The sequence below is a fragment of the Callithrix jacchus genome, chromosome 20 (assembly GCF_049354715.1).
Source record: "Callithrix jacchus isolate 240 chromosome 20, calJac240_pri, whole genome shotgun sequence".
Lineage (NCBI taxonomy): Eukaryota > Metazoa > Chordata > Mammalia > Primates > Cebidae > Callithrix > Callithrix jacchus.
The window spans coordinates 4,268,536-4,409,547 of record NC_133521.1 but is presented as its reverse complement, the minus strand read 5'-3'; the positions used below and the strand labels follow the sequence as shown (position 1 = coordinate 4,409,547).

Genomic DNA, 141,012 nt, shown 5'->3' with positions numbered 1-141,012 from the left:
AACCTCCTGCCTCAGCCTCCCAAAGTGTTGGAATTATAGGCATGAGCCACCATAACAAGCCTAAAAATCTGTTTCTTTAGGAGCAATGTGGAATACATAATATCCTTAAATATACCACAGCCTTCTCCAACTAAGCCAAATTGTTTAAAAGTTCTATAATATTTAAGATTCAGGATACTATATTTCAATCTCCCCTAGAAACAATGTATTAAATCTTAGAATACATGTGCCATAACCTCACTTTTATGACAAATAGTGAAATATTTCATGAGCTTGGTAGAATAACTTGAAATAAAGTGGTAAATTTAAAAAATTAAAATATGTATCCTGCATTTGATTCAATTACATATGTCAAAAATAGTAACCTAGACTAAGATATCCAATTCAGTTAGTAGATATTTCAAGCCACAAGATTTAACAATAAACAACATTGGGTCTAGGTAACAATCCCCAGCTGGTTCAGGGAAGCGTTAGCCCTGTGTGGTACTATGGTGTAAAGATAGTGTCACTTTTCACTGTCAGAGAGGGATGGCCTATCCCTGAAAGTAGGATGCAGTCAGTCTCACGCACCTTCATGACCCATCGTATTTACCAAACTTTACATTTCTTTCCTACATTAAATACACATCTTTTTGGGAGAAGACAGAACACTCCATGATATTAAATACTAACCAAATAATCATACAAAGAAAAACACAGATAAATAATAAAAACATTCAACTGCTGAAACACAGCAACATTAAGCCACCTCGGTTTTCTTTTCCCAATGCTCGCAACACCCCCAATCCATCATGTTATGAAAACGTGGGAAACAACACCTAGTATGACATGGGAAATTTCATCTCAACACCATGGAAAATAGTTTTAGAGCTCAACGTTCATTTCCAACAGGTATTAAGCCTAGTAGCCAGTAGTTCTTTTTCCTGATCCTCTCCCTCCGTCCAATCTCCACCCTCCAGTAAGGCCCAGGGTGTTGTTTTTCCCCTATATGTGTTCACAGCATTTAGCTCCCATTATAATTGAGAACATGTGGTGTTTGGTTTTCTGTTTCTGTGTTAGTTTGCTAAGGATAAAGACCTTCAGCTCCATCTAGGTTTTAGCAAAGGACATAATATTATTCTTTTTCCTAACTGCATACTATTCCATGATGTATACATACCAAATATTCTTTTTATTTCTGAGACGGAGTTTCACTCTTGTTACCCAGGCTGGAGTGCAATGGCATGATCTCGGCTCACCGCAACCTCCACCTCCTGGGTTCAAGCAATTCTCCTGCCTCAGCCTCCTAAGTAGCTGGGATTACAGGCACACGCCACTATGCCCAGCTAATTTTTTGTATTTTGGGTAGTGACAGGGTTTCACCATGTTGACCAAGATGGTCTCGATCTTTTGACCTCGTGATCCACCCACCTTGGCCTCCCAAAGTGCTGGGATTACAGGCTTAAGCCACCGTGCCTGGCCCATACCAAATATTCTTTATTCACTCTACCACTGATAGGCATTTAGATTGATTTCATCTTTACTATTGTGAATAGTGCTGTAATGAATATACACGTGCATGTGTCTTTACGACAGAATGATTTATATTCCTTTGGGTATATACCCAGTAATGCAATTCCTAAGTTGAATGGTAGTTCTGCTTTTAGGTCTTTGAGAAATTGTCACACAGTTTTCATCAATGGTTGAACTAATTTATCCTCCCACCAACAGGACATAGGTATTCCTTTTTCTCTAAAATATTGCAGCATCTGTTATTTTTTGACTTTTAGTAATAGCCATTCTGACTGGTCGGCGCCCCTCTAGAAAGATGGCGCCCTTGGGGCTGAAGGTGGTGGTGGGGGAAAAATTCTGAGTGGAGTTATTTGGAGTGTCAAGAAGGATGGGGAGTGGAAGGTGCTTATCATGGAATCACCCGAGCATGCACATCTTGTCTTCCTGCTGCAAAATGTCAGACATCCTAGCTGAGGGCATCACCATTGTTGAAGGCATCAAAAAATGGGGGAACCCATTCCCAGCCTGGAGGCCATTTGTTTAGCCCCACAGAGAAGTCGGTTCAGGCCTTGATTGCAGACTTCTGGGGGACCCGGACCTTTACCTACAAAGCGGCCCGTATCTTCACCGACACCTGCCCCGAGCCCCTGTTCAGTGAGCTGGGTCGTTCTGGTCTGGCAAAAGTGGTGAAGACATTGAATAGGAGATTCACCTTGCCTTCCTCCCCTACGAGTCCCAGGTGTTCTCCCTCGATGCCCCCCACAGTAACTACAACCTCTACTGCCCCTTCTGGGCAGGGGAGCACGCGAAGCAGCTCGAAGCGCTGGCCCAAAAGATTGCCACACTGCGCCACGCTGCAGGAGTACCCGACCATCCGCTACCGCAAGGGCCCAGAGGACACAGCCCAGTTGGCCCGCGCCATCCTGGCCAAGCTGAACGCCTTCAAGGCAGACACTCCCAGTCTGGGCGAGGGCCCAGAGAAAACCTGCTCACAGCTGCTCATCATGGACCGGGCAGCCGACCCAGTCTCCCCATGGCTGCATGAACTCACAGCCGACCCTGTCTCCCCACTGCTGCATGAACTCACATTTCAGGCCACGGCCTATGATCTGCTGGACATAGAGTAGGACACATACAGATAGGAGACCACTGGGCTGTGTGAGGCGTGGGAGAAGGCCAACCTGCTGGATGAAGAGGATGACTTGTGGGCGGAGCTTCGCCACCTGCACATCGCGGATATGTCCAAGAAGGTTACAGAGCTCCTGAAGACCTTCTGTGAGAGCAAGAGGCTGACCACAGACAATCCCAACATCAAAGACCTGTCCTATATCCTGAAAAAGATGCCACAGTACCAGAAAGAACTGAATAAGTATTCTACTCACCTGCATCTAGCGGATGATTGCATGAAGCACTTCAAGGGTTCGGTAGAGAAGCCATGTAGTGTGGAGCAGGACCTGGCCAAGGGCTCCGACGCAGAGCGGGAGAAGATCAAGGACTCGATGAAGCTGATCTTGCAGGTGCTGCTGGACGCGGCGGTGCCTTCCTATGACAAGATCCGGGTCCTGTTGCTCTATATCCCCCTTCGGAATGGCATGAGTGAGGAAAACCCGGCCAAGCTGATCCAGCATGCCAATGTGCAGGTGCAAAACAGCCTCATCCGCAACCTGGAGCAGCTGGGAGGCACTGTCACCAACCCCGGGAGCTCAGGGGCCTCCAGCCTGCTGGAGCCGAGGTAGCGCATGGAGCCCACCTATCAGCTGTTCCGCTGGACCCCAGTTGTCAAGGACGTGATGGAGGATGCCGTGGAGGACCGGCTGGACAGGAAGCTGTGGCCCTTCATACCGACCCCACCACTGCAGCCAGCTCCCAGGCCACTGTCAGTGCCCGCTTCGGTCACTGGCACAAGAACAAGGCCGGCGTAGAGACCCGGGCGGGCCACGACTTATAGTGTACATCATGGGGGGCATGGCCATGTCAGAGATGTGGGCCACCTATGAGGTCACCGGGGTTACCGAGGGCAAGTGGGAGGTGCTCATTGGGTCCTCACACATCCTCACCCCAACCCGCTTTCTGGATGACCTGAAGACGCTGGACCAGAAGCTGGAGAACGTTCCCCTGCCCTGACCCCTGGCCCCCAGCCCCCTACCCCTCCATTACCAGAGAAATAAAGTCTTCCCGTCTTTCTGCCTAAAAAAAAAAATAAATAATAAATAAGTAAATTTAAGTTTCTTATAGATGCTGAATATTAGACTTTTGTCAGCTGTGGTTTGCAAAAAAATTTCTCACTCTGTAGGTTGTCTGTTTATTCTGTTGATAGTTTCTTTTGCTGTACAGAGCTTTTTAGTTTAATTAGGTCCCATCTGTCAAGTTTTGCTTTTGGTACATTCATCATAAAATCTTTGTCTAGTTCTATGTTCAGAATGGTATTGCCTACATTGTATTCCAGGATTTTTATAGTTTTGAGTTTTACATTTAAGTCTTTATTCCATGTTGAGTTAATTTTTGTAAATGGTGTAAGGTAGGGGTCCATTTTCATTCTTCTGCATATGGCTAGCCACGTATCCCAGCACTCTTTACTGAATAGAAAATCATTTCCCCATTGCTTGTTTTGTCAAAGATCAGATGTTTGCAGGTATGCAGCCTGATTTCTGGGCTCTGAATTCTGTTCTATTGGCCTATGTGTCTGTTTTTGTACCAGTACCATGCTGTTTTGGTTACTGTAGTATGTCTGAAGTCAGGTAATGTGATGCCCCCACTTGTATTCTTTTTCATTATAATTGCCTTAACTATTTGGCCGCCTTTTGAAATTGAGATGTTAAAAACCATTCAAAATATCAAGGAATCCAGGAGCTTGTTTTTGAAAAAATTAATAGACTATGAGCTAGCCTAATAAAGAAGAAAAGAGAGAAGACCAAATAAATACAATTAGAAACAACAAAGTGGATATCGCCACTAACCCCCAAGAAATACAAACAACATCCGGGTATATTATGAACACCTCTATGTGCATAAAATCGAGAAAAATTTGATAAATTCCTGGGACATATGCACCCTACCAAGACAGAATGAAAAAGAGATTGAATCTCCAGAAAGACAAATAATTAGCTCTGAAATCAAGGCAGTAATAGTCTATCAACCAAAAAAAATCCAAGGGCTAAATGGATTCACATCTGAATTTTACCAGATGTACAAAAAAGAGTTGATACCATTTCTGCTGGAACTGTTCAAAAATTGAGAAGAAACTCTTCCCTAACTCATTCTACAAGGCCAGCATTATCCTGATACCAAAACCTGGCAAAGATACAATGAAGAAAGAAGATTTCAGGCCATTATCCTAATAAACATAGATGAAAAAATCTCAACAAAAGCCAGACGTAGTGGCTCACACCTGTAATCCCAGCACTTTGGGAGGCTAACGCAGGTGGATCACAAGGTCAGCAGATCGAGACCATCCTGGCCAACATGGTGAAACCCCATCTCTACTAAAACACCAGAAAATTAGCTGGGCATGGTGGCACACACCTGTAGTCCCAGCTACTCAAGAGGCTGAGGCAGGAGAATTGCTTAAACCTGGGAGGCAGAGGTTGCAGTGAGCCGAGATTGTGCCACCGCACTCCAGTCTAGGGACAAGACCGAGACTCTGTCTCAAAAAAAAAAGAAAAAAAATACCTTAACAAAATACCGACAAACCAAATCCAGCAACACATCAAAAAGTTAATCTACTGTGATCAAGTAAGCTTTATTCCTGCAAGGCTGGTTCAGCATATGCAAATCAATAAATGTGATTCATCACATAAACAGAACTAAGAAAAACCCCCACATGTTCATCTCAAAAGATGCAGAAAGTCTTTCCATAAAATTCAGCATCTATCATGTTAACAATCCTAAAAATACTAGGCATTGAAGAAACATATCACAAAATAATAAGAGCCATCTATAACAAACCCACAGCCACCATCATACTGAATGGGCAAAAGCTGGAACCATCTCTAGAGAACCAGAACAAGACTAGGATGTCAACTGTCATCCTACTCAACACAGTACCAGAAGTCCTAGCCAGAGCAACCAGGCAAGAGAAAGAAAGAAAAGCCATTCAACAAGGAGAGAGGAAGTGAAATATCTCTTTTCACAAACAATGTAACAATATGATTCCATACCTAGAAAGCCCTTCAGTCCCTGCCCAAAGGCTCCTAGAACAGATAAATAACTTCAGTTGTTTATCAAGTCTCAGGATACAAAAGCAATGTACAAAAAGTGGCATTTTTTTCTCTCCAAGGTTGTGGAGAAAAAGGAACAGGTATATCCCGCAGGTGGGAGTGTAAATGAGTTCAACCATTGTCAAAAACTATGTGGCAATTCTTCAATGGCATTCCTCAGTGGCAATTCTATACACCAACAATGTTCAAGCTGAGAGCCAAATCAATTCTGCAACCCCATTCATAACAGCTACAAGAAGAACGAAATACCTAGGAATATAACTAATCCTGGAGGTGAAAGATCTCTACAGTGAGAATTATAAAACACTGCTGTAAGAAATTGGAGATGATGGCTGGGCGCGGTGTCTCTCGCCTGTAACCCCAGCACTCTGGGAGGCCGAGGCAGGCCGATCACCTGAGGTCGGGAGTTCGAGACCAGCCTGACCAACATGAAGAAGCACCATCTCTACTAAAAATACAAAGTTAGCTAGGTGTGGTGGTGCATACCTGTAATCCCAGCCACTTGAGAGGCTCAGGCAAGAAAATCACTTGAACCTGGGAGGTGAATGTTGCAGTGAGCTGAGATCATGCCATTGCACTGCAGCCTGGGCAACAAGAGCGAAACTCCATCAGAAAGAATGGAAGGAAGGAAGGAATGGATGGAGGGAGGGAGGAAGGGAGGGAAGGAAGAAAAGAAGGAAGGAAGGATAGAAATAAATAAATAAATAAATAAATAAATCAGAGATGATACAAACCAATGGAAAAACATTCTATGCTCGTGAACGGGAAGAAATAATGTTAAAATGGCCTTACTGCCCAAAGTAATTGACAGATTCAATACTATTATATGAAACTACCAAGTCATTTGTCACAGAATGAGAAAAGAAACTTGTTTAGAACTTATATAAAACCGAAAAATAGTCTGAATATCTTAAACAAAAAGGATACAGCTGGAGGCAACACACTACCTAACTCTTCAGACTATCCTGGCTAGCCAAATGCAGAAGATTCGAACTGGACCACTTCCTTTTATCATACAAAAATCAATTCAAGATGAATTAAAGACCTACATGACAAAATCTAAAACTATAAAAATCCTAAACAAAAAGTCACCAGGACATACCATTCTGGACATAAACCATAGCAAGACCAAGTCTCCAAAAGCAATTGCAACAAAAACATAGACACATGGTACTATGTGAGCTAGTGACATGTGTAAGCTAGAGAGATTATGCTCAGCAAAAGAAACTATCAACAGAGTAACCAGACAACCTGCAGAATGGGAGAACAGTTTTGCAAACTATGCACCTGACAAAAGTGTCATCCGGAATCTATAAAGAAATTAAACAAAGTTTTAAGCAGAAAAGAACCCCGTTAAAAAAAATGGACAAAAGACAAGAGCAGACACTTCTCAAAAGACCTTCATGGGGTCCGAGGCGGCCTGGCGCCGGAAGGAGCTGACGGCGAGGCGAAGGCCCGGGGGAGGGGTGGGGGGTGGGAGAGGGAATGGAGAACCGGGTGGGAGAGCTTGGCTGGGAGGGGCGAGGCCCGCGCGGGGCGATGGAGGAGGCGCTGCTCTCCACCCGCATCAACCCCGACAACTTCCCGCCAAACTGTGGTGTCTGCTGAACAGCCCGCGCTACCTCTTCATCCGCTGGGATAGCGGCGACCCGGGCCGGCAGGCGGCGGCGGGGTCGCGGGGGCCGGGGCCGAGCCCGAGCTCTTCAAACCCAGCAACTTCACCAGCTTCATCCGTCAGCTCAACCTCCGCGGCTTCCGCAAGGCGGTGCTGGGCGGGCCGGGGGCTGCAGGGCCAGGGCCGGGCCGGGGGGCGGCGGGGGACCGGCCCCTCCACCTCTTCCACAGCGCGCACTTCCGCCGCGACCAGCCGCAGCTGCTCGTGCACCTCAAGCGCCTGACCAGAGCCAACAAGGCCAAGCTGGAGGCCGGCCTGGAGGTTCCCTGCCGCCCGCCCAACCGCTTCCAGCGGCTGCTCATCACCTCAGTCTCTGCCTTCGCCGCCTCGGCCGCCGCCCCGACCCCGCTGCAGCACCAGGAGCCGCCGCCGCCGCCGTCCGCGGGGTCCCGGCCCGAGCCGCAGGGACCAGTGGCTGTAGGACAATGTCGCCGGTCATTTCGGCGAAATAGTTTGTCTCCTTACTCCTACGGAACTTCATCCCACGACCACAGTACTTTTCCTATGAAAAGTTTAGATCGGACCCCAATTCCTCATAGAATATGGCAGAAATCCCTTGGAATGCACCCTGGACAACTGGAGACATCGCCCACATTTTCAGATAAAGGGGTTCCATTTCCTGTACTCCAGAGGTCCCCAGCTGAGGTTACCTATGCGCTGCAGCCCAGCGCCACATCTGTACATGTTCAACAAGGTCCTCAAACAATGGTAAGCTCCTCCCAAAAATATAGTAACTACACACCCTGAGCACAGTACTCGCAAGCTACTATCCAACAGCTGTGCTGCAGTGCTGTTCTACCCGCATGGATGCTCTAAGTAGTGTCACTGCCGCTGCCTCTTCCTATGCACACTGCAACTACTTCCAGAATCCTTCAATGCAATCCTCCTATCCAGTTGAATTTCTGCCTTCCAATTGGCCCTGCAGTACTACTGATGAAAATAAAGACACAGAAGTAAGCCTAGAGGCTGTCTTTCAGATAGTAGATGAGTTGCGTTCCTCCCCTAAATTGGAGCTGGTAAAGGTGGAGCCTGTTGAGAATCAGTGCCCAACATCTCAGTCTAACAGAGGCCAACATATTCTAGCTAATTCTAACAACAACAATCCATGTTCTGCAAGTCAGGCTAGCCAGCCGGAGCCCCTTACTCCTGTAGGGTCAGATACTACGTTTTTTGTGGTTGGAACAGAACAAGCAATTGCCTGCTCTCTACCACAGTCACCTGAGTACCTCTATACCATCCACACAGCTCAGCCTATAGAAAAGAGCTCATTACAGGAATCTGCAGCCATACTGCAAGCTCATGTCAAGCTGAAGGAGCAGCCAAATCATAGTGCATCTCCATCCTGCAAGCTCATGTCAAGCTGAAGGAGCAGCTAAATCATAGCGCATCTCCATCCTGCAAGCTCATGTCAAGCTGAAGGAGCAGCTAAATCATAGTGTATCTCCATCTTCAGTAGTATTTGTGCAGGAAGGGCTACCATGCAGCACATACCAGGTGGATGCCAATATAAAATGCCATTCGATAAGTATAAATACTTGTCTATATAAGGTACTGTGTGCAAATTTGAGGAAAAACTGATTAGTAGTCATTTAGCAGAAGTGATGTCTCTGGTTTTCAAAAAATTGTTTATATCTGGTTTAAGCTTCTGAGAGAATTTTGGATAATGGGATAGACTGTAAACATTTTTCTTATCCTTGTTATAGGATTCTCGATTTCCATAGTAGATTGTGGGACTGTTTCAGGAGAGGATAACTTGGATGTCTAGTTTCTGTGGTTGATCCCTTACTTGCTTATCCAGTGACAGCAAGAAACTTTCTGATTTAAAGTCTTTCAGTTGACTAGAACTTTCTCGTTGGATTCTGCTTCAGTTCTCCTATTAAGTACTGCAGAAACAAAAGGAAAGCCTAGGAATATGAAACTAATTAAAAAGGCACTTGGTGATATGACATAGTACTATGCTAGCTATTGTGGCTTTAACAGTTCATTTCTTAAACTGCATGTGTCTTCCCAATGATGTCAAATCCTAGAAGTATTACATAGATCTACTTTTCTGGAAAAGGGTGAGCTTTGTATTGATCTGCAGTGACTCTGTTTACATATTAAAGTAGGTTCTGAAAAGTGACCTGTGTGATTCATCTGTTTAGATTAGTTAATGTGTATGTGATGGGCATTTATTTATCTCTATTAGCAAGGTTTAAAAGAGCAAATTATCAAGACACTTACATCTTTTGGCCAGACTATACGGTATTTTGTCAAAGTATGTGAAGAGAAGACCCAATCTTTGCTTTTTCTCTGTCATGTTGAAGAGCTAATATACTGTGTAGATGATATTTTCCCCTAAATGTGGCTTTCTTAGCTTTTTATATGTTGAGATAATGTCTTTTGAGGAACACATGTCAAGCAGGAACCTTGGCATATATTTGGTTTCAAGGCTTAATTAATGAAATGCCTTAATCAGCTTTCCAAACTTTTTTATTTAGGAATACAGCAGACCAAGGAGCTGGATCTCCTGCTATCCTTACACACTTTGTATCTATCGACTAAAGCTGTCATTAATGACTTAGGCAAAATGACAAAAGGTATAATAAAATCTTCCTGTGACTTATCCAGTAGGGTATGATGCAACTAGTCAACTAACAGGGTTCCTGACCAGTACCTCAGTATTTCAGCACCTTAAGTACTGATAAATTTCCATCAGTTAACAATAAAGTGAGTGTTCCAGCTAAAAAGAAGAAAGACATTCATGCAGCCAACAAGCATATGAATAAATACTCAACTTCTCAAATCACTATTAGAGAAATGCAAATCAAACCACAATGAGGCACCATCTCACACCAATCAGAATGGCTAGTAATAAAAAGTCAGAAAATAACAGATGTTGGTGGGGTTACAGAAAAGAGAAAACTTACACACTGCTGCTAAGAATGTAAATCAATTTGGTCATGGTAGAAAGCAGTTTGAAGATTTCTCAAAGCACTTAAACAGAACTACCATTTGACACAGCTATCTCATTACTGGGTTTATATACAAAGGAACAGAAATCATTCTACCAAAATGACATATGTCCTTGTATGTTTATCACAGCACTGTTCACAATAGAAAAGACATGGAATCAACCCAGAGGCGCATCAATGGTGGACTAGATAAAGACGTGTAGTACATACACAATGAAACACTATGCGCCACAAAAAAGAATGAAATTATGGCTTTTGCAGCAAAATGGATGTAGCTGGAGGCTACATCTACCAAATTAACAAAGCAAATTAACACAGGATGAGGCAACAAAAACCACATATTATCACCTGTAAGAGCTAAACACTGACTACACATGGGCAAAAAAGGGACCAATAGATACCACACATGGTGCCTGTGTGAGAGGAGAGGGTGGAAAGGGGTGAGGATTGAAAAACTACCTATACCTATCAGGTACTATGCTCACTACGTCAGTGACTAAATTGTTTTGCCACCAAACCCCAGCAACAGGCAATTTACCTACATAACAAAGTTGCACATGTGCCCCCTGAAACTAAAATAAAAATTGAAACAGAAAAAAAGTCAATATTATTAAGATACTTAGTAAACCACAAGTGTTTGGAAATCAAATATCAGACTTCTAAATAATTCATAAAGAAACAACGATCGAAATGAAATTTAGAATATATTTTGAATTGAAAGAAAGACAATAAAAATCTGAAGTGCTAAAAAAAAAAGATGGTTTTTCTCCTAAAATTCACATCTAAAAACACTGAAATTTCAACAGATGGTAATTGGCATGTGATTGGGCAAACTACTTCAAAGTTAATACAAAAATGAGAACCGATATAAAAATCACTTCTTTATTCTCTGGAAAAAAGAAAGCAACAGTGAGTGGAAGTCCACTTTTACCAGATACCAGATCATTTGACAACCCTTCAGTACTGTGCTGGTACAAAACACATCCACAGCAGTAGTGTGGCAGTCAGACATGAAATATATAGGAATTCCAGAGATGACAAATGTAGCATTTGAAATCAGTAGAGAAAAGAATTGCTTTGAGAAATTTGGGTATTATTTGAAGTGTGAAAAAACAAACACTAATGAATTTCAAATAACATAAAGACTGAGATAAAAAATAAAATCAGTACTGCAAAAAACTAAATTTGAAAAATAGTCATGCCTTTGATTCATAACATGAAATACAAATATCACGAAGTAAAAGATGGACAAATTTTACTACCTAAAAAAAACCATTTTAGCAAACTATTGATAAGGTTAAAAGACAAATAACAGACTCGAAGAAAATATTTACATGGTATATATAACATAAAGGGAGCATTCAGAATATTTAGAGGTTATTCAAATAATTTGAACCTTGCAAACCCCAGTGGAAAATGAGTGAAGAATTTAAAGAGAAAATGCACAGAAGAAATAGTATACATCATGTATTAACAAGTGAGAAGATGCTTCATCTATGTAACAGCAAAAATGTATGTAAAAACATAACACGGCATTCCCTCCATCTCCTTGGTAAACTCAAAATACGCACTTCAGAAATTTATATGTCACTTTAGTATTTTCGCAATTAATTGATACCATTTTTGTTATACTAAAATAGCTGAAAATAAAATGAGTCAAAAAACAGTATAAGAAAAAATATTGTAAATAGGTGTATAATAGTATGGGTAGGAGAAACCTAAGTAAGATCACAGAGGGAGAAGTGTAAGAGAAAGACTAATCAGTTTAACCATATAACAATGTAAAAATATTCTCTACATTGAAGAACTCATAGAAGGCAAAGAACAATCAAGGAAAATAATTTCCCAATAGACGCCACACCGCAGTCTCCTGTGGTAAGGATTACTCTCAGTTCTACTCTGAAGTCTAACTAGATTTGTGGGTGTCTAGACTAATACTGGATTAGTGGACACCAGAAACTTCAAGACTAGTACACGCACACAAACTTCAACACTGAAGCCTGTTATCACACAGGGATCTTTTGACATTTGCTTAAATGTAATGTAGCACCTGTTCCAGAGTGAGCCCTTAACTGATGTTGAGTTATAGCATAGTAGTAAAGAACTTTAGAATTAGGCCATAATGATTTCAAGGGCTTTGCATTAACTATTTTTTCCCCTTATTTAAAAAAGTCTTGGCCCACCATGGTGGCTCATGCCTGTAATCCCCACATGTTGGGAGGCTGAGGCAGGAGGATCACTTGAGGTCAGGAGTTTGAGATCAGCCTGGCCAACATGGTGAACCCCTGTCTACTAAAAATATAAAAATAATCCTGGTATGGTGGTGCATGCCTGTAATTCCAGCTATATAGGATGCTAAGGCAGGAGAATCGCTTGAACCCTGGAGGCAGAGTTTGTAGGGAGCTGATACCGTGCCACTGCACTCCAGCCTGGATGAAAGAGTGAGACTGTTTCTCAAATAAATAAATGAATAATAAAATAAAAATCTATATATTTATTTTAATTGTGTAATTACTTGCCATCATATCTGTCTCAGAACACTAATCAAGAACAACAAAAATAATAGGGATGATCCGCTCTCCTAATTAAGCAAATTTCCTTCTTTTCTTTGTGAAAACAATTGACTAAATTCTTCAGGTTTTGGTTTTTAGGAATAATTTCTACTAATTTCTTTTTTTTTTTTAATTTGGGGAGTTTTTTGGCTTTTATTCTTTAAAAACTTGTCAAGTGATCATAGAGCACCAAATTCGTTTGTAATTTTGTTCTAAACCCAGCAATTTGTCTTCTCGTGATCCAGAATTAACACAGCACGCTCGCCTGGCAGCAGAGGGAAAGGAGCTGTGGGCGTCCCCACGTGCTCAGCTGGGAGGGGGCCCCCGCCCCGCCCCGCACCGCTGCTTGCAGGTAAGCATGAGCAGTAACAGCAGCGTCAGGTGCCACAGGCTGCAGAAGAACAGTCTCCGCCAGCTCCTGCGGTCTGCGTTCACGTAGAAGTGGAAGCAGAGGTAGGAGATGTAGGCATTGATGGGGAGGGCAATGACGGCGAAAGTCCAAGTGGTGATTTCCAGGACGGGGGCTGCCATGGATAGCGCCAGCAGGGCCAGGCAGTGGCACAGCACCACGCGCTGGCACAGGCCCGGGTGGGTGACCGACGTCATGCAGTAGCCGCCCCGAGAGTAGTCTTCACGGAGGCCCCAGCTCAGGGCGTTTAAATGAGGAAACTGCCAGGAGTAGAGGATTCCTCCCAGGAGTAACGTGCCAACATCGAGGGTGCTCGTGGCCACTGTCCGGCCCATGACAGGCGGGATGGCCCCAACCACGGCTCCGACCCATGTGTTAGCAATGCTGATCCTCTTCAGTGGTGTGTAGCAGCAGGTATACAGGAAAATGTTGAAGAGCCCCAGAGCTTCTGTGAGTGGATTCACGCGCCAGGTCAGAATGGCAACCCCGGGAACAGCACATCAAGTGGCAAAAGACACAGCTAACAATGGGCTGATCTCTCCACGAACCGGAGGTCTGTTCTTTGTCCTATTCATGTTTGAGTCAAATGGTACCTCAAAAAACCGACTGATGGAGTTGGTAGCGCAGGATGTGAGGCCTGTCCCAATAGAAGTAAGCAGGAAACAGGGCAAGTCAAAAGGGCCTAAAGCCAATACAAATCCAGCTGAAGTGGTACTTACTACCAGCTCTGTGACTTTGATTTTGGATAGTTGAGCCAAAATTCCTGGCAAATCACTCACTTGCATCTTCATCTCTTTTCACTGCTTTTCGTCTTTTGTCTCTTTCCCTACATCTATTGGGTCTTCAATTTCTGAGGCCAGCTCTAGTTCTATCAATTCCTTTTCATTTGGTTTTCTGGACAAAGAAAGGCTGGGTGGTAAAAGAGGTCTCGTCTCATATATTTCTGCTTTGGCTTGACCTGAAGATGTTTTTTCAAGGAAAGTAGATGCTACGTGTTCTGGCTTGGGTTTTACTTGCTGGTTGTGACTTCTGTTCAGCCGTGTGACATACATGCGTCTGAGGAAGCTAAAGTGCTGAAATGTAATCCACTGCTCATTGACATTCCTGACAAGATGCAAGAACTTGTGAGGGGATACCTGTATTATTATTCTTTCAAGATACCAGACACATCCTCCTACGCAACCTGTCAGGAGGCGTGAGGAGAATGTGCGGAGAAGCGGCCAGAATTCACCAGTCTGGCTGCTCCCCAGGATCCCCATGTCCTCTCTCCTCACCGGCTCTACTAATTTATTTTCAGTGGAGTTTTGCAGAAGTCCCAAACAAAAAGACCAACAATGACCAATTTAATTAGGAAAGTACTAAATTTAACAAACTTCCTTTGTTTGATCAATGAAGACTGATTTTTTTTTTAAATTTTTTATTGGATTTTAGGTTTTGGGGTACATGAGCAGAGCATGCAAGACAGTTGCGTAGGAACACACATGGCAGTGTGCTTTTCTTTCCTTCTCCCCTTCACCCACATTTGGCATTTCTCCCCAGGCTATCCCTCCCCACCTCCCCCTCCCACTGGCCCTCCCCTTTTCCCCCCAGTAGACCCCAGTGTTTAGTACTCCCCTTTCTGTGTCCATGTGTTCTCATTTTTCATCACCCACCTATGAGTGAGAATATGCGGTGTTTCATTTTCTGTTCCTGTGTCAGTTTGCTGAGGATGACGTTCTCCAGATTCATCCATGTCCCTACAAACGACACAAACTCATCATTTCTGATTGCTGCATAATATTCCATGGTGTACATGTGCCACATTTTTCCAATCCAGTCTATTATCAATGGGCATTTGGGTTGATTCCAGGTCTTTGCTATTGTAAACAGTGCTGCAATGAACATTCGTGTACATGTGTCCTTATAGTAGAACGATTTATAGTCTTTTGGATATATACCCAGTAATGGGATTGCTGGGTCAAATGGAATTTCTATTTCTAAGGCCTTGAGGAATCGCCACACTGTCTTCCACAATGGTTGAACTAATTTACACTCCCACCAACAGTGTAAAAGTGTTCCTTTTTCTCCACATCCTCTCCAGCATCTGTTGTCTCCAGATTTTTTAATGATCGCCAGAAGACTGATTTTTAAATTTTACTAAACATTTCAGAATTAGCCTTGGATAATAAAATTAATAATATAGGGAATGTTTACTAACATGGAAAAATTCTAAAGCCTTGTTAGTTTAGGATGTCAATTTAATGTTGATCGAAGTTGCCTGACGAAAGTAAATTTTAGGTAAACTTAAGACAAGTTTGATGCATTCTGTTTATAATCTTGTACCTCTGTTTTCATTCTAATTTGGCAAGCTGCATAGTTTTTTTGTTTTTTTTTTTTTAATTTCAGGTGGATTGTGGCCACTCCTCTCCTCTCTGAAGTCAGTTGATCTTCCAGAAATCATTTTAGAATTTGCACAGCTGCATCTGGATCAAGCAGTTTGCTAAGAGGCATTTACACCTTTAAATCACAAAAGAGCTTATCTTCAATTGTCATAGCTAACATTGAATCTATGCCTAATGATGTAAGCAATGTGGATACTGGAATATTTTTGAGTTTCATAGTCATGAATTATCTGGCAAAATAACTCATCTGTTGATACTTGAGATGAAGAATGAGTAAAAACCATTTAAAACTCTTCTAGAAAATTAGAAAATTGAATTTATTGGCCGGGCGTGGTGGCTCATGCCTGTAATCCCAGAACTTTGGGAGGCCGATGGGGGTGGATCACGAGGTCAAGAGATCGAGACCATCCTGGTCAACTGGTGAAATCCCGTCTCTACTAAAAAAAAAAAAAAAAATTAGCTGGGCATGGTGGCACATGCCTTTAATTCCAGCTACTCAGGAGGCTGAGGCAGGAGAATTGCCTGAACCCAGGAGGTGGAGGTTGTGGTGAGCTGAGATCGCGCCATTGCACTCCAGCCTGGGTAACAAGAGCAAAACTCCATCTGAGAAAAAAAAAAAAAAAAGGAAAGAAAATCGAATTTATCTTGGAATTCTTTGTAGAACTAAATTCTTTTAGATGGAACTTGGGGAAAGTTTTCCTGTAATTTCTTGAAATCAAATTTGATGGTACATTGTAGTCTGATCATTCTGCATTCTTCATTCTGATTTTCCAGCAACTTGCATTTTTTAAGTGTTCGGATGTTGACTTTCTCAATAAAATAATTACAACAGGACAATCTCCTTTTTGTATAATAAACAACACCATTTCAAATCCAAGACCAGATAGCCCACTTAACATGGCTTGCTAAGAATTATTCAGAATCAAGCATGATTCAAGATATTGATGGATGTGGGATATGTGAAAAGTTAGTATTCCTCTGGCGGCTAAAATGCTTTGAAGATAATGTTTTTTCAGCAGTCATCCAAGATTCAAGGCTCCCTAGTTAATCGATTGTCCAGTGAGACCACAGTTTCTGTGATGGTAGCAGAACAGGTCCAGCAAGGAGTTAGCAGCAGCATAGTTGGCTTGCGTTGCATTTTCAATTAAAGCAGAGACTGTTGAATACCACTCAAAGTAATCAAGTTGCTGCCCTCTTGTCAAAAGATGAAAATGTACTACTCCATCTGATTTGGGGCTTAACACTCTTTCCACTCAAGAAGAGATGTTGAGAGCTTCCAGGGGCCCATCATCCAAGACTGTGACACTAAAACAATACACCTAAAATTTTACCCTGGAAAGATATTTTCTTTTTCTTTCTTTCTTTCTTTTCTTTTCTTTTTTTTTTTTGTTTGAGACAGAGTCTCACTTGGAAAGATATTTTCTATTAAACACACTCCCTTTTTCACCTCAGAATGAAAAGTGACATGACACTGTAGCCTGATTACTTTGCATTCTTCATTCTCATTTTCCAGCAACTTGCATTCCTTTCAAATACTCATAGGGTGGATATCTCAATGAAATAATCACAAAAGGCCCATCTCCTTGAACAGTTTAAAGGTCGTTCAAAAAATCTGAACATTGATCTACCATATCAACCATATCATCAAGCAATCTCACTGCTTCATGTATACCTAAAAGAAAGGAAATCAGTTCATTAAAGAGATATCTGCACTTTTGTGTTTGTTGTAGCACTGTTTACAATAACTAAGATTTGGAAGCAACCTAAGTGTCCATCAACAGATGAATAGATAAAGAAAATGTGGTACATGCTTGTTCTCACTCATAAGAGGGAAAACACATGGACATACAGAGGGGAACATCACACACCAGGACCTGTTGGGGGGTCGGGGGGGCTAGTGGAGGGATAGCAGCGGGTGGCAGAAAGGGAGGGACAGCATTAGGAGAAATACCTAATGCGGATGATGGGGTGATGGATGCAGCAAACCACCATGACACGTGTATACCTATGTAACAAATCTTCACATTCTGCACATGTACCCCAGAACTTAAAGTATAATAATAAAAAAAGAAAAGAAAGAAAATATGATACAGATATACAATGGAGTACTATTTAGCCATAGAAAATGAAAGCCAGTCATTTGCAACTAGATATGTGGAACTGAACATCATTAAGTGAAATAAGCCAGGCACAAAGACCAACATCACATGTTCTAACTTATTTCTGAAATTTATAAATCAAAACAATTGAACTCATGGACATAGAGAGTAGAAGGATGATTACCAGAGTTGGGAAGGGTACTGACAGAGTGGGAGGAGGTGGGAATTGTTATCAGCTACCAAAAAAATAGAAAGAATGACTAAAACCTAATATTTGCTAGCACAACTAGGTCACTAATGTCAATAATAACTTAATCATATATTTGAAAAGAATATAAAAAGTGTAATTAGATTATTTGCAATTCAAAGAATAAATGATTGAGGGTATGTGCTTATTTCACATTGCATGCCTATATCAAGCCATCTCATGTAACCCACAAATACTTTGTATTCACAAAAATTAAAAATAAAATATAAAAAAGGAACATTTTATTTCTGTACGATAAACATCACAGTTTCAAAGTCAAGGCTAGAGAGCTCCCCTTATACAACATACACTGTATTTGCCTTGAAGAGCTTCTCTTTTGCTCTATATACAGGTATTTGTAGAAGTTAACATTCTGGAACACTGAATTCTAACACAACAAGAGGGACAGACACACATGTGAGATACACTGACAGAGCAGGATTCACCAGTATATTCTGTTGAAACAGTGAGCAAGCCAAATTTATCTTCCAAAGTCATTGATTGTAGCCACTAACAGGTCTACAGAACATCATCAGCGTTTCTGTAAAACCTGGCTAAGACTTAGAATGTGGACTTGAATGTGATTGTGATCACTATGTAATAATTGCTATAAAAATTCAGGTTGGTGTTGGCGGCATATGACTACAACAGTCAGATGGGGAGAGTCAGAGTGTTTCTTTGATAAGTTCTTCTAAAGGTGGCAGTAAATTTAATGCCTTTCAGTGTCTCCTTTTTGCCATAGACCCAGAAAGAGTGAAGGGCACTTGACAATCCAGATTATTTACTCGGCATCCAAGGCCAGAATTTCACCTAGAATGAATTTTTACTTTGGGGAGAACATGGCAAGCATGCAGAGATGTTTGGCATTTTGCAATACTTGGGTGAGAATCTTCCAAGCTCTTATGAAGCATATGATGCACAAGGCCCATTTCTAAATACCAGAACCATCTTGCTGTCAAAGCACATGATGTCAGGGGTTAAGACCTTTCACCACACCATGCACAAACACATGTGGCAATGTGATCACCAGCCTTTCCCTCTTGAATGGCCTTGCACACGGCTGCTCCTGTACTGCTGAAGTCCAGTGCCTGCAGTTTATGTTTCCCCCTTGTGTCATCAGCCCAATACAAATTATTGTCAAAATTACACCCAGAGGTGCTAACAGGAAAATAATCTTCTGGGTAAATACATATTTTATCAGTCTCAACTTCCAAAAATTGGTCATTGAACAGTGTGAGTTTGTGACTTTCTATTTTGGCTGTCACCTTTACTACATTGTAGGGGTCTGAGGTGTGTAGAGTGAACACCTCAGAGTTCTGGTTGCCCTTGTGAGGTTTGCTATTATAAACCCTTTCAAAGGACATATGCCCGATTGCAGAAATGACTATTGTCCCCTGACAGTCAATATAGAATTCTGGATCATTCTTCCCCTTACTTTTCATAATAGCTTCTGCTAAGCCTGTGGCATTTTGTGGGATTATATCACATGTATCTATCATCTGAAATATGACGCAAGGCACTTCCATCAAAAAGGCTCTTGTCATGACAGAGAGAACAAATCCTAGATTGAAGTAACCCACAGTTCTTATTGTTCTGTAAGTGAGCACTGTCACAGAATAATCAACATTTTGGTCTTTTAAGGCCAAAATAAGTTGAAGAATCCTCATAGCCAAAATAAGTTGACATGCTTCAAGGCCCAAATAAGTTGAAAAATATCTCATGAAAATACCTCAAGGCCAAAATAAACTTTTTAAAATGCTTCATGAATAGGTGTTCCTGGGATCTCTTCATTTCCTTTCTGAATTATCCACAAGAATAAAACATAATGAAAGTCCTTGATTTCTATTATCATCTTATCATCCACTCTCATCTCAGAATGTGGACTTATTTCTCATTCCTGAAACCCAATATACTTAGAATTGTAAGGCAAATATTTAGCTATTTTAGATGTGTTATTAAAACTATTCATAGAAGCACTTTGTCAGGGTTTCCAAGCACCTGAATTGTGATATTTCTTTCCACGTTTCGTAGAAGCAAGTTATCTTTAGGTATGCTTGTTTACTATACATGAACACATCTGTTCAGATGTTGATAAAATGGAGCCATATTTGTTTGTAAAAAACACACACATTTCAAAGTGGTTTTCTGCAGACAGATTTGATGACCTTTATGTATATATTCATTTCCCTCTCCAAATTACTTAAAACTATCAATATGCTACTCTAGATCAATTTTCCCCTTTGGTGGAAAAATAGCTTTCTCCATCTTTCTGCATCTTGTGGCCATGACAAATGCCATTTGCGAAAAACAGTCTAACAACACTGGATGTATATAATATTTATACATTACTCCCTGGATATCTTCATTGACCTTGCTTGTTGTTATGCCATCCTTTAGCTCCTTGCAGAATAAAAAAATGGCTTTTAACTGTTTGAAAATATCATAGTAAAATCCAACGTAGAAGAGGCATTCAGAAAGTTCATCACTGTTTGAAATCAACTTACACTTTCTAACAACTCTAGAAGGCATCTTCTTTAACTTAAGAATTTTGCAGATGGCAACTGTATTAAAATTCTTTCTAGACATCTTGTAGTGATTATGGATTAAGATCTTTGTATCTTGATAGAATCATTTTTAATCTCTCTTGTAAAGTCTAACACGATTTTGCAAAGCAATGGCTCACAAGGGAATCAAGTCTACTTGGACCTATTACATTAAGTTTAAAATAAACCATTTCTCAAGTTATCTAGAAATACTAAAAATAAACACCTTTTGCCTCAAAAATCTTCCCTGGCACCACATCTGCATTTGTACCATCTTTCATTGCCACCTTGCAAAATGATATATTACCCGATTTTGCTGGTAAAAAATTAAACACATATATTTTAATCATGTTTAACAATTTACAGAAGTATTTTTCATTTTCTTTTTGTACCCAGTGGCAGAATTTTATGATTCTGAAGCACTTAGACTCTCATCTTTTTTTTGCAGAGAAATAAAACAAAACTAAATAATTATTTTTAAGATCAGTTACCTAGGATTTTGTAAAGTTTGTATTAATACAAGCATTTAATTTGTTCTCTTTTAAGCTATTTGGCTGAAATGATTTCTTAAAAACTTTAGATTTGCTCTTCAATGATGTGTTAGGACATGAACCCAGGTAAAGAAATAAGGTTAAGGCCTCATTTCACATGGGTCTATTATTACTTTTCTGTGCATTAAGGTCATAAAAATACCATCAAAACTATAAGCCAAAATGCATTGACTGAATTTTTCAATAACAATGAGACACAAAAAACTCGTTACAATTTATTTTTGTTAAAACAAATATTTTATAATTTTTGTAATCTTTTCAAGAGATAGGTCATTTTATGTTGCCCAGGCTGCAGTGCAAGAGTGCAGTGGCTAGTCACAGGCACCATCTTCTCACACTACAACCTAGAACTCCTGGGCTCAAGTGATCTTCCTGCCTCAGCATCTAGAGTAGCTGGGACTACAGCGTGTGCCGCTGCACCCAATTTTGTAATTTTCCAATAGTTGAAAACTGTTCAAACCTTAGATAAATTCTTAAAATGAATCAAGCAGAGTTGAACTATTTTTTCCTTACCAATTCTATCATTGACATACCTTGTCATTATTAGATTCACTTTGAGATCCCCAGACTCCTACTATGAGTGAAGTCTCATGTTGATGTTACCTGTCTGGGTTACCCAGAGTGTTCTTGTCTTCTTGGAAGAAAGAATTTGCCCAAAAGACCAATTAGTAAAGCAGGTAAAAGTTTTACTGGGGAAGTAAAAGTACACTTCAAGACAGGAGTGGGTTGATCCTGCTGTAAACATTCCTGGGACATTCTGCATTTGATCTTCCATGGTCTGGCTTCCTTCCTTGCCCAGTTCTCACCAAGGCTTGTGGGATCCTCCCTTATTGTGGTTAATGCACATGCACTGAACACAGTGATCAATACAAATCCATCCAATGGGGACATTGCTCATTACTGCCACCCAGGAAGGACATATAGCCATCAAATTTTATTCATTGCACCTGCGTTGCTCTCAAGAATTCTGCTTTTGCCTTTTGTTCTCCTTTATCAGGATCTACTTAACCATATTTTGATGATCATAGAGTGAGTACTGGGTATCTTAAGAGGTGTTCTGGGCTGTTCCTCCCAACATGGGCACCTCCCCTCCTGCCTGCTAATGTCTGACGAGCTGCCTACTCTAAGGAGTTGGGACTCAGAAATCTTTTGGGAAATGGGGTGGAGGTTCATTTTTCTGTAGCTACTTCCTGCTGAAAAGGGTGTCGAGTGTCTTCTAGGTCCCTCCCCTTGCTTGCTATCATGATGAGAAGGCTTCAGAGGTGGTTGTTGTCTCTCAAAACATTTCACACACAGTGTCCAGAGGAGACATGCAGAAACTTGGTTGTCCTCAAGCATGGGAAAGAGGTTGAAATCCTTGTCACAAGACCATCTGAAGTCTGACAGCTTCTAGATGGGATGAAATAAACTTAGTAGATTCAAGAAGCGAGGCCCAGAAAGGAGAAGAAAGAAGATAGAGGTCAGGGGTCCCAGGAAGGGGAGGAGCCATAAGAATCAGAACCAGATGACACCACAGGAGAGCCAACCCTCAGTAGTCCTTTCCCAAAGGTGAGAAGCCTGGTTTATGAGATCTCTAATGTGCTCCTGAGCCTGTCCTGATGTCTTAATCCAGATCAGCACTCCTCTCTAAGCATAGACAAGTTCCTTCATGATCGGCAGCTAGCATGTCAAGACCTTTACCATGTTTGAGAACTATAGCTGTGAGATAACTGACTTGCCACTGTAACTCTGTTATAGCTCAAGCAGTGGTTTCTAACTCTTGAGCCAATTCCAGAGACAGGCTGTGGTAGGTTCAGGAGTAAGTGCCAATGTCAGCTATCCCCATCGTGGCACCTGTGGTGATGCCAAGCCCAATGAGAAAGGGAATTAGTGGAATTGCTTGGTGGGCCCAGTGTGAGGTTATAAATAAGAGCAAGGGCAGAAAAGCATCACCCAGGGCTATGGAGATGCTAGCAGTGAGGTAAGCCAGAGTGCATGTTCTGGTCCAGTTTGCAGGGAGGCAGAGGTGGGCCTGTGTCCCACTTAGAAAACACAGTTCTGTCATGGATAGATAAGAATGGATATGGAAGGAGGCGAGGTCAGTTCTAAACTTTACCAATACCCTTGTTGGCTACCCAAGATGTGATATTCTATCATGAAAGTCACAGCTGCTAGGGGAGCCAGACATGAGTGACTAGTTTGAATAGGAGTATGGTTCTTATTTTCCCAGGAGAGCATGTGTCTATTAATGTCAAGGAGAAGAGCCTCCTAAGGGAGTTAAAGATTTGAAACTTTTTCCATGACCACTACCAGCTTGGTCAGGTAGAGAACCTTACTTGGTATTCGGAGATTGTAGTTTCTAAAAAAAAGTATGAGTGGTATCAACAATGGTGATGTTTGTGTTACAGTGTGCAGCATTGAGAGAACCCACACAAGTTCCAGAATCTCTGGTAGTAGTGATGCCTAGGGGTACCTGGCTGATGAGGGTGATAAAGGGGGGGGGGGAAACAAGGGGCCTAAAATAGTGTAACTGTTCTTAAGAAGAGCCTGAAAGTCCCTTCAGTTTGTTAGGTAACGTATGCATCTCTGAGAAGATTTGGCAAAGAGTGCCCAGTGCCCAGTGATAGGTGAAGCTAAATTGGGCTTGAATAGTTGTCTATTATGGTATCATGGCTGGGTAGGTTTTTCCTACACTGGATGGAGGGAATTCATGCATAGCCAATAAGTTGAGGCGTAAGAAGATTTGGTGAACTTTAGTAGTTGTTGAGCCGCTTGTAGAGTTTTTTGATATGGTTGTGGACTGTTGGGGCCTATGAGGGTGATTTTAGCTAAAAGCATTAGTGAGCATAGAGCATTTGGCTGCATGGTCCCAAAGAGAACAGATTAGGGTCCAATCAAGAGGTATGTTGATTATGGAAAAAGAAGCTGATAACTCAGTGAGTATTAGAGAGAACACCATCTAGATTATGGCTTTGAGATTTAAATCCAGGTAGGGAAGAACAGACCTTTTCCTGGAGGGGGTGTTTGTTCACAGTAGTAAACCTGCAAGGAGTATTATGACTCATGGCATAACAGGCCAAAGCATTACTAATTTACTTATCTTTATTCTTTTGGCTTTGCTTGAGAGGAGTCTGAGACCCTGGAGGGGCTCAATGGTGCAGGTGACTGATGGGACCTTTACAACTTCCTCTGCCAGAGATGAGTAATACAGTTTAGTGAACCCACATGGTGATCCCCAGCATCATAACTGCTGTAGGAAGAGCAAAACAGTGTAAGAACTTCTCCAAATAAGACTCAGTAGACAGTTTGAAGTGCCATCCTTCCCAGTCTTGATGATAACTTGAGTACTTACTTGGTGGGTATAAAATTTAGTCAATTTTCAGGGTGTGAAAATGTCTTTTGGCCTAGTTTTTGAGCCCCCAGCTGAGACTAGGATAGGGAAGTAACATAATTAGTAAGTTGGCAAGTTTCAGTATCCAATAGGAAAGCAAAGAAAGGGTTTTCCACATCATAACTTGAAAGAACTGAGTTGTAAGCTAGAGATGGGTATGTTCCTCAGCCTCAGTAGAGCAACATGTAGTAGCTCTGGTCAAGGCTTTGAGGTTTCCTGGCATTTTTCCAAGGTTTGTTTGAGAGTTTGGTACATATCTATCAACCATTCCAGTGGGTTGTGGATGCCTGGAGGAATGTAGAAAGTAACTGATCCCCAAGGCCTGAGAAACAAGTTGAGTAACCTGTGAGGTGAAGGATGTACTATTACCACTTTGCAATGACCTGGGATGCCATACCGGGGTAGAACCTCCTTGAGGAGGGCCTTTACTATCCCCACTGCTTTTTCCATTCACATGGAGTAAGCGTCTATCCAACCTGGGAAGGTGTCTAAAAGACCAGAAGATATTTAATCCCTTGACAGGTACAAAGTGTCAGTTTGAGGTGAAGTCAAACTGCCACTCCTCCCTAGCATGAGTGCCCCTCCATTGGACTGGCTGGAAAAGAAAAGGAGGTTTGGCTCCTTATGGGATATTTAATGTGCAAAGGGCACAGGCCCTGAAAAGCTTGTTCAATAGCCTTCAAAAGATATTTTTCAGGGGGAGGACTCAAGATGGCACTGTGAGAACAACCCAGGATTGAAGCTCTCGTTGAATCCATGCAGAGGTGAGTCAGAGCTGCATTTCCAGACTGATCTTTGTTGCCCACAGGACGGAGAAATTCCCAAGTATAAAGGAGACACGGAACGCCAGGCAGAGGTACTGCCTGGCGAAGCCGGCAGCCGGGGTGGCGGTGGCTCGCCCTACCCAGCGCTCCCCACAGGGTGCGCTGGTCCGGGTGCCCTGTTGAACCGGCAACCTGAGACTTGAGAGGGCTGGACTTGAGACTGAACGGGACTTGGACAGTGGGCCAGCCCAGGGGATTGCAGGGACAGAGCGTTTGGGGTAGCCCAGTGTGACAGACAAAACCGTGATTCCAAACACTCCCTGTGCAGACGGTCCCTGAGATGCTCTGTGGGGGAGGGGCGTCCAACATTCCCAAGGCAACCCACCCCTACTGAGATACACGCCCACTGCTGACGCAGCCTGCTGTTGCCGAGGCAACCCGCTACAACAGAGAGACTCCGCTGCAGGGTGTAGCCCGTGGCAGAGACTGCAGCAGAAAAGCAGAGCCTGCAGCAACAGGTAGAACCACACAACAGCAGGGTGGAGCCTCAGCAGGCAAACAGTGACTAGACTGCCCCCTAGCTGGGCAGGACACCTCAATGGACATCCAAAAATAAAGCCCAAACCCCCCAACACAGAGCATTTGAGAAAAAAAGGGTTTTTTTAATGAGCTCTGTTGCAGCAGAATCAAACATAGCAGCCTAACAGCCCTGAATGAACAACAGAGCTCACAGCTCAGCAATTGAGCTCCTATAAAGTACAGACTGTCTCCTCAAGCAGCTCCCTGACCCCTCTATACCCAAAAGACTGACATTTGGCAGGCATCATCCTGAGACAAAGATAGCAGAAAAAGAAACTGGTAGCATCCCTCACTGTTCTGCAGCTGCTATAGGTGGACCCCAGACAAGTAGGGCCTGGAGTGGACCTCAGCAGTCGTACAGCAAAGGGGCTAGACTGGTAGAAGGAAAACCAAGTAACAGAAATACTTCATCATCAACAATCTGGGTGTCCACTCAGAGACCCAGTCGAAAAGTCAGCAACTACGAAGATGACAAGTGGATAAATCCACAAAGATGGGAAGAAACCAGCACAAGAAGAAGGAAAACACCTGAAACCAGAACACCTCACCTCCTAGAAAGGACCAAAACTCCTCACCAGCAAGGGAACAGAGCTGGATGGAGAATGACTGTGACGAAATGACAGAATTAGACTTCAGAAGGTGGATAATGAGAAACTTTTGTGAGCTAAAAGAACATGTATTAAATCAATGAAAAGAAACGAAGGAACTTGAAAAAAATATGAAAAAAGATTTGAGGAAATGATAACAAGAATGGATAACATAGAGAGGAATATGAATGAATTAAAGGAGCTGAAAAACACAATATGAGAACTTCGCGAAGCATGCACAAGTTTCAATAGCCGAATACACCAAGCAGAAGAAAGAATATCTGAAGTCGAAGACCAACTCAATGAAATAAAACGAGAAACCAAGATCAGAGAAAAAAGCGCAAAAAGGAATGAACAAAGTCTCCAAGAAATGTGGGACTATGTGAAAAGACCTAACCTACGTTTGATAGGTGTACCAGAAGGGGACGAAGAGAATGAATCCAAGCTGGAAAATACTCTTCAGGACATCATCCAGGAAAATTTCCCCCACCTAGCAAGACAGGCCAACACTCAAATGCAGGAAATACAGAGAACACCACAAACATATTCTGCAAGAAGAGCAACCCCAAGGCACATAATCATCAGATTCAACAAGGTTGAAATAGAGGAGAAAATACTAAAGGCAGCCAGAGAGAAAGGTTGGGTCACCCACAAAGGGAAGCCCATCAGACTCACAGCAGATCTCTCGGCAGAAACACTACAAGCCAGAAGAGAGTGGGGGCCAATATTCAACATTCTTAAAGAAAAGAACTTTCAACCCAGAATTTCATATCCAGCCAAACTGAGCTTCAGAAGTGAAGGAAAAATAAAATCCTTTGCGAACAAGCAAGTACTCAGAGATTTTGTCACCACCAGGCCTGCTTTACAAGAGCTCCTAAAAGAGGCACTACACATAGAAAGGATCAACCAGTACCAGCCATTCCAAAATCACACTAAATGCTAAAGAGCATCAACATAATGAAGAATCTACAACAACTAACGGGCAAAACAGCCACTTAGCATCAAAATGGCAGTATCAAAGTCACACATAACAATATTAACCCTAAATGTAAATGGACTAAATGCACCAATCAAAAGACACAGACTGGCAAATTAAATAAAAATCCAAAACCCATCAGTGTGCTGTACCCAGGAAACCCATCTCACATGCAAGGATACACAAAGGCTCAAAATAAAGGGATGGAGGAAGATTTACCAAGCAAATGGAGAGCAAAAAAAAGTAGGAGTTGCAATTCTCATCTCTGATAAAATAGACTTTAAAGCAACAAAGATAAAAAGAGACAAAGAAGGCCATTACATAATGGTAAAAGGATCGATACAACAAGAAGAGCTAACGATCCTAAACATATATGGACCCAACACAGGAGCACCCCGATACATAAGGTAAGTTCTTAATGACTTACAGAAGGACTTAGACTCCCACACAATAATAGTGGGAGACTTTAACACTCCACTGTCAATATTAGACTGATCAAACAGACAGAAAATCAACAAGGATATCCAGGGATTGAACTCAGACCTGGAACAAGGAAACCTGATAGATATTTACAGAACTCTCCACCCCAAATCCACAGAATATACATTCTTCTCAGCACCACATCTCACCTACTCTAAAATTGACCACATAATTGGAAGTAAAGCACTGCTCAGCAAATGCAAAACAACTGAAATCATAACAAACAGCCTCTCAGACCATAGTGCAATCAAGTTAGAACTCAGAATTCAGAAACAGACCCAGAACCGCACAGCTTCATGGAAACTGAACAACTGGCTCTTGAATGTTGACTGGGTAAACAATGAAATAAAGACAGAAATAAAGTAGTTCTTCAAAACCAATGAGAACGAAGACACAACATGCCAGAATCTCTGGGAAACATTTAAAGCAGTCTCTAGAGGAAAGTATATAGCAATAAGTGCCCATATGAGGAGAATGGAGAGATCCAAAATTGACACCCTATCATCAAAATTGAAAGAGCTAGAGGAGCAAGATAAAGAAAACTCAAAACCCAGCAGAAGACAAGAAATAACTAAGATCAGAGCTGAACTGAAGGAGATTGAGACACGAAAAACCCTCCAAAAAATCAATAAATCCAAGAGCTGGTTTTTTGAAAAGATCAACAAAATAGACAGACCACTAGCCAGATTGATTAAAAAGAAAAGAGAGAACAACCAAATACATGCGATAAAAAATGATAAAGAGGAAATCACCACAGATTCCACAGAAATTCAAACCATCATCAGAGAATATTACAAACAACTCTATGCACATAAACTAGTAAACCTGGAAGAAATGGATAAATTCCTGGACTCCTGTGTCCTCCCAAGCCTAAACCAGGAGGAAGCTGAAACTATGAATAGACCAATAACAAGGTCAGAAGTCGAGGCAGCAATTAAGAGCCTACCACACAAAAAAAGCCCAGGTCTAGACGGGTTCACAGCCGAATTCTACCAGACACACAAAGAGGAGCTGGTACCATTCCTTCTAAAACTATTTCGAATAATCCAAAAAGAGGGAAGCCTTCCCAAATCATTTTACAAGACCAACATCATCCGGATACCAAAACCCAGCAGAGACCCAACAAGAGAAGAAAACTTTCGGCCAATATCCATGATGAACATAGATGCAAAAATCTTCAATAAAATATTGGCAAGCCAATTGCAATAGCAAATCAAAAAACGTACTCATCATGATCAAGTAGGATTCATCCCAGGGATGCAAGGCTGGTTCAACATACGCAACTCTATAAACGTAATTCACCACATAAACAGAACCAAAAACATAAACCACATGATTATCTCAATTGATGCAGAGAAGGCATTTGACAAAATTCAACAGCCCTTTATGCTAAAAACCCTCAATAAACTCGGTATCGATGGAACGTATCCCAAAGTAATAAAAGCTATTTGTGACAAACCAACAGCCAATATCATACTGAATGGGCAAAAACTGGAAGCATTCCCTTTGAAATCCGGCACTAGACAAGGATGCCCTCTTTCACCCCTCCTATTCAATATAGTACTGGAAGTTCTAGCCAGAGCAATCAGGCAAGAAAAAGAAATAAAGTGGATTCAAATAGGAAAGGTGGAAGCCAAATTGTCTCTTTTTGCAGACGACATGATAGTATACCTAGAAGACCCCATCGCCTCGGCCCAAAAACTCCTGAAACTGATAAGCAACTTCAGCAAAGTCTCAGGATATAAAATCAATGTGCAGAAATCACAAGCATTCGTCTAAACCAATAACAGACTTAAAGAAAGCCAAATAAGAACGAACTGCCATTCACAGTTGCTACAAAAAAAATAAAATACCTTGGAATACAACTCACAAGGAACGTAAGGGACCTCTTCAAGGAGAACTACAAACCACTGCTCAACGAAATCAGAGAGGACACAAACAGATGGAGAAACATTCCATGTTCATGGTTAGGAAGAATTAATATCGTGAAAATGGCTATACTGCCCAAAGTAATTTACAGAATCAACGCTATCCCCATCAAGTTACCATTGACTTTCTTCACAGAACTGGAAAAAACCACCATGAACTTCATATGGAACCAAAAGAGAGCCCGCATAGCCAAGTCAATTCTAAGCAAAAAGAACACAGAGGGGGGCATCACACTACTGGATTTCAAACTATACTACAAGGCTACAGTAATCAAAACAGCATGGTACTGGTACCAAAACAGAGATATAGACCAATGGAACAAAACAGAGGCACTGGAGGCAACACAACATATCTACAACTATACAATCTTTGATAAACCTGACAAAAGCAAGCAATGGGGAAAGGATTCCCTGTTTAACAAATGGTGTTGGGAAAACTGGCTAGCCATGTGCAGAAAGCAGAAACTGGACCCCTTCCTGACACCTTACACTAAAATTAACTCCAGATGGATTAAAGACTTAAACACAAGACCTGACACGATAAAAATCCTAGAATGAAATCTAGGCAAAACTATCCAGGACATAGGAGTAGGCAAGGACTTCATGAACAAAACACCAAAAGCATTGGCAACAAAAGGCAAAATAGACAAATGGGACCTAATCAAACTCCACAGCTTCTGCACGGCAAAAGAAACAGTCACTAGAGTGAATTGGCAACCAACAGATTGGGAAAAAATTATTGCAGTCTACCCATCTGACAAAGGACTGATATCCAGAATTTACAAAGAACTCAAACAGATTTACAGGAAAAAAACAAACAAGCCCATTCAAAAGTGGGCAAAGGATATGAACAGACACTTTACGAAAGAAGACATATATGAGGCCAACAATCATATGAAAAAATGCTCATCGTCACTGGTCATCAGAGAGATGCAAATCAAAACCACATTGAGATACCATCTCACACCAGTTAGAATGGCGATCATTAAAAAATCTGGAGGAAACTGATGCTGGAGAGGATGTGGAGAAAAAGGAACACTTTTACACTGTTGGTGGGAGTGTAAATTAGTCCAACCATTGTGGAAGACAATGTGGCGATTCCTCAAGGCCTTAGAAATAGAAATTCCATTTGACCTAGCAATCCCATTACTGGGTATATATCCAAAAGACTATAAATCATTCTACTATAAGGACACATGTACACGAATGTTCATTGCAGCACTGTTTACAATAGCAAAGACCTGGAATCAACCCAAATGCCCATTGATAATAGACTGGATTGGAAAAATGTGGCACATGTACACCATGGAATATTATGCAGCAATCAGAAATGATGAGTTTGTGTCATTTGTAGGAACATGGATGAATCTGGAGAACATCATCCTCAGCAAACTGACACAAGAACAGAAAATGAAACACCACATATTCTCACTCATAGATGGGTGATGAAAAATAAGAACACATGGACACAGGGAGGGGAGTACCAAACACTGGGGTCTATTGGGGGGAAAAGGGGAGGGCCAGTGGGAGGGGTAGGTGGGGAGGGATAACCTGGGGAGAAATGCCAAATGTGGGTGAAGGGAAGAAAGGAAGCAAAACACACTGCCATGTGTGTACCTATGCAAATGTCTTGCATGCTCTGCTCATGTACCCCAAAACCTAAAATGCAATAAAAAATTTAAAAAAAAAAGATTCTTTTCTCCAAAAGAGCCATCTGCACACTATTGAAAGCCTTTTCTTGCCAAAGTGGCAGGAGTCATGCAAAGCATAGCTAACTTCCTATTGAACGTTTTAAGGCAGATGTAGGACCTTTCCCAATTGAAACCAGCCTCTGGAGCCTCGTGTTCCTGTGCCCACTCCTATTCCTCTGGTGAGTACAGGGGCTAATGGCTTTGGAACCTCAGTGGGAGGATAAATAAAAGAAGGCTGAGGATGCTCTTCTGGGAAATTCCCTAGGCTACTTATAGGAGAATTATCCACTGAGTGGCTCACAAGAGCCAAAGTGGCAGAGTCCAGTTTGTATTTTTGGCAGAGATTCTGGTCCTCTTTTAGAGCCATAAAGGCATGGACACAGGGCACATCTGACCATTTACCCTGTCACCAACAAAGCAGGTCCAACTGCAAGTGGGTATTAAAATTAAGGCTACCACTTTCTGGCCAGCCTTCCCACAGTTGTAGAGGTTTGTATTGAGGCCATGTGCAGTTACAAAAGAAAGCTAATATCTTTTTCTTTAATGTCTGGGGATCAAACTTGTCCTAACTGTTGAAAATATATTGAAGGGGTGAGTCCTAAAGTGTGGAGTGTTGAATGTCCATCTGAAAATCAGAGAGAAGTAAAGGCCAGGGGAGAGTGAACATCCTTGCTCTCTGTCCATTCTCATCCATTGGGAAAGGGGGAGAGCATCCTCTCCATCCTTTTCCTACAGTAGGCCAGGCATCTCTGGCCTGTGAGGAGCTTCAGACTTCATGCACCCTTACTGCATGCTTCCACCCAAGCCGTGACCTCTTTCCCTCATTTGGTCTGTTGACCTCCCGCCCCAGGTCTATAGGTCTTACATCTAATTATAGATGACTGTGCCCAATTAAATTTTGTAGCCTTCTATAATAATCCTCTGCATACAGTAAAAGCATGTCAAGGACAGTGGGGAAGGCCACAGACAAGTGGGAAGTCGACTGGTAAATCCCTAAGAATTCAGTGATAAGAACATGGAGAGAAGATTGGGTAACTAGCTACATCCAGGTGACCCCTAGACCAAGACCATAGCACCTGAAATTTACCTAAATTTCATCTGGAGGTGGAATTAGTACAGAGGAGATGGTGACAAAGCATTCTAAAAGCCACTGTATTGGGGCCTATCTGGGAAGAGAGAAGTCAAAGGAGGTGGCATGGGGAGCAAGAGAGAGATGCCATGATGGCATGGGCAGCAGGGCCAACTGTGAAGAAAGACAGGTGGGAGTCCCCAAAAGTCAGTTGTGTGAATGTGGAAGTAATCAGAAGCCTTAGGGTCTCTGTCAAGAAGAAAGCATTCTGTGCTTGGAGGAGCTCTCTTGGGCGTTGGGTGGAAGTGCTAGCTGAGCACACAAAGCAGAGATGCCAAGGAGCTTAATCGGCATGCTCAGCATTCTCATAGACTATGCTGGATAGGAGCAGATATGTGAGAGGAGACAGCAGGGAGCACAGCCCTTACCTCATGACAGGATGCGAGTCACAGCACCAAGAGACGTTGCCAAGACTGGAGTTCCAGAAAGTGTCCTCGGTTCTTGTCTTCTTGCAAGAAAGAATTCAGCCAAAAGACCAATTGGTAAATCCAGCAAAAAATTTATTGCAGAAGTGACAGCATGCTTTAAGACAAGAGTAGACTGACTAGGCTGGGAGCAGCCCCAATACATTCTGCATTTGATCTTTTCTCTCACTTTAGGTTCCTGCCTTTGTTCTTGCCCAATTTGCACCCAGGCTTGGGAGACCCTCCCTTACTTTTGGTTAATGCACATGTGCAGAACCCAGTGATCACAACAAATTCTACCCAATGGTGGCATTGCTCATTACTGCCACTCAGGAAGATGGTACAGCCATCACATTTGTATTCATTGTGTCCATGCAGCTCTTAAGAATTCCCCTTTTGCCTTTCCCCTTCTTTATCAGAATGTAGTTAACACATTCTGACAGTTCAACCATGGAATGAGTGATTACTGATCATCTTAAGAGTCGTTCTGGGGCGTTTCTTCCCACATAGCTACCTTTCCTCCTGCCCGCTCATATCTGACTACCCTAACAGTTCCTCCTGCCTGCTCATAACTGCCTACCCTAATAGTTGAATTGAAAGGCTCTTGTTCAATCAAAACTTGAAACACTGAAAGGGTCATGTCCCAGGGAGATGGGAACCCTGTGCAGTTTTACATGGAATTCTAGGTAGGAAGAACAGACTGGATTCTGTCTGCTCACATTTGTTATCTAACTATTCTTTATATCATTGCCATTTTAGCCATAAATCATTCAAGTCATGGTAAGATAGACATAAGTGAACTTCACTTTATAAATTCAAATATTGCTTTAAGTATTTCAACACTGCTGTATAATTGCACAGCAATGGACACATTTTACAACACATGATATTAAAATGTTATAAAAGGATATACTCATGTAAGAAAGTAAAAAAACTTTAAACTTAAAAACAGAAAAAATATTTTTTAGTGTTACAGGTTCATATAATTCATCAAAAGTAGTTACCTTGGATTCCTTTACATAATAATCATCCATATGTGGTTAAGTGTTTGAATACCAATTGTTTACATATGAGTAGAAGTGGGAAACTTGAGATGCTACAGAAAAATCTTTAAAAACATTATGAACCCAAACCAAACTAAAATCAATTACAAAGCAAGCCAAAGCATCTTGAAGCATACATTCAGTTGTTAGGAAATACCATTCCATTTCCAAAATCCAACATCAATGCAATTTTTACAGAATTGTAAAATGTGCTGCTTTAGTTACATTTCTTGATTAAAGTTAACAAATGAATATCTCTTGACAATGAGAACCCCAAGGACTTAAAAAAAAAAGCTGTTAAGTTTGTTTCCTCTCCTTAAAAACACAGGTAATTATGATCTTTATTTAAAATGCATAAGTCAATTAGACAACTCAATATTTTGCCAAAAAATATAAGAATTATGTCTGAAGTCTGAAAAAAACAACAACAACGATGCTACAGCTAACTCTTGACAAGTCATTCTCCATTTTGTTATCTGAAGACAACAAGCTTGAGGTAGAAATCCTTAAGGTTTCTCTTGGAACATGTGTTATGTTGAGACCTAAATTTTTGTTAAGATTTCCATTGCATGCTGACTCCAGGGCTGGCTTTGCTGTATGAGAAGTAAATAAAGATTTCCTCTGCTCTTTTTCTTGAAGAAGTCTGGTATTGACATCTGCTAGAATTTTTTTTATGTCTGTGAAGATTGCAAAAGACAAATACTGAGTATTTTGTTGTTTTACAAATTATGTCTAAATGACTTGCATTGTTTAAAAAGTAACCATGAGTCAATAAAAGATACCACAAACCATTTTTTAACTCTGAAAATGTATGAGGGCATGTGTACTGTTCAAATTCTGACAGTTCAACCATAGAATGAGTGATTCCTGAGCATCTTAAGAGTCATCATGGGGCATTCCTTCACATAGCTACCTTTCCTCCTGCCTGCTCATATCTGACTAACTGCTGACCCTAACAGTTGGATTAAAAGGTTCTTTTTTAATTGAACCTTGAAACATTGAAAGGGTCATGTCCCAGGAATAATTTTAAAATTGTTCTAAAGAAGTACATGTATTTCTAGAGGATTTCTAACAAACAAGTATTTCAAGCAAAGTAGGGAGGAAAGAGCAAAAGCTATTAATGATGTATGGATTAACAGGTCATGTTTGTTACCTTCTGAAATGGCTCTACTTAGAAGATTCTTAAGAATGCCATTAGAAATACTTGTGTTTAGGCCTGGCACAGTGGCTCCCACCTGTAATCCCAGAACTTTGGGCGGCTGAAAAGGGAGACTCACTTGAAATCAGGAGTTCAAAACCAGCCTGGCCAACATAATGAAATCCTGTCTCTACTAAAAATACAAAAAAAACCAGAGAGGCATCCTGGCAGATGCCTATAATCCCAGCTACTGAGCAGGGTGAGACAGGAGAATCACTTGAACCTGGGAGGCAGAGGTTGCAGTGAGGCAAGATTGTACCTTTGCATTCCAGCCTGAGCGACAAGAGTGACACTGTCTCAAAAAAATTTTTTTAAGTAAATAAATACTTTTCTTTAAAGTGTAACTATATAAAAAGATAAACATATTAATTTGCGTGACTAGAATAACCATTTGACTATGTATATATACTAAAACATCATGTGGTACTCCTTAAATATATAGGAGTACCAAAATATACCCAAAAATATAAATCCAAAAAATTTTACTCCAGTAAAATAAAGCTAGAAATACTTGTATTTAGTAAGCCAGTTACAGAAAAAAATGATCTCTCAAAGACAGTTTCAAGCATTTCTTTTCACCACCCTTGTATATTTCACCCATTATCTGAGAAAAATTAAGCATTTGGCACTGAGGAATCATTCAGAGCAACAACTCTCTGGGGAGGAGACAGGCAAGATCAAAGAGAACTCAATCATCTCCAAAGGCAATTTACTCCTAAAATTGTGACCAAAGCCTCAGAAGCAGGGCTTGCCCTTTTGGTCCATCTCAAAAAAAAAAGAAACACACAAAAAAGAAAACACACACACACACACACACACACACACACACACACACAACAGGAGAGTAAGATAAATTGTCCTGGATTAAATTTTTTTTTTTTTTTTTTGAGATGGAGTCACTCTGTGGCCCAGGCTGGAGTGCAGTGGTGCAATCTCTGCTCACTGCAATGTTCACTTCCCAGGTTCAAGTGATTTGCCTGTCTGAATCTCCTGAGTAGTTGGGATTACAGGAGCACAGCACCATGCCTGGCTAATTTTTGTATTTTTAGTAGAGACGGGTTTCACCATGTTAGTCAGGCTGGTCTTGAACTCCTGACCTCAGGTGATCCACCTGTGGATTTACATTTCAAAGGTAAGTTCATTTACTAACATAATTTTTCAAAATTGCCTTATCTAGTTAGCTTTCACTTCCAACTAATCTAATGAATCTGTCTCACTAAAAATTATGCTTTTGAGGCAAAGTAAAGAGCTTCATTTATTTTCTATGATTCTGTGTTTTGACTTACTTTCTTAGTTCATCTGATGTAGATTCTCTCAGTTTTAATTGTTCTAGATACAGTTTCTCATATGTTTTCAATTCTGTTGTATTGTAGTCTGCTTGTAAAGTTTTGGCCTTGTAGATTCCAAATTCCAGATTGTTAATTCTAAGTTCCATCTGACTTTTCATGGAAGCATTGTTTCCTCTGTTAACCTCTGTACCTTTTCTTGAGATATTTTCTGTGTCTAAAACAAATTGAAAGGGTACATTTGAAAACTATTTATAACCTGGACAATTATTGTGTATTTGATTTTTTGTTTGTTTGTTTTGGGTCAGTGATCTAGAGAGCATTTTTAAGTATGTGAAAAAAGAAATTGAAGGTTAATATACTGATTATCAGTATCAGCTAAATTAATAATTTAATCTGAATTGTAATAAAATGAAATGCTTACAGTAGTACTCATGAAATGTAACACTCCAAAGAATAATAAAATGAATTTAATTTCTGCAAAACTGAACAACATAACTTAAGAATAATTCACGAGTAGATTCAGGGGAAGATAGCAGAAAGGAAGCTTCTCCAGAGTGTAGCTACCACCAAGTGAGACAGAACCAGAGTGATATCCATGTCTCTGAGCGAGGTACTGGTTTTGTTTAAAAGGGACTGGTTGAACAGAGGAATTAACCCCAAAGAAAGGCAGTGAACGCAGCCCAAAGGCATCCAGCCAAGGCAAGTCAGGGCACTGCCGCACCTGGAAAGTGTATCAGGCATGGAGGATAGGGGGGCGTCACCTCCTCAGTTTTCTGAATCAGATACAGCAATTCACTCCAAGACTTCGGCAGTACACAGACCAGGAAAACACTGCCTTCCTGAGAATCACCTGGAGTCACAGACCCAGGCAACAGCCCAGGCCGGCAGCTTTGGCCAGACTGGTGCCTTGTTAATGCAGACCAGGGTGGATATTTAGACTAATACTGAGACAGCTCGCAAAAAGGAACTGCCTGTCCCATTGAAGGGAGAGTTGAAAGCAGAGAGGGAGATACGACCAGACAGCCCCTCTCCGACAAGATTCAGCCACTGGAGTCCCTCTCCCAGGAGAGTTTCACAGTTAACACATCCTCCACCCAGGAACAGCCAGCTTAACAGAGCAAAATAGCTTGTCATTGGGAAGGCAGGGCTAACCCCAGCAGTATGGAAACCAGGCAAAGAATAAACAGCAGCCTGGGCTAAGACCAAGGCAGCCCAGCAGCGCCTCCACAGGCAGACAATGGACAGACTGTCTCAAGTGGCACACTGACACCTGCATTGAAAAAGAAAAGAGCCTCATACAGGAGAAATAACCCCACCTTTAACAGAAAGGACATTCACTCAGAGAGATGGAAAGAAACCAGCACAAAAAAGATGAAAACATCGAAGTCCAGAACACTTCTCCTCCCCAGAGAGATCACAATGACTCACCAGCATAGCAACAAAGCAGGTCAGAAAATGATTTTGATGAGCTGAAAGAAGCAGGCTTTAGAAGAAGGATAATAACAAACTCTGAGCTAAAAGAACATATTTTAACCCAATGCAAAGAAATGAAGAACCTTGAAAAAAGATTACATAAAATGCTAACTGGAATAACCAGCCTAGAGAAGAACAGAAATGACTTGATGGAACTGAAAAACACAGCATAAGAACTTTGTGAATCATACAAAAGTTTCAATAGCCAAATCCATCAATCAGCAGAAAAAATATCAGAGATCAAAGACCAACTCAATGAAATAAAAAGAGAAGGCAAGAAAACAGAAAAAAGTGAAAAAAAATGAACAAAGCCTCCAAGAAATATGGGATTATGTAAAAAGATCTAATCTACACTTGATCAGTGTACCTGAAGAAGACATGGAAAATGAATCCAAGCTGGAAAACACTTCAAAATATTATCCAGGAGAACTTCCCCAACCTAATGAAGCAGGCCAACATTCAAATACAGGAAATACAAAAAACACCACAGAGATACTTCTCAAAAAGAGCAACCCCAAGGCACATAATTGTCAGATTCACCAGGGTTGAAATGAAGGAAAAAATGCTCAGGGCAGCCAGACAGAAAGTTCTGGTAACCCACAAAGGAAAGCCATCAGACTCACAGCAGATCTCTCAGCAGAAACCCTACAAGTCAGAGTAGAATGGGGACCAATATTCAACATTCTTAAAGAAAAGAACATTCAGGCCGGGTGCGGTGGCTCAAGCCTGTAATCCCAGCACTTTGAAAGGCTGAGGCGGGTGGATCACGAGGTCAAGAGATCGAGACCATCCTGGTCAACTTGGTGAAACCCCGTCTCTACTAAAAAAACAAAAAATTAGCTGGGCATGGTGGTGTGTGCCCGTAATCCCAGCTACTCAGGAGGCTGAGGCAGGAGAATTGCTTGAACCCAGGAGGCAGAGGTTGTGGTGAGCCGAGATCGCACCATTGCACACTCCAGCCTGGGTAACAAGAGCGAAACTCCTTCTCAAAAAAAAAAAAAGAACATTCAACCCAGAATCTCATATCCAGCCAAACTAAACTTCATAAGTGAAGGAGAAATAAAATCCTTTATGGACAAGCAATTACTGAGAGATTTCATCACCACCAGGCCTGCCCCCTACAAGAGCTACTGAAGGAAGCACTAAACACAGAAAATGATATCCAGTATCACCCACTGCAAAAACGAACCACATGGTATAGACTAATGAGGCAATGAGAAAACTATGTCAACCAATGGGAAAAACAAAGCAACCAGCAAAAAAAATGGCAGGATCAAATTCACACATAACAATATTAACTTTAAATGTAAATGGCCTAATGCCACAATCAAAAGACACAGACTGGTAAACTGGGTAAAAAGTCAAAACCCATCAGTGTGCTGTATTCAGAAGACCCATTTTACATGCCAAGAAACACACAGACTAAAAATAAAGTGATAGAAGAAATCTACCAAGCAAATGCAGAGGGAAAAAAAGCAGGGGTTGCAATTTTAGTCTCAGATAAAATCAACTTTTTTTTTTTTTTTTTGGAGATGGAGTTTCACTCGTTACCCAGGCTGGAGTGCAATGGCACGATCTCAGCTCACTGCAACCTCTGCCTCCTGGGTTCAGGCAATTCTGCCTCACCCTCCTGAGTAGCTGGGGTTACAGGCACATGCCACCATGCCCAGCTAATTTTTTTGTATTTTTAGTAGAGACGGGGTGTCACCAACTTGACCAGAATGGTCTCGATCTCTTGACCTTGTGATCCATTCTTCTCACCTGCCTTGGCCTCCCAAAGTGCTGGGATTACAGGCTTGAGCCATCACGCCCAGCCTAAAATCAACTTTGAACCACCAAAGATCAGAAGAGACAAAGGACACTACATAATGGTGAAAGGATCAATACAAAATCAAGAGCTAACTATTCTAAATACATATGTCCCTAATACAGGATCACCCAGATACATAAAGCAAGTTCTAAATGACTTACAAAGAGACTTAGACTCCCACACAATAATAATGGGAGACTTTAACACTTCACTGTCAATGTTAGACCAATCAACAAAACAGAAAATCAAAAAGGATATATAGGACTTGAACAAAGAACTGGAATAAGCTGACCTAATAGACATCTACAGAACTCTCCACCCCACTGCCACAGAATATACATTCTTCTCAGCACCACATTGCACTTACTCTAAAATTGACCACATAATTGGAAGTAAATCACTACTCAGCAAATGCAAAAATACAGAAATCACAACAAATAGTCTCTCAGATCACAGTGCAACTGAATTAGATCTCAGGATTAAGAAACTAACTCAGAACTGCACAGCTTCATGGACACTGAACAAGTGGCTCCTGAATGTTGACTGGATAAACAATAAAATGAGGGCATAAATAAAGATGTTCTTCTAAACCATGAGAACAAGGACAGATGTACCCAGAATCTCTGGGACACATTCAAAGCAGTGTCTAGAGGGAAACTTATAGCAATACATGCCCACATGAGAAACAAGAAAAGATCTAAAATTGACACCCTGTCATCAAAACTGAAAGAGGTAGAGGATCACGATAAAAAAAACTCAAAAGCTAGCAGAAGACAAAAAATAACTAAGATCAGAGCAGATATGAAGGAGATAGAGACACAAAAAAACCCATCAAAAAATCAATAAATTCAGAAGCTGGTTTTTTGAAAAGATCAACAAAAACAGACAGACCACTAGCCAGATTAATAAAAAAGAAAAAAGAGAAGAATCAAATAGATGCATTAAAAATGATAAAAAGGATATCACCACAGATTCCACAGAAATACAAACTACCATCAGAGATTACTACAAACAACCCTATGCACATAATACAGTAAGCCTGGAAGAAATGGATAAATCCCTGGACACTTGCACCCTCTCAAGCCTAAACCAGAAAGAAGTCAAAACCCTGAATAGACCAATAACAAAGGCTGAAGTTGAGACAGCAATTAATAGCCTACCAACCAAAAAAGCCCAGGTCCAGATGGTTTCACAGCTGAATTCTACCAGACATACAAAAAGGAGTTGGTACCACTCCTTCAGAAACTATTCCCAACAACCCAAAAAGAAAAAATCCTCCCCAAATCATTTTATGAGACCAACATCATCCTGATACCAAAACCCGGAAGAGACTCAACAAGAAAAGAAAACTTCAGGCCAATATCCATGATGAACACAGATGCAAAAATCTTCAATAAAGTACTGGCAAACCGATTGCAACAGCACATCAAAAAGCTTATCCATCACAATCAAGTAGGCTTCATCCCAGGATGCAAGGCTGGTTCAACATACACAAGTCTATAGATGAAATTCACCATGTAAACAGAACCAGAGACAAAAACCACAATTATCTCAATAGATGCAGAGAAGGCCTTCAACAAAATTCAACTGCCTTTTATGCTAAAAACTCTGAATACTAGGTATAGACAGAATGTATCTCAAAATAATAAAAGCTATTTGTGACAAACCCACAGCCAATATCATAGTGAGTGGGCAAAAACTGGAAGCATTACCTTTGAAATCTGCCACTAGAGAAGGATGCCCTCCCTCACCACTCCTATTCAATATAGTACTGGAAGTTCTAGCCAGAGCAATCAGACAAGAAAAAGAAATAAAGGGTATTCACTTAGGAAAGGAGGAAGTCAAATTGCCTGTATTTGCAGACGACATGATTGTGTATTTAGAAGACACCATCATCTCAGCCCAAAATCTCCTGAAGCTGATAAGCAATTTCAGTAAAGTCCCAGGACACAAAATTAATGTGCAGAAATCACAAGCATTCCTATATGCCAATAACAGATTTAAGGAGAGCCAAATCAAGAATGAATTGCCATTCAAAATTGCTACAAAGAAAATAAGATACCCAGGAATACAACTATCAAAGGATGTAAAGGACCTCTTCAAGGAGAACTAGAAACCACTGCTCAATGAAATAAGAGAGGACACAAACGGATGGAGAAACATTCCATGCTCATGGTTGGGAAGAATCAATATTGTGAAAATTGCCATAGTGCCCAAAGTAATTTATAGATTCAATGCTATCTCCATCAAGCTATCAATGACCTTCTTCACAGAACTGGAAAACACCACCTTAAACTTCATATGGAACCAAAAGAGAGCCCACATAGACAAGTCAATTCTAAGCAAAAGGAACAAAGCTGGAGGCATCATGCTACCTGACTTCAAACTGTACTACAAGGCTACAGTAATCAAAACAGCATAGTACTGGTACCAAAACAGAGACATAGACCAATGGAACAGGGCAGAGGCCTCCGAGGCAATGCCACACATCTACAACCATCTGATCTTTGACAAACCTGACAAAAACAAGCAATGGGGAAAGGATTCCCTGTTTAATAAATTGTGTTGGGAAAACTGACTAGCCATGTGCGGAAAGCAGAAACTGGACCCCTTCCTGACACCGTACAGTAAAATTAACTCCAGATGGATTAAAGACTTAAACCTAGACCTAACACCATAAAAATCTTAGAATAAGACCTAGGCAAAACCTTTCAGGATGTAGGCATAGGCAAGGACTTTATGCCTAAAACACCAAAAGCATTGGCAACAACAGCCAAAATAGACAAATGGGACCCAATTAAACTCCAGAGCTTCTGCACAGCAAAAGAAACAATCATTAGAATAAACTGGCAACCAATAGAATGGGAAAAAATTTTTGCAATCTACCCATCTGAAAGAGGACTTACATCCAGAATCTCCAAAGAACTAAAACAGATTTACAAGAAATAAACCAAAAACCCCATTCGAAAGTGGGCAAAGGATATGAACAGGCACTTTTCAAAGACATATATGAGGCCAAGAAACATATGATAAAATGCTCATCATCACTGGTCATTAGAGAAATGCAAATCAAAACCACATTGAGATACCATCTCATACCAGTTAGAATGGCAATCATTAAAAAATCTGGAAACAATGGATGCTGGAGAGGATGTGGAGAAATAGGAACACTTTTACATTGTTAGTGGAAGTGCAAATTAGTTCAACCATTGTGGAAGACAGTGTGGCGATTCCTGAAGAACCTAGAAATAGCAATTCCATTTGACCCAGCAATCCCATTACTGGGTATATATCCAAAGGATTATAAATTGTTCTATTATAAACACACATGCACATATATCTTCATTGCAGCACTGTTTACAATAGCAAAGATGTGGAAACCACCCAAATGCCCATCGATGATAGACCGGACAAAGAAAATGTGGCACATATACACCATGGAATACTACACAACCATAAAAAAGGATGAGTTTATTTCCTTTGCAGGGACATGGATGAACCTGGAAACCATAATTCTCAGCAAACTGACACAAGAACAGAAAATCAAACACCACATGTTCTCACTCATAGGTGAAGGCTGAACAATGAGAACACTTGGACACAGAGAGGGGAGCTTCATACACTGGGGCCCATTGGGGGAGGCTACAGGAGGGATACCAGGAGGGAGGGTGGGGGAAGGATGAGGTCGGGAGAAATGTCAGTTATAGGTGATGGGGGGATGGTGGCAACAAACCACCTTGCCATGAATGCACATATGCAACAATCTTGCATGATCTGCACATGTACCCCAGAATCTAAAGTACAATAAATAAAAAATAAAAATAAAGAATAATTCAAGAGTATAGTATAATTTCTAAATCGCATCTCTTTTTCTAGTAGTCTTGTTTTATGTCAACTGGTCTTAGTAATCAAATGATTCGCTAATGAGTATCATTATTATGGAAGATCAAATTAGTTACAATAATAATGGCAAGTAAAATATTTAAAGAGAGAAACAGATACCACTTTCCTTCTAGAAATCTACCAAATCACTACAAGAGAAGTAGCAAAAACACATACAATATATATATATATTCAAAATATAATTTGCAGTGTAATGAATGAAGGCACATTACAGATAAACAAACTAACCTGTATAAATTGACGGATGTTTTCTAATTATTCTGCTATCTCTTGACTTGCTCTTTCTTCATCCTCCTGTTTACAGCGTTTCAATGGACTATGTTCTCACATATTCATTTCCATGTAACTTTTGAGGTTTACTAGTTCTTCCAACTTCTCCTCATCCTTCTGCAGTGTTTCATGTTTGTTTTCCATTGTTTCTAGAGATAATAATGCCTGCAGAAGAACTTTAATCTCTTCATCTACATGTAGACCGTCTGAAGATGCAGTTTCCACTGCTTCCATAAGATCGGTCCGTGTAAGTAAAATAATGTGGTTTGGTAATGGAGAAAGAAGACTTAGAATAGCCTAACATAAAAAGAATAATTTTTTAAATAGATTCAGTTGCAATAAAATGTTACCTATAGCATAGTAGTTTCTTAAAATATGGATCCTTGAATTACTTAGAAAATCAAAAACAAATTTAAAACCAAAAGGAATTACAAAAATAGGTTTTACTCACATCATCTTTGCCATACATTTTTACGTGACAGTAGGCTTTCGTTTTCCTAATTGTTTAATGTATTTCCTCTTTAAAATGGTTCTAAGTCACTTTTTGTTTTTGACATGGAGTTTTGCTCTGTTGCCCAGACTGGAGTACAGTGGCATGGTCTCGGCTCACTGCATCCTCCACCTCCGAGGGTCAAGAGATTCTCCTGCCTTAGCCTCCCAAGTAGCTGAGATTATAGGCATCTGCCACTGTGTCCAGCTAATTTTTTGTATTTTTAGTAGAGATAGGATTTCACAAATGGGGTTTTGTATTTTTAGTAGAGATGTTAGCCAGGCTGGTCTTGAACTCCTGACATCATGAGCCACCCGCCTTGGCCTCCCAAAGTGTTGGGATTCCAGGCGTGAGCCACCGCACCTGGTCTAAGTCACTTCTTAGTACAAAGTCTCCTGCCTCTTCATATCCTTTGTCATTCCCCACATTTTCTAAAGGAGTGTCAGGGATGCCATATTAAATTATTCAGACCTAAGCCAATAAATCACTCCCAGGAAAGACTTGAAAACAAGCCTTAATTATTGAATCTTTATTATTAAAAACTCCAACAAATTAGGCATACAAGGAACATATTTCAACACAACAAAGGACATATATGGCAAAACTACAGCTAACATTACACCGAATGAGGAAAAGCTGCAAGCCTTTCCTCTAAGAACCAGCATAAGGCAAGGACACCCACATTCAGCAGTTGTATTCAACCCAGCACTAGCAGTCTTACCCAGAGCAACTGGGTGAGAAAAAAAATGAAGGGCCTCTAAATTGGGAAAGAAGAAGTCAAATTGTTTCTACTTGCACAAGACCTGATCCTATATATAGAACAACCTAAACTCCTCAAAGAAACTCTCAGAACATTTCCTCAAATTGCTGCAGAGTACACATTCTTCTCATGGGCACATAGAACATTCTCCAGGATAGACCATATATTAGACCAGAAAACAAGTCTAAGCAAATTTTAAAAACTTGAAATCGTATTAAGCATCTTCTCAAACTGCAATGGAATAAAACTAGAAATGAATACCAATTACAACAGCTAAAAAATAATAAAATACTACGCAGGAGCAAGTTTAACCAAGGGGGTGACAGAGCTTCCCTGTAAGAAAAACTATGAAACACTGATGAAAGAAATGATAGAGGACAAATACAAATGGAAATATATCCCATGCTCATGAATTTAAAGAATATTGTTAAAATACTACCTGAAGGAATTGATGGGTTACATATGATATCTCCTAAAATATGTATTAGTCCATTTTCACACTGCTATAAATATACTACCCAAGAATGAGTAAAATGTATGAAAAAATAGGTTTAATCGACTCACAGTTCTGCATAGCTGGGGAGGCCTAAGGAAACTTACAATCGCAGCAGAAAAGGAAGCAGGCACATCTTACTTATATGGGTGGCAGGAGAAAGAGGAGAAAGTGAAGGAGAAAGAGACCCTTATAAAACCACCAGATCATGTGAGAACTCACTCACTATCATGAGAAGAGCATGGAGAAAACTGCCCCCATGATCCAATCAAGTCCCTCCCTTAACATGTGGGGATTATAGGTCTCTCCTTCTACACATGGGGATTATAATTTGAGATGAGATTTGGGTTGGGAAAGAGAGGCAAACCATATGAAAATATAAATTATTTTTTAGCTGAGGGACAAGATGGTCAACTGGATGCAGCCAGGAAACAGCTCTTCCACAGACAGAAAACAAAATATTGAGCAAACCATCACACTTTGAACAGAACCTTGAGGAAAAAAAGCACTCAAAATAAATGGAGAGGCAATGCAGACACTGAGGTTGAAGAGGAAGGAAGCTAGGAAGCAAGATGGAGTCACCAGTCACCTGGACCAGCTTTTGGTCCAGAATTGGATCTAAGGAAGGAAAGAGTGAAGAAACTATAGGTCACATACTCCTCCCATGGACCTCTGAGATTCCAGCTACAAGAGATCCCATAACACACACAGACATTTGAATTGGCAGGGGGAACTTCCAAGAGCATAGGGAGAGGCAGAGCTTGAACATGCATGGAGCCCAAAAGGCTTCATGCATGAGGCAGCTGCAGGAAAATATGACAATAAATACCCATCACCCAAGGCTCACCATCTTTCTGAGTCAGTCTACCACCTCCTGACAGCCAGACCAGGAGATAGCAGGCTGCCTTTTCAGAGGGCCTGAAGTGCATCTGATCTGCACACCTCCTTGTGTGCCACTCCCTTCCCCAGTTCCTGCCTCATTGCTCTCTCAAGGGTGTACACATAGCACAGCCTCAACTGCCTCATCTGAGTGTTTTTCTACTCAGCCTGAAAGCAGTTTGCCTGCTCCAGAACAGCCAGAGCTTGACCCTGAGGTACCAGAGAATATAAATACAAGACCCATCCCAGCTTCCCAGGGTTTGAGTGCACAGTCAAGGGGCATTAAGCTGGTATCTGTGGCCTGAGCTCAAGTTGAGGTGGTGCTCCCCACTCTCAGAACACTGAGAAGAATGAGGCACAGGTTCATGTGCTGGCACGGGAACTGGATGTGCCTCCTTCTGCAAGACTGGTCTTGGAAAACCATAGCCTGTTGGCTGGCCACAGCCTCCATCCAAGAAAAACCTGTGGCCTGGAACACATAAGCCCAAAGATTTGGGTGCAGAAGGCTTGGGACAAAACTAGCTGGTCAGGCCTTACCTAAAAGCATGTATCACAGAAAACCTGGTCAAGTGAACATGAGCTGAATGGTCCTCAAAGCCAACTGCTGAGCAAAAAAACTCCAGGCTGTGGGCACCACACCAGCTGCACACCCATGGCACCACCCACCCTGCCCAAGAAACTTTCACTCTTGACCCACAGCATCTACAAATACCTGCAGACATACCCCACATCCCAGTCGGACCCTTCCAAGCACAGGGAATCAGCAGGTCCCTGGACATTTATAGGAATAACCTTTGGCTCAGACTGCCCCTAAAGCAAGCTTGTCCGGGGCCCATGACCTGCATGTGGCCCAGGAAGACTTTGAATGTGGCCCAACACATATTTGTAAACTTTCTTAAAACATTCTGAGATTTTTTTTGCCATTTTTTTTAGCTCATCAGCTATCATTAGTGTTAGTGTGTTCTATGTGTGGCCCAAAATAATTATTCTTCCTATGTGGTCCTGAGAAGCCATAAGATTGGACATCCCTGACCTTAAAGATGGGGGCATGCAACTGTCCAGGGACTTCTCTGGAGCTAAGAAAATGGGTATAGAGCACCATTGATTGAAGGAAACCTTCTTCCCAGGCTTTTGCAAAACCTTCTGGCCTTCCATCTCCCACAATTCTAACCAATTTCCTACACAAGTAAGGGTGAGGACACTGAATATCAGAAGAATGAAACTAGATCTCTATGTTTTACCATATACAGAAATCTACTCTAAATGGATTATAGACAAACATAAGACCCAAAATCATAGAACTACTAGAGAAGAACATAGGGGAAATGTTTCAGTACATTGTCTAGGCAAAGATGCGGTGACTAAAACATCAAAAGCACAGTAAAAAATAGACAAATGAGACTATATTAAAATTAAAGTTTCTTCATAACAAAGTAAACTACCAACAAAGTGAAGAGACAACATGAAGAATGGAAGAAAATATTTGCAATCTATCCATCTGAAAAGTGTCTAAAAATCACAGTATTCAAGGAACTGAGACAACTCAACAGCAAAAACAAAGGTAATAATCTAAATACAAACTGGGCAAAAGATCTGAATGGACATTTCTCAAAAGAAGATGTATGAAAGGCCACAAATATATGAAAAAAACATCAGTAATCATCAGGAAAATGAAATAAACCTGCAATGAGATATCTCACTACAGTTAGAATGGCTATCAAAAAGACAGAAAGTAATAATGCTGGTGAGGTTGCAGAAATAAAGGAAACTCTTATGCATTGACAAAGGCAATGTAAATTAGTACAGCCATTAAGAAAAACAGTGTGAAGGTTTCTTAAAAACAAAAAATAGAACTATCCAGCAATCCCACTAGTATTTATCAAAAAGAAAGAAAATAAACATATCAAAGAAATACCAGCACTGCCATTTTGATTATATCATTATTTATAATTATTAAGATATGGAATTTACCTAAATGGATATCAACAGATGAACGCATAAAGAAAATGCAGTATCTGTACACAATGGAATACTATTCAGCCATAAAATAGAATAAAATTATAACATTCTCAGCAACATAGATGACCTCAGAAAACATTATGTTAAGTAAAATAAGTCAGGCACGGAAGAACAAATACTGTACGTTCTCACTAATGTGGGAGCCAAAATTTTTAAAAATTGAACTCATGGAAATAGAGAATAGAATTGTGGAGGGGAGGACTCAAGATGGCGCTGTGAGAACAACCCAGGATTGGAGTTCTCATTGTGTCTGCGGAGAGGTGAGTCTGAGCTGCATTTCCAGACTGATCTTTGTTGCCCACGGAACGGGGAAATTACCAAGTGAAGAGGAGACGCGGGACGCCAGGCAGATATTCTGCCTGGCAAAGCCGGTAGCCGGGGTGGCGGCGGCCAGCCCTACCCAGCGCTCCCCACAGGGCGCATTTGTCCGGGTGCCCAGTTGAACCGGAAACCGGAGACATGAGAGGGCTGGACTTGAGACTGAGCTAGACTTAATCAGTGGGCCAGCCCAGGGGATTGCAGGAACAGAGCGTTAGGATTGGCCCAGTGGGACGAACAAAACCACGATTTCAAACAAGGCCCGTGCAGATGGCCCGAGACGCTCTGAGGGGGAGGGGCGGCCACCATTACCAAGGCAACCCGCCCCAACTGAGATACACGCCCATTGCTGACACAGCCAGCCGTTGCCGAGGCAACCCGTCCCTACTGAGATACACGCCCACTGCTGACGCAGCTAGCCGTTGCCGAGGCAACCCGTCCCTACTGAGATACACGCCCACTGCTGACGCAGCCTGCCGTTGCCGAGGCAACCCGCTACAACAAAGAGACTCCGCCGCAGGGTGTGGCGGAGAACAGCAGAACAGCGGAGCCAGGGCGAGCCTCACAACAGCAGGGCGGAGCCTCGGCAGGCAAAAAGTGGCTAGTCTGCATCCTAGCTGGGCAGGACCTCAACGGACATCCAAAAATAAAGCCCAAACCCCTCAACACAGAGCATTTGAGAGAAAAAAGGGTTTTTTAATGAGCTCTGTTGCAGCAGAATCAAACATAGCAGCCTAACAGCCCTGAATGAACAACACAGCTCACAGCTCAGCAATTAAATGCCTATATAAAGTACAAACTGTCTCCTCAAGCAGCTCCCTGACCCCTCTATATCCAAAAGACTGACATTAGGCAGGCACCATCCTGGGACAAAGATAGCAGAAAAAGAAACTGGTAGCATCCCTCGCTGTGCCACAGCTTCTAGAGGTGCACCCCAGACAAGCAGGGTCTGAAGCGGACCTCAGCACTCGTACAGTGAAGGGGCTAGACTGGTAGAAGAGAAACCAAGCAACAGAAATACTTCATCATCAACATTCAGGGTGTCCACTCAGAGACCCAATCGAAAAGTCAGCAACTACGCAGACGACCAGCGAACAAATCCACAAAGATGGAAAGAAACCAGCGCAAAAAGGAGGAAAACACCCGAAACCAGAACACCTCGCTTCCTAGAAACGACCAAAACTCCTCACCAGCAAGGGAACAAAGCTGGACGGAGAATGACTGCGACGAAATGACGGAATACGACTTCAGAAGATGGATAATGAGAAACTTTGGTGAGCTAAAAGATCATGTATTAAATCAATGCAAAGAAAATAAGAACCTTGAGAAAAGATTTGAAAAAAGATTTGAGGAAATGATAACAAGAATGGATAACTTAGACAGGAATATGAATGAATTAAAGGAGCTGAGAAAAACAATACAAGAACGTTGCGAAGCATGCACAAGATTCAATAGCCGAATTGACCAAGGAGAAGAAAGAATATCTGAAGTCGAAGACCAAATCAATGAAATTAAACGAGAAACCAAGATTAGAGAAAAAAACGCAAAAAAAAATGAACAAAGTCTCCAAGAAACGTGGGACTATGTGAAAAGACCTAACCTACATTTGATAGGTGTACCAGAAGGGGACGAAGAGAATGAATCCAAGCTGGAAAATACTCTTCAGGACATCATCCAGGAAAATTTCCCCCACCTAGCAAGACAGGCCAACACTCAATTGCAGGAAATTCAGAGAACACCACAAAGATATTCCGCAAGAAGAGCAACCCCAAGGCACATAATCGTCAGATTCAATAGGGTTGAAATAAAGGAGAGAATACTAAGGGCAGCCAGAGAGAAAGGTCAGGTTACCCACAAAGGGAAGCCCATCAGACTCACAGCAGATCTCTCGGCAGAAACACTACAAGGCAGAAGAGAGTGGGGGCCAATATTCAACATCCTTAAAGCAAAGAACTTTCAACCCAGAATTTCATATCCAGCCAAACTGAGCTTCAGAAGTGAAGGAAAAATAAAATCCTTTGCGAACAAGCAAGTACTCAGAGATTTTGTCACCACCAGGCCTGCTTTACAAGAGCTCCTAAAAGAGGCACTACACATAGAAAGAATCAACCAGTACCAGCCATTCCAAAATCACACTAAATGCTAAAGAGCATCAACATAACGATGCTCTTCTACAACAACTAACAGGCAAAACAGCCACTTAGCATCAAAACGGCAGTATCAAATTCACAGATAACAATATAAACCCTAAATGTAAATGGACTAAACGCACCAATCAAAAGACACAGACTGGCAAATTGGATAAAAAGCCAAAACCCATCAGTGTGCTGTATCCAGGAAACCCATCTCACATGCAAGGATACACAAAGGCTCAAAATAAAGGGATGGAGGAAGATTTACCAAGCAAATGGAAAGCAAAAAAAAGCAGGAGTTGCAATTCTCATCTCCGATAAAATAGACTTTAAAGCAACAAAGATCAAAAGAGACAAAGAAGGCCATTACATAATGGTAAAAGGATCGATACAACAAGAAGAGCTAACGATCCTAAACATATATGGACCCAATGCAGGAGCACCCCGATACATAAGGCAAGTTCTTAAGGACTTACAAAAAAACTTAGACTCCCACACAATAATAGTGGGAGACTTTAACACTCCACTGTCAATACTAGACAGATCTACCAGACAAAAAATCAACAAGGATATCCAGGGCTTGAACTCAGACCTGGAGCAAGCAAACCTGATAGACATTTACAGAACTCTCCACCCCAAATCGACAGAATACACATTCTTCTCAGCACCACATCACACCTACTCTAAAATTGACCACATAATTGGAAGTAAAGCACTGCTCAACAAATGCAAAACAACTGAAATCATAACAAACAGCCTCTCAGACCATAGTGCAATCAAGTTAGAACTCAGAATTCAGAAACAGACCCAGAACCGCACAGCTTCATGGAAACTGAACAACTGGCTCTTGAATGTTGACTGGGTAAACAACGAAATGAAGGCAGAAATAAGGAAGTTCTTCGAAACCAATGAGAACGAAGACACAACGTGCCAGAACCTCTGGGACACATTTAAAGCAGTCTCTAGAGGAAAGTATATAGCAATAAGTGCCCATATGAGGAGAATGGAGAGATCCAAAATTGACACCCTATCGTCAAAATTGAAAGAGCTAGAGGAGCAAGATCAAAAAAACTCAAAACCCAGCAGAAGACAAGAAATAACTAAGATCAGAGCTGAGCTGAAGGAGATTGAGACACGAAAAACCCTTCAAAAAATCAATAAATCCAAGAGCTGGTTTTTTGAAAAGATCAACAAAATAGACAGACCACTAGCCAGATTGATTAAAAAGAAAAGAGAGAACAACCAAATAGATGCAATAAAAAATGATAAAGGGGAAATCACCACAGATTCCACAGAAATTCAAACCATCATCAGAAAATATTACAAACAACTCTATGCGCATAAACTAGTAAACCTGGAAGAAATGGACAAATTCCTGGATTCCTGTGTCCTCCCAAGCCTAAACCAGGAGGAAGCTGAAACTATGAATAGACCAATAACAAGGTCTGAAGTTGAGGCATCAATTAAGAGCCTACCACACAAAAAAAGCCCAGGTCCAGACGGGTTCACAGCCGAATTCTACCAGACACACAAGGAAGAGCTGGCACCATTTCTTCTAAAACTATTTCAAACAATCCAAAAAGAGGGAAGCCTTCCCAAATCATTTTATGAGACCAACATCATTCTGATACCAAAACCCGGCAGAGACCCAACGAGAAAAGAAAACTTCAGGCCAATATCCATGATGAACATAGATGCAAAAATCTTCAATAAAATATTGGCAAGCCGATTGCAACAGCAAATCAAAAAACGTATTCATCATGATCAAGTAGGATTCATCCCGGGGATGCAAGGCTGGTTCAACATACGCAAGTCTATAAATGTAATTCACCACATAAACAGAACCAAAAACAAAAACCACATGATTATCTCAATTGACGCAGAGAAGGCATTTGACAAAATTCAACAGCCCTTTATGCTAAAAGCCCTCAATAAACTCGGTATCGATGGAACGTATCTCAAAGTAATAAAAGCTATTTATGACAAACCAACAGCCAATATCATACTGAATGGGCAAAAACTGAAAGCATTCCCTTTGAAATCTGGCACTAGGCAAGGATGCCCTCTTTCACCACTCCTATTCAATATAGTAGTGGAAGTTCTAGCCAGAGCAATCAGGCAAGAAAAAGAAATAAAGGGCATTGAAATAGGAAAGGTGGAAGCCAAATTGTCTCTATTTGCAGACGACATGATAGTATACCTAGAAGACCCCATTGCCTCAGCCCACAAATTCCTGAAACTGATAAGCAACTTCAGCAAAGTCTCAGGATATAAAATCAATGTGCAAAAGTCACAAGCATTCGTCTACACCAAAAACAGACTTAAAGAAAGCCAAATCAAGAGCGAACTGCCATTCGCAATTGCTACAAAAAGAATAAAATACCTTGGAATACAACTCACAAGGAACGTAAGGGACCTCTTAAAGGAGAACTACAAACCACTGCTCAACGAAATCAGAGAAAACACAAACAGATGGAGAAACATTCCATGTTCATGGTTAGGAAGAATTAATATCATGAAAATGGCTATACTGCCCAAAGTAATTTACAGAATCAACGTTATCCCCATCAAGTTACCATTGACTTTCTTCACAGAACTGGAAAAAACCACCATGAACTTCATATGGAAACAAAAGAGAGCCCGCATAGCCAAGTCAATTCTAAGCAAAGAACACAGCGGGGGGCATCACACTACCGGATTTCAAACTATACTACAAGGCTACAGTAATCAAAACAGCATGGTACTGGTACCAAAACAGAGATATAGACCAATGGAACAAAACAGAGGCACCGGAGGCAACACAACATACATACAACTATACAATCTTTGATAAATCTGACAAAAACAAGCAATGGGGAAAGGATTCCATGTTTAACAAATGGTGTTGGGAAAACTGGCTAGCCATGTGCAGAAAGCAGAAACTGGACCCCTTCCTGACACCTTACACTAAAATTAACTCCAGATGGATTAAAGACTTAAACATAAGACCTGGCACCATAAAAACCCTAGAAGGAAATCTAGGCAAAACTATCCAGGACATAGGAGTAGGCAAGGACTTCATGAACAAAACACCAAGAGCATTGGCAACAAAAGCCAAAATAGACAAATGGGACCTAATCAAACTCCACAGCTTCTGTACGGCAAAAGAAACAGTCACTAGAGTGGATCGGCAACCAACAGAATGGGAAAAAATTTTCGCAGTTTACCCATCTGACAAAGGGCTGATATCCAGAATTTACAAAGAACTCAAACAGATTTACAGGAAAAAAACAAACAAGCCCATTCAAAAGTGGGCAAAGGATATGAACAGATAGTTTATGAAAGAAGACATATATGAGGCCAACAATCATATGAAAAAATGCTCATCGTCACTGGTCATCAGAGAGATGCAAATCAAAACCACATTGAGATACCATCTCACGCCAGTTAGAATGGCGATCATTAAAAAATCTGGAGACAACAGATGCTGGAGAGGATGTGGACAAAAAGGAACACTTTTACACTGTTGGTGGGAGTGTAAATTAGTTCAACCATTGTGGAAGACGGTGTGGCGATTCCTCAAGGCCTTAGAAATAGAAATTCCATTTGACCCAGCAATCCCATTACTGGGTATATATCCAAAAGACTATAAATCGTTCTACTATAAGGACACATGTACACGAATGTTCATTGCAGCACTGTTTACAATAGCAAAGACCTGGAATCAACCCAAATGCCCATTGATAATAGACTGGATTGGAAAAATGTGGAACATATACACCATGGAATATTATGCAGCAATCAGAAATGATGAGTTCGTGTCGTTTGTAGCGACATGGATGAATCTGGAGAACATCATCCTCAGCAAACTGACACAAGAACAGAAAATGAAACACCGCATATTCTCACTCATAGGTGGGTGATGAAAAATGAGAACACATGGTCACAGAAAGGGGAGTACTAAACACTGGGGTCTATTGGGGGAAAAGGGGAGGGCCAGTGGGAGGGGAAGGTGGGGAGGGATAGCCTGGGGAGAAATGCCAAATGTGGGTGAAGGGGAGAAGAAAAGAAAGCACACTACCATGTGTGTACCTACGCAACTGTCTTGCATGCTCTGCTCATGTACTCCAAAACCTATAATCCAATAAAAAATTAAAAAAAAAAAAAAAGAATTGTGGATATTAAAGGCTGGGAAATGACGGAAGTGGGATATGGGGTGAGGTTGGTTAATGGATACAAATTATCACTCGATAGAATGAACCTTATTGTTCTGTGGCATTGTATGGTAAATATGATTAACTATGATTTATTGCATATATTTAAAAGCAAGAATCGAGGATTCTGAATGTTCACAAAAAAAGAATGGTAAATGATTGAGGGGCAGGATATAAGAATTAGTCTCATTTTATGATCATACATTGTTTATATGTATCAAAATATTATTGTGTATCCTATAAATATGTACAAATATACATGACCACAGAATATAAAAGAAAGCCAGGCATGGAGTAACATGCCTGTAGTCCCAGCAACTTGGGAGGCTGAAGTGGGAGGATCCCTTGAGCCCAGGAGTTGAAGGTCAGCCTGGGTAACATAGTGAGACCCCATCACTAATATAGATATATAGATAAATAATAAAAATAGAATAAAAATGATCCTATAAAGAAGTAGACTGTGGACCAACCCTAGTGACTTGCTGCTAATGAAGAAATGTGGCAAAAGTGGTTATCCTGTGCCTTCCAACATTAAGTTAGAAAAGGCCCCTACCTCATACTGCTTGTCCTTCAAACTTAGCCCCCATGTGGTGAGAAAGCTCAGGCCACAAAGAGAACCTAGAAGTTCCAGTGTTCTCTGCCTGCCCCAAGTAAACTTTCAGGCAGTGCCATCATCAACAACCAGACTGCTAGGGAACAAGTCTTCAGATGATTCCAGTCCTCCAACCTCTGATTCATCCCAAGTGAATCTCAGGAGAACAAAAAAAGCTGTACTGGCCAAGCTTTTCCCAACCCACAGATTGCTGAACTAAGTAAATGTTTTCAGCGACTCAACTCTGGGTAATTTGTTAGGGAAAAATAAACAGAAAATTTGATTTAAACAAAGAGACAGCAAGAAACAATAACTTAAACGCCAGAAATTAATGCCCTTTAAAGTAGGAATTAATAAATCTTTTTAATTTATTAACAACAAATAATACTAATGAGAAGCAGCAGACAGTTAGGAAAAAGGCATATTAACTAATGAGGAAAAGGTTTTTCTAAAGTTTTCTTCAATTACGTATTCTGATAACTAAGCAAATGAGCCTTTTTATAATTTGTTCAAGTCATAGAATAAAGATGGTGAGGAAGAAAGAAAATATATAATTTGAAGTTGTGTAAGGAAAAAATCTCAGGCCCCCAAAATCACTAAGGAAAACTCAAGCTGGAAATTGCTTAGGGCAAACTGCCTCCCATTCTTTTCAAAGTCACCTCTCTGCTCACTGAGATAGATGCACATCTGACTTGCCGCCTTTGGAAACCCTAATCAGAAACTCGAAAGAATGTAACCCTTTGTGGATAACTATCTGTGACCTGGAAGCTTCCTCACCACTTCAAGTTTTCCTCCCTTTGCTTCAGGTTTTCCCATCTTTCCAGACGAAACCTGTGTACTTCTTACATACACTGATTGATGTCTCATGTCTTCCTAAAATGTGTAAAACTAAGCTGTGCCCTGACCACCTTGGGAACATATCATTAGGACTTCCTGAGACTGTGCCATGGGTGTGTCCTCAAACCTTGGCAAAATAAACTTTTTAAATTAACTAATACCTGTCTCAAATCTTGTGAGTTCACAAAGTATAAAAGATGAAAAAACTAGAATCAAGTTGGCATCATCCCCGGGATGCTAGGCTGGTTCAACATATGAATATCAATAAACATAAATCATCAAATAAACAAAACCAATGACAAAAAACACGATTATCTCAGTAGATGCAGGAGAGGACTTCAACAAATTCAACAGCCCTTCGTGCTACAAACTGTCAATAAACTATGTATTGACCGAATGTATCTCAAAATAATAAGAGCTATTTATGACAAACCCATAGCCAATATCATACTGAATGGGCAAAAACTGGAAGCATTCCCTTTGAACACTGGCATGAGACAAAAATGCCCTCTCTCACCATTCTTATTCAACATAGTATTGGAAGTTCTGGCCAGGGCAATCAGGCAAAAGAAAGAAAGGAAGGGTATTTGATCAGGAAAAAAGAAAGTCAAATTGTCTCTGTTCACAGATAACATGACTGTATATCTAGAAAACCCCATAGTCTCAGCCCAAAATCTCCTTAAGCTGTAAGCAACTTCACAAAGTCTCAGGATACAAAATCAATGTGCAAAAATCACAAGCATTCCTATACATCAATAATAGACAAACAGAGCCAAATCATGAGTGAATGCCCATTCATAATTGCTACAAAGTCAATAAAATTCCTAGGAATATAACTTACAAAGGAAGTGGAAGACCTCTTCAAAAAGAACTAAAAATTACTGCTCAAGGAAATAAGAGAGGACACAAACAAATGGAAAAACATTCCATGCTCATGGATACAAAGAATCAGTATCTTGAAAATGGCCATACTGGAGATCATTAAAAAATATGGAGACAACAGATGCTGGAGAGGATGTGGAGAAATAAGAACAGTTTTACACTGTTGGTGGCAGTGTAAATGAGTTCAACCATTGTGGAAGACAGTGTTGATTCCTCAAGGACCTAGAAATAGAAATTCTATTTGACCCAGCAATCCCATTACTGGATATATATCCAAAGGATTTTAAATCATTCTGTTATAAAGACACATGAACATGTATGTTCATAGCGGCACTGTTTACAATAGCAAAGACCTGGAACCAACCCAAATGCCCATCAATGATAGACTGGACAAGGAAAATGTGGCACACATACACCGTGGAATACTATGCAGCCATAAAAAATGAGTTGTTGCCCTTTGTAGGGACATGGATGAATCTGGAAACCATAATTCTCAGCAAACAAACACAAAAACAGAAAATCAAACACTGCATGTTCTCACTCATAGGCAGGTGTTGAACAATGAGAACACATGGACACAGGGAGGAGAGCATCACACACTGGGGTCCATTGTGGGGGGCAAGGTAGGGTCAGTAGGAGGATAGGGATGTCAGGGAGGAACAACATGGGGTGAAATGCCAGATGTAGGTGACGGGAAAATGTAGGCAACAAACCACATTGCCATTTGTGTACCTATGCAACAATCCTGCATGATCTGCACATGTACCCCAGAACCTAAAGTACGATTCAAAGAAAAAGAAAGAAAGAAAATTGCCATACTGCTGAAAGTAATTTATAGATTCAATGCTATCAGCATCAAGCTCCCATTGACTTTCTTCACAGAATTGGAGAAAACTACTTTAAATTTCATATGCAACCAAAACGGGCCTGCACAGCCAAGACAATCCTAAGCAAAAAGAACAAAGCTTGAGGCATCACACTACCTGACTTCAAACTATACTAACCAAAACAGCATGGTACTGGTACCAAAACAGATATATATAGCAATGAAACAGAACAGAGGTCTCAAAAATAATGCCACCATCTGTTTTTTGACCAACTTGACAAAAACTAGCAATGTGGAAAAAATTCCCTATTTAATAAATGGTGTTGGGAAAACTGGCTAGCCATATGCAGAACACTGAAACTGGATCCCTTCCTTACACCTGATACAAAAAATAACTCCAGATGGATTAAAGACTTAAATGTAAGACCTAAAACCATAAAAACCCCAGAAGAAAACCTAGGCACTACCATTCAGGACATAGGCATGAGCAAAGACTTCATGACTAAAACACCAAAAGCAATGGCGACAAAAGCCAAAATTAACAAATGGGACCTAATTAAACAAAAGAGTTTCTGCACAGCAAAAGAAACTGTCATCAGAGTGAACAGGCAACCTACAGAATGGAAGAAAACTTTTGTAATCTTTCCATCTGACAAAGGGCTAATATTCAGGATCTACAGAGAACTTAAACAAATCTAAAAAAAAATGGGCAAAGGATATGAACAGACATTTCTCAAAAGAAGACATTTATGCAGCCAAGAAACATATAGAAAAAAAAAACTCATCATCACTGGTCATTAGAGAAATGCAAATCAAAACCACAATGAGGTACCATCTCACACCAGTTAGTTAGAATGGCAATTATTAAAAAGTCAGGAAACAACTGATGCTGGAGAGAATGTGGAGAAATGAACACTTTTACACTATTGGTGGGAGTGCAAATTAGTTCAACCATTGTGGAAGACAGTGTGGTGATTCCTCAGGGATCTAGAACTAGAAATACCATTTGACCCAGCAATCCCATTACTGGGTATATACCAAAAGGATTATAAATCATTCTACTATAAAGACATGCACAGGTATGTTTATTGTGGCACTGTTCACAATAGCACATACTTGGAACCAACCCAAATGTCCATCAGTGATAGACTGGATAAAAACAAAATGTGGCACATATACACCATGGCATACTACGCAGCTGTAAAAAAGTGTGAGTTCTTGTCCTTTGCAGGGACATGGATGAAACTGGAAACCATCATTCTCAGCAAACTAACACAAGAACACTGCATGCTCTCACTCAAAAGTGGGAGTTGAACAATGAGAACAGATGGACACAGTGAGGGGAACATCACCTACCAGGGCCTTTCAGGAGGTGGGGACTATGGGAGGAATAGCATTAGGAGAAATATCTAAGGTAGATAACAGGTTGATGGGTGCAGCAAACCACCATGGCACATGTATACCTATGTAACAAACCTGCATGTGCTGCACATGTACCCCAGAACTTAAAGTATAATTTTAAAAATGAAAAAAAACTAGAAATATTTGATTTTTCCAACCAAAATCAGATATTTGACCTGATTTCAATTCACTGAAATCCTGAGATAAGCAGCTTTGAGTATTTATTAATCAATTTCGTATTCGATGTTTATGTTCATTTCCTCAATGAGGAAATAAAGAGACTATTATGAGACTATAATCTTCTCAGTAGTGAAACAAATATGTCCTCTGAATGTTAAGAAATTAAGTACAATTTCCACTTTACCTTACTTTGAACCTGTCTGTATGAAGAAGGTAAGACCATTTCATCTTAATATTGTATCAAAATGCTGCTCTATATCATACAAATTGAACAAGACATGTTAGTGAACAAGGATAGACAGAGACCAACTTATTAAAATTGAGAATTCAAAATTAAATCTGTACATTTGTGTTCAATTGATTTTCAACAATAGTTTTAAAACAAATGAGAAAAGAATAACATTTTCAACAAATGGTATTGTCTCACCAAATGCCATATCTAAACATTTATTCAAAATAAAACAGCTAAATGTAAGAACTAAAACTTTAAAATTCTTAGATGAAGACATAGGCATAAATCTTTGTGACCGCATTTGTCAGTGGCTTCCCAGATGTAACACCACAAGGAAAAATAGATTAACTGGACTTGATCAAAATTTGGAACTTGAACGGACGCCATCAGGAAATTAAAGATGAAGGCCATTTAATAGAAGTAAATATTTGAAAAAATCATGTATCTGATAAGGGACTTACAGCTAGGATATAATACTAACTCTTAAAATTTAGAAATAAAAGGACAATTTAAAAATGGGCAAAGGATTTGAATAGATATTTCTCCAAAGAAGATATACAAATGGTTTATAAGCACATAAAAAGAGGCTTAAAATCATTAGTCATCAAAAAATGCAAATCAAAACCACAGTAAAGTACCACATTGCACTACTAGAATACAATCTTTTCTCAATCAAAAATATGTGAAATTTTGGCAAGGATGTGGGGAAATTAGAACCCCCTCACAATGCTGATAAGAATGTAAAATGGTGCAGCCACTTTGGAAAACAGACTGGCAGCTTCTCAAAGGGTTAACACATGGCCCAACATTTCCACTCATAAGTATAACTCCAACAGAAATGAAAACATATGCAAACACAAGCACTTTTATATCAAAGTGCACAGCAGCTTTGTTAATAACAGCCCAAACTGGAAACAACCCAATGGTCTATCAATTCATGAATGAATAAATAAAATGATTGGTATATTTATACAATGAAGTATTACTCAGCAATAAGAAGAAATTAAGTACTGATACCTGCTACCACACAGAAAACCCTTAAAAATTTTATGCTAACTGAAACAAATAGTTGCAAAAGACCACATATTGTGTAATTCCAGAGTGGACAAATCTATACAAACAAAGGAGACTGGCGGTTTCCTAGAGCTGAGTAAAAAGGGGGAAACTGGTCGATGATGGCTTAGGGATGCGGTTTCTTTTCAGGGTCATAAAAACGTTCTAAAATTGATGGTGGTGATGGCTACACAACTCTGTGAATATACTAAGAAACTTCACATGGGTGAACTATATACTAGGTGAATTATATCTTAATAAAGTTGTTTTAAAAATCAAATGGCAGGATCTTTATAAATTTCTTACTTCTCTACTTTGGATTATATACTACACATAATCTGAATATTTCTGCTTGACAATATGTTTAAAAGAAATAGGAAGGAAATGCCTAACATTTCAAGTATTTTGTAAACTAATCTAAAACACTTGCATTTTGAAGACAACTGTAATAGCCTTTCCTGTACAAGTTATCCTGAAATGCATGAAAGAAATATACAGAGATTCTGTACCCATTCACAATTTTCTGAACTACATATTGTCCTCTGATTTACTCTGACTTGTCTCACCATGATAATAGAGAAAAAATTACTTAAAAATATTGTTTCACCAAAAAAAAGTCTCTCAACTTTTGTGAGAAATGATGTCTAATTCCCAACTTTTCCTAAGAGTAAATATTATAAGAAAAATACGTACATACTTTTTTTTTTTAAATTTTTTATTGGATTATAGGTTTTGGGGTACATGAGCAGAGCATGCAAGACAGTTGCGTAGGTACACACATGGCAGTGTGCTTTGCTTTTCTTCTCCCCTTCACCCACATTTGGCATTTCTCCCCAGGCTATCCCTCCCCACCTCCCCCTCCCACTGGCCCTCCCCTTTTCCCCCCAATAGACCCCAGTGTTTAGTACTCCCCTTTCTGTGTCCATGTGTTCTCATTTTTCATCACCCACCTATGAGTGAGAATATGCGGTGTTTCATTTTCTGTTCTTGTGTCAGTTTGCTGAGGATGATGTTTTCCAGATTCATCCATGTCCCTACAAACGACACGAACTCATCATTTCTGATTGCTGCATAATATTCCATGGTGTATATGTGCCACATTTTTCCAATCCAGTCTATTATCAATGGGCATTTGGGTTGATTCCAGGTCTTTGCTATTGTAAACAGTGCTGCAATGAACATTCGTGTACATGTGTCCTTATAGTAGAACGATTTATAGTCTTTTGGATATATACCCAGTAATGGGATTGCTGGGTCGAATGGAATTTCTATTTCTAAGGCCTTGAGGAATCGCCACACTGTCTTCCACAATGGTTGAACTAATTTACACTCCCACCAACAGTGTAAAAGTGTTCCTTTTTCTCCACATCCTCTCAAGCATCTGTTGTCTCCAGATTTTTTAATGATCGCCATTCTAACTGGCGTGAGATGGTATCTCAATGTGGTTTTGATTTGCATCTCTCTGATGACCAGTGACGATGAGCATTTTTTCATATGATTGTTGGCCTCATATATGTCTTCTTTTGTAAAGTATCTGTTCATATCCTTTGCCCACTTTTGAATGGGCTTGTTTGTTTTTTTCCTGTAAATCTGCTTGAGTTGTTTGTAAATTCTGGATATCAGTCCTTTGTCAGATGGGTAGACTGCGAAAATTTTTTCCCATTCTGTTGGTTGCCGATCCACTCTAGTGACTGTTTCTTTTGCCGTGCAGAAGCTGTGGAGTTTCATTAGGTCCCTTTTGTCTATTTTGGCTTTTGTTGCCAATGCTCTTGGTGTTTTGTTCATGAAGTCCTTGCCTACTCCTATGTCCTGGATAGTTTTGCCTAGATTTCCTTCTAGGGTTTTTATGGTGCCAGGTCTTATGTTTAAGTCTTTAATCCATCTGGAGTTAATTTTAGTGTAAGGTGTCAGGAAGGGGTCCAGTTTCTGCTTTCTGCACATGGCTAGCCAGTTTTCCCAACACCATTTGTTAAACATGGAATCCTTGCCCCATTGCTTGTTTTTGTCAGGTTTATCAAAGATTGTATAGTTGTATGTACGTTGTGTTGCCTCCGGTGCCTCTGTTTTGTTCCATTGGTCTATATCTCTGTTTTGGTACCAGTACCATGCTGTTTTGATTACTGTAGCCTTGTAGTATAGTTTGAAATCCGGTAGTGTGATGCCCCCCGCTGTGTTCTTTTTGCTTAGAATTGACTTGGCTATGCGGGCTCTCTTTTGGTTCCGTATGAAGTTCATGGTGGTTTTTTCCAGTTCTGTGAAGAAAGTCAATGGTAGCTTGATGGGGATAGCGTTGATTCTGTAAATTACTTTGGGCAGTATAGCCATTTTCACGATATTAATTCTTCCTAACCATGAACATGGAATGTTTCTCCATCTGTTTGTGTCCTCTCTGATTTCGTTGAACAGTGGTTTGTAATTCTCCTTGAAGAGGTCCCTTACGTTCCTTGTGAGTTGTATTCCAAGGTATTTTATTCTTTTTGTAGCAATTGCGAATGGCAGTTCGCTCTTGATTTGGCTTTCTTTAAGTCTGTTATTGGTGTAGACGAATGCTTGTGATTTTTGCACATTGATTTTATATCCTGAGACTTTGCTGAAGTTGTTTATCAGTTTCAGGAGTTTTTGGGCTGAGGCGATGGGGTCTTCTAGGTATACTATCATGTCATCTGCAAATAGAGACAATTTGGCTTCCACCTTTCCTATTTGAATACCCTTTATTTCTTTTTCTTGCCTGATTGCTCTGGCTAGAACTTCCAGTACTATATTGAATAGGATTGGTGAGAGAGGGCATCATTGTCTAGTGCCAGATTTCAAAGGGAATGCTTCCAGTTTTTGCCCATTCAGTATGATATTGGCTGTTGGTTTGTCATAAATAGCTTTTATTACTTTGAGATACGTTCCATCGATACCGAGTTTATTGAGGGTTTTTAGCATAAAGGGCTGTTGAATTTTGTCAAATGCCTTCTCTGCGTCAATTGAGATAATCATGTGGTTTTTGTTTTTGGTTCTGTTTATGTGGTGAATTACATTTATAGACTTGCGTATGTTGAACCAGACTTGCATCCTCGGGATGAATCCTACTTGATCATGATGAATAAGTTTTTTGATTTGCTGTTGCAATCGGCTTGCCAATATTTTATTGAAGATTTTTGCATCTATGTTCATCATGGATATTGGCCTGAAGTTTTCTTTTCTCGTTGGGTCTCTGCCGGGTTTTGGTATCAGGATGATGTTGGTCTCATAAAATGATTTGGGAAGGATTCCCTCTTTTTGGATTGTTTGAAATAGTTTTAGAAGGAATGGTACCAGCTCCTCCTTGTGTGTCTGGTAGAATTCGGCTGTGAACCCGTCTGGACCTGGGCTTTTTTTGTGAGGTAGGCTCTTAATTGCTGCCTCGATTTCAGACCTTGTTATTGGTCTATTCATAGTTTCAGCTTCCTCCTGGTTTAGGCTTGGGAGGACACAGGAGTCCAGGAATTTATCCATTTCTTCCAGGTTTACTAGTTTATGTGCATAGAGTTGTTTGTAATATTCTCTGATGATGGTTTGAATTTCTGTGGAATCTGTGGTGATTTCCCCTTTATCATTTTTTATTGCATCTATTTGGTTGTTCTCTCTTTTCTTTTTATCAATCTGGCTAGTGGTCTGTCTATTTTGTTGATCTTTTCAAAAAACCAGCTCTTGGATTTATTGATTTTTTGAAGGGTTTTTCGTATCTCAATCTCCTTCAGCTCAGCTCTGATCTTAGTAATTTCTTGTCTTCTGCTGTTTTGAGTTTTTTTGATCTTGCTCCTCTAGCTCTTTCAATTTTGACGATAGGGTGTCAATTTTGGATCTCTCCATTCTCCTCATATGGGCACTTATTGCTATATACTTTCCTCTAGAGACTGCTTTAAATGTGTCCCAGAGGTTCTGGCACGTTGTGTCTTCATTCTCATTGGTTTCGAAGAACTTCTTTATTTCTGCCTTCATTTCGTTGTTTACCCAGTCAACATTCAAGAGCCAGTTGTTCAGTTTCCATGAAGCTGTGCGGTTCTGGGTCGGTTTCTGAATTCTGAGTTCTAACTTGATTGCATTATGGTCTGAGAGGCTGTTTGTTATGATTTCAGTTGTTTTGCATTTGTTGAGCAGTGCTTTACTTCCAATTATGTGGTCAATTTTAGAGTAGGTGTGATGTGGTGCTGAGAAGAATGTGTATTCTGTGGATTTGGGGTGGAGAGTTCTGTAAATGTCCACCAGGTTTGCTTGCTCCAGGTCTGAGTTCAAGCCCTGGGTATCCTTGTTGATTTTCTGTCTGGTTGATCTGTCTAATATTGACAGTGGAGTGTTAAAGTCTCCCACTATTATTGTGTGGGAGTCTAAGTCCTTCTGTAAGTCATTAAGAACTTGCCTTATGTATCTGGGTGCTCCTGTGTTGGGTCCATATATGTTTAGGATCGTTAGCTCTTCTTGTTGTATCGATCCTTTTACCATTATGTAATGGCCTTCTTTGTCTCTTTTGATCTTTGTTGCTTTAAAGTCTATTTTATCAGAGATGAGAATTGCAACTCCTGCTTTTTTTTTGCTTTCCATTAGCTTGGTAAATCTTCCTCCATCCCTTTATTTTGAGCCTTTGTGTCTCCTTGCATGTGAGATGGGTTTCCTGGATACAGCACACTGATGGGTTTTGGATTTTTATCCAATTTGCCAGTCTGTGTCTTTTGATTGGTGCATTTAGTCCATTTACATTTAGGGTTAATATTGTTATGTGTGAATTTGACACTGCCATTTTGATTCTAAGTGGCTGTTTTGCCTGTTAGTTGTTGTAGATTCTTCATTATATTGAAGCTCTTTAGCATTCAGTGTGATTTTGGAATGGCTGGTACTGATTGATCCTTTCTATGTGTAGTGCCTCTTTTAGGAGCTCTTGTAAAGCAGGCCTGGTGGTGATAAAATCTCTGAGTACTTGCTTGTTCGCAAAGGATTTTATTCTTCCTTCACTTCTGAAGCTCAGTTTGGCTGATATGAAATTCTGGGTTGAAAGTTCTTTTCTTTAAGAATGTTGAATATTGGCCCCCACTCTCTTCTGGCTTGCAGAGTTTCTGCCGAGAGATCTGCTGTGAGTCTGATGGGCTTCCCGTTGTGGGTGACCCGACCTCTCTCTCTGGCTGCCCTTAGTATTCTCTCCTTTATTTCTACCCTGTTGAATCTGACGATTATGTGCCTTGGGGTTGCTCTTCTTGCGGAATATCTTTGTGGTGTTCTCTGTATTTCCTGCAATTGAGTGTTGGCTTGTCTTGCTAGGTGGGGGAAATTTTCCTGGATGATGTCCTGAAGAGTATTTTCCAGCTGGGATTCATTCTCTTCGTCCCCTTCTGGTACACCTATCAAACGTAGGTTAGGTCTTTTCACATAGTCCCACATTTCTTGGAGACTTTGTTCATTCCTTTTTGCGCTTTTTTCTCTGATCTTGGTTTCTCGTTTTATTTCATTGATTTGGTCTTCGACTTCAGATATTCTTTCTTCTGCTTGGTCAATTCGGCTATTGAAACTTGCGTTTGCTTCACGAAGTTCTCGTATTGTGTTTTTCAGCTCCTTTAATTCATTCATATTCCTCTCTAAGGTATCCATTCTTGTTATCATTTCCTCGAATCTTTTTTCAAATCTTTTTTCAAGGTTCTTAGTTTCTTTGCATTGATTTAATACATGATCTTTTAGCTCACAAAAGTTTCTCATTATCCATCTTCTGAAGTCTAATTCCGTCATTTCGTCACAGTCATTCTCCGTCCAGCTTTGTTCCCTTGCTGGTGAGGAGTTTTGGTCCTTTCTAGGAGGCGATGTGTTCTGGTTTCGGGTGTTTTCCTCCTTTTTGCGCTGGTTTCTTCCCATCTTTGTGGATTTGTCCGCTGGTCGTCTGCGTAGTTGCTGACTTTTCGTTTGGGTCTCTGAGTGGACACCCAGAATGTTGATGATGAAGTATTTCTGTTGCTTGGTTTTCCTTCTACCAGTCTAGCCCCTTCGCTGCACGACTGTTGAGGTCCGCTCCAGAACCTGCTTGTCTGGGGTGCACCTCTAGTAGCCGTGGCACAGCGAGGGATGCTACCAGTTTCTTTTTCTGCTCTCTTTGTCCCAGGATGATGCCTGCCTAATGACAGTCTTTTGGATATAGAGGGGTCAGGGAGCTGCTTGAGGAGACAGTTTGTACTTTATAGGGGTTTAATTGCTGACTGTGCACTCTGTTGTTCATTCAGGGCTGTTAGGCTGCTATGTTTGATTCTGCTGCAACACAGCTCATTAAACAACCCTTTTTTTTTTCTCAAATGCTCTGTGTTGAGGGGTTTGGGCTTTATTTTTGGATATCTGATCAGGTGTCCTGCCCAGCTCAAAGGCAGACTAGCCACTGTTTGGCTGCCGAGGCTCCGCCCTGCTGTTGTGTGATTCGCGCTGTTCCTGCCGGCTCTGCTGTGGTCTCCGCCACGCCCTGCGGCGGAGTCTCTTCGTTGTAGCGTGTTGCCTCAGCAATGGCAGGCTGCGTCAGCAGTGGGCGTGTATCTCAGTTGGGGCGGGTTGCCTCCATAGTGGTGGACGCCTCTCCCCCACAGAGCGTCTCGGACCGTCTGCCCGGGATAGTTTGAAATCGCGGTTTTGTTCGTCCCACTGGGTATCCCAAACGATCTGTCCCTGCAATCCCCTGGGCTGGGCTACTGTGCAAGTCTCGTTCAGTCTCAAGTCCAGCCCTCTCAAGTCTCAGGTTGCCGGTTCAACAAGGCACCCGGACAAGCGCGCCCTGTGGGGATTGCTGGGTAGGGCCGGCCGCCGCCGCCCCGGCTGCCGGCTTCGCCAGGCAGACCTACTGCCTGGCGTCCCGTGTCTTTTTATACTTGGGAGTTTCCCCGGTCTGTGGGCAACAAAGATCAGTCTGGAAATGCAGCACTGACTCACCGTTTGCGAATTCAACGCGGGCTCCAATCCTGGGTTGTTCTCACAGCGCCATCTTGAGTCCCTCAATATATACATACTTAAGAGGAAAAAGTGACAGAATAAAAGTCAAGAGGTTAAGAATCAAATACATTATAAAGATAATAAAACTAATTATAATGAAAATACAAAAGAAAACTGCTCACTGAAATTAGTATCCTAAACCACTTGATATTATTTAACTAGCTATAGATTAAATGTTGACATGCTACATTTTATACATACGTGACTTCTGATTTGACCTGATTTCCTCTTTAAGTCCTGTGTTTCATCTTAATTAACATCATCACATAGTGTAGCCCTAGTGAGGGCTCTGACATAGGTTGTTTTTATACAATACCATCCAGTTCTTGTTGAAGTTGTCTCACAATTTCCTGTAAAGATATTTTTGTTATTACTTTATGTCACCTTATTATTAAATGATGGTCATAAGATTTAACTCTAATACAAATACTTTGAAAAATATTACCACATACACTAATTCACCTTCTTTTCCTCATGTGTAATGAACAGGAATGTTCATTACTCAATTCAGTTAAGGACAGAAAAGATGTTATTTTCCTGCCAAATCAGTGTTCCGTGACTTAAACAACGGATACAGCCCACTATTCATTCACTCCCTAAGTTTGCAATGCTTAATCATCTACTGAAGTCTCAAAAAGTAATGAGTGAGTGAGTGAAACCAGTGGTGGTAAATTCTTTTTTTTTAAAATTAATTAATTAATTTTTTTATTGGATCTTAGATTTTGGGGTACATGAGCAGAGCATGCAAGACAGTTGCGTAGGTACGCACATGGCAGTGTGCTTTTCTTTCTTTCTCCCCTTCACCCACATTTGGCATTTCTCCCCAGGCTATCCCTCCCCACCTCCCCCTCCCACAGGCCCTCCCCTTTTCCCCCAATAGACCCCAGTGTTTAGTACTCCCCTTTCTGTGTCCATGTGTTCTCATTTATCATCACCCGCCTATGAGTGAGAATATGCGGTGTTTCATTTTCTGTTCTTGTGTCAGTTTGCTGAGGATGATGTTCTCCAGATTCATCCATGTCGCTACAAACGACACAAACTCATCATTTCTGATTGCTGCATAATATTCCATGGTGTATATGTGCCACATTTTTCCAATCCAGTCTATTATCAATGAACATTTGGGTTGATTCCAAGTCTTTGCTATTGTAAACAGTGCTGCAATAAACATTCGTGTACATGTGTCCTTATAGTACAACCATTTATAGTCTTTTGGATATATACCCAGTAATGGGATTGCTGGGTCAAATGGAATTTCTATTTCTAAGGCCTTGAGGAATCGCCACACTGTCTTCCACAATGGTTGAACTAATTTACACTCCCACCAACAGTGTAAAGGTGTTCCTTTTTCTCCACATCCTCTCCAGCATCTGTTGTCTCCAGATTTTTTAATGATCGCCATTCTAACTGGCGTGAGATGGTATCTCAGTGTGGTTTTGATTTGCATCTCTCTGATGATCAGTGATGATGAGCATTTTTTCATATGATTGTTGGCCTCATATATGTCTTCTTTCGTAAAGTGTCTGTTCATATCCTTTGCCCACTTTTGAATGGGCTTGTTTGTTTTTTTCCTGTAAATCTGTTTGAGTTCTTTGTAAATTCTGGATATCAGCCCTTTGTCAGATGGGTAAACTGCAAAAATTTTTTCCCATTCTGTTGGTTGCCGATTCACTCTAGTGACTGTTTCTATTGCCATGCAGAAGCTGTGGAGTTTCATTAGGTCCCATTTGTCTATTTTGGCTTTTGTTGCCAATGCTTTTGGTGTTTTGTTCATGAAGTCCTTGCCTACTCCTATGTCCTGGATAGTTTTGCCTAGATTTCCTTCTAGGATTTATATCGTGCCAGGTCTTATGTTTAAGTCTTTAATCCATCTGGAGTTAATTTTAGTGTAAGGTGTCAGGAAGGGGTCCAGTTTCTGCTTTCTGCACATGGCTAGCCAGTTTTCCCAACACCATTTGTTAAACATGGAATCCTTTCCCCATTGCTGGTTTTTGTCAGGTTCATCAAAGATTGTATAGTTGTAGATAAGTTGTGTTGCCTCCGGTGCCTCTGTTTTGTTCCATTGGTCTATATCTCTGTTTTGGTACCAGTACCATGCTGTTTTGATTACTGTAGCCTTGTAGTATAGTTTGAAATCCGGTAGTGTGATGCCCCCCGCTGTGTTCTTTTTGCTTAGAATTGACTTGGCTATGCGGGCTCTCTTTTGGTTCCATATGAAGTTCATGGTGGTTTTTTCCAGTTCTGTGAAGAAAGTCAATGGTAACTTGATGGGGATAGCGTTGATTCTGTAAATTACTTTGGGCAGTATAGCCATTTTCATTATATTAATTCTTCCTAACCATGAACATGGAATGTTTCTCCATCTGTTTGTGTCCTCTCTGATTTCGTTGAGCAGTGGTTTGTAGTTCTCCTTGAAGAGGTCCCTTACGTTCCTTGTGAGTTGTATTCCAAGGTATTTTATTCTTTTTGTAGCAATTGTGAATGGCAGTTTGTTCTTGATTTGGCTTTCTTTAAGTCTGTTATTGGTGTAGAGGAATGCTTGTGATTTTTGCACATTGATTTTATATCCTGAGACTTTGCTGAAGCTGCTTATCAGTTTCAGGAGTTTTTGGGCTGAGGCGATGGGATCTTCTAGGTATACTATCATGTCGTCTGCAAATAGATACAATTTGGCTTCCACCTTTCCTATTTGAATACCCTTGATTTCTTTTTCTTGCCTGATTGCTCTGGCTAGAACTTCCAGTACTATATTGAATAGGAGTGGTGAGAGAGGGCATCCTTGTCTAGTGCCAGATTTCAAAGGGAATGCTTCCAGTTTTTCCCCATTCAGTATGATATTGGCTGTTGGTTTGTCATAAATAGCTTTTATTACTTTGAGATACGTTCCATCGATACCGAGTTTATTGAGGGTTTTTAGCATAAAAAGCTGTTGAATTTTGTCAAATGCCTTCTCTGCGTCACTTGAGATAATCATGTGGTTTTTGTTTTTGGTTCTGTTTATGTGGTGAATTACGTTGATAGACTTGCGTATGTTGAACCAGCCTTGCATCCCCGGGATGAATCCTACTTGATCATGATGAATAAGTTTTTTGATTTGCTCTTGCAATCGGCTTGCCAATATTTTATTGAAGATTTTTGCATCTATGTTCATCATGGATATTGGCCTGAAGTTTTCTTTTCTTGTTGGGTCTCTGCCGGGTTTTGGTATCAGGATGATGTTGGTCTCATAAAATGATTTGGGAAGGATTCCCTCTTTTTGGATTGTTTGAAATAGTTTTAGAATAAATGGTACCAGCTCCTCTTTGTGTGTCTGGTAGAATTCGGCTGTGAACCCATCTGGACCTGGGCTTTTTTTGAGTGGTAGGCTCTTAATTGCTGCCTCGACTTCTGACCTTGTTATTGGTCTATTCATAGTTTCAGCTTCCTCCTGGTTTAGGCTTGGGAGGACACAGGAGTCCAGGAATTTATCCATTTCTTCCAGGTTTACTAGTTTGTGTGCATAGAGTTGTTTATAATATTCTCTGATGATGGTTTGAATTTCTGTGGAATCTGTGGTGATTTCCCCTTTATCATTTTTTATTGCATCTATTTGGTTGTTCTCTCTTTTCTTTTTAATCAATCTGGCTAGTGGTCTATTTTGTTGATCGTTTCAAAAAACCAGCTCTTGGATTTATTGATTTTTTGGAGGGTTTTTCGTGTCTCAATCTCCTTCAGCTCAGCTCTGATCTTCGTTATTTCTTGTCTTCTGCTGGGTTTTGAGTTTTTTTAATCTTGCTCCTCTAGCTCTTTCAATTTTGACGATAGGGTGTCAATTTTGGATCTCTCCATTCTCCTCATATGGGCACTTATTGCTATATACTTTCCTCTAGAGACTGCTTTAAATGTGTCCCAGAGATTCTGGCATGTTGTGTCTTCATTCTCGTTGGTTTCAAAGAACTTCTTAATTTCTGCCTTCATTTTATTGTTTATCCAGTCAACATTCAAGAGCCAGTTGTTCAGTTTCCATGAAGCTGTGCGGTTCTGGGTCTGTTTCTGTATTCTGAGTTCTAGCTTGATAGCACTATGGTCTGAGAGGCTGTTTGTTATGATTTCAGTTGTTTTGCATTTGCTGAGCAGTGCTTTATTTCCAATTATGTGGTCAATTTTAGAGTAGGTGTGATGTGGTGCTGAGAAGAATGTATATTCTGTAGATTTGGGGTGGAGAGTTCTGTAAATGTCTATCAGGTTTGCTTGCTCCAGGTCTGAGTTTAAGCTCTGGATATCCTTGTTGATTTTCTGACTGGTTGATCTGTCTAATATTGACAGTGGAGTGTTAAAGTCTCCCACTATTATTGTGTGGGAGTCTAAGTCTCTTTGTAAGTCATTAAGATCTTGCCTTATGTATCTGGGTGCTCCTGCATTGGCTCCATATATGTTCAGGATCATTAGCTCTTCTTGTTGTATCGATCCTTTTACCATCATGTAATGGCCTTCTTTGTCTCTTTTGATCTTTGTTGCTTTAAAGTCTATTTTATCAGAGATGAGAATTGCAACTCCTGCTTTTTTTTGCTCTCCATTTGCTTGGTAAATCTTCCTCCATCCCTTTATTTTGAGCCTTTCTGTATCCTTGCATGTGAGATGGGTTTCCTGGATACAGCACACTGATGGGTTTTGGCTTTTTATCCAATTTGCCAGTCTGTGTCTTTTGATTGGTGCACTTAGTCCATTTACATTTAGGGTTAGTATTGTTATGTGTGAATTTGCTACTGCCATTTTGATGCTAGCTGGCTGTTTTGCCCGTTAGTTGTTGTAGATTCTTCATTATGTTGATGCTCTTTAGCATTTAGTGTGATTTTGGAATGGCTGGTACTGGTTGTTCCTTTCTATGTGTAGTGCCTCTTTTAGGAGCTCCTGTAAAGCAGGCCTGGTGGTGACAAAATCTCTGAGTACTTGCTTGTTCACAAAGGATTTTATTTTTCCTTCACTTCTGAAGCTCAGTTTGGCTGGATATGAAATTCTGGGTTGAAAGTTCTTTTCTTTAAGAATGTTGAATATTGGCCCGCACTCTCTTCTGGCTTGTAGTGTTTCTGCCGAGAGATCTGCTGTGAGTCTGATGGGCTTCCCTTTGTGGGTGACCCGACCTTTCTCTCTGGCTGCCTTTAGTATTTTCTCCTTTATTTCAACCTTGTTGAATCTGACGATTATGTGCCTTGGGGTTGCTCTTCTTGTGGAATATCTTCGTGGTGTTCTCTGTATTTCCTGTATTTGAATGTTGGCCTGTCTTGCTAGGTGGGGAAAATTTTCCTGGATGATGTCCTGAGGAGTATTTTCCAGCTTGGATTCATTCTTTTCGTCCTGTTCTGGTACACCTATCAAACGTAGGTTCAGTCTTTTCACATAGTCCCACATTTCTTGGAGACTTTGTTCATTCCTTTTTGCGCTTTTTTCTCTAATCTTGGTTCCTCGTTTTATTTCATTGAGTTGGTCTTCGACTTCAGATATTCTTTCTTCTGCTTGGTCAATTCGGCTATTGAAACTTGTGCATGCTTCGCGAAGTTCTCGTATTGTGTTTTTCAGCTCCTTTAATTCAATCATATTCCTCTCTAAGTTATCCATTCTTGTTATCATTTCCTCGTATCTTTTTTCGAGTTCCGTAGTGCTTTGCATTGATTTAATACATGTTCTTTTAGCTCACAATAGTTTCTCACTATCCACCTTCTGAAGTCTGATTCTGTCATTTCATCACAGTTGTTCTCCATCCAGCTTTGTTCCCTTGCTGGTGAGGAGTTTTGGTCCTTTCTAGGAGGCGAGGTGTTCTGGTTTCGGGTGTTTTCCTCCTTTTTGCGCTGGTTTCTTCCCATCTTTGTGGATTTATCTGCTTGTCGTCTGCCTAGTTGATGACTTTTCGATTGGGTCTCTGAGTGGACACCCAGATTGTTGGTGATGAAGTATTTCTGTTACTTGGTTTTCCTTCTACCAGCCTAGCCCCTTCGCAGTACGACTGCTGAGGTCCACTCCAGGCCCTGCTTGTCTGGGGTGCACCTCTAGCAGCTGTGGCACAATGAGGGATGCTACTAGTTTCTTTTTCTGCTATCTTTGTCCCAGGATGATGCCTGCCAAGTGTCAGTCTTTTGGATATACAGGGGTCAGGGAGCTGCTTGAGGAGACAGTCTGTACTTTATAAGAGCTCAATTGCTGAGCTGTGATCTCTGTTGTTCATTCAGGGCTGTTAGGCTGCTATGTTTGATTCTGCTGCAACAGAGCTCATTAAAAAAACCCTTTTTTTCTCATATGCTCTGTGTTGGGGTTTTCGGGGTTTATTTTTGGATGTTTGTTGAGGTGTTCTGCCCAGCTAGGAGGCAGACTAGCCACTGTTTGCCTGCCGAGGCTCCGCCCTGCTGTTGTGAGGCTTGCCCTGTTAGGGCAGGCTCTGCTGTTCTGCTGTGGTCTCCGCCACGCCCTGAGGCAGTCTCTATTGTAGAGGGTTGCCTCAGCAACGTCAAGCTGCGTCAGCAGTGGGCGTGTATCTCAGTAGGGACGGGTTGCCTCGGCAATGGCTGGCTGCCTCGGCAGTGGGTGTGTATCTCAGTTGGGGCAGGTTGTCTCGGTAATGTTGGACGCCCGTCCTTCACAGAGCGTCTCAGACCGACTGCACGGGGATCGCTTGAAATCACGGTCTAGTTCGTCCCACGGGGGTAGCCCAAATTCTCTGTCCCTGCAATCCCCTGGGCGGGCCCACTGTCCAAGTCTCGCTCAGTCTCAAGTCCAGCCCTTTCAATTCTCAGGTTGCCGGCTCAACAGGGCATTGGGACAAGCATGCCCTGTGGGGAGTGATGGGCAGAGCCGTCTGCTACCACCCCGGCTGCTGGCTTCACCAGGCAGAGGCACTGCCAGGCGTCCAGCGTCTCCCCTATACTTGGGAATCTCCCCGTTCCGTGGGCAACAAAGATCAGTCTGGAAATGCAGCTCCGACTCACATCTCCGCGGACTCAAAGAGAGCTCCAATCCTGGGTTGTTCTCACAGCGCCATCTTACAATGTTCTTTTGGTAAATTCTATACTCTGAAATCTTTTCTCTCTTATTTATTAGAAGTTCAAATCAACTTCACAATTCCTCTTTTATTCAATTGCCTGCTCAAATCTTTCCAATAGATTCCTATCTCCAAATAAAACTAAAATTCCAATGCCTTTGAGGCCCTTGATAACCTTGCCTCCACCTTCATGCTCTCAGCTCCTACACTCTCTCCCCTACTCACTCCATTCCCACTATATGTGAATATAATATAATTAGTTTAAACGTGGGCACCCCATGACAAACGAAAAAAATCACAGATTGCTACAATTATCTTTGTACTCGACGAAGTTATATCCAAACCAAAATAGTCTTAGAGCTTTGAAATTAAAATTATGCAAAAATTACATGTAAAAACCTTCAAAATAAATTATGAATGCCAGTGGTAAGATTAAATCTAATATGGTTTTACTGACACTCACATCTGTCCCAAATTATATTGAATTAAAACTGAATCTCTTCAAAGAGTTGGGAGGTCATGACAATAATTTGAGATTGTGATAGTTTCAGATTTAAGTCAAACTAACATGAATAAAAATAAGGCTACACCAACTTCAATATATAAGAAGCTCCTGAGGGAAAGCCTTATGAGATACAGCAGTACACTTCAGTTCACCTGGGAAATCTAGACCTAACTGTCAAAATCACCCACCAAACTGAATGTTAATTTCAAAATATTCATTTCAGGTATGAGTATTTCCATTTATATATTTCATCATGGTTTTAAAATGTGGCCACATAAAGACATTAAAAATATTTCAGGACAGCTTTGGAGGCTTATACCTGTAATTTCAGCACTTTGGGAGGCCAAGGTGGGGGGATCAGCTGAGCTCAGAAGTTCTAGACCAGCCTGGCCAACATGGCAAAACCCTATCTCTACTAAAAATATAAAAATTAGCCAGGTATGGTGGAACATGCCTGTAATCACAGCTACTCGGGAGGCTGAGGCAGGAGAACTGCTTGAACCCAGGAGGCAGATGTTGCAGTGAGCCAAGATCATGCCACAGCACTCCTGCCTGGGCAACAGAGTAAGACTCTGTCTCCAAAAAAAAAAGAGTATTTAAGTAGTGTAAGATTACATTATTTATATTAGTCTATATCTATTAATAATCTATAACTTAACCTCTTAATGTTTCACAGGTGACACAATTTCTTTACTCAAAGTAAAGCATCTTTCTAGTATAACCTTTTTTGCCAGCATGCTTCCAGGCTGAGATAGCAAATATATTTACAATATCTTTATATTCAATGAGACTTATTACTTAGCCCAAACCAAATATTACTTTACATTTTCTTTCAAAAAGCTTGAAAAATATTTTCTTTCACAATACTTACATTTCTTTCTGCTTTCTTTTTTTCTTATTCGGACAATCTTTCATCTAAATAATTGACTTTATTGACTAACATGTTGTTTTTCTGCTCTAGTAGAAGATGCTGCTTTTTACTCTCAGGTTGATTTTTGACAGTAGCAATAAGTTGCTCTTGGATATTAATTGTCTTTTCTTGATTGTCAGCTTTCTTGTGAGCCTCATCCAGTTGCTGTTGAAGTAACAAATTTTCATTCTGTATTTGAGATAATCTCTCCTCTAGAGGGTCTTGCTTTTGAATGTGTTTATTCACTTTGCCTTCTTCATTTTGGATACCTTCTAAAACCAATATCTTTTCTCTTAGAGCATCTTTTATGTGGCGGCGCTTCATTTTGAGGCTTCTGATTTCATTTTCAGCATTAGAGAGTTTTTAGAAAGCATCTCGTTCTTATCATTTAGGTTACTCATATCAAAATTCAATTTTTCCTTTAAATGAAGCCACTCTTCTCTTGCTCTCTCGAAACTGAGTTCTGCATCTCTTTTTGATGCCTGATGTTGATCACAATCTTGTATAGCAGCGGCCAGTCTACAACGATATGATTCAATTTCTGTTTCCAATGCCTCCTGGTTTTGATTTTTAGCCTCCAATTCAGAACGGAGCCTTTCATTCTCAGCTGTCAAAACTTCAAGCTGTACACTGTACTGAGATATCGTTGTTGTTAATGTTTCTTCTTTCTGTTTCAAAGCATTTTGAAGGAAATCATTCTTTGCTTTCACAATTTCAATGTCCTCAAGATATTTATTTTCTTTTTGCTGGTTCCTAATTTCCTTTATGTCTATTTCCAGTCTTAGTCTGTCAATTTCTTCCTGCAACATGTGGTTTTCATGCAGCAGATATTTTTCTTTCTTATGCCAATGAGAAATCTAAATAAACAAAAAAAACTTCTAGCTAGCATTCGATACAATGACATCTCATTATTTTCTCTGAAATTAAAAAATATCATGTACATTTATAAAATGAAAGCATTGCCACAAATAAATATCTAACTGGGAAAAAAGCTGAATTAAAACTTTAAACCTCATACAGCATAAATTCTCCAAAGATCAAAGATTTATTTGAAGACGATGAGTCCATACAAGTAAAAGAGAAAGCACTACAGGATTTGTAAGGTTTCCAGAATTGGAAAAACCTTTCTCAGAACAACAACAAACCCAAAGACATAAAAGATTTTAAAAATTTACTACATTAAATATCAGGTTTATACTTTGATATCTAAGCTATATTCCACCATATACTAAGAGCTTTAGCTCTGCATATATTTGGACAGATGAAATTTCCCAAAGTCCTTTAAGTTTCTTTTTCCTGAGTATATTCTACAGATATTCTATTTTTGTATCTTTTTTATGGTCAGTCCTAAGAACGGCATTCATGCATAAATGCTAAATATAAGCATCTTACTAAGCACTTCTATACACATCACTGAACTCTGTCACAATTCTGCAAAGAAGTGATCAAAAAATAAGCAAGCTGCAGGATATTCCCCAGGTTTTCTGACTCTACTTCTAATGCTCCTCCACCAAATCACATTTATTTCATTAGTGTAAATAAATACAAAGAGAAGCTTTTTTTCCTTATTTCAAAACACCAATAGTAAATAAGATAAAATTATAGAGCTTTTCTTAGAAAGCCATAAAATCATTTGCCATTGCAGTAACTTCTATATCCTCTTTATAATGTTTGAAAGAGTAATAAATGTGAAATGGAAAATATACTGAACTATTTTACTAGGAATAAAATACATATTAATAAATTATCACTAAGCATATGTTGTGGCATATCATTGTGTTCAAAGCTCTTTGCACTGAAATTAGACACTACTTGGAGCAGACTGTTACTCTCATCAAAAGTAAAACAAAGAACCTTGAAAATACAGTCTCTAAACTGGCTATACATTTTCTCTGTACCTATCAGTAGAAACAATAAACTAACATCTCCATTAATACAAAAATAAGATTAAATCACTTCCAATAACTAGAACACGTTTTGTTAGTAGCAAGCGTTTTGACCTTTTGGCTCACTAGACAGAGGCATATGCCTGATGTCTAATTTGGTGCCTTATGGTACCTTGGTCTTGGTCGTATTTTTTGTCATTTGCATATCAAGCTCTTGACCTACTTTTAGTTTTATTGTAACAACTTACTTTCTTAGAGTGTCATAAAAATTCTCCTCATCTATGTTAAAAACATGGTCACTGTCTGGTTTGTTATTTTCAGTCTTATTTATTTTCATTTAAATAAAGCTTAGAAGCTGCCTGGCAAACATGTACCAAACACTCAGAATATGAATAAGATAGAAACACATTTTTGAGACTGGTTCTATGTGTTCAACAAAAGGCCTGAGATACCATGAAGACAGGCACTCCAGATGCATCTTTTTCCTCACAAGTTATTATCTGTCAATTTAGAAGGAATTTCCTTTATGTTCATTCCTCCGTTTGAGCTATCATGGACTGGCGCTTCCTAAATAAAAGCAGCAATTTCATAATTTCACAGGTTTCACCAAACCTCTGATTTAACTTATTTGTGAGAAGTTTTATTTTCCCACTCTAATTTGCCTCATTTAATACACATTTCCTCAGATTTAAAATAAGATTTAATCTTATTTTTATATTAATGGGGAGGTTAGTTTATTATTTCTACTGAAAGGTAAGGAGAAAATGTATAGCCAGTTCAGAGACTAAATTTTGAATGTTCTTTGTTCATATATCAAGTGATATATGAAATAGTAAAGAAAAAAGAGTCCTTAATATACAGACATATCTTCTCTATCTAATCCTTATTTATTTCTTGTTCTTGAGATATTTTTGGGAGATGCAAAAGGGAAACTTAATTTGCTTGTTTTGTTTCTCAGAAGTTATCTTTGTCAAGGTACATGTTTTTATATTTATTTTTTGAGACAAGGTCTCCCTCTGTTGTCCAGGTTGGAGTGCAGTGGTGCAAGCATGGCTCACTGCAGCCTCAACCTCTTAGGCTCAAGTCATCTTCCCATCTCAGCCTCCCATGTAGCTAAAAACACAGGCACATGCCACCATGCTTGGCTAAATTTTTTTAACATTTTGTAGAGATGGGGCATCACCATGTTGCCCAAGCTGGTCTTGAACTCCTGGGCTGAAGCAATTCTCCCACCTCAGCCTCCCAAAGTACTGGGATTACAGGCATGGGCCACTATGCCCAGCACAGAGCATTTATTAAAATAACTTTATTCCCAATAAAATATAACAAAAAAATAAACTAGTTAAAATTTACCTGTTAAACTTCTTAATATAGGTTTAGCTACTCCCAAATCACAGGAAAAAGTGAAAAATAATTTGCCTTAGCTACAATTGCAAGAAAAAAATAAACCAGCAAACTTAACTTTGGCAGTGTGGTTTGGACTAAATTCAGGTTGTGTTAAATCTACCAAAAAACGAAGTATCAGATGATTAGTACTGTTACAAAATGTGCTCACTTGAAAAGATTTTACCTCAGCATACCCTAACTAGTAAGCCTGCACAGTGTATATGAGTACTTTTTCTTTTCTTTTCTATTTTTTTTTAAATTTTTTATTGCATTTTAGGTTTGGGGGTACATGCGCAGAACATGCAAGACAGTTGCATAGGTGCACACATAACAGTGTGTTTTGCTTCCTTTCTCCCCTTCACCCACATTTGGCATTTCTCCCCAGGCTATCCCTCCCTACCTCCCCCTCCCACTGACCCTCCCCATTTCCCCCCAATAGACGCCAGTGTTTAGTACTCTTCTCTCTGTGTCCATGCATTCTTATTTTTCATCACCCACCTATGAGTGAGAATATGCGGTGTTTCGTTTTCTGTTCTTGTGTCAGTTTGCTGAGGATGATGTTCTCCAGATTCATCCATGTCCCTACAAACGACACGAACTCATCATTTCTGATTGCTGCATAATATTCCATGGTGTATATGTGCCACATTCCAATCCAGTCTATCATCAATGGGCATTTGGGTTGATTCCAAGTCTTTGCTATTGTAAACAGTGCTGCAATGAACATTCGTGTACATGTGTCCTTATAGTACAACGACTTATAGTCTTTTGGATATATACCCAGTAATGGGATTGCTGGGTCAAATGGAATTTCTATTTCTAAGGCCTTGAGGAATCGCCACACTGTCTTCCACAGTGGTTGAACAAATTTACACTCCCACCAACAGTGTAAAAGTGTTCCTTTTTCTCCACATCCTCTCCAGCATTTGTTGTCACCAGATTTTTTAATGATCGCCATTCTAACTGGCGTGAGATGGTATCTCAGTGTGGTTTTGATTTGCATCTCTCTGATGACCAGTGACGATGAGCATTTTTTCATATGACTGTTGGCCTCATATATGTCTTCTTTCGTAAAGTGTCTGTTCATATCCTTTGCCCACTTTTGAATGGGCTTGTTTGTTTTTTTCCTGTAAATCTGTTTGAGTTCTTTGTAAATTCTGGATATCAGCCCTTTGTCAGATGGGTAAACTGCAAAAATTTTTTCCCATTCTGTTGGTTGCCGATCCACTCTAGTGACTGTTTCTTTTGCCGTGCAGAAGCTGTGGAGTTTGATTAGGTCCCATTTGTCTATTTTGGCTTTTGTTGCCAATGCTTTTGATGTTTTGGTCATGAAGTTCTTGCCTACTCCTATGTCCTGGATAGTTTTGCCTAGATTTCCTTCTAGAGTTTTTATTGTGCCAGGTCTTATGTTTAAGTCTTTAATCCATCTGGAGTTAATTTTAGTGTAAGGTGTCAGGAAGGGGTCCAGTTTCTGCTTTCTGTACATGGCTAGCCAGTTTTCCCAACACCATTTGTTGAACAGGGAATCCTTTCCCCATTGCTTGTTTTTGACAGGTTTATTAAAGATTGTGTGGTTGTAGATATGTTGTGTTGTCTCTGTTGCCTCTGTTCTGTTCCATTGGTCTATATCTCTGTTTTGGTACCAGTACCATGCTGTTTTGATTACTGTAGCCTTGTAGTATAGTTTGAAATCCGGTAGTGTGAAGCCCCCCACTGTGTTCTTTTTGCTTAGAATTGACTTGGCTCTGCGGGCTCTCTTTTGCTTCCATATGAAGTTCATGGTGGTTTTCTCCTGTTCTGTGAAGAAAGTCAATGGTAGCTTGATGGGGATAGCATTGATTCTGTAAATTACTTTGGGCAGTATAGCCATTTTCACGATATTAATTCTTCCTAACCATGAACATGGAAAGTTTCTCCATCTGTTTGTGTCCTCTCTGACTTCGTTGAGCAGTGGTTTGTAGTTTTCCTTGAAGAGGTCCCTTACATTCCTTGTGAGTTGTATTCCAAGGTATTTTATTCTTTTTGTAGCAATTGTGAATGGCAGTTCGTTCTTGATTTGGCTTTCTTTAAGTCTGTTATTGGTGTAGAGGAAGGCTTGTGATTTTTGCACATTGATTTTATATCCTGAGACTTTGCTGAAGTTGCTTATCAGTTTCAGGAGTTTTTGGGCTGAGGCGATGGGGTCTTCTAGGTATACTATCATGTCGTCTGCAAATAGAGACAATTTGGCTTCCTCCTTTCCTATTTGAATACCCTTTATTTCTTTTTCTTGCCTGATTGCTCTGGCTAGAACTTCCAGTACTATATTGAATAGGAGTGGTGAGAGAGGGCATCCTGTCTAGTTCCAGATTTGAAAGGGAATGCTTCCAGTTTTTGCCCATTCAGTATGATATTGGCTGTTGGTTTGTCATAAATAGCTTTTATTATTTTGAGATACGTTCCATCGATACCGAGTTTATTGAGGGTTTTTAGCATAAAGGGCTGTTGAATTTTGTCAAATGCCTTCTTTGCGTCAATTGAGATAATCATGTAGTTTTTGTTTATGGTTCTGTTTATGTGGTGAATTACGTTTATAGATTTGCATATGTTGAACCAGCCTTGCATCCCCGGGATGAATCCTACTTGACCATGACGGATAAGTTTCTTGATTTGCTGTTGCAATCGGCTTGCCAATATTTTATTGAAGATTTTTGCATCTATGTTCATCATGGATATTGGCCTGAAGTTTTCTTTTCTCGTTGGGTCTCTGCCGGGTTTTGGTATCAGGATGATATTGGTCTCATAGAATGATTTGGGAAGGATTCCTTCTTTTTGGATTATTTGGAATAGTTTCAGAAGGAATGGTACCAGCTCCTCTTTGTGTGTCTGGTAGAATTCGGCTGTGAACCCGTCTGGACCTGGGCTTTTTTTGTGTGGTACGCTCTTAATTGCTGCCTCGACTTCTGACCTTGTTATTGGTCTATTCATAGTTTCAGCTTCCTCCTGGTTTAGGCTTGGGAGGACACAGGAGTCCAGGAATTTATCCATTTCTTCCAGGTTTGCTAGCTTATGTGCATAGAGTTGTTTGTAATATTTTCTTATGATGGTTTGAATTTCTGTGGAATCTGTGGTGATTTCCCCTTTATCATTTTTTATTGCATCTATTTGGTTGTTCTCTCTTTTCTTTTTAATCAATCTAGCTAGTGGTCTGTCTATTTTGTTGATCTTTTCAAAAAACCAGCTCTTGGATTTATTGATTTTTTGGAGGGTTTTTCGTGTCTCAATCTCCTTCAGTTCAGCTCTGATCTTAGTTATTTCTTGTCTTCTGCTGGGTTTTGAGTTTTTTTGATCTTGCTCCTCTAGCTCTTTCAATTTTGACGATAGGGTGTCAATTTTGGATCTCTCCATTCTCCTCATATGGGCACTTATTGCTATATACTTTCCTCTAGAGACTGCTTTAAATGTGTCCCAGAGATTCTGGCATGTTGTGTCTTCATTCTCATTGGTTTCAAAGAACTTCTTAATTTCTGCCTTCATTTTATTGTTTATCCAGTCAACATTCAAGAGCCAGTTGTTCAGTTTCCATGAAGCTGTGCGGTTCTGGGTTGGTTTCTGAATTCTGAGTTCTAACTTGATTGCACTATGGTCTGAGAGGCTGTTTGTTATGATTTCAGTTGTTTTGCATTTGCTGAGCAGTGCTTTACTTCCAATTATGTGGTCAATTTTAGAGTAGGTGTGATGTGGTGCTGAGAAGAATGTGTATTCTGTGGATTTTGGGTGGAGAGTTCTGTAGATGTCTATCATATTTGCTTGCTCCAGGTCTGAGTTCAAGCCCTGGATATCCTTGTTGATTTTCTGTCTGGTTGATCTGTCTAATATTGACAGTGGGGTGTTAAAGTCTCCCACTATTATTGTGTGGGAGTCTAAGTCTCTTTGTAAGTCATTAAGAACTTGCCTTATGTATCTGGGTGCTCCTGCGTTGGGTCCATATATGTTCAGGATCATTAGCTCTTCTTGTTGTATCGATCCTTTTACCATTATGTAATGGCCTTCTTTGTCTCTTTTGATCTTTGTTGCTTTAAAGTCTATTTTATCAGAGATGAGAATTGCAACTCCTGCTTTTTTTTGCTCTCCATTTGCTTGGTAAATCTTCCTTTATCCCTTTATTTTAAGCCTTTCTGTATCCTTGCATGTGAGATGGGTTTCCTGGATACAGCACACTGATGGGTTTTGGATTTTTATCCAATTTGCCAGTCTGTGTCTTTTGATTGGTGCATTTAGTCCATTTGCATTTAGGGTTAGTATTGTTATGTGTGAATTTGCTACTGCCATTTTGATGCTAGCTGGCTGTTTTGCCCGTTAGTTGTTGTAGATTCTTCATTATGTTGATGCTCTTTAGCAATTAGTGTGATTTTGGAATGGGTCGTACTGGTTGTTCCTTTCTATGTGTAGTGCCTCTTTCAGGAGCTCTTGTAAAGCAGGCCTGGTGGTGACAAAATCTCTGAGTACTTGCTTGTTCGCAAAGGATTTTATTTTTCCTTCACTTCTGAAGCTCAGTTTGGCTGGATATGAAATTCTGGGTTGAAAGTTTTTTTCTTTAAGGATGTTGAATATTGGCCCCCACTCTCTTCTGGCTTGCAGAGTTTCTGCCGAGAGATCTGCTGTGAGTCTGATGGGCTTCCCTTTGTGGGTGACCCGACCTTTCTCTCTGGCTGCCCTTAGTATTTTCTCCTTCATTTCAACCTTGTTGATTCTGATGATTATGTGCCTTGGGGTTGCACTTCTTGCGGAATATCTTTCTGGTGTTCTCTGTATTTCCTCCAATTGAGTGTTGGCCTGTCTTGCTAGGTGGGGGAAATTTTCCTGGATGATGTCCTGAAGAGTATTTTCCAAGGATTCATTCTTTTCGTCACATTCTGGTACACCTATCAAACGTAGGTTAGGTCTCTTCACATAGTACCACATTTCTTGGAGACTTTGTTCATTCCTTTTTGCGTTTTTTTCTCTGATCTTGGTTTCTCGTTTTATTTCATTGAGTTGATATTCAACTTCTGAAATTCTTTCTTCTGCTTGGTCAATTCGGCTATTGAAACTTGTGCATGCTTCGCGACATTCTCGTATTGTGTTTTTCATCTCCTTTAATTCATTCATATTCCTCTCTAAATTATCCATTCTTGTTATCATTTCCTCAAATCTTTTTTCAAGGTTCTTAGTTGCTTTGCATTGATTTGAAACATGTTCTTTTAGCTCACAAAAGTTTCTCATTATCCACCTTCTGAAGTCTAATTCTGTCATTTCGTCACAGTCATTCTCTGTCCAGCTTTGTTCCCTTGCTGGTGAGGAGTTTTGGTCCTTTCTAGGAGGTGAGGTGTTCTGGTTTCAGTTGTTTTCCTCCTTTTTGCACTGGTTCCTTCCCATCTTTGTGGATTTATCCACCTGTCAGCTGTGTAGTTGCTGGCTTTTCGATTGGGTCTCTGAGTGGACCCTCAGATTGTTGATGATGAAGTATTTCTGTTACTTGGTTTTCCTTCTAGCAGTCCAGCCCATTTGCTGTATGACTGCAGAGGTCCACTCCAGGCCCTGCTTGTCTGCAGTACACCTATAGCAGCTGCGGAACAGTAGGGATGCTACCAGTTTCTTTTTCTGCTTTGTCCCAGAATGATGCCTGCCAAATGTCAGTCTTTTGGATTTAGAGGGGTCAGCGAGCTGCTTGAGGAGACAGTCTGTACTTTATAGGAGCTCAATTGCTGAGCTGTGAGCTCTGATGTTCATTCAGGGCTGTTAGGCTGCTATGTTTAATTCTGCTGCAACAGAACTAAAAATAAAGCCCTTTTTTTCTCAGCTGCTCTTTCTGAAGGGGTTGGGGCTTTATTTTTGAGTGTCTGCCGGGTTGTCCTGCCCTGCTAGGAGGCAATCTTGTCCTGCCGAGGCTCCGCCCTGCTGGTGTGAGGTTCACCCTGTTTCTGCGGTCTCCGCCCTGCAGCCGTGGGCTCCACCCTGCAGCCATGGGCTCCACCCTGCAGCTGCGGGCTCCGCCCTGCGGTGGAGTTTCTCTGTTGTACCGGGTTGCCTCGGCAATGGCAGGCTGCATCAGCAATGGGCGTGTACCTCAGTAGGGGCTGATTGCCTCGGTAACGGCGGATGCCCCTCCCGCACAGAGCTGCGCCTTAAGGTAACCTCCTAGCAGCGAGCGTTTGGAATCCCGTTTTGTTTGTCGCACTGCGCTACCCCTAACGCTTTGTCCTGGGCTGGCTCACTGTTCAAGTAACGTTCAGTCTCAAGTTCAGCCCTCTCAGGTCTCAGATTGCCAGTTAAACAGGGCACCCGGAACAGTGCGCTTTTGGGCGGACCTCTGTGGAGCACCTCTGTGCTCCGGCGCGGGCCGCAGCTGCACTGGCTGCTGGCTACACCAGTCAAGATCTCTGGCTGGCATCCCGCGTTTGTTTTATATCAGGGAATTTCCCCATTCTGTGGGCAACAAAGGTCTGTCTGGAAATGCGTCCCTGACTCACCTTCTCCGCGCATCCAGCGAGAGCCTCAATCCTGGGTTGTTCTCACATTGCCATCTTGAGTCGTCCATATGAGTACTTTTTCTAAAGATTACTAACTGGACTGTAGGCAGACTTTGATAGAAGCCAAAATCAATACCAATCAGAAAGAAAAGCAAATCATCAAATTTTAATTCAAGTTATATACTAAAACACTTTTTTTTTTGGAGACAGAGTCTCTCCCTGTCACCCAGGCTGGAGTGCAGTGGAGCAATCTTGCCTCACTGCAACCTCCACCTCTCAGACCCCTGCCTCAGCCTCTAAAGTAGCTGGGACTACAAGCATGTGCCACCACACTCGGCTAATTTTTTTTTTTACAATTTTAATAGAGACGGGGTTTCAATGTGTTAGCCAGGATGGTCTTGATCTTCTGACCTTGTGATTTTCCTGCTTTGGCCTCCCAAAGTGCTGGGATTGCAGGTGTGAGCCACTGCACCCAGCTGACACTCTTATATATCTAGTTTATCTGCTTATGTTCACTTCTAATATATTCTAATATCCAGCAATGATGGCAGAGGAAAGATTGTGTACTATTTACTGATTTCCTGCATTGAAATATGTTAGAAAGTTATTGTTCATATCCAAACACCAAAGGTCTCAATCTGCAGAGTACGATTCTTTTAATAAACAATTATGCTGATTTTATGACCCAGTTCTCTTCCTAAACATGACCTGAAGTCAATGAGAGACCATAAGACTGAATAAATCTTTAACCTTGGCATTAGTGACTAGCAATATAAAACTGCAAATCTTGAACCACTGGCCATAATGACTCCTGTAACACCAATCCAGCTCAGTGGCCATCACTCTTAAATTGTTCATAACTTCCATTGCTCAATAATAAGATTCAATAATTCAGGTTACTTTCTTCATTACACAAACATGTTATAAAGATGAAAGAGTAAACAAAATTCTGAAAATTTTTCTCTCTATTCCGAGGGTAAAAATGAGCCATAAGTTACGACAGAATTTTAAAATATTTTGAGTTTTAAAACTAGTTAAAATGTATTTAAAATTCAATATTAAATAGTAAATTAGGATCTATTCATTCTCAAAGGTTAATCTAAAAGGTAATTTCATTTGGACTACCCTACATTATTAAAGCAAAGAACATAATTGTCAACCAGAAATTAAAATTAAATTGTTGTATACTTGTAGCTGGTTGTTTTCACTTTCTTCAAGCCTTTCTTGCTCTTCCTCTGATATAATTGCCAAGACTTGTTCTGCTGAAAAAAAATACATTCAGTTAAAATTAACTACTTAGAACAGTTAAACTATAATCTTTATAAAAATAGGTTAAAACTAGTCTTTTATTTTATTGTATAAATTGTGAATTTAAAGAAAACTTAATCTTCAGCAGGATATTTACTTCTTTAATAAATACTCCTAATTCTTAAAACTTCAAGAAACCACCTGGGGAGATACTAGATGTCACCAGGTTGAAGACAAACACAAATGCCAAACATTCACTCGCAAATTTATCCACCAAACATAAACAAAACCATTACAAACAAAACAAATGTTTAAAACGTGAGCCCCTGGGCCTTAAGTGAACATTGGTGGTAACCTGGCAGGATTCCTCCTAGGTCTGTGGTAGTGGTGGACATGGGAACAGATTCTTCTGCCTGGGGAAATGAGAGGGAAGATTGGAAAGGCCTTTGTCTTGTGGTTTCAGAGCCAGTTTAGCTGCAGCACCAGATAGATTTCTCAGGTTCAGGCCCTGGCTCCTGGACAGTATATGTGGCCTCACCTGGGGCCTGAAGAAACTCTCAGTTCCCCCAATGGAAGGACATAAGACTGGCTGACATCACCACCAGCTGATTGTATAGTCCTAAGCCTTACAGGCAAACAAAGGCATTAGTCAGGTCATAGTTACATATGCCTTGGGCAAGGTCCAGTGGTGTGCTGGCTTCAAGTCTGATGCAGTGAAATTCCAGTGGCGGTGGACACAGAGGTGCTTGTTTAAATCCTCCCTCAGCCCCAGGTAGCACAGAGACAGACTCCATTCATTTTGGAGATAGTAAGGGAAGAGAACAAGAGTTAATATCTGATAATTCAGAGAATTCTTCTAGCTCTTATTGAACAACCAACAAAAGCATGTCTCTATGAGGCTGCAAACATGACAGAATTACTGGGTTTAGAGTCCCTGCCCCCTAATGCAGATATGTGCACAGTGACTAAAAGCACAGACACTATACCCAAATATCTTTGAGTACCTGGAAAGCCTTCCCCGGGAAGGATGAGTACAAACAAGTCCACACTGTCAAGATTACAAAAATACTCTTCAATGCCCAGACACAGACAATAATCCACAAACATAAAGATCATCCAGGAAAATATGACCTCACCAAGTGAACTAAATAAGGCACCAGGGGCCAATTTTAGAGAGACAGAAATATATGACCTTTTAGACAGATAATTCAAAACAGCTGTGTTGAGGAAACTCAAAAATATTCAGGATAACACAGAGAAAAAAAATTCCAGGACCCTAGCAGATAAATTTACCAAAGGAATTGAAATAATTAAAAAAGAATCAAGAAGAAATTCTGAAGTTGAAAAATGCGATTCACATACTGAAAGATGCATAAGAGTCCCTTAATAGTGGAACTGATCAAGCAGAAGAAATAATCAGTGAGCTTGAAGAGAGGCTATTTGAGAAAACACAGTCAGAGTATCCAAAGGAAAAATGTATAGAAAAGAACAAAGCATGCCTACAAGATATAAAAAATAACCTACTAAAGCAAACCCAAGAGTTAATGGCCTTAGAGAGGAGGAAGTGAGATAGATGGGAGCAGAAAGTTTATTCAAAGAAATAACAGCGAACTTCCAAAACCTCAAGAAAGATATCAATATTCAAGTGCAAGAAGGTTATAGAAAACCAAGCTACTTCAAGGAACTTAATAATTAAACTTACAAAGATCAAAAATAAAGAAAAGGTCATTCATCCCTGCAGCAAGTAAAGAGAAACAAATAACATACAATGGAACTGCAATACATCTGGAAGTAGTCTTTCTGGTGGAAACCTTACAGGCCAGGAGAGAGTGGCATGACATATTTAAACACTTTTAACCTAGAATAGTATACCCAGCACAAATTTCTTTTACATATGAAGCAGAAATAAAGATTTTCCCAAACAAACAAAGGCTGAGAAATTTGATCAATACCACACCTGTCCCACAAGGTAGGCTAAAGAGAGTTCTTCAATATGAAACAAAAGAATGTTAATGAGCAATAAGAAACCACCTGAAATCAATGAATCTTATAAAACTCACTACTAATAGTAAGTACACAGACAAACATAGAATATTACAATACTATAATTGTGGTGTGTAAACTACCATATCTTAAGTAGACTTGAAATCCTCATAGTAACCTCAAATCTAAAAACATGAAATGATGAAATGGATACACACACACACACACACACACACACACACACACAAGCAGAAAATTAAAACATACCAACAGGGAAAATCACCTTTACTTAAAGGAAGACAAGAAGGAAAAGACCACAGGATATTCAGAAAATAAATTACAAAATAACAGGCGTAAGTCCTCACTTATCAATACAAACATTGAATATAAATAACTAAAATCTCCAATCAAAAGACATAAGTTGGATGAATGAATTAAAAACAATAAGACCCAGAGACTCTCCAAGATGGCCGAATAGACACAACTCTGGCACACAACACCCAGCAAGAGAGAAGCAGAAACCCAGAGATATCCTAGCTCCAACTGAGGTACTAGGGGCATTTCAAGGGGTCTGGTCCTACAGTGAGCAAAGCCCAGGCAAGGCAGAGTGAGGCAAGGAGGGATGCTGCTTCACCCAGAAAGTGCATCTGACCAGCAAGTCAGATGCTCCCGCTCTGGCACTCCGGTCCACATACAGTGCTTCCCCCAAAGCCTCAGTAATACACAGAACAGGGGATCTTTGCCAGTCAAGCACCAGAAATTACAAGCACGGAGTTCAATAATAATCCAGGACAGTGTCCCAGATTGGTGCACAGACCTAAACTGACGCATAAGTACAAAAGCCGGCGAGCCTTTGGATCGAGTGATTGCCCCCTCCACCCACCTGGAGAGAGAGGGAGCTGTAAGTGGGAGGACAGATGAAGCAGCATGGTGAGGGCCCTACCCCATGACCTGAGAGAGAGTAAGCTGAAAGGGAGAGATGGCCGAGTGTGTCTGGGAGGGTCCCTACCTTCCCCCACAAACTCCAGAGGGCTGAAGCTGACTCTAGCAAGTTGCACAACCAATGCCACAGTCTGAGCTGAACCCTGAATGATCCAACCCAGTGGAGGAAGGACACAACCCACCATTAGAGGGGTGGGACTGAGCTACATGTTTTAACACAAAACATAGGAAGCCTACATAACAACGGGACAGCATTCTTCATCAACCAACAGCAAATACAGGTCAGTGGAAGAGGCAGGCCTAATCTCCCAGTATAAACAAAAAAGACACAAGAAGCTTCCCTAGTAATCTGAAGGAGTCCCTAGAAAGCCAGCAGTGCCTCGACAGGCAGACAAGTGATCTCATCAAGCAGCTCCCTGACACCACAACCAGGTAAGATGGGAAAAAAACAGCACAAAAAAGACGAAATCATCAAAGACCAGAACATCTCTTCTCCTTCAAGGGATCACAACTCCTCAACAACACAGGATCACAACATGACCAAAAAAGAATGTGATGAATTGACAGAAACAGGCTTCAGAAGGTGGATAATAACAAACTTTTCTGAGCTAAAGGAACATGTTCTAACTCAATGCAAAGAAACCAAAAACCTTGGGAAAAGGTTGGATGAAATGCTAACTAGAATAACAGCTTAGAGAAGAACATAAATGACTTGGTGGAGCTGAAAAACACAGCACGAGAACTATATGTGAAGCAAATACAAGTTTTAATAGCCAAATCGATCAAGCAGAAGAAAGGATATCAGAGATTGAAGATCAAGTCAATGAAATAAAAAGAGGAGGCAAGACAAGAGAAAAAAGAGCAAAAAGAAGGGAACAAAGCCTCCAATAAATACAGGATATGTGAAAAGACCTAATCTACAGTTGAGTGGTATATCTGAATATGATGGAAAGAATGAATCCAAGCTGGAAAACATGCTCCAGGATATTATTCAGGAGAACTTCCCAAGCCTAGCAAGGCAGGCCAACATTCAAATTCAACATACAGAGAACTCCACAAAGACATTCTTCAAGAAGAGCAACCCCAAGGCACATAATTGTCAGATTCACCAGGGTTGAAATGAAGAAAAAAATGCTAAGGGCAGCTAGAGAGAAAGGTCGAGTTACCCACAAAGGGAAGTCAGTCAGACTCACAGCAGATCTCTCAGCAGAAACCCCACAAACCAGAAGAGAGTGGGGGCCAATATTCAACATCCTTAAAGAACTTTCAACCTAGAATTTCATATCCAGCCAAACTAAGCTTCGTAAGCAAAGGAGAAATAAAATCCTTTACAAATAAGCAATTGCTCAGAGATTTCATCACCACCAGGCCTGCTTTATAAGAGTTCCTGAAAGAAGGACTAAACATGGAAAGGAACAACCAGTACCAGCCACTCCAAAAACATACCAAATGGTAAAGAGCAATGATGCAATGAAGAAACTGCATCAACTAACAGGCAAAACAGCCAGCTAGCATCAAAAGGGCAGGATTAAATTCACACATAACAATATTAACCCTACATGTAAATGAGCTAAATGCCCCAATCAAAAGACACAGACTGGTAAACTGGATAAAAAGCCAAAACCCATTGGTGCGCTGTATCCAGGAAACCCATCTCACATGCAAGGATACACATAGACTCAAAATAAAGGGATGGAGGAAGATTTACCAAGAAAATGGAGAGAAACAGAAAGCAGGACTTACAAACCTAGTCTCTGATAAAATAGACCTTAAACCAACAAAGATGAAAAGAGACAAAGAAGGACATTACATAATGGTAAAAGGATCGATGCAACAAGAAGAGCTAACAATCATAAATATATACGCACCCAATACAGGAGCACCAAGATACATAAAGCAAGTTCTTAATGATTCACAAAGAGACTCTCCCACACAGTAACAGTGGGAGACTTTAACACTCCACTGTCAATATTAGACAGATCAACAAGACAGAAAATTAAAAAGGATATCCAGGACTTGAACTCAGACCTGGAACAAGCAAACCTAATAGACCTTTATAGAACTCTCAACCCAAAATCCACAGAATATACATTCTTCTCAGTACCACATCACAGCTACTCCAAAATTGACCACATAATTCGAAGTAACTCACCCCTCAGCAAATGCAAAATGCAAAAGGAAATCATGACAAACAGTCTCTCAGACCACACACAGTGCAATCAAGTTAAAACTCAGAATTCAGAAACTAACTCAGAACCACACAGCTTCATGGAACCTGAACAACTGGCTCTTGAATGTTGCCTGGATAAACAATGAAATGAAGACAGAAATAAAGATCTTCTTCTAAACCAATGAGAATGAAGACACAGCAAACCAGAATCTCTGGGACACATTTAAAGCAGTGTCTAGAGGAAAATATATAGCAATAAATGCCCACATGAGAAGAAAGGAATGATCTAAAATCGACACCCTATCATCAAAATTGAAAGAGCTAGAGGAGCAAGATCAAAAAAACACACACAAAAAAATAGCACAAGACAAGAAAAAACTAAGATCAGAGCAGAACTAAAAGAGATACAGACACAAAAAACCCTTCAAAAAATCAATAAATCCAGGAGCTGGTTTTTTGAAAAGATCAACAAAATAGACAGACCACTACCCAGAGTAATAAAAAAGAAAAAGGAGAAGAATCAAATAGATGCAATAAAAAATGATAAAGGGGATATCACCACAGGTCCCACAGAAATACAAACCACCATCAGAGATTACTACAAACAACTCTATGCATATAAACCAATAAACCTGAAAGAAATGAATACATTCCTGGACACTTACCCCCTTCCAAGCCTAAACCAGGAAGAGGTGGAAACCCTGAATAGACCAATTACAAGGACTGAAGTTGAAGCAGAAATTAATAGCCTACCCACTAAAAAAGCCCAGGCCCAGATGAGTTCACAGCTGAATTCTACCAGATATACAGAGGAGCTGGTACCACTCCTTCTGAAACTATTACAAACAATCTACAAAGAGGGAATTCTTCCCAAATCATTTTATGAGACCAACATCATCCTGATACCAAACCCGGCAGAGACTCAACAAGAAAAGAAAACTTCAGGCCAATATCCATGATTAACATACATGCAAAAATCTTCAATGAAATACTGGAAAACTGATTGCAACAGCATACCAAAAAGCTTATCCATCATAATCAAGTAGGCTTCATCCAAGGGATGCAAGGCTGGTTCAACATACACAAGTCTATAGACATAATTCACCACATAAACAGAGCCAAAGACAAAAACCACATAATTATCTCAATAGATGCAGACAAGGCCTTTGACAAAATTCAACAGCATTTATGCTAAAAACTCTCAATAAACTAGGTATTGATGGAATGTGTTTCAAAATAATAAAAGCTATTTACAATTCCATGGCCAATATCATACTGAATGGGCAAAAACTGGAAGCATTCCCCTTGAAATCTGGCACTAGACAAGAAAGCCCTCTCTCAACACTCCTATTCAATATAGTATTGGAAGTTCTAGCCAGAGAAATTAGGCAAGAAAAAAAAATAAAGGGTATTCAAATAGGAAAGGAGGAAGTCAAATTTTCTCTATTTGCAGATGACATGACTGTATATTTAGAAGACCCTATCGTCTCAGCCCAAAATCTCCTGAAACTGATAAGCAACTTCAGCAAAGTCTCAGGATACAAAATCAATGTGCAGAAATCACAAGCATTCCTATACAATAACAGACTTAAAGAGAGCCAAATAAGAATGAACTGCCACTCACAATTGCTACAAAGAGAATAAAATAACTAGGAATACAACTAACAATGTAAAGGACTTCTTCAAGGAGAACTACAAACCACTGCTCAACGAAATAAGAAAGGACACAAACAGATGGAACAACATTCCATGCTCATGATTAGGAAGAATCAATATCATGAAAACGGCCATACTGCTCAAAGTAATTTATGGATTCAACAGTATCCCCCATCAAGCTACCAATGACCTTCTTCACAGAAGAACTACTGTGTTCAGCATATCATGTCATATTTTTCTGTGATATTATATTAGTGATCTGCAAGAGAATATTTTAAAGATATCAGTTTCTCCAAACTGCTGATCTGTAAACTATTTCTGATCAAACTTAAATTTTTGTCAAAGCATGTTTTTGTTTGTTTGTTTGTTTTTGAGATGGATTCTCACTCTGTTGCCCAGTCTGGAGTACAGTGGTGCGATCTCGGCTCACTGCAACCTCCACCTACCTGGTTCAAGTGAGTCTCCTGCCTCAGCCACCTAAATAGCTGAGACTACAGTCATGTGCAACCACACCAAGATAATTTTTTGTATTTTTAGTAGAAATAGGGTTTCACCATGTTAGCCAGGATGGTCTCGATCTCCTGACCTTGTGATCCACCTGCTTCAGACTCCCTAAGTGCTGGGATTACAGGCATGAGCCACTGCACCCAGCCATGGCTGCATTTTGATTCCATGTCAGAGAAAGGAAATGAGTATCTGATAGTGGCTTCCAGTTTTGCTGTCAGATTTTTGTTTGGGAATACATCCAGAACTGCTTACCAAGGGTTTGAGTACAAAACAAGCATTTCCACAAAAAAACAATAAAAAAGATTACACTTTTCCTCAGGTGGACCCTTAGGTTCTGACAATTCTTGGAAAATGTTGGCACAGGAACTCACCAGTCTAGGCCTGACTCTGTGTAGGTAGCTGCCATAGTTTTAAAAATATTAGGTAGGATTTTGATAGGTGTATTCTTCCTCTCATACTTGAACACCAGAAGTACCATCTATCTAAATAGTAGACCTTACAACTCTAAAAGTGTTCTTTTGAAGAGGGTACCATCAAAGAGCTTTGAAAATATTAATTTAACTTACTTTTTAGTAATCTTACTTGTAAGAATTTATATTCTCCCTCCTTGAAATTCTCACATTTTTGAAATTTTTACAGCATCCCTTCCTCTGATAAACTCTCCTACTTTTCTCTAGCCACTGTTCAGGATTCTTTACTAACTTCTTTTCCTCTGGGAAATGTTGATATTCCCAAGGTCTTGTCAGTGCCTTCTGTTTATTCCATGTCTTTCCCACCATGGACAAGCTCATTTAGATATATGATTTTGCCTACATTATTCCAAGTCTGCATCTCCAACCTCAGTTCTACTTCCAGCTAGAAATGCCTAAAATTCAATTACCTACTGAAAATACCCTACATGAATATTCCATTCAACTCAACATGCACAGAAAGAGGTTAGACATTCCTGCTTATCTGTTGTTCTTCTCCATTCACCTGCGAATCTCCTACTCCTTCCTCATGTCCAGGTTAAATGCTAGTTCACAACCTGGAAACCCATGAATCATCGGAGATTTCTCTTTGTGCCCTAAATTTGTACATCCAGTAATCAATAACTCATATTATCTCTATCTCTTTTCTGCCTCTGCTTTACATTTTTCCACTGCCACTGGTTCTTAACTACTGGCTTTTATAGGATACCAACTGTTAATATTATTTCTTAAATTAAAAAACAAGAAAAACAAATGAAAAATGCAAAAATCAAGAGAAAGACCAACATTTTAAAATTACTAAATAGCTGTCTGACATCATTTATTTCACCATGGATGGGTGAAAACCTCATAATGGATTGATGCTAGTCCAAGGATTGGCAACAAGGAAGTTACAGCTTTGGCTACTGCAAAAGCGTCCTTTGTCTTCCAGTCTCTTTACGTGGTACCTTCCATCTAGCCTCCATATGAGGAGTCATCCACTATAGGCCACAGGCCAAGCCCAGCCTGCCTAATGGTTTTGTAAATAAAGTTTTGTGACTGCTTTTACACTACAATGGCAGGGTTGAGTAGATATGGCAGAGACCACATGGCCTAAAATATTTCCCACCTGGTCCTTTACATAAAAAGCTTATGAATACCATAATCAGAATGTCCTAATTCCCAAATCTAATCTTGTGACTTTTGTTCTCACAATTCTATAATGAATTCCTACATTCATTCAATTCTATAATGAATTTCCTACATTTGCTGTCTCCCTACCTAATGACCATTTCTTATTGTTTTCTTGCTGGAGAATCGCAAGTCTATTTGAGTATTTATCATCCTAATATCCCTCCCCATCCTCAACAAGAGAAATGACTATTCTAATCTAATCACAGTCAGTACATATGTTTTCCCAGTGCCTGGTTTAGGAATGAGTATATGGTGTAACCAAGCCAATAAAATGTGAAAGAAAGCCCACTGCAAGCTTCTGACTTTTCTCTCTATTTCAAAGAAACATGGAAAGAAAAGCAGCCCTTCCAGCCTTCAGAACTTGTATTGTGAGAACATGATGTTTGGAGCTACTGCTAATTAGCCAGCCATGAAAGGAGACATGAACAAAACACTGCCAAACACACAGCTGAAATAGGAAGACCAAATGGGACCCAGTGTTATCACTGAACCGGCCACCAAAGCAACTCTGCTTCCTACTGTTTTAGTCACTGTTAGTCAGGTCCTTTGGCATTTGCAGCCCAAAGCACTCCACCTGGTAAATTTCCCATGGCCTACAGGATAAGATCTACTCAGTTTTATAGTACTAAAAAGCCCTTCATGAGCTTGCCTTACCTAAGTTTTTCCCTCAGGCCCAACCACTCTCATCTCAGTTTCTGCAACAGCACAATAGGGCTGCTCATAAACCCTGCAAAGTTCAGTCAAGCTTCTTACCTTTTGCACCTGCCGCTTCTCCTCCCAAGCATGCCATCTTGTTTGATGTTTCTTCTGCCAAATCACAAACTTGTTAGATGTTCCTTCTGCCCACATCATTCTTCTGCCTCTTTACCAAGAAAAGGTCTCCCCTTCTGCATGCTTACCTGAAATCCTACCCCACTTTTTAATAGCTTTCATTTCTCACAACATACTTAAAGTGTCTGGCACATATTTAACATAATAAATGATCATTAGACTCTTCCAGATGGCATCCAGCACACAGTAGAAGGCACTGAATGAAGTAGCAAATAACATAAATGAAAATGATCATAACAAGCTCCTGACTGTTTTTTTGTTTGTTTGTTTGTTGAGATGGTCTTACTCCATTGCCCAGGCTGGAGTGCAGCCTCCAAGTCACTGGGACTACAGTTGCATGCTACCATGCCCAGCTAACTTTTTCATTTATTTTTATTTTTAGTAGAGTTGAGGTCTCACTGTGTTACCCAGGCTGGTCTCAAACTCCTAGGCTCAAGCAATCCTTTTGCTTCAGCCTCCCAAAGTGCTGGGATTATAGGTATGAGAGACCATGCCCAGCCTTGACTATATTTTTTGTTTTAAGATGGAATCTCTCTCTGTTACCCAGGCTGGAATGCAGTGGTACAATCTCAGCTCACTGCAATCTCCGTCTCCAGTATTCATGCAATTCTCCTGCCTCAGCTTCCCAAGTAGCTGGCATTACAGTCATGTACCACCATACCTGACTAATTTTTATCTTTTTAGTAGAGACAGGGTTTCACCATGTAGGCAAGGCTGGTCTCAAACCCCTGACCTCAGGTGATTCACCTGCCTCGGGCTCCCAAAGTGCTGGGATTACAGGCCTGAACCACCATACATAATCCAACTGTATTTTTAAATGTCTGTATTCTGTAACATGGAAAAAAAGAAGCTTACTATCTAAAAGACACTTGATAGTTTGTTAAATGGACCAAGTATATAAATGAATAAAAATATTTTCTTTGAAAATTGTCAGCAAGGTACGGGGGCTCATGCCTGTAATCTCAGCACTGTAAGAGGCCGAGGCAGGTGGACTACCTGAGCTCAGGAGCTCAAGACAAGCCTGGCCAACATAGGGAAACCCTGTCTCTACTAGAAATACAAAAATTGGCCAGTCACGGTGGCAAGCATCTGTAATCCCAACTACTTGGGAGGCTGATGCAGGGAGAATTGCTTGAATCAAGAAGGCGGAGGTGGCAGTGAGCCAAGATCATGCCACTGAACTCCAGCCTGGGTAATAGAGTGAGACTCCATCTCAAAAACATAATAATAATAATAATAATCTTGGGGAAAAAATATATGAAATAAGGACTGCTGTAGTCTATTATGAGCACCTTAAAGACCAAGACTGGCCAGGTGCAGTGGCTCACACCTGTAATCCTAGCACTTTGGGAGGCCAAGGTGGGCAGATCAGAAGGTAGGGAGATGGAGACCATCCTGGCTAACACCGTGAAACCCCACCTCTACAAAAATACAAAAAAATTAGCCAAGGGTAGTGGCACGTGCCTGTGGTCCCAGCTACTCAGGAGGCTGAGGCAGGAGAATCATCTGGACCCAGGAGGTGGAAGATGGGGTGAGCCGAGGTTGCACCACTGCACTCCAGCCTGGGTGACAGAGTAAGACTTCATCTCAAAAAAAAGACCAAGACTATGTGTTTGTCACCTGTGGCTTGCAAAATCTAACTTATAAAAGTTATTTGATTAATATGTACTAAATTAAAAGTGTCCTCATACAGTTCAGACTGTACAATGTATTACGTGTCACATCGAGGTAGCATAGTAGCATTTTTGTTATTGTGAAGCACTTTTATTATGATTTGTTGAGCCTAGAGTTTGGCTATTGGGCACTCACTACAATAACCTTGGGGCTACTGGTAACAGACTATTTTGCTCTAACAAAATTACAGCTATCATGACCATTAACTAGTAGATCTTGTTTTAATGAAGTAAATGTATCTCATTCAATTTCAAATTAGGAAGAACAAAGTCAATAAGTGAGACCGGGGAGGACTCAAGATGGCGCTGTGAGAACAACCCAGGATTGGAGTTCTCATTGTGTCTGCGGAGAGGTGAGTCTGAGCTACATTCCCAGACTGATCTTTGTTGCTCACGGAATGGGGAAATTCCCAAGTGAAGAGGAGACGCAGGACGCCAGGCAGATATTCCGCCTGGCGAAGCTGTCAGCCGGGTGGCGGCGGCCGGCCCTACCCAGCGCTCCCCACAGGGCGCACTTGTCCGGGTGCCCCGTTGAACCGGCAACTGGAGACGTGAGAGGGCTGGATTTGAGACTGAGCTAGACTTGAACAGTGGGCCAGCCCAGGGGATTGCAGGAACAGAGCGTTAGGATTGTCCCAGTGGGACGAACAAAACTGCGATTTCAAACAAGCCCCGTGCAGATGGCCCGAGACGCTCTGAGGGGGAGGGGCGGCCACCATTACCGAGGCAACCCACCCCAACTGAGATACATGCCCATTGCTGATGCAGCCAGCCGTTGCCGAGGCAACCCGTCCCTACTGAGATTCACGCCCACTGCTGACGCAGCCAGCCGTTGCCGAGGCAACCTGTCCCTACTGAGATACACGCCCACTGCTGACGCAGCCAGCCATTGTCGAGGCAACCCGTCCCTACGGAGATACACGCCCACTGCTGACGCAGCCTGCCGTTGCCGAGGCAACCCGCTACAACAGAGAGACTCCGCCGCAGGGTGTGGCGGAGAACAGCAGAACAGCGGAGCCAGGGCGAGCCTCACGACAGCAGGGCGGAGCCTTGGCAGGCAAACAGTGGCTAGTCTGCATCCAAGCTGGGCAGGACCTCAACGGACATCCAAAAATAAAGCCCAAACCCCTCAACACAGAGCATTTGAGAAAAAAAAAAGGGTTTTTTTAATGAGCTCTGTTGCAGCAGAATCAAACATAGCAGCCTAACAGCCCTGAATGAACAACACAGCTCACAGCTCAGCAATTAAACCCCTATAAAGTACAAACTGTCTCCTCAAGCAGCTCCCTGACCCCTCTATATCCAAAAGACTGACATTAGGCAGGCACCATCCTGGGACAAAGATAGCAGAAAAAGAAACTGGTAGCATCCCTCGCTGTGCCACAGCTGCTAGAGGTGCACCCCAGACAAGCAGGGTCTGGAGCGGACCTCAGCACTCGTACAGCGAAGGGGCTAGACTGGTAGAAGGAAAACCAAGTAACAGAAATACTTCATCATCAACATTCAGGGTGTCCACTCAGAGACCCAATCGAAAAGTCAGCAACTACGCAGACGACCAGCGAACAAATCCACAAAGATAGGAAGAAACCAGCGCAAAAAGGAGGAAAACACCCGAAACCAGAACACCTCGCCTCCTAGAAAGGACCAAAACTCCTCACCAGCAAGGGAACAAAGCTGGACAGAGAATGACTGCGACGAAATGACGGAATTAGACTTCAGAAGATGGATAATGAGAAACTTTGGTGAGCTAAAAGATCATGTATTAAATCAATGCAAAGAAACTAAGAACCTTGAGAAAAGATTTGAAAAAAGATTTGAGGAAATGATAACAAGAATGGATAACTTAGAGAGGAATATGAATGAATTAAAGGAGCTGAGAAACACAATACGAGAACTTCGCGAAGCATGCACAAGTTTCAATAGCCGAATTGACCAAGCAGAAGAAAGAATATCTGAAGTCGAAGACCAACTCAATGAAATTAAACGAGAAACCAAGATTAGAGAAAAAAACGCAAAAAGAAATGAACAAAGTCTCCAAGAAATGTGGGACTATGTGAAAAGACCTAACCTACGTTTGTTAGGTGTACCAGAAGGGGAAGAAGAGAATGAATCCCAGCTGGAAAATACTCTTCAGGACATCATCCAGGAAAATTTCCCCCACCTAGCAAGACAGGCCAACACTCAATTGCAGGAAATTCAGAGAACACCACAAAGATATTCCACAAGAAGAGCAACCCCAAGGCACATAATCGTCAGATTCAATAGGGTTGAAATAAAGGAGAGAATACTAAGGGCAGCCAGAGAGAAAGGTCGGGTCACCCACAAAGGGAAGCCCATCAGACTCACAGCAGATCTCTCAGCAGAAACACTACAAGGCAGAAGAGAGTGGGGGCCAATATTCAACATTCTTAAAGAAAAGAACTTTCAACCCAGAATTTCATATCCAGCCAAACTGAGCTTCAGAAGTGAAGGAAAAATAAAATCCTTTGCGAACAAGCAAGTACTCAGAGATTTTGTCACCACCAGGCCTGCTTTACAAGAGCTCCTAAAAGAGGCACTACACATAGAAAGGATCAACCAGTACCAGCCATTCCAAAATCACACTGAATGCTAAATAGCATCAACATAATGAAGAATCTACAACAACTAACAGGCAAAACAGCAACTTAGCATCAAATTGGCAGTATCAAATTCACACATAACAATATTAACCCTAAATGTAAATGGACTAAATGCACCAATCAAAAGACACAGACTGGAAAACTGGATGAAAAGCCAAAACCCATCAGTGTGCTGTATCCAGGAAACCCATCTCACATGCAAGGATACACAAAGGCTCAAAATAAAGGGATGGAGGAAGGTTTACCAAGCAAATGGAAAGCAAAAAAAAGCAGGAGTTGCAATTCTCATCTCTGATAAAATAGACTTTAAAGCAACAAAGATCAAAAGAGACAAAGAAGGCCATTACATGATGGTAAAAGGATCGATACAACAAGAAGAGCTAATGATCCTGAACATATATGGAGCCAATGCAGGAGCACCCAGATACATAAGGCAAGTTCTTAATGACTTACAAAAGGACTTAAGACTCCCACACAATAATAGTGGGAGACTTTAACACTCCACTGTCAATACTAGACAGATCAACCAGACAGAAAATAAACAAGCATATCCAGGGCTTGAACTCAGACCTGGAGCAAGCAAACCTGGTGGACATTTACAGAACTCTCCACCCCAAATCCACAGAATACACATTCTTCTCAGCACCACATCACACCTACTCTAAAATTGACCACATAATTGGAAGTAAAGCACTGCTCAACAAATGCAAAACAACTGAAATCATAACAAACAGCCTCTCAGACCATAGTGCAATCAAGTTAGAACTCAGAATTCAGAAACAGACCCAGAACCGCACAGCTTCATGGAAACTGAACAACTGGCTCTTGAATGTTGACTGGGTAAACAACGAAATGAAGGCAGAAATAAAGAAGTTCTTCGAAACCAATGAGAACGAAGACACAACGTGCCAGAACCTCTGGGACACATTTAAAGCAGTCTCTAGAGGAAAGTATATAGCAATAAGTGCCCATATGAGGAGAATGGAGAGATCCAAAATTGACACCCTATCGTCAAAATTGAAAGAGCTAGAGGAGCAAGATCAAAAAAACTCAAAACCCAGCAGAAGACAAGAAATTACTAAGATCAGAGCTGAGCTGAAGGAGATTGAGACATGAAAAACCCTTCAAAAAATCAATAAATCCAAGAGCTGGTTTTTTGAAAAGATCAACAAAATAGACAGACCACTAGCCAGATTGATTAAAAATAAAAGAGAGAACAACCAAATAGATGCAATAAAAAATGATAAAGGGGAAATCACCACAGATTCCACAGAAATTCAAACCATCATCAGAGAATATTACAAACAACTCTATGCGCATAAACTAGTAAACCTGGAAGAAATGGATAAATTCCTGGACTCCTGTGTCCTCCCAAGCCTAAACCAGGAGGAAGCTGAAACTATGAATAGACCAATAACAAGGTCTGAAGTCGAGGCAGCAATTAAGAGCCTACCTCACAAAAAAAGCCCAGGTCCAGACGGGTTCACAGCCGAATTCTACCAGACACACAAGGAGAAGCTGGTACCATTCCTTCTAAAACTATTTCAAACAATCCAAAAAGAGGGAATCCTTCCCAAATCATTTTATGAGACCAACATCATCCTGATACCAAAACCCGGCAGAGACCCAACGAGAAAAAAAAACTTCAGGCCAATATCCATGATGAACATAGATGCAAAAATCTTCAATAAAATATTGGCAAGCCGATTGCAAGAGCAAATCAAAAAACTTATTCATCATGATCAAGTAGGATTCATCCCAGGGATGCAGGCTGGTTCAACATACGCAAGTCTATCAACGTAATTCACCACATAAACAGAACCAAAAACAAAAACCACATGATTATCTCAAGTGACGCAGAGAAGGCATTTGACAAAATTCAACAGCCCTTTATGCTAAAAACCCTCAATAAACTCAGTATCGATGGAACGTATCTCAAAGTAATAAAAGCTATTTATGACAAACCAACAGCCAATATCATACTGAATGGGCAAAAACTGGAAGCATTCCCTTTGAAATCTGGCACTAGACAAGGATGCCCTCTCTCACCACTCCTATTCAATATAGTACTGGAAGTTCTAGCCAGAGCAATCAGGCAAGAAAAAGAAATAAAGGGTATTCAAATAGGAAAGGTGGAAGCCAAATTGTCTCTATTTGCAGACGACATGATAGTATACCTAGAAGACCCCATCGCCTCAGCCCAAAAACTCCTGAAACTGATAAACAACTTCAGCAAAGTCTCAGGATATAAAATCAATGTGCAAAAATCACAAGCACTCGTCTACACCAATAACAGACTTAAAGAAAGCCAAATCAAGAGCGAACTGCCATTCGCAATTGCTACAAAAAGAATAAAATACCTTGGAATACAACTCACAAGGAACGTAAGGGACCTCTTCAAGGAGAACTACAAACCACTGCTCAACGAAATCAGAGAGGACACAAACAGATGGAGAAACATTCCATGTTCATGGTTAGGAAGAATTAATATCGTGAAAATGGCTATATTGCCCAAAGTAATTTACAGAATCAATGCTATCCCCATCAAGCTACCATTGACTTTCTTCACAGAACTGGAAAAAACCACCATGAACTTTATATGGAACCAAAAGAGAGCCCGCATAGCCAAGTCAATTCTAAGCAAAAAGAACACAGCGGGGGGCATCACACTACCGGATTTCAAACTACACTACAAGGCTACAGTAATCAAAACAGCATGGTACTGGTACCAAAACAGAGATATAGACCAATGGAACAAAACAGAGGCACCGGAGGCAACACAACATACATACAACTATACAATCTTTGATAAACCTGACAAAAACAAGCAATGGGGCAAGGATTCCATGTTTAACAAATGGTGTTGGGAAAACTGGCTAGCCATGTGCAGAAAGCAGAAACTGGACCCCTTCCTGACACCTTACACTAAAATTTACTCCACATGGATCAAAGACTTAAACATAAGACCTGGCACCATAAAAACCCTAGAAGGAAATCTAGGCAAAACTATCCAGGACATAGGAGTAGGCAAGGACTTCATGAACAAAACACCAAAAGCATTGGCAACAAAAGCCAAAATAGACAAATGGGACCTAATCAAACTCCACAGCTTCTGCACGGCAAAAGAAACAGTCACTAGAGTGAATCGGCAACCAACAGAATGGGAAAAAATTTTCGCAGTCTACCCATCTGACAAAGGGCGTATATCCAGAATTTACAAACAACTCAAGCAGATTTACAGGAAAAAAACAAAGAAGCCCATTCAAAAGTGGGCAAAGGATATGAAAAGATACTTTACGAAAGAAGACATATATGAGGCCAACAATCATATGAAAAAATGCTCATCATCACTGGTCATCAGAGAGATGCAAATCAAAACCACATTGAGATACCATCTCACGCCAATTAGAATGGCGATCATTAAAAAATCTGGAGGAAACTGATGCTGGAGAGGATGTGGAGAAAAAGGAACACTTTTACACTGTTGGTGGGAGTGTAAATTAGTCCAACCATTGTGGAAGATGGTGTGGCGATTCCTCAAGGCCTTAGAAATAGAAATTCCATTTGACCCAGCAATCCCATTACTGGGTATATATCCAAAAGACTATAAATCGTTCTACTATAAGGACACATGTACACGAATGTTCATTGCAGCACTGTTTACAATAGCAAAGACCTGGAATCAACCAAAATGCCCATTGATAATAGACTGGATTGCAAAAATGTGGCACATGTACACCATGGAATATTATGCAGCAATCAGAAATGATGAGTTCGTGTCGTTTGTAGGGACATGGATGAATCTGGAAAACATCATCCTCAGCAAACTGACACAAGAACAGAAAATGAAACACCGCATATTCTCACTCATAGGTGGGTGATGAAAAATGAGAACACATGGACACAGAAAGGGGAGTACTAAACACTGGGGTCTATTGGGGGGAAAAGGGGAGGGCCAGTGGGAGGGGGAGGTGGGGAGGGATAGCCTGGGGAGAAATGCCAAATGTGGGTGAAGGGGAGAAGAAAAGCAAAGCACACTGCCATGTGTGTACCTACGCAACTGTCTTGCATGCTCTGCTCATGTACCCCAAAACCTATAATCCAATAAAAAATTAAAAAAAAAAAATAATGAGACTATAAATAAAACATACCACATACTAACTTAAAAATCTTTTTTCTTATTTATACAAAAATATATGAGATTTTAGGGACTACAATTAAAGAAATGATTCCTTTCAGATAATACTGTTTGAGATTATAAATTATCTACACATAACTTTTTAAATAATTTTGGAATCTAACCTACTAAGAAGAAATTTAAAACACACACACATATATGTATATATGCAATTTACATAGTGAGTTTTTAAGCTGCTCTTTGGTAATTAAAACTTCCTTACTCTTATTTGTTAATCTATGGTAATTTACCTGGAAGTCTTACCTGGATTGCTATTTTGAGGATTTCCAGCTGTCTTATTTTCTTTGTATTAATATATTAGTTGGTGAATGCTATGTCTAAAAATGCAATAAGTAAAATTACTATTTTAAAACTGATATAAAAACAATTACCAAATATATTAAATTCTTAGAGTATTTTAAATAATATTGGAGTTAATTTTAGAACTTTATCCCATACACTTCTCATTTGTAAGCTCTAAATCTTCTCTTTAAGCTTCTAATCAAAGAAGGAAAAAAAGAAACACGAAGTACTCATGAATTGAAGGCAGTAGAGTTCAGTAAATTAACTTGCATTAGCCTGACATAATGGAAAGTGCCCTAACTCACAAAAAAAGCCCTAGCTCTATAGTCAAAAGCTATTAGTTCTTGGGTAAGTTGCTTTTGTTAGGTTCAATGTCTTCTTCTAAAAAGTGAGAATTTTACTGTCCTATTTCACTAGGTTGTTATAAAAATTTAATGAGATAACATGTTTTGAATGCTCAGAAAAACAGTGAAGCAATGAAATAATTTGTTCTTGAACGTTATTGGTGAAACTATCTTGGAACTGCAAATAAAGTCCAAGGTGTTTTTTACATGTTCTAATATCGAAACATTGTGGTTTTGGGGAAATGTTTTAAATCCTAATTTTGTTTATTAGGTGTTCTGCTCTTTGTGGCTTTTAATTTAGGGCATCTCATATATGTCATAGTTTGTAACTACATTTATTTATAAACATATTATCTCATTAAATTAGAAAACATAATTATCCACTGTTACTGAGCTCATCAATCACACCAAGGGCAGAAAACTAATGGATATCAAGACCTGCCTTGGACTATGATTCTACTTTACAGACTCAAACTCTGAGCCAGTAGATCTTTGTAGAATGACGCTTAATCTCCATGTTTACCTCCATTTGACACAAATGATAAAACTATTTTTTTAAGATCCATGAAGGAGATGCAAGGTGACATTTTCTCATTTCTGAGATACATACTAACAATATATTTGCAAACAACATCTGCATGCTTTACTCAGCTCCATTCTCGTTCCATAGATCACGATATGTGAATATTTTGGTAGTGAAGATCACAATTTCAATATTAAGTGCCAACCATTTTGCTTTGACTCATGCTGTTTCCTTGGAGCTAATCAGAAAATTGTCAAAGGACCTTCCAGGGACTGCACAAAATATGAACCACCTCATGAATTTGTGTGTCATCCTTACGCAGGAGCCATGTTAATTTTCTCTGTATTATTCCAGTATTAGTATGTGAGCTGCTGAAGCAAGCGTAAAACCCTACTTTATACGTGAATACTCATCAGTCATGGATGAGGCTTAGCTCTGATAAACCCAATAAACCTACTTGAGATTCAGAGAATTCTGTTGAATGACTTCCTGTGAGGTAGAATATGAAAATATTTTTAAAACTTAAGGTAGAAATGCAAGTAACTTGGGAGATTTTCATTATTGTGGAAAACAGATTACTTGAGGATAAAACTACAAATTGGAAAGAAAAGAAAAGAAAAGAAAAAACCCCACAAATTGACACCCATGCTGAGGGGAAGGATAATATAGAACCTTCCACTCCCTAAGAAAATGTGCTAAACAGGATATAAAGGAGCCTCCAGGTACAGATATGGTGGCAATGGAGTAAGCAAACACTGATCTCTTTCTGCAACATAATTTGATCCTCTTTAACAGTTTGGAACAATCTCAACTAATATTTGATAGAGAAAAGACAAATGAGGCCTCAAAGGATAACTTACCATGAAGTCCTGGGCTATGTCTAGGCTAAGATGGGGCTCCACATAAGGTTTTGAATGTGGAGGAAGTTTGGTCAGTTTTCTCACCATGTGTGTGGCTAAAGCTAGAATGCCCAGCTGTCAGAGCAGGATGCTTTGGGAACAACGGCTGAGCATACACATTTGTTAACAAAAAAAAGTTGTAACTATAAAGTCTACGTATGAATCACCATGAAAACTGAGAACTCTGAAGCAGTAAGTGAATCTTGATGGAAAAGTCAAGCATTAACAGAAGGGGAACCACTTTCGATGGCAATAATGCAGGAAAAGAATGGAAACAACAGAATGGTTACAAGGTTGTTTTCTTCCCTTCCTTCTCACTGGTAAAGGATTGTCTTTTTTTTTTTTCCTTCTTGCACTTAGGAAACCCCTTAGGTTCTTGAAAAATTCAAGGAGGAGGGTATAGCCCTCAGAAAATTCTGAGGAGGATAGCCCTCAGAACACAGTACAAGATTTTCTGCTAAACTGAACATTTCAAGACCCAAATTACTCATTAGAAAAATCAGACATGTGGCACTATTTTTATCCTGTGCATGTGGCTATACTTGGAGTAAATGGGACTATGATTGGATCTCTAAGACAAAGATCTCAAAAGTCCTGAGATAAAGAATTCTGCACCCATTGATACTTCTAACCAGTCTAGTAGCATTTTGCCTGATTTCTGGCTGTTAAAGTGGACTGTCATCCCAAGATGACCTGAATTAAACTACAAAATCTCACCTGATATATAGGATATAATAGCTATAATTATTTTAAGCTGCAATTTAGTGTAAGCTAGCCTTCTAATATAAAAACTTGCCTAGTAAAAGGACTAGAAATGGCATAATTTTCTGCAGTCCATCCAGACAGATCTTAAGAAAACACATCAGCATTTTGCTGAAGAAGAAGGCTGACTATACTTGCTGATGCACAATGTACAGCAAGAATGAGGGCTGTTCAAAAATACCAGAGAGATAAATTCTTTCTTAGGAACTTTAAGAAAGTTATTTAAAAAGCTAGTTTCATATTTTTGCCAATTTAATATCTTGCCTGTTCATGTAGAATTAAACATTTACATGTACTAACAAACATAAGCATCTTGGGTGCCTAAGTGTTCATCTTCATAAATTACCACCAATGCTAAAAGAAAAGGCGGGGGGGACAAAAAGGAAGCCTCTTGTCCCAGTAGGGTATTACATCATAGATATTGCTAACTTAAAGTTCTTTGATGAGCAAGAAACTATGCTGAGGTTACTTATCTAATGCAAGCAAAGATTTAAAGACAGATATATTGTAATTCAAAATCAGCTAGGGGTCAGATAAGTAAGAGCTGTCTGCGGGCAGGAAATGATAATAATGGCAATAATAATCATAGTAGTTTCAGTTGATGATGCCTAAACACATGTGCTAGGCACTGAATTAAATGCTACATATACATATATATATATATATATATATATATATATATATATATATATAATCTTTCTTCCACACAATCACCCTTGAAGGATATATTATTGTCCACCTTTTCATATAGAAAAACACATTTGGTGATAAGTAATGTTCCCAGCTCACACACCTAACAAGAGAGAAAGCTAGGATTTAAACCCAGTCTGGTGTGAATCTAAAGCCTAGCTCTTTCCTCTTTATTACCCATCTATGGCTTGTCTTCCTTAGAAGAAAAGGCTATTCATTTAAAGCTATATATTTCTCCCTCTTCCCATAGCAATTACAAATAAAATCATCAGGGCCGGGAACAGTGGCTCAAGCCTGTAATCCCAGCACTTTGGCAGGCCAAGGAGGGCAGATCATGAGGTCAGATAGAGACCATCCTGTTTAACATGCTGAAACCCCGTCTCTACTAAAAATACAAAAAATTAGCTGGGCATGGTGGTGTGTGCCTGTAATCCCAGCTATTCAGGAGGCTGAGGCAGGAGAATCACTTGAACTCGGGAGGCAGAGGTTGTAGTGGGCCAAGATCATGCCACTGCACTCCAGCCTGGGCAACAGAGCAAGACTCTGCCTACAATACAATAATAATAGTAATAACATCAAAATACACTAGACATGAAATATAAAAAAACTAACGAACCCAAAGTATCTGGTAATAGCAATTAACAACCATGCAGGAATAACTTAACATTACTATTTTTCAAAGGAAGCAACTTAAAAAGTGATCTAGAAGAAATAATGATTTATGTGTAATACAGCATGTTTATAGGAAGAGCATATAAGAAACAAAGGTAAAAAAACTATGAAAGGGTTGAGAAGTTCAATATTTATTAAGTCTTAAAGTATACTAAAAGTTAAAATTCACATTTCATAAAACTAATAAAACGAATATAAAAACCCTTTGGTCAGATCATATGACCAAAAACATCACATTACAAATAACAAACACCAGTCAATATAATAAGAGAAGATGAATCCTACTATATACTGTTCTCTGTGTTGCCCAGCCTCAATAATTTTTCTACTTAACCAATGATTTGTGTTGAGATTTTTTACTATCTCACAACAATTATAAGTTAATCTTAATCTAGTGTTGAGATTTTTTACTATCTCACAATAATTATAAGTTAATCTTAATCTAATATTTCTAACTAGAGAAACTGTTATCACTATAGAATATCAGCCAGCTTTTTAAAAAATACTAATTACTGTACCTTTCAAACTTAACTGCAGTTAAATTTTCTTTTCGCTTTATGAAAAATTCTACCATTTCCTGTTTTTCTTCATGTACAGCTAGTAAAGATGGTGTGAGTTCATCCTGTAAAACAGCAAGAAGAACTGATAACTCACAAAATTACATACTTCTCATCTGAATTGGAAACCTTATATTTATGTAAGATTCTACAGACTTAAACATATAATATAGAAATTAAATAATAAGTAGTCCCTTCCTTTTTATTCTCCTGTGCTTTCCCGTTTGCTGTTCCTTCCCATGGAAAAACCTCTTCCACCTCATCACATGAAGTCTGGTCATCTCCAAAACTCACTTCAATACCAGTTCCAATAATCTTTGCTTCTGTCACAGCACTTAGCATAGTATATTGCAATGATTTTACTATTTTTCATGTAAACCAAGAGCTTCTTGAGAGCAGGGGCTTTATCTTCTATATCTATGTTCCCAAGTCTTAAGAAATATTAGTAAATGCTTCAAGTGTTTACATTAATGATCTAAATTATTGCCTCTAGAGCAGTGTTTCTTACACTGCATTCCAAAGAATGTTTACCTTACCAGATGTTAAAGACTGTACTCCAACAGGAGGATTCCATGATCATGGATGTTTGAGAAATGGTAGAGAACTGTGCACTATATGTCCAGTAGTCAAGAAATCTCTTGCATTTTGCCTAATCCCTTTTTGACAACACTGTTTTGTGGCAAACATTGGCATTTGAGAAATCAGAATTTCAGGGCTACAGCTGTGAAAGTTTTCCAATAAGGTGGAGGTTTCCTCCAGGTTATATACAAAGTCACTTGCTTCTCTTATGTCAATGGTGTCAGAATCCCAGATGCCAATGTCAGGCACTCCTGCTGCAAATGAGTCACTGAGAAAATGGTCTGTGAATTAAATCAGCTTCAAATGAACTTCCACTGCTTATTAGTAAACGATCCATGAGTTTTCTCCTTTTTAAAGAGAATAGATTTTTATTTTAGCCATTAGAAACTTCTATATAAAATGTTATTCTCAATTGTCATTCTAATCCTAGGACCCTAATGCATATCTACTTATTTTAATTTTTTTTTCTGAGATGGAGTCTGGCTCTGTTGCCCAGGCTGGAGTGCAATGGCACGATCTAAGTTCACTGCAACCTCCGCCTCCAAGATTCAAGCAATTCTCCTGCCTCAGCCTCCCAAGTAGCTGGGATTACAGGTGCCTGCCACCACACCCAGCTAATTTTTATACTTTTAGTAAAGATGGGGTTTCAACATGTTGGCCAGTTTGGTCTCAAACTCCTGACTTCAGGTGATCTGCTTATCTTGGCATCCCAAAGTGCTGGGATTACAGGCATGAGCCATTGCGTCCAGCCTTTATTTTTTAAAATTTTTTTTTTTTTGAGATGGAGTCTCTCTCTGTCACCCAGGCTGGAATGCAATGATAGAATCTTGCCCACTATAATCTCTGCCTCACAGGGTTCAAGTAATTCTCCTGTCTCACCCTCCCAAGTAGCTGGCACTACTGGCATGCATCACCACGCCTGGCTAATTTTGTATTTTTAGTAGAGTTGGTGTTTCACCATGCTGTTCAGGCTGGTCTAGAACTCCTGACTTCAGGTGATCCATCCACCTCGGCCTCCCAAAGTCCTGGGATTACAGCGTGAGTCACCACGCCCAGCCTCATATTGACTTTTAAAATTCAGTTTTGGCTGGGGCAGTGGCTTATGCCTGTAATCCCAGCACTTTTTTTTTTAACTAGAAAAAAAATATGAATCAGAAATAAAAATACAATGGCTTATCATTAAAAGTTCTACTGATCTATCTATCCCTATCATGATGGAAGTCACTAAATCACTTGCATTTCTAAGGAATGATACTGAGGAGAAAGATATAATGTTGTCTGCAATATGCATAACACACCCAGCTAGAAAGACTTACCGGCATGCTAATGAGAAGGCGCTTATTTATGGCAAACATAAAGAATAAGAGTTATCTTACATTAAATATAAAGAATATGTACCATAAATAAAGAGAATATAGAATTTATCAGTTTTTTAAAAACTTCTAAATTTTAGAATTCAACCCCAATGCTAAGGGATTTATATAAAATATAGATTATAAACAAATAGAAACTGTCTTGAAAGCCTTGATGTCTTTATCAAAATATACTGTAAGATGAGAGTTGTCAAATGCTTACAAGGGCAAAGGGGGTGGCCTAGGTGAGGTGCCCAGATGGGCACCACAGCAAACTAGAGAACGCAGGCCTCAGAGAAAGGGGCAACCTCTGCACAACAGACCAAACAGTGATATGAGCTCAAGGGACACCAGATTGGATGCTTAAGAGAAGCCTAAAGTCCAGATTTATGTATTAGTCTCCTAAATTTTACATGTTGACACAATTTATGAAGGCAAGTGAAACATACCTATGGGCCACATTTAGACCATAGCCCTTGCATTTTTTAACTTGCCATGGATATGTTACCACATGGTTGTGTATAAAGCAAGTATTTGCATGTAAACTATTTTCTTTCTTTGGTTTTGAATGTGTCACCAAAAAAACCGTCCCCAACATGTAATAAAATTTGCTTCTAAGACTCACAGTACCCACTTCAATAATTTTTCTAACATTTATTCATTTAAAATATATCAGTAAGTAGTTTTCTGAGATTGTCAACCAAATATTTAGTTCATAGGAATGATGAAACTAAGTCATTTTAAAAATTTCTATCTGTGCTCTTAGTAACTTCATGGTTTTCAGGGTTTAAAACTGTCATCCTGTTTATGCCTAAACTCTATGAACATATGCAATGATATAGCCCATAATACAGCTTCAATGAAAAAAAGGTTTAGAATTTGCTACAATTCTAATTGAGGAAACTCCACTGGTAATAAAGATTTATTGACCTAATCACATGAATGTTAATAAAGACATGTGAAGTCCTGAAGGGGTCAGCCTCCACTTAGTGAAACACGTCCCAGGCTGAGTGCAGTAGCTCACATCTGTAATCCCAGCACTTTTGGAAGCTGACGCGGGACTCTTTGAGCCCAGAGTTTGAGGCCAGCCTAGGCAACATAGTGAAAACCTGTATTTACCAAAAAAATTAAAAATTGGCTTGGCATGATGGTACATGTCTGTAGTCTCAGTTACTCAGGAGGCTAAGGTCGGAGGCTCACTTAAGCTCCAGGAGGTTGAGGCTGCACTGAGCTGTGATTGTGCCACTGCAGTCCAGCCTAGGTGACAAAGCAAGATCCTGTCTCAAAAAATATTTAAAAAAGAAAGACTACCCAGAGCAAATTTATAAACACTCTCTGAATGGCAGTGAATAACTAATGGTGGGAAGGAAACTGTGCTGTCTATTGCCAATAATATTTCTTTAGCTTCCCAACCACAAAGGTAAAGAAAAATGGGCTAATATTGAAAAGGAGAAATCTAAAGTAGTACCTATCAAACGCCTACTTTTCTAGAGATTTCTTAACTCTAGAAGAGTTTGGGGAGATGGTAATTTATATATTACACTTATGTATTTAGTGATTCTTAACCAGGAATGTAACAGAATTCTGAGGAACTTGCTGTTATTTAGTCAGAGACGGGGTCTTACTCTGTTGACTAGGTTAGATTTAAACTCCTGGGCTCAAGCAATACCCCTACCTCAGCCTCCTGAGTGGCTGGGACTGCAGCCATGTCTCACCATGCCTGGCTCCAAGGAAATATTTTTAAACATACGTGTCTAGACTTTATTAGATTTACTATATCAAAATCGTCAGAGGAGAGGTTAGCTTTGTAGATTTTTTTTTAATTTCCCTAGGTTACAGTTATGCACAATTCTAGCTGAGAGCTAGTCCAATTGACAATTGCTTCCATCATATCTCACCACATGACAAATTACCTTTTTCTTTGAGGATTTGGCCAAAAAAGAGGAAAGAGTAAGAGAGTTATTTACTGAAAACTACACGTAATTTGGGTAGAAGAAGAATAGGGACTAGTAAACTCAAAATCCAACTTGACTTTGCTATATATAAACTCCTTATCTCCCACCTTACCCTCAAGACAGTCTAGATTTGAGAACAGAGTTTAGACGTTTATCTAAGTGGCTGTTTCTGCCAGAATAGGATAAGTCAGTTAATTACTTGCTTAAGGGTTTCCCACTTCATCACCAACTATTCACAGCCAATCTGGTTTCCTCACAGTCCTCCTAAAATTGATCTCTAGACAAGTGTACAACTCATTAACTGTCTCCCAAACTGAAAACTATAATCCCCAAAACTGAAAAGAATCTTGTCTAGACACATAAACCGGAAACAAAGAAGCAAACGAAAGCAAAAAACAACAAACAATCTTCTTGGTCTTTTCCCTCAATTACCTAATTTCCAAATTGGCCTGCATATTTCTGATTGCTTTCCTTTCCCTTTCCATTTTTCCCTCTTAAGCCCCACCATTGAGAGTCAAATCACTTTCATATATATTACTCTATGTAGGAACTTGTCATCGGCATCAAGATTTCTGTTTATTTAAAATGTTTTAGTTCTTGACACTTTAAGATAAAACCTAATCCCAGAGCAAATTCTACTTTCCAGGATCATTGTATACTAATTAGAAAAAAAAACCTGGGAGAAAAAAATTAAAAAGCATTACCTTTTACAAATTCAGTGTTTTCAAAACTGTTTACTATACATAAAAAAGATGCACCCTCTAATGCTTCTTTAAAATTATCAATATTTTAAAGTTTTATAATTATTTCCAAATATTTTTATTTAGTTTATGCTGGAGTTCCCAAACATAAAAAACTGACCCATACATCAGTCAGTGCAACAAATGCATTTCAAATATTTTGAAAATAAAGTTTGTTGATCTATACCTTGTTTGCTAATGCAATATTGGCATTATGCAAAAGCAGCTTTTCTGTCATTGGGATATTCTCATTGTAGACAGCATAATGTAGGGCAGTGTTGCCATAGATATCTGAAAGATCTGGGTCAGCACCGTGTTTTAGCAAAGTAGTTGCACATTCCTCTTTCTGGCATTGCACCGCCTGTCAGTATTAGACCAAACAATAGATTGTAAATTCTAGGAGTTCAAAATAAGCATTCCACAACTTTCCCCAATGAGTTATGCTTAAACAAGATGAATTGTATTTCATTCTATGGTTTGTACCAAATCCATCTCATGCTGAAATCATTGGCTAGTATGTACCTTTACTAGAGCTGTCCTGTTTTTGTCATCAAAGACATTAAGTTGACATCCACTGTTCACCAGAAGAGCTACCACTTTTGGATGGCCATTGGCAGAGGCCAAATGCAGGGCAGTCCTATGAAAGGGAGACAACATTTTTAGGAAACTATCTGAAAACATAAAATCATCTGAACACATAAAATCATCTAGGTAATTATAAACATTGAGTAGCATGTGATTTCTCTACCTTCCAAACAAACATTTAATTTGTTGTGAGGCAATCATACTTTTTACCCCCTATTATCACTCACTGCATAAAGAGCAGCCTATTTCAGTAGAAATACTTGGGCCTTTGGATTCAGTTCAACTTGGATGGGAATCCTACTTTAAACTCTGTCATTACCAACCTATTACTTAGTCTTTCTTGACTCAATTTCCTAATTGATAAAATGGGGATTAAAAATATTGACTGTCTCACAGGACACTATTTTGATGCTTCCATGAGACTCTATGAAAAGTATTGAGAAGAGTTCCTAACACAAATAACACCTCAATATTTGTTAGATATTATAATTATTATTAATGCTACTACTTAACAAAGACAAGATTTTAGTTAAGTAAAATGATACAATTATATATACTTTGAGGTATGTTTAAACATTAGAGGTAACATTGTCTTTTGATAATTCTAAGTTGCTCATTTGCTCATATTTTAACATCTCTAACATTAGAATCCCACTTATAATTCTTGACTTATTAAACTAAAATTGGCCACATTTAAATAATTCTCTTATTGAGATACAAAATGATGGGGTATCACACAATCCATGATGCCTTGCAATAAGTAGAATTGATGTATACAACCACATCTAGAAGAGTTCTAGTCATATAAATTGCATTTAAATAAATTTTAGTTCTCAAAACTACTATAGAACAAGAGGACTGAAAATGAAGATGACAACAAATGTTTAAAACAAACTCATTCTTACTTTGATTTTCAAAAAAATGCTTTAAGCCAAAAGAAACTCAGAATTCAAATGAAAGGGTATTGCTTATTTTCTATTTAGATTTATAGAATGAATGTAAACTAGGCACTTCCAATGATTAATATTCACATTTAAAACCGTTATAAATTTTCAAAAGGGCAGTTAAAAATTATATTTTGCAGCCAGTCATGGTGGCTCACGCCTATAACCCCAGCACTTTGGGAGGCCAAGGTGGGTGGATCACCTGAGGTCAGGAGTTTGAGACCAGCCTGGCCAACATGGCAAAATCCCATCTCTACTAAAAATACAAAACTTAGCCAGGTATGGTGGCACATGCCTGTAATCCCAGCTACTCTGGAAGCTGAAGCAAGAGAATCACATGAAACCAGGAGGCAGAGGTTGCAGTGAGCCAAGATCACACCGTTGCACTCCAGTTTGGGGGACAGAGACTCCATCTCAAAAAAAAAAGTTTTATTTTGCTATTTTCTACCTTCAGAAGTGCTTTTGTTTGAAAGGAGGAAGGAAAAGTTTCAATTGAGACTAAGTTCTAATACTCCAATATTAAATCTCGCAGCTTGCTCAAACTGGGCAGGTAAATATGAAGTTTTAAGGAAAAAAGGATCCTGAAAGATGGTAATATATGTGTGTTACATAACAGGTATTCAGCTTATGTTTGATGAATAAATCAACTGAAAGAATAGAGGCTGTGCATGGTGCCTCATGTCTGTAATTCCAGCTCTTTGGGAGGCCACGGTGGGAGGATTACTTGGGTGCAGGAGTTTGAGACTAGCCTGGACAACACGGTGAAACCCTGTCTCTACAAAAAGTAAAAAAATTAACTAGGCATAGTGGTGCACACCGGCAGTCCCAGCTCCTCAGGAGGCTGAGGAGAGGATCACTTGAGCACAGGAGGTTGAGGCTGCAGTGAGCCATAATTGTGGCACTGCACTCCAGCCTGGGTGAGAGCCTGCCTCAAAAAGAACTTTTTTTATAAAAACAAAAAGTGGAAAAACACAGTTGGGGAGTTCAACATTTTAAAAGAAAACTCCCAGAAAATAAAGCAATACTTTTGCAATAGTAATAATCACTTATATTTGCTATTTTTTATTTTCATAAGAACATAACTGAACTAAAATTTTCATCTATTTTTTGCATATATGTAGTAAATCTATATATAATTAAAACATATGTATATAATAAAAACGTATTCATAATAAAACCTTTAAGCACAGACAAAAGGTTTCCCCCTTCTCCAGAAGAGGCTAAAAGTTCACTGAAGAGACCAAACCACAAAAATAATAGAAAGTGAGAAATTATTTTTATCTGAGCAAATCTCATATATTCTGCTTTCCCAAAGATTATTTCATTAATAACAAGCTTTTACTATAACTTTTATACATGCTCATTGTAGAAATCACAGATAAGAAAAAAAAGTTACTTATAGTACAAATGCCCAGAAATAAATGTAATCACATTTGGTACATATTTTAAGCTAAAACAGGGGTATAGTATGTGTGTATGTACAATCAAAACAATTTTTTCTCACTTGGTATAGTAAAGTACATCTTCACATGTCAAAATAAGTCTGCATCTAGTCACACTTTCAACGGTTCCTATTCCATCCTATGGATGCACTGAAATTTAGTTCAAAAATCCACCATATGTGTTCTTCTTAGTACACTGAGGTTTTAAGCAGTACTGAGAAAAACAAATTGGATGTATCTTTATTTACAGATATTTCAGCATAATGGAATTGATAAGTAAAGGGCGTATATGTTTTTTAAATGTGGTGCTTACCACCAAATTCTCTTTTTGAAAAGTCATTAGCAACTTAAACTTTAAGCAGTTATATAAGTACCACTGTCTTCATGCTCACAAACTTTGTGGATAGGAAACAGTATTTTATTTCTCTTTTAACATGAATTCCTTCTCTTATGAGAAACATTAGGCTGGGTGTGGTGGCTCATGCCTGTCATCTCAGCACTTTGAGAGGCCGAGGCAGGCGGATTACCTGAGGTCAGGAGTTCAAGATCAGCCTGGCCAACATGGTGAAACCCTGTCTCTATATCTTTATCAAAAAAAAAAAAAAAAGAAGAAGAAGAAAGAAAGAAACATTAAGTAATTTTTTCTTATGTATATAGGTCACTTATAGATCTGCAAAAAAGTACTTTGCCCAAATTTAGAATTATTTTCTTGTTGATTTGAATTATCTGTAATATGAAGATACATTTCATCTGATGTATTATATGTATATGTTGTAAACATTTTGCAAGTAGGTTGTCTTTTTTTCTTATATAGAGTGTTTTAAGTTTTATTTTGCTCAATCAACCTTTAGAATGCTTGCTTGTGAAGTTCTTAGGACGGTTTTGTCAACATAAAAAGGTATTTGTAGAAATACGCATGTGTGTCTTCTTTTGGTACTTTCCCTATTTTATATATTTAAGATGTTTGATCTATAGTTCATCAGGAATTTATTTTTGTGACATAAAACTCTAGTTAAGTTTTATCCAAACAGCAGGCATTTAATTTACGAATAATTCACCTTTTCCTACTAATCTGAAATGTCACCATTATCAAGTTCTAAATGCTTACATGTATTTGGGCAATTCTTTTTTTCTCTTTGAGACAGAGTTTTGCTCTTGTCCAGGCTGGAGTGCAATGGTACAATCTCGGCTAACCGCAACCTCCACCTCCAGGGTTCAAGCAATTCTGTCTCAGCCTCCTGAGTAGCTGGGTTTACAGGCGTGCACCACTGTGCCCAGCTAATTTTTGTACTGTTAGTAGAAATGGGGTTTCTCTATGTTGGTCAGGGTCTCAAACTCCCAACCTCAAGTGATCCACCTGCCTCAACCTCCCAAAATGCTGGAATTACAGGCATGAGCTGGGATTATGCACACTATTTGGGCAATTGTAGATCTTCTATTCTGCTTCATTCATTTGTCTGTCTTTTCAGCTATTAATAAACAATTTGTGGAAACTAATAGCACATTTTGCATACAGAAAGGCAAGTCATTCTCACCTCACCACAACAAAAATTTTAATGTCATCACAATAGCAAAAGACAGACAAGTTTAACTTTAAAATGTTAAAACTTTGATATTTTTATTTGGTTTATGTAAAGTTGATACACAAAGAGCTCACATCTTGAGAAAAATGAAACTTCCTACTCAAGAACAGGAACCATTTCCCACTTCAAATTTTCTTCTAAGGTTCCTCAGTGAAGAACATATTTACATAGGTGTACATTGATAGAAAAATAAGTATTAGATATAATCTGAATAATTTTTAGCCCAGAAGTTGAAATATCTTGGGAATTATTGCTCTCCTTATGCACCTGTCCATAGTGTATATAACATTATGTTGGCCAGGCACGGTGGCTCACACCTGTAGTCCTAGCACTCTAGAAGACTGAGGCGAGTGGATCATCTGATGTCAGGAGTTTGAGACAAGCCTGGCCAACATGTTGAAACCCCATCTCTAGCAGAAATACAAAATTTAGCCAGGCATGGTGGCATGCACCTGTAATCCCAGCCACTCAGGAGGCTGAGGCAGGAAAATCGCTTGAACCCTGGAGGCAGAGGTGGCAGTGAACAGAGATTGCACCACTGCACTCTAGCCTGGGTAAAAAGAGAAAAATTCCATCTCAAAAAATATATATATAGGACTCTCCAAGATGGCCAAATAGACACAACTCTGATGCACAACACCCAGTGAGAGAGACGCAGAAATCCTGAGATCTCCTAACTCCAACCGAGGTACCAGGGGCATTTCAATGGGTCTAGTCCTACAGTGAGCAAAGCCCAGGCAAGGCAGAGTGAGGCAAGGAGGGGTGCTGCTTCACCCAGAAAGTGCATCTGACAAGCAAGTCAGAGGTTCCCCCTCTGGCACTCCAGTCAAGATACAACACTTCCCCCAAAGCCTCAGCAATACACAGAACAGATGATCTTTGCCAGTCAAGCACTGGGAATTACAAGCACGGAGTTCAATAATAATCCAGGAAGGTGTCCCGGATTGGTGCCCAGACCTAAACTGACACATAATCCCAAAAGCCAGCCAGGAGAGCCTGTGGACTGAGCCATCACCCCCTCTGCTCACCTGGAGACACAGGGAGGTGTAAGCGGGAGGACAGACAGAGCAGCGCAGTGGGTCCCTACCCCATGACCTAAGAGAGAGGAAACTGAAAAGGGGGAGATGGCTGGGTACAGCTGGGCAGGTCCCTACCCTACCCTCCAGAGGGCTGAAGCTCTGACTCTAGCCAGTTGCACAACCAGAGCCACAGTCTGAGCTGAACTCTGAATGATCTAGTCCAGTAGAGAAAGGACACAAGCCACCATGAGAGGGGTGGGACTGGGCTACATGTTTTAACAAAAAACACAGGAAGCCTACATAGCAACAGAACAGCGTTCTTGACCAACCAGCAGTGCGTAGGGGTCAGCAGAAGAGGCAGGCCTAATCTCCGAGTATAAACAAAAAAGACACAGGAAGCTTCCCTAGTAACCTGAAGGAGTCCCCACAAACCCAGAGCACCTCGACAGGCAGATAAGCGACCTCATCAAGCAGCTCCCTGTCAACACAGCCAGGTAAATCCACAAAGATGGGAAAAAAACAGCTCAAAAAAAGATGAAACCATCAAAGACCAGAACACCTCTTCTCCTTCAAGGGATCATAACTCCTCAACAACACAGGAACACAACATAACTGAGAAAGAGTAAGATGAATTGCCAGAAACAGGCTTCAGAAGGTGGATAAGAAACTTTTCTGAGCTAAGGAAACACGTTCTAACTCAATGCAAAGAAACCACAAACCTTGAAAAAAGGTTAGATGAAATGCTAACTAGAATAACCAGTTTAGAGAAGAACATAAACGACTTGATGGAGTTGAAAAACACAGCATGACAAGTACGTGAAGCAAAACACAAGTTTTAATAGCCAAATCAATCAATCAGAAGAAAGGATATCAGAGATTGAAGATCAACTCAATGAAATAAAAAGAGAATGCAAGACAACAGAAAAAAGAGTGAAAAGAAATGAACAAAGCCTCCAAGAAACATGGGATTATGTGAAAAGACCTAATCTACACTTGATTGGTGTACCTGAATATGATGGGGAGAATGAGTCTGAGCTGGAAAACACCCTCCAGGATATTATCCAGGAGAACGTCCCAAGCCTAGCAAGGCAGTCCAACATTCAAATTCAAGAAATACAGAGAACTCCACAAAGATATTCCCCAAAAAGAGCAACTCCAAGGCACAAAATCATAAGATTCACCATGGTTGAAATGAAGGAAAAAATGCTAAGGGCAGCCACAGAGAAAGGTCGGGTTACCCACAAAGGGAAGCCAATCAAACTCACAGCCAGAAGAGAGTGGGAGCCAATATTCAACATCCTTAAAGAAAAGAACTTTCAACCCAGAATTTCTTATCCAGCAAAAACTAAGCTTCATAAATGAAGGAGAAATAAAATCCTTTATGGACAAGCAATTACTGAGAGATTTTGACACCACCAGACCTGCCCTACAAGAGCTCCTGAAAGAAACACTAAGAGCGGAAAGGAGCAAGTACCAGACACTGCAAAAGCAAACCAAATGGCAAAGACCGAAAATGCAGTGAAGAAAATGAGTCAACTGATGGAAAAGAAAACCAGCCAGTAACAAAATGGCAGGATCAAATTCACATATAACAATGGTAACATTGAATGTAAATGGCCTAAACACCCCAATCAAGACACAGATTGGCACACTGGACAAAAATTGAAGACCCATCAGTGTGCTGTATTCAGGAAACCCATCTCACATACAAAGACACACATATACTAAAAATAAAGGATGGAAAAAGATTTACCAAGCAAATGGAGAGCAAAAAATAGCAGGAATTGCAATCTTAATCTCTGATAAAATGGACTCAAAACCAACAAATGTCAAAAGAGACAAAAAAGGACACTACCTAATGGTAAAAGTATCAATCCAACAAGAAAGACTAACTATCCTAAATATGTACGCATCCAACACAGGAGCACCCAGATACGTAAAGCAAATTCTTACTGACCTAAAACAAGATTTAGACTCCCACACAATAATAGTGGAAGACTTTAACACTCCACTGTCAAAATTAGACAGATCAGTGAGACAGAAAATTAACAAGGACATCCAAGACTTGAATGCAGGGCTGGACCAAGTAGACCTAATAGACATATACAGAATGTTCCACCCCAAATCCACAGAATATATATTTTTCTCAGAACATTGCACTTCCTCTAAAATTGACCACATCATTGGAAGCAAATCACTCCTCAGCAAATGGAGAAGAATGGAAATCCTAACAAACACTCTATCAGACCACAGTGCAATCAGACTAGAATTCAGGATTAAGAAACACACTCAAACCCACACGAACACTTGGAAGCTGAACAACTTGCTTCTGAGTGTCAACTGGATAAACAATGAAATGAAGGCAGAAATAAAGATGTTCTTCAAAACCAATCAGAATGAAGACACAACTTACCAGAATCTCTGGGACACCTTTAAAGCAATGTCAAGAGGAACATTTATAGCAATAAATGTCCACACGAGAAACAAGGAAAGATCTAAAATTGACACCCTATCATGAAAATTGAAAGAGCTAGAGGAGGAAGATCAAAAAACTCAAAAGAGGAGGAACTCAAGATGGCACTGTGACAACAACCCAGGATTTAAGCTCTCGGTTAATCCGCGGAGAGGTGAGTCAAAGCTGCATTTTCAGACTTATCTTTGTTGCCCACAGAATGGGGAAATTCCCAAGTATAAAGGAGATGCAGGACACCAGGCAGAGGCTCTGCCTGGAGAAGATGGCAGCCGGGGTGGCGGCGGCCGGCCCTACCCAGCGATCCCCACAGGGCGTGCTTGTCTGGGTGCCCTGTTGAAATGGCAACCTGAGACTTGAGGGGGCTGAACTCGAGACTGAAAGGGACTTGGGCAGTGGGCCAGCCCAATGAATTGCAGGGACACAGCGTGTGGGATAGCGCAGTGGGACAGACAAAATGGCGATTCCAAACGCTCGCTGTGGAGACCGTCCCTGAGGCGCTCCATGGGGGAGGGGCATCCACCATTACCGAGACAACCCGCCCCGACTGAGACACTGCTGATGCAGCCTGCCATTGCCGAGGCAACCCGCTACAACAGAGAGACTCCACTGCAGGGCGTAGCCATGGTGGAGAACGCAACAGAAGAGCAAGAGCCTGCAGCAACAGGGCGAGACTCACAACAGCAGGGCGGAGCCTCGGCAGTCAAATAGTGATTAGACTGCCTCCTAGCTGGGCAGGACACCTCAACAGACATCCAAAAACCAAGCCCCAACCCCCCAAGAAAGAGCATTTGAGAAAAAAGGGGTTTTTTAATGAGCTCTGTTGCAGCAGAATCAAACATAGCAGCCTAACAGCCCTGAATGAACAACAGAGCTCACAGCTCAGCAATTGAGCTCCTATAAAGTACAGAATGTCTCCTCAAGCAGCTCCCTGACCCCTCTATATCCGAAAGACTGACATTTGGCAGGCATCATCCTGGGACAAAGATAGCAGAAAAAGAAACTAGTAGCATCCCTCACTGTTCCGCAGCTGCTATAGGTGCACCCCAGACAAGCAGGGCCTGGAGTGGACCTCAGCAGTCATACAGCGAAGGGGCTAGACTAGTAGAAGGAAAACCAAGTAACAGAAATACTTCATCACCAACAATCTGGGTGTCCACTCAGAGACCCAATTGAAAAGTCAGCAACTACACAGACGACAAGTGGATAAATCCACAAAGATGGGAAGAAACCAGCGCAAAAAGGAGGAAAACACCTGAAACCAGAACACCTCGCCTCCTAGAAAGGACCAAAACTCCTCATCAGCAAGGGAACAAAGCTGGACGGAGAATGACTGTGATGAAATGACGGAATTAGACTTCAGAAGATGGATAATGAGAAACTTCCATGAGCTAAAAGAACATGTTCTAAATCAATGCAAATAAACTAAGAACCTTGAAAAAAGATTTGAGGAAATGATGACAAGAATGGATACCTTAGAGAGGAATATGAATGAACTAAAGGAGCTGAAAAACACAATACGAGAACTTCGCGAAGCATGCACACGTTTAAATAGCCGAATTGACCAAGCAGAAGAAAGAATATCTGAAGTCGAAGATCAACTCAATGAAATAAAACGAGAAACCAAGATCAGAGAAAAAAGCACAAAAAGGAATGAACAAAGTCTCCAAGAAGTGTGGGACTATGTGAAAAGACCTAACCTACGTTTGATAGGTGTACCAGAAGGGGACGAAGAGAATGAACCCAAGCTGGAAAATACTCTTCAGGACATCATCCAGGAAAATTTCCCCCACCTAGCAAGACAGGCCAACACTCAAATGCAGGAAATACAGAGAACACCACAAAGATATTTCACAAGAAGAGCAACCCCAAGGCACATAATCGTCAGATTCAACAAGGTTGAAATGAAGGAGAAAATACTAAGGGCAGCCAGAGAGAAAGGTCGGGTCACCCACAAAGGGAAGCCCATCAGACTCACAGCAGATCTCTCGGCAGAAACACTACAAGCCAGAAGAGAGTGGGGGCCAATATTCAACATTCTTAAAGAAAAGAACTTTCAACCCAGAATTTCATATCAGCCAAACTGAGCTTCAGAAGTGAAGGAAAAATAAAATCCTTTGCGAACAAGCAAGTACTCAGAGATTTTGTCACCACCAGGCCTGCTTTACAAGAGCTCCTAAAAGAGGCACTACACATAGAAAGGAACAACCAGTACCAGCCATTCCAAAATCACACTAAATGCTAAAGAGCATCAACATAATGAAGAATCTACAAGAACTAAAGGGCAAAACAGCCACTTAGCCTCAAAATGGCAGTATCAAATTCACAGATAACAATATTAACCCTAAATGTAAATGGACTAAATGCACCAATCAAAAGACACAGACTGGCAAATTGGATAAAAATCCAAAACCCATCAGTGTGCTGTATCCAGGAAACCCATCTCACATGCAAGGAGACACAAAGGCTCAAAATAAAGGGATGGAGGAAGATTTACCAAGCAAATGGAGAGCAAAAAAAAAAAAGGAGGAGTTGCAATTCTCATCTCTGATAAAATAGACTTTAAAGCAACAAAGATCAGAAGAGACAAAGAAGGCCATTACATAATGGTAAAAGGATCCATACAACAAGAAGAGCTAACGATCCTGAACATATATGGACCCAATACAGGAGCACCCCGATACATAAGGCAAATTCTTAATGACTTACAAAGAGACTTAGACTCCCACACAATAATAGTGGGAGACTTTAACACCCCACTGTCAATATTAGACAGATCAACCAGACAGAAAATCAACAAGGATATTCAGGGCTTGAACTCAGACCTGGAGCAAGCAAACCTGATAGACATTTACAGAACTCTCCACCCCAAATCCACAGAATATACATTTATCTCAGCACCACATCACACCTACTCTAAAATTGACCACATAATTGGAAGTAAAGCACTGCTCAGCAAATGCAAAACAACTGAAATCATAACAAACAGCCTCTCAGACCATAAAGCAATCAAGTTAGAACTCAGAATTCAGAAACCAACCCAGAACCGCACAGCTTCATGGAAACTGAACAACTGGTTCTTTAATGTTGACTGGGTAAACAATGAAATGAAGGCAGAAATAAAGAAGTTCTTCGAAACCAATGAGAACGAAGACACAACATGCCAGAATCTCTGGGACACATTTAAAGCAGTCTCTAGAGGAAAGTATATAGCAATAAGTGCCCATATGAGGAGAATGGAGAGATCCAAAATTGACACCCTATCGTCACAATTGAAAGAGCTAGAGGAGCAAGATCAAAAAAACTCAAAACCTAGCAGAAGGCAAGAAATAACTAAGATCAGAGCTGAACTGAACGAGATTGAGACACGAAAAACCCTTCAAAAAATCAATAAATCCAAGAGCTGGTTTTTTGAAAAGATCAACAAAATAGACAGACCACTAGCCAGACTGATTAAAAATAAAAGAGAAAACAACCAAATAGATGCAATAAAAAATGATAAAGGGGAAATCACCACAGACTCCACAGAAATTCAAACCATCATCAGAGAATATTACAAACAACTCTATGCACATAAACTAGTAAACCTGGAAGAAATGGATAAATTCCTGGACTCCTGTGTCCTCCCAAGCCTAAACCAGGAGGAAGCTGAAACTATGAATAGACCAATAACAAGGTCAGAAGTCGAGGCAGCAATTAAGAGCTTACCACACAAAAAAAGCCCAGGTCCAGACGGGTTCACAGCCGAATTCTACCAGACACACAAAGAGGAGCTGGTACCATTCCTTCTAAAACTATTCCAAATAATCCAAAAAGAGGGAATCCTTCCCAAATCATTTTACGAGACCAACATCATCCTGATACCAAAACCCGGCAGAGACCCAACAAGAAAAGAAAACTTCAGGCCAATATCCATGATGAACATAGATGCAAAAATCTTCAATAAAATATTGGCAAGCCGATTGCAACAGCAAATCAAAAAACTTATTCATCACGATCAAGTAGGATTCAGCCCGGGGATGCAAGGCTGGTTCAACATACGCAAGTCTATAAATGGAATTCACCACATAAACAGAACCAAAACCAAAAACCACGTGATTATCTCAATTGATGCAGAGAAGGCATTTGACAAAATACAACAGCTCTTTATGCTAAAAACCCTCAATAAACTCGGTATCGATGGAACGTATCTCAAAGTAATAAAAGCTATTTATGACAAACCAACAGCCAATATCATACTGAATGGGCAAAAACTGGAAGCATTCCCTTTGAAATCCGGCACTAGACAAGGATGCCCTCTCTCACCACTCCTATTCAATATAGTACTGGAAGTTCTAGCCAGAGCAATCAGGCAAGAAAAAGAAATAAAGGGTATTCAAATAGGAAAGGTGGAAGCCAAATTGTCTCTATTTGCAGACGACATGGTAGTATACCTAGAAGACCCCATCGTCTCAGCCCCAAAACTCCTGAAACTGATAAGCAACTTCAGCAAAGTCTCAGGATATAAAATCAATGTGCAAAAATCACAAGCATTCGTCTACACCAATAACAGACTTAAAGAAAGCCAAATCAAGAATGAACTGCCATTCACAATTGCTACAAAAAGAATAAAATACCTTGGAATACAACTCACAAGGAACGTAAGAGACCTCTTCAAGGAGAACTACAAGCCACTGCTCAACGAAATCAGAGAGGACACAAACAGATGGAGAAACATTCCATGTTCATGGTTAGGAAGAATTAATATCGTGAAAATGGCTATACTGCCCAAAGTAATTTACAGAATCAACGCTATCCCCATCAAGCTACCATTGACTTTCTTCACAGAACTGGAAAAAACCACCATGAACTTCATATGGAACCAAAAGAGAGCCCGCACAGCCAAATCAATTCTAAGCAAAAAGAACACAGCGGGGGGTATCACACTACCGGATTTCAACCTATACTACAAGGCTACAGTAATCAAAACAGCATGGTACTGGTACCAAAACAGAGATATAGACCAATGGAACAAAACAGAGGCACCGGAGGCAATACAACATATCTACAACTATACAATCTTTGATAAACCTGACAAAAACAAGCAATGGGGAAAGGATTCCCTATTTAACAAATGGTGTTGGGAAAACTGGCTAGCCATGTGCAGAAAGCAGAAACTGGACCCCTTCCTGACACCTTACACTAAAATTAACTCCACATGGATTAAAGACTTAAACATAAGACCTGGCACGATAAAACCCTAGAAGGAAATCTAGGCAAAACTATCCAGGACATAGGAGTAGGCAAGGACTTCATGAACAAAACACCAAAAGCATTGGCAACAAAAGCCAAAATAGACAAATGGGGCCTAATCAAACACCACAGCTTCTGCACGGCAAAAGAAACAGTCACTAGAGTGGATTGGCAACCAACAGAATGGGAAAAAATTTTTGCAGTTTACCCATCTGACAAAGGGCTGATATCCAGAATTTACAAAGAACTCAAACAGATTTACAGGAAAAAAACAAACAAGCCCATTCAAAAGTGGGCAAAGGATATGAACAGACACTTTACGAAAGAAGACATATATGAGGCCAACAATCATATGAAAAAATGCTCATCGTCACTGGTCATCAGAGAGATGCAAATCAAAACCACATTGAGATACCATCTCACGCCAGTTAGAATGGCGATCATTAAAAAATCTGGAGACAACAGATGCTAGAGAGGATGTGGAGAAAAAGGAACACTTTTACACTGTTGGTGGGAGTATAAATTAGTCCAACCATTGTGGAAGACAGTGTGGTGATTCCTCAAGGCTTTAGAAATAGAAATTCCATTTGACCCAGAAATCCCATTACTGGGTATATACCCAAAGGACTATAAATCATTCTACTATAAGGACACATGCACACGAATGTTTATTGCAGCACTGTTTACAATAGCAAAGACCTGGAATCAACCCAAATGCTCATCGATGATAGACTGGATTGGGAAAATGTGGCACATATACACCATGAAATATTATGCAGCAATCAGAAATGATGAGTTCGTGTCGTTTGTAGGGACATGGATGAATCTGGAGAACATCATTCTCAGCAAACTGACACAAGAACAGAAAATGAAACACCGCATATTCTCACTCATAGGCGGGTGATGAAAAATGAGAACACATGGACACAGGGAGGGGCGTACTAAACACTGGGGTCTATTGGGGGGAAAAGGGGAGGGCCAGTGGAAGGGGAAGGTGGGGAGGGATAGCCTGGGGAGAAACGCCAAATGTGGGTGAAGGGGTGAAAGCAAACAGAACACACTGCCATGTGTGTACCTATGCAACTTTATTGCATGCTCTGCACATGTACCCCAAAACCTAAAATGCAATAAAAAAATAAGAAAAAAACTCAAAAGCTAGCAGAAGACAAGAAATAACTAAGGTCAGAGCCTAACTGAAGGAGATAGAGACACAAAAATCCCTTCAAAAAAATCAATAAATCCAGGAGGTTGTTTTTTGAAAAGATCGACAAAATAGACAGACCACTAGCCAGATTAATAAAAAAGAAAAGAGAGAAGACTCAAATAGATGCAAAAAAAAAAAAAAAAAAATAGATAAAGGGGACATCACCACCGATCCCACAGAAATACAAACTACCATTAGAGATTACTACAAACAACTCTATGCACATAAACCAGTACACCAGGAAGAAATGGTTAGATTCCTGGACACTTGTACTCTACCAAGACTAAACCAGGAGGAAGTTGAAACCTGAACAGACCAATAACAAGGGCTGAAGTAGAGGCAGCAATCAATGGCCTGCCAGCCAAAAATGTCCAGGTCCAGATGGGTTCACAGCCGAATTCTACCAGATGTACAAAGAGGAGCTGTACAACTGTAAATCCCTTCTAAAACTGTATCAAACAGTACAAAAGGAAGGAATCCTCCCTAACTCATTTTATGAGACCAACCTGATACCAAAACCAGGCAGACACTCAACTAAAAAGGAAAACTTCAAGAAAATATCCATGATGAAAATCAACACAAAAATCATCAATAAAATACTGGAAAACCGATTGCAACAGCACATCAAAAAGCTTATCCATAATGATCAAGTAGGCTTCATCCTGGGGATGCGAGGCTGGTTCAACATACGCAAACCCATAAACGTAATCCATCACATAAACGGAACAAAAGACAAAAACCACATGATTATCTCAATACAAACAGAGAAGGCCTTTGACAAAATTCAACAGTGCTAAAAACTCTCAATAAACTAGGTATCAATGGAACATATCATAAAATGATAAAAAGCCATTTATGATAAACCTACAGCCGATATAATACAGAATGGGCAAAAGCCAGAATAATTCCCTTTGAAATCAGGCACTAGACAAGGATGCCCTCTCTCACCACTCCTATTCAATATAGAACTGGAAGTTCTAGCCAGAGCAATCAGGCAAGAAAAAGAAATAAAGCGTATTCAAATAGGAAAGGAGGAAGTCAAAGTGTCACTATTTGCAGATGACATGACTGTATATCTAGATGACCCCATCATCTCAGCCCAAAATCTTCTCAAACTGATAAGCAACTTCAGTAAAGTCTCAGGATACAAAATCAATGTGCAGAATCACAAGCATTCCTGTATACCAATATCAGACAAACAGAGAGCCAAATCAAGAGTGAACTCCCATTCACAACTGCTACAAAGGGAATAAAATACCTAGGAATACAACTAACAAAGGATGTAAAGGACCTCTTCAAGGAGAACTAGAAACCACTCCTCAACGAAATAAGAGAGAACACAAACAGATGGAAAAACATTCCATGCTCATGTTTAGGAAGAGTTAATATCATGAAAATGGTCATACTGCCCAAAGTAATCTATAGATTAACGCCATCCCCAGCAAGCTACCTATGACCCTCTTCACAGAACTTGCAAAAACACTTTCAACTTCATATGGAACCAAAAGAGAGCCCACATAGCCAAGTCAATTCTAAGCAAAAAGAATAAAGCTGGAGGCATCATGCTACCTGACTTCACACTATAGTACAAGGCTACAGTAATCAAAACAGCACAGTACTGGTACCAAAACAGAGACATAGACCAATGGAACAGAACAGAGGCCTTGGAGGCAACACCACGCATCTACAACCATCCTTTGACAAACCTGACAAAAACAAGCAATGGGGAAAGGACTCCATGTTTAATAAATGGTGTTGGGAAAACTGGCTAGTCATGTGTGGAAAGCAGAAACTGCACCCCTTCCTGACTCCTTACACTAAAATTAACTCCGGATGGATTAAAGGCTTAAACATAAGACCTAACACCATAAAAACCCTAGAATAAAACCTAGGCAAAACCATTCAGGACATAGGCATAGGCAAGGACTTCATGACTAAAACACCAAAAGCATTGTCAACAAAAGCCAAAATAGACAAATGGGATCCAATTAAACTCCAGAGCTTCTGCACAGCAAAAGAAACAATCATTAGAGTGAATCAGCAACCAACAGAATGGGAAAAAAATTTTGCATTCTTCCCAACTGACAAAGGACTTATATCCAGAATCTCCAAAGAACTAAAACAGATTTACAAGAAAAAAACAAACCCATTCAAAAGTAGGCAAAGATATGAACAGACATTTTTCAAAAGTAGACATATATGAGGCCAAGAAACATATGAAAAAAAATGCTCATCATCACTGGTCATTAGAGAAATGCAAATCAAAGCCACATTGAGATACCATCTCACATAAGTTAGAATGGCAATCATTAAAAAAATCTGGAGACAACAGATGCTAGAGAGGATGTGGAGAAACAGGAACACATCTACACAGTTGGTGGGAGTGTAAATTAGTTCAACCATTGTGGAAGACAGTGTGGCAATTTCTCAAAGATCTAGAAACAGAAATTCCATTTGACCCAGCAATCCCATTGCTGGGTATATACCCAGAGAACTATAAATCATTCTACTATAAAGACACATGCACATGTATGTTCATTGCAGCCCTGTATACAATAGCAAAGTCCTGGAACCAACCCAAATGCCCGTCAATGCTAGACTGGACAAAGACAATGTGGTACATATACACCATAGAATACTACGCAGCCATAAAAAAACGGTGAGTTTGTGTCCTTTGTAGGGACTTGGATGAATCTGGAAGCCATCATTCTCAGCAAACTGACACAAGAACAGAAAACCAAACACCACATGTTGTCACTCATAGGTGGGTGTTGAACAATGAGAACACATAGACTCAGAGAGAAGAGCATCACACACTGGGGGCAGTTGGGGGGGTTAGGGGAGGGAGGGGGGGAAGTGGGGATGGTGGGGAGGGATAACATGGGGAGAAATACTGGATGTAGTATACACCTAAAGTAAAATAAATAAATATATATAATATATGTTTTGAAATGTGTCCATTCAAGATAAAGTGCTATATAGACTTAATTTACCTCTCCAAGGTTTCCCTATGCCAGGTGCTGTGGAGCCTGCCGAGGCAGAAAAGCAAGGGCCCCGGGGACAGGAGGGCTCGCTCCCCCACGCCGCATCCCCCCTCCCCGCGGGAAGCGGGCCCTTCTCCCACACCCCGCCTCAACCCAGCCCCTGCCTCCAGTCCAGCTCCTGTCACCTCTGCTTCTTGTCTCTCTCATCCAAGTCAACGTTCCCGCGTGTAAGGATATGCTGCATCCTAGAGACGTCACCCCGGCTAGCCGCTCTGTGGAGCTTGCCGAGATGTTTCCCTCGGATGTCGTACCCACGCCGGGCGAAGGGGCTGTCATCGCGCTTGGCGACATCACCCCTGCTGCTCCTCCACCAGCGGGTGAAGAAGCCACTCGGCCCCCGGCCCTTCTGGTTCCGGGAGCCAGAGATCGTTTCCATGGCGGAGGTTATTAGAGACACCTCAGCACCATCCCACCTATCACAGCCTCAAGGGCCCAATGAGACCAAACCACTCTGGTCAGCCAACACCTCCAACCAGGAAACTCCGCTGTTTCCAAAGTCAGAGCCAGCAACAGGCGAAGCCAAGCAGCCAAAGCGCGCCAAGCAAAGCCGGTAAGCCCAACCGCGCATGCGCAACTCTGTCAGCTCCGTGACTGCGCGTGCGCACAACCGACAGATGGCCAACGGTTCTCAGCGTGCGTGTGCAAGGCCCACGTGTCAGAAACATCGATGACAGCTTGTCACCAGTTCTGCCTTCCCGTTCCACGTCAGTGGGAGTTGGCAGAATTTTCAGGACATTCCCTGAGGAGGAAGGCATCCTGAAGTTCCAGCTACTGTAGCGCCAGTCCTGTGTGAACATTTTTCTAAGTCATGGTCATATATAAACAAAAACACAAATAAAACTAAATTATTGCAAAATTATTGTGATTTTGGAATTGGAAGGCCTAGTTCCTCAAAAAGCTAAATGGAATTACTGTATGATAATTACCATAACAGCTGTATTCACAATAACCAAAAAGGGGAAATCATCTAAATGTCCATCAACAGATGAATGAATAAACAAAGTGGCCCATGCATACAATGCAATATCCAAATATAAAAAGCAATGAAGCACTGCTGCATGCTGCAACATGAACGAGCTTTGAAAATATTATGCTGACTCGCCAGCCGAGGCAGCACGGCTCCGCGGACTTTTTTTCAAACTCCCATCAATGTGACTTCGAGGAGGAGCGGGCAGCGGCGGCGGTGACTCCAGCGGAGGAAAGCGAAGAACCGCGGGAGGAGCCGGAGGAAAGAGCGCGGGCCGCGCGGCGCGCCGAAGCCTCGGGGAGCCGCCTTCTCGCCGGCGGTAGGGACTGCGGGGCGCCCGCCAGCCTCTGGGTCCCCTCTCCTGCCTGGCCCGCCCCGCCTGGGCCGGCAGGAGCCCCGGCACTAGGCAGCCGGCCGAGGGTCGCCGCGCCAGCCAAGGTGGGATGGGGGCCCACAGCCACCGCCAGGAGCCCCAGAGGCCACCTGCGTGCTAGAGGCAAACTTTGGTCTCCCTCGGGTTACCGCCCAGGATGATGAGCGGCTGAGATGGAGACATCTGCCTTAGCCACTTTCTCTGAGAAGCAAGAAGCCAAAAGTGGGCTCCTGGAGGCCGCTGGCTTCCCCGACCCGGGCAAAAAGGCTCCTCCTCTGGTGGTGGCTGCCCAAGGAGTGCTGCAGCACCTCTTACCACCGTTCCATGCGCCCCTACCCATTGATATTCGACACCAGGAGGGAAGGTACCATTAGGAGCTTCATTCTGTCCACGGCGTGCACGGCCCCCCCGCCCTGAGCGGCAGCCCTGTCATCTCTGACATCTCCTTGATCCGGCTTTCCCCACACCCGACTGGCCCTGGGACTCCCCCTTCAATGCCCCCCGCCCATATGTGAACCTCCACATGGAGCACTACCTCCGTTCTGTGCACAGCAGCCCGACGCTCTCCATGATCTCTGCAGCCAGGGGCCTCAGCCCCGCTGACGTGGCCCAGGAGCACCTTAAGGAGAGGGGTCTGTTTGGCCTGCCTGCTCCAGGCACCACCCCCTCAGACTATTACCACCAGATGACCCTCATGGCAGGCCACCCCGCACCTTACGGGGACCTGCTGATGCAGAGCGGGGGTGCTGCCAGCGCACCCCATCTCCACGACTACCTCAACCCAGTGGACGTGTCCCGTTTCTCCAGCCCTCGGGTGACGCCCCACCTGAGCCGCAAGCGTACGCTGTCCATCTCTCCACTCTCAGACGCCAGCCTGGACCTTCAGCGGATGATCCGCACCTCACTCAACTCGCTGGTGGCCTACATCAACAATTCCCGCAGCAGCTCAGCGGCCAGCGGCTCCTTTGGGCACCTGTCGGAGGGCACCCTCAGCCCAGCCTTCACTTTCCCTCACCCCATCAACCCCGTGGCTTACCAGCAGATTCTGAGCCAGCAGAGGGGTCTGGGGTCAGCCTTTGGACACACACCACCCCTGATCCAGCCCTCACCCACCTTCCTGGCTCAGCAGCCCATGGCCCTCACCTCCGTCAATGCCACACCCACCCAGCTCAGCAGCAGCAGCAACTGTCTGAGTGACAACCAGAACAAGCAGAGCAGTGAGTCGGCTGTGAGCAGCACCATCAACCCCGTCGTGCAAGCGCAGCAAGGTCAAGACCGAGCCTGAGGGCCTGCGGCCGGCCTCCCCTCTGGCACTGACGCAAGGCCAGGTGTCTGGACACGGCTCATGTGGGTGTGCCCTTCCCCTCTCCCAGGAGCAGCTGGTTGACCTCAAGGAAGACCTGGACAGGAATGACTGCAAAGCAGGAGGCTGAGGTGGTCATCTATGAGACCAACTGCCACTGGGAAGACTGCACCAAGGAGTACGACACCCGGGAGCAGCTGGTGCACCACATCAACAACGAGCACATCCACGGGGAGAAGAAGGAGTTTGTGTGCTGCTGGCAGACCTGCACGCGGGAGCAGAAGCCCTTCAAGGCACAGTACATGCTGGTGGTGCACAAGGGGCGGCACACGGGCGAAAAGCCCCACAAGTGCACGTTCGAGGGCTGCTTGAAGGCCTACTCACGCCTGGAGAACCTGAAGACGCACCTGCGGTCCCACACCGGGGAGAAGCCATATGTGTGTGAGCACGAGGGCTGCAACAAGGCCTTCTCCAACGCCTCGGACCGCGCCAAGCACCAGAACCGCATCCACTCCAACGAGAAACCCTACATCTGCAAGTTCCCAGGCTGCACGAAGCGATACACAGACTCCAGCTCTCTCCTGAAGCATGTGAAAACGGTCCACGACCCAGACGCCCACGTCACCAAGAAGCGCGCAACGACGTACACCTCGGCACACCGCTGCTCAAAGAGAACGGGGACAGTGAGGCCTGCGCCGAGCCTGGCGGCCGTGGTTCTGAGGACAGCGCCGAGGCCAGCAGCACCAGCCAGGCTGTGGAGGACTGCCTGCACGTCAGAGCCAACAAGACCGAGAGCTCCAGGCTGTGTCAGTCCAGCCCCGGGGCCCAGTCATCCTGCAGCAGCGAGCCCTCTCCCCTGGGCAGTGCCCCCAACAATGACAGTGGCGTGGAGATGTCGGGGACGGGGCCCAGGAGCCTGGGAGACCTGACGGAGCTGGATGACACACCTCCAGGGGCTGACGCCTCAGCCCTGGCTGCCCCCTCCGCCGGTGGCCTCCAGCTGCGCAAACACATGACCACCATGCACCGATTTGAGCAGCTCAAGAAGGAGAAGCTCAAGTCACTCAAGGATTCCTGCTCATGGGCCGGGCCGACTCCACACACGCGGAACACCATGCTGCCTCCCCTCCCGGGAAGTGGCTCCATCCTGGAAAACTTCAGCGGCAGTGGGGGCGGCGGGCCCTCGGGCTTGCTGCCCAAACCGCGACTGTCGGAGCTGTCCGCCAGCGAGGTGACCATGCTGAGCCAGCTGCAGGAGCGCCGCGAAAGCTCCACCAGCACGGTCAGCTCGGCCTACACCGTGAGCCGCCGCTCCTCCGGCATCTCCCCCTACTTCTCCAGCCGCCGCTCCAGCGAGGCCTCGCCCTCCGCAGACTCCTACGACCCCATCTCCACCGATGCGTCGTGGCGCTCGAGCGAGGCCAGCCAGTGCAGCGGCGGCTGCGGGCTGCTCAGCCTCATGCCGGCGCAGCACTACAAGCCTGCGGGCCAAGTACGCAGCGGCCACGGGCGGCCACGGGCGGCCCCCCACCCACCCCGCTGCCGGGGCTGGAGCGCATGAGCCTGCGGACCAGGCCGGCGCTGCTGGATGCGCCAGAGCGCGCGCTGCCCCCCGGCTGCCCACGCCCGCTGGGGCCGCGGCATGGCAGCGATGGGCCGACCTATGGCCACGGCCACGCAGGAGTTGCACCCGCCTTCCCTCACGAGGCTCCGGGGGACGGCGCCAGGCGAGCCAGCGACCCTGTGCGGCGGCCCGATGCCCTGGCCCTGCCGCAGGTGCAGCGCTTCTACGGCGCCCACAACGTGAACCCCGGCCCGCTGCCGCCCTGTGCGGACAGATGAGGCCTCCGCCTGCAGAGCCACCCGAGCACTGACGGCGGCCTGGCCCGCGGCACCTACTCGCCCCGGCCGCCCAGCTTCAGCGAGAACATGGTGATGGAGGCCGTGGCGGCAGGAGCGGACAGCGTGGGACCGGAGGCCGACCTGGGGCTGCTGGAGGACGACCTTGTGCTGCCCGACGATGTGGTGCAGTGTATCAAGGCGCACGCCAGTGGCGCTCTGGATGAAGGTGCCCGGCAGGTGTATCCCACGGAAAGCAGTGGCTTCTCTGACAACCCCAAACTGCCCAGCCCGGGGCTGCACGGCCATCGGAGGATGGTGGCTGCGGACTCCAACATTGGTCCCTGTGCCCCTGTGCTGGGAGGATGCCAGCTGGGCTTTGGGGCACCCTCCAGCCTGAACAAAAATAGCATGCCTGTGCAGTGGAACAAGGTGAGCTCCGGCACAGTGGACGCCCTGGCCAGCCAGGTGAAGCCTTCACCCGTTCCTCAGGGCAACCTGGCGGTGGTGCAGCAGAAGCCAGCCTTTGGCCAGTACCCAGGCTACAGTCCACAAGGCCTACAGGTGAGTCCTGGGGGCCTAGACAGCAGCAGCCACACCTTCAGCTCCGCAGCAGAGCCCCTTCCCAGGGCATGCCCAGGGTAAACTACATGCAGCAGCTGCGACAGCCAGTGACAGGCAGCCAGTGCCCTGGCATGACTACCACTATGAGCCCCCATGCCTGCTATGGCCAAGCCCACCCCCAGCTGGGCCCCAGCACCATCAGTGGGGCCCTCAGCCAGTTCACCCCATCCTGCAGCAGCATGCCAGCCAAGCCAGTCCAGCTGGGATACCCACAGCAGACGGAAGTTGCACCTGACCCCACCATGATGGACAACTGCCACATGGAACTCGGGGTCCTCAATTCAGCCCTGGCTGGAGTGCCACCACCTCACCCAGTCCAGAGCTACCCACAGCAGAGCCATCACCTGGCAGCCCCCATGAGCCAGGAGGGCTACCACCAGATCCCCAGCCTTCTGCCTGCCCACCAGCCTGGCTTCATGGAGCCCCAGCCAGGCCCAATGGGAGTGGCTACAGCAGGCTTTGGCCTAGTGCAACCCCGGCCTCCGCCAGAGCCCAGCCCTGCTGGCCGCCACCGTGGGGTACATGCTGTGCAGCAGCAGCTGGTCTATGCCATGGCTGACATGCCATCCAGTCAGGAGACAGCAGAGGCTGTGCCCAAGGGAGCGATAGGCACCATGGGGTCAGCGCCTCCCCAGCCGCCTCCGCCGGACTCGGGGGGGGGCCCAGACCACAGCATGCTCTACTACTATGGCCAGATCCACATGTACGAACAGGATGGAGGCCTGGAGAACCTCGGGGGCTGCCAAGTCACGCGGTCCCAGCCACCACAGAGACAGGCCTGCCAGGACAACATCCAGCCCTAGCCCTTGCCCTCACCAAGGGTCAACCAAGTGTCCAGCACTGTGGACTCCCAGATCCTGGAGGCCCCCCAGATTGATTTTGATGCTATCATGGATGATGGCGATCACTTAAGTTTGTTCTCGGGTGCTCTGAGCCCCAGCCTCCTCCACAATCTCTCCCAGAACTCCTCCCAACTCACCAACCCCCAAAATTCCCTGACGCTGCCCTCCATGCCCCCACAGGCATCAGCAACATGGCTGTCGGGGACATGAGCTCCATTGTCACCAGCCTCGCGGAGGAGAGCAAGTTCCTGAACATGATGACCTAGAGCCCGGAGCACCTGGCGCTGAGTGCACCCAGAGATGTCATCACTGCCCAGAGCCTAGGAGTTCCAGCTGGTTTTTTTTTTTCCAAAAAAGTGTTAAATACGCATGAGGGGTTGTTGCCCAATGGCAGTTCAGATGACAGATGTTGTAAGAGAAGGTTTATGGGCATCCTCTCTGGTCTTCGGGATTATCACTCAGAACAATGGAAGAAGTCTCCATAGAACAGGAAAGAATGCAAAACTCATTTACACCATGCTCTCCAGCCTTTGGTGCCTATGGGACCACTCTGTTCCGGCTTCCTCATGGCTGACATTTGACTAAAGAGGAATTACTCTGGCCAAAGGCTTTCCAAGGATATGCAGAAAGAGGGTAGGGAGCATTTGGGTTTGAATCTGAATGCCATACTGGATACTCTGAAAATGTAAGCTTCTTCTGCTACTTGGCAGGAAAAGGAATTCCTGGTCCCACCTGAATTCCTCTATGAAGCCTAACTCTTGAGGTCTCCAACATCCCTTGTCATAGAGGAAAAGTACAGATGATACCTGGATGATTCAGAAGTACATTCCGAGTCCAGGTTTGGTAGAGCTGGCTCTTCTACCCCATAATGCTGAGTTTGGGACTGGCAGCCCATCCAAGTGTATATGAATGAATAAAGTATTAAGTATCACCAGAAAAAGGAAAGAAAAAATGTACTCCTCGCGGCAAGCCCAGAAGCTGCCCTGGCCTTTCCAGACCGTGTTTACAGTGTTTGCATGTAGAATGTAGCCCTTCCTGAAAAGAAGACTTGTTTCTAAATACCTCAGGGCTGCTGGAGCCACTGTGGGTTACGGATCATCGAAGGTCTTGAGGGGTGACAGTGCACTCGGGGCAGAGCCTCAGGCCTCCCTGGGGATCTCCCAGTAGGAAGACGAAGTCATGTGTTTACCCAATCCTGTTTCTCCAATGCAATGTCCACCCATTTACCACGAAAATCTCCACGGCTTGACAGCAGCCCAGGCTCCCCAGCACTCACCAGCAGCCCAGTGTTCTCCACCAAGCCACAGCGAGCAGGCCTGGTGTCCTCCAGATTCCCTTCCTTCTGCCCCCGCAGTCACTGGGCAGAGAATGATGATGTGTGGTGGTATGGGTGGGGGTGGAAGGGGGAGGAGCTGATCCTCAGGTCATTGAATTTTCCTGGTGAGTGTGACCAAGACCCACCTGGCAATGGAATTTGGAACTGGCTTCAAGAGACATCATTCCTGGACACACTGGAGGGTGAATTGGTGCATCTTCCCCACCATACACACACACACACACACACACACACACACACACACTCCCCAAACCTTCTCATGGGGAATGTGCGGCAACCTTGCCAAACTAGCAGCACCACTCAGCATGTGACTCTGACTGTGACCTTGGCCTCAATGAGGAACTTCTTAGGAGAGTTTGAGGACAAGGCCATCATCATCTGGCCCCCCTGCATCCCAGCGTATCAAACTGTCCAGAGACAAGGCCAACTGCAGGCGAAAGGCAGGGAACATTGCTAAGGGTCCGTGGCTCTGCAGTGGTGTTCACTGCCTTCCCATTAGGATTTTCCTTGCTAGTCCCGACCTGTATATATTCTGTACAGAAGACATCCCTGAATATACTGTAGGTGAGTCATCCAGCCAAATTTATATTTCCAAAACATTTTTAGCTTTTTCTACATGCTATGAATTGAGATGACATGCTCAACTTGTAAATAAGTCTTTTTGTACATTAAAAAAGTAATTTTTTCATAAAAAAAAGAAAATAGTATGCTAAGAGCAAACAAGACACAAAAGACTATGTATTGTATGATACCATTTCTATGACATGGCCAGAAGAAGCAAGTCCATAAACACAGAAAGTACATTTGCCATTGCCAGGGCTAGAGGAAGGAGGGATGGATAGAGAGTAACAGCCAGGGTACAGATTTCATATATATATATACATATGTGTTATATATAATATATGAATATATA

The 141,012-nt window shown here is 41.3% G+C and overlaps 1 protein-coding gene, 1 long non-coding RNA gene, 1 other non-coding gene and 5 pseudogenes across 5 annotated transcripts; 3 read left to right on the top strand and 5 right to left on the bottom strand.

Moving 5' to 3' along the window:
• The first annotated feature begins 1,807 nt into the window (after positions 1 to 1,807).
• Positions 1,808 to 3,620, top strand: LOC100394737 (syntaxin-binding protein 2 pseudogene; annotated as a pseudogene).
• Positions 3,621 to 7,176: 3,556 nt separating this feature from the next.
• Positions 7,177 to 8,888, top strand: LOC100896527 (heat shock factor protein 5 pseudogene; annotated as a pseudogene). Its single transcript, XR_013530448.1, has one exon. The product of XR_013530448.1 is annotated as a heat shock factor protein 5 pseudogene (transcript).
• A 4,303-nt stretch (positions 8,889 to 13,191) lies between these two features.
• On the bottom strand, positions 13,192 to 14,492 carry LOC100406229 (protoheme IX farnesyltransferase, mitochondrial pseudogene; annotated as a pseudogene).
• Positions 14,493 to 32,491: 17,999 nt separating this feature from the next.
• On the bottom strand, positions 32,492 to 49,714 carry LOC144580615 (uncharacterized). The gene is made up of 3 exons (XR_013530529.1): positions 43,972 to 49,714; positions 36,555 to 36,771; positions 32,492 to 34,747 (listed from the first exon to the last, which is right to left on the bottom strand). It is a non-coding gene; the product is annotated as an uncharacterized LOC144580615 (long non-coding RNA).
• Positions 49,715 to 66,880: 17,166 nt separating this feature from the next.
• LOC144580577 (putative coiled-coil domain-containing protein 144C) lies at positions 66,881 to 100,535 on the bottom strand (annotated as a pseudogene). Its single transcript, XR_013530447.1, has 4 exons — positions 97,368 to 100,535; positions 87,654 to 87,727; positions 76,664 to 77,559; positions 66,881 to 68,628 (listed from the first exon to the last, which is right to left on the bottom strand). The product of XR_013530447.1 is annotated as a putative coiled-coil domain-containing protein 144C (transcript).
• LOC144580578 (uncharacterized) lies at positions 87,780 to 133,364 on the bottom strand. Its single transcript, XM_078358155.1, has 6 exons — positions 132,941 to 133,364; positions 115,815 to 115,929; positions 115,480 to 115,653; positions 110,628 to 110,731; positions 106,181 to 106,254; positions 87,780 to 97,421 (listed from the first exon to the last, which is right to left on the bottom strand). Exons 1-5 carry the CDS (start codon positions 133,189 to 133,191, stop codon positions 106,227 to 106,229), a joined length of 672 nt encoding a protein of 223 aa, XP_078214281.1. The 5' UTR covers positions 133,192 to 133,364; the 3' UTR covers positions 87,780 to 97,421; positions 106,181 to 106,226.
• Positions 107,364 to 107,466, bottom strand: LOC118149850 (U6 spliceosomal RNA). Its single transcript, XR_004737559.1, has one exon. It is a non-coding gene; the product is annotated as a U6 spliceosomal RNA (small nuclear RNA).
• Positions 133,365 to 134,283: 919 nt separating the features above from the next.
• On the top strand, positions 134,284 to 140,669 carry LOC100399678 (zinc finger protein GLI2 pseudogene; annotated as a pseudogene).
• The last annotated feature ends 343 nt before the right edge of the window (positions 140,670 to 141,012 follow it).

What these genes read in the sequence shown, in the direction of transcription:
- LOC144580578 (XM_078358155.1), bottom strand. Translation starts at nt 133,191, where the DNA reads ATGGAAACGATCTCTGGCTCCCGGAACCAGAAGGGCCGGGGGCCGAGT. An exon ending in ATATTGCATTAGCAAACAAG is followed by an intron (nt 110,732 to 115,479) that starts GTATAGATCAAC and finishes GCTGTTTTACAG; the next exon opens with GATGAACTCACACCATCTTT. An exon ending in ACTGCAGTTAAGTTTGAAAG is followed by an intron (nt 106,255 to 110,627) that starts GTACAGTAATTA and finishes TTGCATTTTTAG; the next exon opens with ACATAGCATTCACCAACTAA.